General features: G+C 46.0%; 2 protein-coding genes across 4 annotated transcripts; one reads left to right on the top strand and one right to left on the bottom strand.

Moving 5' to 3' along the window:
* The first annotated feature begins 16,063 nt into the window (after positions 1–16,063).
* Positions 16,064–88,665, top strand: SHFL (shiftless antiviral inhibitor of ribosomal frameshifting). Its single transcript, XM_073622537.1, has 9 exons — positions 16,064–16,209; positions 51,833–51,974; positions 60,995–61,044; positions 71,931–71,972; positions 75,181–75,207; positions 80,706–80,861; positions 81,599–81,702; positions 87,104–87,252; positions 87,622–88,665. The coding sequence occupies exons 1-9, from the start codon at positions 16,180–16,182 to the stop codon at positions 87,834–87,836; spliced, it is 915 nt and encodes a 304-aa protein (XP_073478638.1). The 5' UTR covers positions 16,064–16,179; the 3' UTR covers positions 87,837–88,665.
* A 372-nt stretch (positions 88,666–89,037) lies between these two features.
* Positions 89,038–128,346, bottom strand: ANGPTL6 (angiopoietin like 6). Of its 3 annotated transcripts, XR_012243032.1 has the most exons (7): positions 128,234–128,346; positions 101,743–102,346; positions 99,160–99,340; positions 94,309–94,502; positions 93,144–93,414; positions 90,176–90,715; positions 89,038–89,677 (listed from the first exon to the last, which is right to left on the bottom strand). XR_012243032.1 is itself a non-coding variant. In XM_073622533.1 (6 exons), the coding sequence occupies exons 2-6, from the start codon at positions 102,322–102,324 to the stop codon at positions 90,528–90,530; spliced, it is 1,416 nt and encodes a 471-aa protein (XP_073478634.1). In that variant the 5' UTR covers positions 102,325–102,346; positions 128,234–128,346; the 3' UTR covers positions 89,038–90,527. The 3 variants fall into 3 exon arrangements, 2 of the variants coding, with proteins under 2 accessions (XP_073478634.1, XP_073478635.1); XM_073622533.1 differs by having other exon boundaries at positions 89,038–90,715; XM_073622534.1 differs by lacking the exons at positions 89,038–89,677; positions 90,176–90,715 and adding an exon at positions 90,892–91,036.
* Between the last annotated feature and the right edge of the window lie 5,520 nt (positions 128,347–133,866).

Genomic DNA, 133,866 nt, shown 5'->3' with positions numbered 1-133,866 from the left:
TGCTCATTTACTAAGCTCTGGATCAACTGCACATGGCGAGTGTAACTGCATGTTATTTGCCTTTAGTAAATCAAACCCACTGATTCTCAGAAAACAGGCTTTCTGCATATGGGCAGGGGACAGACAGTGCGGCCTGTGTGTATGAGCAGCGCTAAAAGCATACTGCTGGCTGTACTTTCTGGCACCAATGAAACTAGTATTTTTACAGTACACAACAATGATGCAAGCCTAGGATAAAAATCTAATTAGCGGTAACCTCAGCAGAAAATGAATAAAATAAATAAAAACTTTTTCTGGAGCTCCGCTTTAACATTTCTCCACCTGTCACTGTTAAAAAAATAAACCCAAAATACATATTATTAAGGTTTAAAAGTATTTTTATTTGCTTTTATTTTGCTGCTAGATTCTTATTGTTGCTTATTGATACGTATTTATTAAATATTAATAAACATTTGATTCCTGAATGTTCTCACTCTACCTGGTCTAATTTGTCTGGCTTGTGATTTGTGGTGGGTTTACTGAATTGGAAATGGTAACACAAGGAGTCTATTTATAACAAATTCATAGAACATGAATGTGTTAGAAATTCTTTATATAGCCCTAGAGAACAGACAGTGCAAAGTCCACATGGGCTCTGCTGCTTAACTGCAGACAGGAAACTTTATTCAGGGAAAAGACATAGAGCATACCATGGATGCAGCTACAAATTTATACACACTGCCATCTACTGGTTGAAGAATATATCTCTACTAAATACTGATGTACAATAGTTGTAGCACAAAATACCATTCAGTATTCCAACAGAATGTGACAAGCATTTTTCCAGCCTTGCCAAATTCTGATCATATTTTGCCTAATATAACAATTACCAATGATTGTCAGCTGCAGCTTGTGTAGGGCTGCAACAATTATTTTCATAATCAATTAGTTGGCCAATTATTGTTTCAATTAACAGGATAAAACCTTAAAATGGATAAAAACCTTAAAACTGTGTATAATTTAGTTATTAGAAATTCTGTATATAGCCCTACAGAACAGACAGTGCACAGTCCACATGGGCTTTGCTGCTTAACTGCAGACAGGAAACTTTATTCAGGGAAAAGACATAGAGCATACCATGGATGCAGCTACAAATTTATACACACTGCCATCTACTGGTTGAAGAATATATCTCTGCTAAATACTGATGTACAATAGTTGTAGCACAAAATACCATTCAGTATTCCAACAGAATGTGACAAACATTTGTCCAGCCTTGCCAAATTCTGATCATATTTTGCCTAACATAATGATTACCAATGATTGTCAGCTGTAGCTTGTGTAGGGCTGCAACGATTATTTTCATAATCAATTAATTGGTCAATTATTGTTTCAATTAATCGATTAATTGGATAAAAACCTTAAAATGGATAAAAACCTTAAAATTGTGTATCCCCTTCCCGCCGACCGTACGCAGATATGCGTAGTCTGCTTTCCGGGGTTATACCGGGATGATGCCCGCAGCTGCAGGCATCATCCCGGTACCGTTGTTTACAGCAGGCGATCGGCTACCCGAGTATAACAACTGATGCGGCTAAAAGCCGCTCGGTTGTTATACCGGAGGAGCGGGAGGGGACATCCCCCCCTCCCGCCGCCTCCCGCCGCCTCCCGCCGCTGTTACCGGGCCTTCCTTGCGATCGGGAGGCCCGGTTTCCAATCGGGTACCTTCGGCGGCTGGGGGCGGGCTGGAACGAAGCTGTGAGCGGCTTTGTTCCAGCCTTCTCGTTGTAAACGCGGAAGCGACGTCATGACGTCACTTCCCGTTTACTCGGCTGCCAATGGCGCCGAATTTAAAACAGTACACAGTATTCAGAATCGCCGTTTTCGGCGATCTGAATTCTTTGAAGTATAAAGGAGGGATGGGGGGTCTTTTAGACCCCCCATCCCTCCATAAAGAGTACCTGTCACCACCTATTACTGTCACAAGGGATGTTTACATTCCTTGTGACAGCAATAAAAGTAAAAAAAAAAATTTTTTTTTAAAACACAATTTATAAAGTAAAAAAATAAATAAAAAAAAAAAAATTTTTTTAAAGTGCCCCTGTCCCCGCGAGCTTGCGCGGCGAAGAAAACGCATACGGAAGTCGGCGCCCGCATATGTAAACGGTGTTCAAATCACACATGTGAGTTATCGCCGCGATCGTCAGAGCGAGAGCAATAATTCTAGCCCTAGACCTCCTCTGTAACTCAAACCTGGTAACTGTAAAAAAATTTTAAAGCGTCGCCTATGGAAATTCATAGGTACCGTAGTTTGTCGTCATTCCACGAGTGCGTGCATTTATAAAGGGTGACATGTTTGGTATCTATTTACTCGGCGTAACATCATCTTTCACATTATACAAAAAAATTGGGGTAACTTTACTGTTAGGATTTTTTAAAATTCATGAAAGTGTCCCTTTTCCAAAAATTTGCGTTTAAAACACCGCTGCACAAATACCGTGTGATAAACAATATTGCAACAATCGCCATTTTATTCTCTAGATTCTCTGCTAAAAAAATATATATATATAATGTTTGGGAACTCTAAGTAATTTTCTAGCAAAAAATACGGATTTTAACTTGTAAACACCAAATTTCAAAAATAGGCTTAGTCATGAAAGGGGTATAATTTAGTTATGTAAAGTTTTTAAAAAAAGACACTTTATTCTTGAATATCTCCATGCAGTGTTAAATATAAATAAACCATCTATATGGCTGGAGAACAAAATATCAAATTCACAAATATCAACAGACAGAAGAAATGTATATACTATTTTTTTTAACAAGAAATAAATGTATATACTATTAGAGGTCTGTTACACATCATCAGACTCAGAGATCACAATTTTTATTTAAAGAAAATAAAAAAATTAAAAAGACCTAAAACACTGTTTTGCAGATTTTCAGACAGGACTGTAATATAATAGTATACATGACAGACTCTCTTGTCATAGGCAGGTAGCGTGACACAAGCTGCATGCGCCTGCCGCCACTAAGACACGTAGTAGCAGCAGAATGCTTTTTGTATCGCCTGTCATGATGGGGTTAAAAAAAAACAAGAATTAGCTCTTTATAGTACAAAAACTGCATATAATCACTTACTATAAGGGGTTAATTTATACTGGGAAACAGTGAAGGTTATAAAATAAATATACCCAGAAGTAGAATATACAGGGTATTTTGTCTAGTAGTCAAACGTGAGGCTATATGAAGGGTGAGGGAGACAGATCTTCTATGTTACAGTAGTGCAAAAGGCTGAGACTTTTTTGCATGGATATAATCATTTCAAATATAACAGAATACTGGTAAACTTTTACTGTAAATCTAGTTGTAATGCATTATATGACCTCCAGTCTATCAGCTTCCAGCTTCTTTGGGTTCAGATGCTGATCTTCCCTGCACAGAGCCCTTAAAGTGATTGTATATGTCAGATTTTTTTTTTTTAAATAACAAACATGTTATACCTACCTGCTCTGTGTAATGGTTTTGCACAGAGCAGCCCTAATTCTCCTCTTCTGGGGTCCACCCACCAGCACTTGCCTCCTTTTGCTTTCAGAGTGCCCCTATAGCAAGTTAAAAAGACGTCTGCCTTTAGAATTACTCACTTGCTTCTCCTGCCTAGGACTACATGTCCCATGAGGCATTGCTCCTCACACATTTACAAGTTCTCAGGCACTTACTGACATGTATGAACAGTGTACTGAACTGTACATGTGCTGCACTGTATTCCCTGACATGTAAACATATAATGCATTCTGTATGTAGGCCAACTAATTGGCTGACCAACTAATCAATAATGAAAACAGTTGACATCTATTTTTATAATCGATTATGTTGATTAGTTGTTTTAGCCCTAAGCTGGTGGCCATAATGTGGTATGTTCTTGACTTCAGAACAAATACTGCATTACGGCCACTAGAGGGAGCTGATGATCATAGGAAATCACTGCATTCTATGCATTAAAGTGATTGTAAAGGCTTGTTTTTTTTTTAAATAACAAACATGTTATACTTACCTCCTCTATGCAGTTGATTTTGCACAGAGCAGCCCGGATCCTCCTCTTCTCTGGTCCCTCTTCGCTGCTCTTAGCTCCTCCCTCCCTTGAGTGCCCCCTCAGCTAGCAGCTTGCTACAGGGGGCACCCAAGCCGAGTCAGAGCTCCTTGTATCCATTTAGACATGGAGCCTGACCTGTCCCCGCCTCCTTTCTCTCCTGACTGGCTGACTGACTTTGATTGACAGCCGCGGGAGCCAATGGCGCCGCTGCTCTGTCTCAGCCAATCAGAGGGAGTGTACTGGATGGCGAAGGGGATCGTGGACATATCTGGAGAGAGAAGGGGCTCAGGTAGGTAATGGGGGGGTGCTGTGGGGGCTGCTACACACAGAAGAATGCATAGAATGCATTAAGATAAAAAAGCTTCTGCCTTTACAACTCCTTTAAGGTGAAAAACCTGCTGTGCTGCAGCCCCCTTTTACTTACCTGAACCCGATCTTTCCAATGAAGAGAACGAGCCCATGCGGTCTTGGGCCCTCATTGGATAGATTGATAGCAGCAGGAGCCATTGGCTTCCACTGCTGTCAATCAAATCTACTGACATGGGAGCTGGGGGTGGGGCCAAATCCTGCTGTCTGTGCCAATGGATGCAGCAGCAGGACTCGGGAGCATGCCCACACGAGTGCCCCCATGGAATGCGGCTCTCAGTGCGCCAGCGGGGGACCCCAGAAAAGGAGGATCGGGGCCGCTCTGTGCAAAACCCTTGCACAGAGGAGGTAAGTATAACATGTTTGTTATTATTTTTTATTTTTAAACTAGACTTTACAATCACTTTAACCACTTGACATCTGCGCTGTGGCTGTCATTCGGACCTGAATTCCCGGGAGGCCGTCATAAGACATCCTCCCCTGTGCACGCGCCCTGCCGAGCACGGTGTGATCACTGAGTCACTGAGACTCGGGTGATCACCGATCTAAGTAAGGGGCCGGTCCCGGCCTCTTACCATGTGATCAGCTGTCAGCCAATGACAGCTGATCGCATGATGTAAACAAAAAATCGGTAATCGTTTTTTTTTTCTACTTACGCTGATAGCATGTGTAGAAAAAAAGCCGATCGCCAGTTCAGATGCGAGGGACATCGGTCCCAAAGTGGAAGAGGCACATCTGCCTCATCTGTGCCACCTAACAGTGCCCACATTGCCACCTAACAGTGCCCACAGTGCCACCTATCAGTGCCCACAAGTGCCACCTATCAATGCCCACAAGTGCCAGCTATCAATGCCCACCAGTAGTGGCAATCAGTGCCACCTAGCAGTGCTGCCTATCAGTGTAACTGATCAGTGCCCATTATTGCCACCTATCAGTGCCCATCACTGCCACCCATCAGTGCCCATCACTGCCGCCTATCAGTGCCCATCAGTGCCGCCTCATCAGCGTACATCAACGAAGGAGAAAAATTACCTGTTTTAATTTTTTTATAACAAAATATATATAAAAAAAATAATTAAAAAAATTCAGTCTTTTTACATTTTTTTAACGAAAAACCGCAGAGGTGATCAAATACCACCAAAAGAAAGCTCTATTTGTGGGGGAAAAAAAATGATAAAAATTTCATTTGGGTACAGTGTTATATGACCGCGCAATTGTCATTCAAAGTGCGTCAGTGCTGAAAGCTGAAAATTGGTCTGGATAGGAGGGGGGTTTAAAGTGGAGTTCCACCAAAAAAAAAAAAAAGTAATGTGCTTAAAAAAAGATAAAAAAAAACATTTGGAGAAAATTTTTTTTTTTTTTACTGACCTCTAAATGGCTGTTGCTAGGGGGTCCCTCGTAGTCTGCCTCCTTCGGTGCCTGGTGACATCACTTCCCTCGGCGCAGGAAGGGAGATCGCCTCTACCCCCTCCCTCTTGTCAATTATCTGGGACACGTGACTGGTCCCAGATGATTACGGGGCCAGTGACGGCGCGCAGCGCGCACATGCGCAGTGGGTGCCGGCTGTGAAGCCACACCCGGGCGCCCACAGTTAAAATGCTGGCGGCGCCGAGTAGAGGGGGGGAAGAGCGGGGCTTCGATCCGCATCGCTGGACCCTGGGACAGGTAAGTGTCCGATTAAAAGTCAGCAGCTGCAGTATTTGTAGCTGCTGACTTTTAATTTTTTTTTTTTTTAAATGGGAACCCCGCTTTAAGTACCCAGTAAGCAAGTGGTTAAGGTCAGAATTCAGTCCATATTTGAAAGCTTTTCACATTTGTCCAACAATTTTTGTAGACTTGTCTCTATACAGTTTTGGAGACATGAGAACATGTGGGTTGGATGGGGATGGGGGATTTGGGGTTATTACCTGCTGGCATTGTTCACCATGTAAAAATATTGTTTTCTAGATTCCCTATTCTGCAACTCATGGTATTGTGAGTCACTTTACATGGCACATTGTGGTCCCATTCATTTTGAATAGAAGTCCAATGCACAACCACAGTGGTTGGCAACAAAGTAATTGTTTGTCCCTCGGCATGCATAGGCAGCCTGTTCTAAATAAATTGCCATAATTCAACCTGTGAGTATCCTGTAACACACCCACAATGGACTGGTATAGTGTGTAGGTGCCCATAGGGCTCATTCAGACATGACTTAAGTCTAGGTTCACACCTGTGCAGGTAATTGCCGCTGCAGGACCGCATCTGTTCCTGAAGCCGCAGCCACCCACACAGAAAAATGCGCTGCCGCTCGGGAGATGCATGGGGGTGCCATTAATCCTAACGGCACTCCCACGCACAGAAAACCGCGGCAAGGCTTCCCGCATTGGAAACTGCACTGCACTTGCGGTTTCTGTGTGGGCGCCATTTTCAGAATTGGATCAGGGACCTTTTCCCTGCGTTTTCAGTAGGAACAGCAGCCCATAAAAATGAAAGGGGCTGCTGTGCCTGCGCATAACATGGCTTGCAGAGCCGCACAAGCGTGAACCTATCCACTCTATTTATATAGTCAGCTGTGCTGCACTACACCAACCCTCAATAATAATATCAGCAATAATATCACATATGTAAAATACCCTACAGCAATACAATAATTTCTAACTTGCAAACATAAATATCATATGTGCACAAAACGTAAACAACATAAATCAGTCCGTGATCAATAGTGCAGTCCTTATTCCCAGAATAATTTATATTTTCCAAAAGGAGACATAAACCGCAACAAAAATTACCGTATTTATCGGTGTATAACAAGCACTTTTTTCCCCTGAAAATAGGGGGAAAATCGCGGGTGCGTGTTATAGGCCGACAGCGTACCTCGGAAGGAAGGAGGGGGACGAGCATCGCCTGAAATCACCGAGCCGTCATCTCCTCTCCACTCAGCTCTCCGACACACAGTCCTGCCTCCGCCACCGGCATTGGACCAGTGTTCTGTCTATCACATGAGCTGGTCCAATGCCGATGGCGGAGGCGGGACTGTGTGTGTGACTGCCGACTGAGAGCGAGGAAACAGGTGACGGCTCAGTGATTTCATCCGAGATATAGTGAGCTGCATTGAGGCTGCAGGTGGGCACACAACAGGCTGCAGGTGGGCACACAACAGGCTGCAGGTGGGCACACAACAGACTGCAGGTGGGCACACAACAGGCTGCAGGTGGGCACACAACAGACTGCAGGTGGGCACACAACAGGCTGCAGGTGGGCACACAACAGACTGCAGGTGGGCACACAACAGGCTGCAGGTGGGCACACAACAGGCTGCAGGTGGGCACACAACAGGCTGCAGGTGGGCACACAACAGACTGCAGGTGGGCACACAACAGGCTGCAGGTGGGCACACAACAGGCTGCAGGTGGGCACACAACAGGCTGCAGGTGGGCACACAACAGGCTGCAGGTGGGCACACAAGAGACTGCAGGTGGGCACACAACAGGCTGCAGATGGGCACACAAAAAATTTTTTTCCCTAAAACTCCCCTCCTAAATTGGGGTGTGTGTTATACGCCGATAAATACGGTAATCCGTGATTAATAATGAAGTCCTTCTTCCCAGAATGGGTTATGTCTACCAAAGAGTGTGATACATCACCAGCTGGAAGCTTATGGACAGGTGCTCACCTTCTTATATGGACCTTGCGATTGCACAGGTCAATCGATCCTGCTGCCCTTTAATCACCCGGGATCAGCTACAAAGCCGGTTCACAACCTCCTCACTCTCCTCAGTTCACCTCCAAGGCAGTTAATCTGACCACATGATAGGACACAAAGAATAAAAAGAATTGCTCTCTCTGTATAAAGTGAATGATTCCTTTATTTACTATAAAAACTCACTCACATATTGCACTTTTACCAATAGGCTACAATTGCTCATCCACAAGCGGCATATCTCACTGGTCTACAAGGAGAAAGCCTTGGAAATGAAAGTAGTTACATTTTACCAGAATTGGGTCACTAATAAAGGAAAATGAAGTCATGATTATTACTTGGCTCCTGTTTCCAAGATACAGCTTCAAGGTCAAAACTGCATCAAAATAATTCAAAATGACGAGGGGGGGTGTGCGATTATGCTCCATAACTTTTATGCAAAATGTAATATACACTATATTATCAAAAGTATTGGGGCACCTGCCTTTACACGCACATGAACTTTAATGGCATCCCAGTCTTGGTCCATAGGGTTCAATATTGAGTTGGCCCACCGTTTACAGCTATAACAGCTTCAACTCTTCTGAGAAGGCTGTCCACAAGGTTTAGGAGTGTGTCTATAATAATATAACTTTCCATTCATTTATTGGTTTTTCATCTAACATTTTCATGCTCCCTCCACATTGGGACTGCAAAAGGCATGGATTTCTTCTTGTTTAGCCAATGACGCAGATAAGTACATTTAATGCAACAATAATGAGGGGCCCAACTCTTGTCCCAGTCCCCTATTTTGCATCCAAAATATAGGTGGTATGCCTTTTTTACCACTGCCGTCATACTGCACTTTTGAGATCCAAAAGTAACCTCACCGTAAATGCAGCAGAAGTTATCTGCGTTGTTTAAACAGCTTCGAGGCATCTTGGCATCTGAGGGAAAATATCATGTAACTGTTCCTTGGAAATGTTAGGCAATGACACTTTCACAAGCAAACCAGATGTAACTGTATGATCTGTAGATCTAACCAAGATAAATGTACCTTGCAATAAAAAAAAATTGCAGTTAGGTAATAATGTTTAATCTCAAAGTGAAGATAAATTTATACACTTTCATGTGGTGCCATTTTCATTGTTCTACCGTACTTTGTTGATAGGTTACGAGGCATCCTGATCATCGGGTGCCTCCCTCCCTTCTGTGTATAAATCTTTATTGTGAAGTAGCTTGAAAACTTTAGCCAACCAGCACCTTTATCACCTTTTTTTTTCTAATTTATCTAATCAAAATATGTAAGAATTAGCACATTTTAGCTCGGAGGTCGATCATTTCCCCAAATTTGTAGACCAGTACAGCGCTCAACGTCTTCACTAGATCCTGCTGACAGCTCCAGCAAAATAAAGGATCGAACTGTGGTTCCAAGCTGAGCCTCCATAGTGGCAGTTAGTTACCTTGTTGCGCTCCGCCCATACGCGTTACGTCAGCAATGACTTTATCAAGGATTTATATATACTGTAAAAAAAACACTGGATTTGGACACCGCAGTACTTTGTGCTATGGCTGCATACAAACTGGAAGATTAGCTTGTGAAAAGATCAGTTTGTGTACCACTGGTCCTGGATGAAAACTGTGGATGTCCATAGCAGGTGAGAAGCTCTATGTGCATGTAGCTCCTGCCACTGCTTGCAAACACAGGGTACAAATCCTGATGTTGCTTGCACACACTGTTTAGCACAGCCTGAGCCACTGAGCATTAATTACCCCCCCCCCCCCCCGGAGTCTTTAATGATATTTTAAATTCACCAGAATCTGTTCAATGCCAGGAAACTGAAGTAGGAAAAATGTGGCAGCAGAGTCTCTCTCTTCGACATCATATTGAACACAGCAGGCAGCTGTCAAATGCAACAGCCCACTCTGATGGTCACTTCTCACTTTCCCCTGTGAAACTGCCCCCAGCTCCAAGGTTTTGCTAGAGGTTTTCTCTTCCTCTCCTCTCTAGCACCCACCTTCCAGGTCTTGTAGTCCCACATAGTTCTAAAAAACTGGGTCCAGTCTCTCTGGGGACTACATCCTCCACAAGTCTTTGCTTCTCCCAGCAGTCCTCTAGCAAGGGTGGTGTGGCCATTTCTCCCCAGGCTGTATTGTAGCCAATCACAGAGACCTCCTTATGCTTGGCAGTGGGCTCTCCTTCAGCAGCTGTGGCAACTTGTGGACCTCTCTGGCATTGAAGCTGCTCCTCACTCTTCACTGGTGGCCAGAACACCCAATCATGTGCAGAGGATTGAATGATTGAAGTGTATACTCACAATTTTTTGCGTGAAGGTTCTCACCTTCTTTAGTAAATTCCTCTCTTCTTCACGAAGAGCACCATGTCTGCCACCAGCAATCTTAGTAGTTCCATCTTGGCATGCCTTGATGCCGGATAAATCACCTTCTTGCACAATCATGGGGAGCTATGTCAGTTATATGGCTCGTTCAAAAGGGTGATAGCTAGTGCTGGGCAAACGGTTTGGCCCGAGCATGAACAAAACAGCAGAGTTAGCCCAATATTTTTGTATAATATGAAAGATGATGTTACCCTGAGAAAATATATACCTAACATGTCACACTTTAAAATTGCGCACACTCGTGGACTGGCGACAAACGACGGTACTTGAAAATCTCCATAGGCAACTCTTTAAAACAAAAAAAATGACACATCCATTCGACCAATCCCCAGAAGAGGTCCATTCGTGACAAAACGCGTAAGGTGGAGCCTCCGCTGGTGACGTCATCACGCTAGCCTTCCGCGATGGTGGTGAGTCGAACACTCTAGAAAATAGGGAGAAGCGAATAGAGACACCGCGGCTTTTATGTGACACAACCGCTTATGATGACATTTCGTTCCTGTAAGTGCAATTTTTTCTTTTAAATAAATGAATTCGAATTGACATACTGCGCTATGGGAGTTTCTATCTTTTATCTTTGAGCAACATTAGAAAATCTTTGAGCAACATTAGAAGATCGGCTGGTCCGGATGACCATAAGTTTTGGGGAGACTTATAAATTCCCTGTGCTGAGCGAGACTGTTAGCAGCAGTCATGGCTTTTTGGTAAGCAAGCTACCTCACTTTTGGGTGTTGACCTGAACACACGTTTGCTTTGGGAAGATTGGTGTCACAGCTTTTGTTTCCTGCAATTCATCTTTTCTCCTCTGGAGGCTCAATATATATGAATTTTCCTATTTGATCACTATGGGACATTGCCTTCCTTTTCCTTATTTTCTTTTTTGAATATTTTTTTTTCTTTTTTTATATGGATTTTCCTATTTGATCAATATGGGACATTGCCTTAGTTTTCCTTTTTTTTCTTTTTTGAATATTTTTTTCTTTTTTTATATGGATTTTCCTATTTGATCACTATGGGACATTGCCTTAGTTTTCCTTTTTTTTCTTTTTTGAATATTTTTTTTTCTTTTTTTATATGGATTTTCCTATTTGATCACTATGGGACATTGCCTTAGTTTGCCTTTTTTTTCTTTTTTGAATATTTCTTTCTTTTTCTTTTTTCATCGTAGTGGTTTTTGGTTTCACTCAATATTGTATGTATCACTAATTCGTTGATTACTCTATAATTTTTATTACTATAAGGATATCATATTTTAATTTATATTAATATTAGCGGTGCACCTGCCGTGTTTTTTTTGTTCTATTGGAAGTTTTTTGGTATTGAACTTAGGTGCTGGCTGCTTTACACTTATTATATTTTTATCATTTATTTATTTTTATCTAGCACAGCGTTGGCCTTAGGGCCCTTTTTTTCTGGACGCTTTAATACAGGTTACCTGTTTAGAATTACAGAGGAGGTCTTGTGCTAGAATTATTGCTACATTTTTGGGTGTGACTTACGTATGCGTTTGCTTCTCCGCGCAAGCACAGATGGATGGGACGCTTTAAAAATCATAAAATTGTCATTCAAAGTGCGACAGTACTGAAAGCTGGAAATTGGCCTGGGCAGGAAGGGGGGAAAAATGCCCTGTAGGCCAGTGGTTAAACGGGTACCCAGGGTTTGAAGATCTGCAAAAGCAGGCCAGAAGAGTCTGTAGCCACCGACAGCTTCCAAGATCTCTCTCATGACCGGTTTGCTTTAAGGGCCGGTTCACGCTAGATGCGCTGCAAATCCTCACCGCGACAAAATCGCAACCTGTTCATGCAAATTGATATTAAGTTAACGACACCCTGCAATCAGTTTGCAAAACGCAACGCGATTTACAGAATCGGATCGCATGGGCGTTGGACAAAAAAAAAGGGTCCTGCATGAGTTTGGTCCGAATCTGATGCCAATACAGCTATACAGTTTTTATGGCCGAATTGGCATTGCACAGCAATGCAGTGCGAATCACATGCAAGGTCTGGCATCGCACTAGTATGAACCGGCCCTTAATCTTTCCTTGCTGATCAGCTTAGCAAATGACAGTACAGAACTCTGTGTTTACTAACAACACAGGGCTCTGTGCACAGGGCAGCGATGTGGCTAATTTTTTTCCACCCTGCAAAGCACAGAGAAAAACCAACTACATTCATTAGTAAAAGCAGCACATATTGAACACACATTTAACCCCTTGAATGTCCTGGATGTTAACCCCTTCCCAGCCAGTGTCATTAGTACAGTGACAGTGTACTGTATATTATTAGCACTGATCATTGTATTAGTGTCACTGGTGATGTCAGTGGCAGTCAGTTCCCACCCAAGTGCCAGATTGTCCGCCGCACTATCACAGTCCTGCTATAAGTCGCTGATCGTCGCCATTATTAGTATTAAAAAAATGAAAAAATTCCAGTGTCTATACCATAGTTTGTGTACGCTATAACTTTCACGCAAACCAATCAATATACAAAAACGCAGCTCTCCATTAAAATGAATAGAAAATGCATTAAAAACACATCGCAGTTGTGTTTTTGGCACTTTTTTTTAATTACATGCCCATGTTTCAGAGGTGCATGCTGGGAGCCAGACAACCAGAAAACATACGAGAAACACATCAAAAACGCATATATGGAGCAGTGCGAAAGCAGCCTAACGTACACAGGTTAGTCAGCATAGGTGTAAGGAGTTGAAGGTAGGGGGGAACTTGTTAAAGAGGAGTTTTAAAGTTTTAAAAAAATTGAAGTCAGCAACTACACATACTGTAGCTGCTGACTTTAACCCCCCTGGCGGTATTCCCGAGTCTGGCTCGGGGTGGATTTTACATACCAAAAGCGGTATCCCCGAGCCAGACTCGGGCTTGCATCGCAGGATCCAGGAAGAGCATACTTACCTTGTCCCCTGGATCCTGCGATGTCTCCCCGCTGTGATCGGCGAGCCGCTGTGTCTCGCTCGATTCACAGTGCCGAGCTCCGTTCCCTGCGAGCGTTGCGACGCACGGGGACGGAGTTCAGCGGCAAATTCAAAAGTGAAACACACAGTATAGATACAGTATACTCCAATCTTACAGATTACAGTACTGTATCAAATAATTACACATCCCCTTTGTCCCTAGTGGTCTGCCCAGTGTCCTGCATGCAGTTTTATATATATAAAACTGTTCTTTCTGCCTGGAAACTGGAGATTGTCCATAGCAACCAAAACTGTCTCTTTACATCAAAAGTGGTTTTAGACCAGCTAGAAAAAAGCGATAATAAATTAGAATCACTTGCAGAATTGAGCGATAGTGATTTGTGGGGAGATCCGTCATCAAACACTAAAAGTAATAAAAGCTAACATTCTGGAACTGAGCAAATTTCAGTGTTTTTGATTTGATTACATTATTATATAATTTTTATTATTATTATATTATTATGTGTTTTAATTATTTATAGTTATTTATTATATTATAATTTTTTATTTCGTTTTTCAAACTTTATCATACCCGGGATGTCTACTAGACTCTTGTGTGGACAGATTTAAGTGAGTTATTCCTAAGAATTACAGGCCTACAAAATAAAACGCCAAATTTCTGTGCAAAATAATTGTACCGCTTTCAGCGCCTAAAATCTGAAATAATCATACCGCCAGAGAGGTTAAGGGCTCATGCACACAGGACGTTTTTACAACTGCTGTTAGGGGCGTCTGAAATGTTTTTTTTATTAATTGCCTCTAAATGCCCCTCTGTGTTAGCCTATGTGTCCATGCAGACATAAAATGTCAGAGGTGTTTGGTGGCATAAGCGTTTAGGGGCAGTAGAAAAAAAATGACAGCCTGTGCGTCCAGGAGCAGAGGCTGTTGAGCTGCAAAAAACGAAAAACACCCAAAAACGCTGCTAAACGCGTCTAAATGTATTAGGACAATTACCTGCCCTGGAATCCAGAAATGTTGGCAATGTTTCCATCGGCTTTCAAGTGCTGCCGCTGCCAATCGTGGTAAGGGAAACCGGCAGTGAAGTCATACCAACTTTTTGAGATGGGAACGAAGGACACCTATTAGCAAAAGTATGTTGGCATAGGACACACCCCCTGCCACAAAAATAATGATTAGTTAAATGCACAAGTGCTTTTTTTTTTTTACCACTACTATTCCTTAATACTGACTTTTGAAATTTACAAATGTTGCAATGTATAAAGTATGAAAAGTTTAGCACTGAGAATCACTTTTTTAAAGATAAAAAGTGCATTTTATATACAGCTATATAGATCAGACCAAAAGGAGGGACAAATGAGGAGGAATGAGGGACAGAGGGATATTGCTCCAAATCAGGGACAGTCCCTCGAAATCAGGGACAGCTGGGAGCTATGGTGAAGCCTTTCAAGTTCACAGCTGGTTCCCTACTTCGCATGCACGAAGAGCGCTGTGCTTTCTGAATGACCCGACGGTGGGGGAAGGAGGAGGGGGGCTGAACTTCAGAGTCATCTCGCCGCGGCGAGATCTCTCGGAAATGGGGACGGGTACCTGCTCCTCCCCCGAAAGGTGCCAAATGTGGTACAGAAGGGGGGGGGGGGGGGCAGATAAGCAAAGCTTCCACCTTTGGGTAGAACTCTGCTTTAAGAATAGTTCAGTAAAGTCTGGAATTCTGCTTTATTGAAATTTTGTTTTGTGACCTTTCAATAAAGTTTGTTAAAAAAAAATGTAGGCAGTGCAATACGCCGAAATCGGCACAATGGCGCTGCCGTCTCCTGCTAGTGCTGCTGCTACGAATGGACCATAAAGGAGTGGGAGGGGGAGCATAAAAATGAAGCTCAACCACCGATTTATTTTTATACTGCTCCCCCACACTCAGGTGTAAATGAGCCCCAACAGTGCCGGGTCCTGGAGTTGGGCTGTAAGGGATGGGTCCCACCAGCCAGGGTGGTCGCTGTTGCCTTGCTTTGCACAGGGCTGGTTTACACCAACGCATTTCGCTGCTGCACATTGCGATAAAATGACGCAGGCATTGCTTTACTGCGATGCATTGCCGCACTGCACAGCGCATGGAATTGATGTTAAAAAAAAAGTAAGTGGTGTAATGTATAACGATGCATCGGAGGGCGCGATCACGTGGTGTGTGCGATGCGTTATAACGATGCATAGGAGGGCGCAATCACGCGGTGTGTGCAATGCGTTATAACGATGCATCGGAGGGTGTGATCTTGCGGTGTGTGCGATGCGTTATAACAATACATTGGAGGGCGCGATCATGGGGTGTGTGCGATGCGTTATAACGATGCATCGGAGGGTGTGACCACGCAGTGTGTGCGATGCGTTATAACGATGCATCGGAGGGCGCGATCACGCGGTGTGTGCGATGCGTTATAACGATGCATCGGAGGGCGCGATCACGTGGCGTGTGCGATGCGTTACGCGTTGGTGCAGCGTCAGTTTGTAGGAAAGGGATAGAGATGGGGGGTGCCATGGCAGAATGGTTATCTAAGGAGTGATGTCAGATGTAGAGAGTGAAGCCGGGGATGATGATGATGACAGCCCCGGAGGAGGTGATGATGAGGATTGCAGGCAGCCCCGGACACACACCACCTCCTCCTCCCCCCCCCCCCCCCCGGCCCTCCTCTGGCGGGCGGACCCGGAACAGTCAGGCGGACGGTGATCAGCGGCCAGGAACGGTCCCGGTACACGCCGCCATCATGCAGGGGAACCTGGCAGAGGAGCTGGAGGTTGGTGTGTGCCCAGGATGGGGGAGGGGCTGGAGCCCACCGGGTGTTGGTGAACCACAAGGCCCAGCCAGCCCTGTCAGCTCAGGGTGATCAGGACATGCTGGGAGTTGTGGTTCTGCAACACATGCAGAGTCTGCGTCAAATGTTGCGGCGTTCTGCGTTTTGTTGCGTCCTGAGGACTGTCAGCGCACGCTGCCCATGCATGTGGAGTGAGGAGCGGTCATGTGTTTGTATAGGACCCTGGCACTCCCATACAGGGCATTTTTGTAATGCAGCGCACTGCAAGGCATGTCCCTGGCAGCATGTGATGGGGCGTCACTCAGAATTAAGGGTAACACATGGCACCCCGGGGGGCACCCACAGCAGATGTCAGCCAGACGTCACCATGTGACCGTTATTGTGGTTATTGCACAATTTCAGACTACGGAGGAGAAGGGGTGTGGAGATGCTGACGTCTATAGGGGGACTATGGAGAAGGAGGGGTGCAGGCTTCTATAGGGGGACTGTGGAGAAGGAGGGGTGCAGGCTTCTATAGGGGGACTATGGAGAAGGAGGGGTGCAGGCTTCTATAGGGGGACTATGGAGAAGGAGGGGTGCAGGCTTCTATAGGGGGACTATGGAGAAGGAGGGGTGCAGGCTTCTATAGGGGGACTATGGAGAAGGAGGGGTGCAGGCTTCTATAGGGGGACTATGGAGAAGGAGGGGTGCAGGCTTCTATAGGTGGACTATGGAGAAGGAGGGGTGCACGCTTCTATATGGGACTGCTGAGAAGGAGGGGTGCAGGCTTCTATAGGGGGACTATGGGGAAGGAGGGGTGCAGGCTTTCTATAGGGGGACTAAGGAGAAGGAGGGGTGCAGACTTTCTATATGGGGACTATGGAGAAGGAGGGGTGCAGGCTTCTATAGGGGGACTATGGAGAAGGAGGGGTGCAGGCTTCTATAGGGGGACTATGGAGAAGGAGGGGTGCAGGCTTTCTATAGGGGGACTAAGGAGAAGGAGGGGTGCAGACTTTCTATAGGGGGACTATGGAGAAGGAGGGGTGCAGGCTTCTATAGGGGGACTATGGAGAAGGAGGGGTGCAGGCTTCTATAGGGGGACTATGGAGAAGGAGGGGTGCAGGCTTCTATAGGGGGACTATGGAGAAGGAGGGGTGCAGGCTTCTATAGGGGGACTATGGAGAAGGAGGGGTGCAGGCTTCTATAGGGGGACTATGGAGAAGGAGGGGTGCAGGCTTTCTATAGGGGGACTAAGGAGAAGGAGGGGTGCAGACTTTCTATAGGGGGACTATGGAGAAGGAGGGGTGCAGGCTTCTATAGGGGGACTATGGAGAAGGAGGGGTGCAGGCTTCTATAGGGGGACCATGGAGAAGGAGGGGTGCAGGCTTCTATAGGGGGACTATGGAGAAGGAGGGGTGCAGGCTTTCTATATGTGGACTATGGAGCAGGAGGGGTGCAGGCTTCTATAGGGGGACTATGGAGAAAGAGGGGTGCAGGCTTCTATAGGGGGACTATGGGGAAGGAGGGGTGCAGGCTTCTATAGGGGGACTATGGAGAAGGAGGGGTGCAGGCTTCTATAGGGGGACTATGGAGAAGGAGGAGTGCAGGCTTCTATAGGGGGACTATGGAGAAGGAGGGGTGCAGGATTTCTATAGGTGGACTATGGAGCAGGAGGGGTGCAGGCTTCTAGAGAGGAGGACTATGGAGAAGGAGGGGTGCAGGCTTTCTATAGGTGGACTATGGAGAAGGAGGGGGTGCAGGTTTCTAGAGAGGAGGATTATGGAGAAGGAGGGGTGCAGGCTTTCTATAGGTGGACTATTGAGAAGGAGGGTGTGCACGATTTCTACAGGTGGACTATGGAGCAGTAGGGTTGTAGGCTTCCAGAGAGGAGGACTATGGAGAAGGAGGGGTGCAGGCTTCTATAGGGGGACTATGGAGCAGGACAGATGCAGGCTTCTACTGGGTACTACTGAGTATGGTAGGCACTTAGGTGCCAGCTTATATAGGGTATATATGTAACCGGGAGCGTGCTTAGATTCCAACTATATTGGGTTGCCTACACAGCAGAAGGAGTGCTTAGGTGCCAGCTTGTATGGGGTGCATACAGAACAGGAAGGGTACTTAGTTGCTGCATTGTATAGGGTGACTATGGACAAAGAAGGGCACTTAGGTGCCAGACTGTGTACGGTGCCACCAGACCAAAAAAGGGGGCTTAAGTGCTAACTACAAAGTGAGAGGGGCACTTAGTTGCAAGCTTGTATTGGTTGCATACAGAACAAGAGGGTGCTTAGTTGCTGGATTGTATAGGGTGACTATGGAGTAAGAAGGATGCCAGACTGTGTATGATGCCTCCAGTCCAGGAAGGGGCCTTAGGTGCCAACTTGTATAGAGTGACTGAAGAGTAAGAGGGGCACTTAGGTGCCAGATTGCATTGGGTGTTCACAGAACAAGGAGGGTACTTAGGGTAAAATCGAAGCAGAAGGGTGGCTAGGTGCAGACTTCTATTGAGTGTCTACAGATCAGGAAGGGCGACTACAGAACAAGAAGGATGCTTAGGTGCCAGACTGTACTGGGTTGTCAGCTTGTATAGAGTGACTACAAAGTAAGAGGGGCACTTAGTTGCAAGCTTGTATTGGTTGCATACAGAACAAGAGGGTGCTTAGTTGCTGGATTGTATAGGGTGACTATGGAGTAAGAAGGATGCCAGACTGTGTATGGTGCCTCCAGTCCAGGAAGGGGGCTTAGGTGCCAACTTGTATAGGGTGACTAAAGAGTAAGAGGGGCACTTAGGTGCCAGATTGCATTGGGTGTCCACAGAACAAGGAGGATACTGAGGGTAAATTCAGAGCAGGAAGGATGCTTAGGTGCCAGCTTGTATCGAGTGTCTGCATAGCAGGTAGGGTGTTTAGGTGCCAGCGTGTATAGGATGACTACAGAGCAAGAAGGGGGCTTAGATACCAGCTTGTATAGGGTAATTACAGAGTAGGAGGGGCACTTAGGTGCCTGATTGTATTGGGTGCCTACAGAACAAGGAGGGTGCTTAGTTGCTGGCTTGTATAGGGTAACTATAGAGCAGGAAGGGCACTTAGGTGCCAACTTGTATCAGGTGCATACAAAACAGGGAAGGTGCTTAGTTACTGGATTGTATAGGGTGACTATTGAGTAAGAAGGGCACTTGGGTGCCAGACTGTATACGGAACCTACAGAGCAGGAGAGGCGCCTAGGTGGCAGCTTGTACAGGGTGACTGCAGAGTAAGAGGGGCACGTAGGTGCCAGATTGCATTGGGTATCTACAGAACAAGGAGGGTACTTTGTTTCCGGCTTGTACAGAGTAACTACAGAGCAGGAAAGGGGCTTAGATGCCAGCTTGTATTGGGTGTCTACAGAGCAAGAAGGGTGACTACAGAGCAGAAAGGGGCTTAGGTGCCAGCTTGTATAGGATGACTGTAGTATGAAGGGTGCTCAGGTGCCAGACTGTATTGGGTGCCTACAGAGCAGGAAGGGTAATTAGGTGCCAGCTTATAGTGGGTTCCTACAGAACAAGGAGGATACTCAGTCACTGGCTTGTATAGAATGACTACAGAGCGGTTTAGCCTGTAAAAAGTATATGAAGCTTTATTAGTTACAAAAATGTGTCTTAAAAATGCAAAGTGTTAAAAGAATACCAAATGTCAGCACCTTCCAGCGATGGGATGATCCTATTGTGATGTCAGCTCTAACTCAATCACAGCGTCCTATTGGTTAATGACACATGTCATATGAGCCTCTAGGAGCTGGGGGCAAAACAAAGGAGACAAAATGATTCCAGCCTAATATGATCTAGAAAAGTAGTTCTACATCTAGACAATGAATTATAGCAATCAGACCAATAAGTCCTCCTACAGATAGAGCAGTGTGATATATATAAGATGTATATAGCAGATATACGGATAGTGTTATTAGCAGCAAGGGTGAAGATACAAGCAGAGAAGTCACTGCAGTGTTCATGTCATTTGCAGAGAGGACGTATAAAGTTGTAAAATGCAAAGTGTCTATAAGCAAATCCAAGAAAGGCAAAACAAAATGTTTGAACACTGCGATATTCATACATATACAAGGGACATTTTGTGTTATCCGGATTGAGTTCAAGGACTGACAATATTGTCGTCCCATCGCTGGAAGGTGCTGACATATGTTATTATTTTAAAAACTCCTGTCCACAGCTCCTCAGGACCGGCACGGTGAAAAAAAAAAAAAAAAAATCTAAAAAAATCGATTTGCTTAAATTTTGAATTGATTTGACCTCTCAAGTCGATTCAAGATTTAAATCGATTTTTTTCCCCAGCCCTACCCTAGGCTTATACTCGAGTCAATACGTTTTCTCAGTTTTTCGTGGTAAAATTAGGTGTCTCGGCTTATATTATACCCGAGTATATACGGTATTCTCTATGGAGATGGTTCACATCTCCACTCCAAAATGCTTGAAGCTCAAACAAGTTCTGGAACTTTTTTTAGGCAGATTTGGGCGTTTTTTTTCTTCCGCTTTTTACATTGACTTGTACAAAATCGCTGTAAAATCGCACGACTCTCTGCCTAAAAACGCTACGCTTAGGTATGAATGGGGCCTTAGTGTTACACTTTTTTGAGCGTATAGTTGCCACACAATCAACAAGTGTATTATGTACTGACACAATCAGGTTGATTTACTAAAGGCAAATAAACTGTGCACTTGGAAGTGCTGTGGCTTTAGATCTGAGGGGAAGATCTGAAATGAGGGGAAGCTCTGCTGATTTCTATCATCCAATCATGTGCAAGCAAAAATGCTGTTTTTTATTTTCTTGGCATGTCCCCCTCGGATCTCCAGCGACTGCAGTTCCAAGTGCATTTGTAGTGCACAGTGGAGTGCAAAGTGCACAGTCTATTTGCCTTTAGTAAATCAACCCTTCTGCTGCCTTCACCAATACATCTTATCTGTGTTCTCTGACCAAGCCAGGTACACATCTGCTGTCAGGGACGAAATACGTCATTTCTATTTCCTCAGCTATCAGTCATAGATGGCACTTGTCAGTTTCAGAAAGAGAAATTTGTTTCTGGTTTGATTCTTTTAGTTTTGCTCACATGACTCAGAAGTTCTGGGGAAGGAAATATCAGACACTCTTGGGACACCATCTGTCCCTTATATGGAGGAGCGGCCTTTTTTTTTTTCTCACCCAAATGTTAGTTGTTCTTCTCTTGCTACGTCTAAAAATAAATGTACTGTATACCTAAAGCCAAGTATTTTTTTATTAATTTGGGGTTTTCATAGCCATCTGTGTTCTATTCAAGAGATTTCCCACCTGCTCCTGTCCGGTAGACACAACAGACAGTGAGGAAATCGAAAGTTTTCTCCTATTCGCGCATTAGCCCGCCACAACCTTACAGACCCAGTAAGGTTGTGACTGGCTAATGCAGGGTTCAAGGGGTTAAAGCTTGATCGATTTCCCCCCATTAACACAGTTATGCCCTGTACACACAGTCGGACTTTCCGCCGGAATATGTGCAATCGGTGCTTGTTGTTGGAAATTCCGACCGTGTGTGGGCTCCATCGGACTTTTTCCATCAGAATTTCCGACACACAAAGTTTGAGAGCAGGCTATAAAATTTTCCAACAACAAAATCCGTTCGTGTAAATTCCGACCGCGTGTGGACAAGTCCGACGCACAAAGTGCCACGCATGCTCAGAATAAATAAAGAGATGAAAGCTATTGGCTACTGCCCCGTTTATATTCCCGACGTACGTGTTTTACGTCACCGCGTTCAGAACGATCAGATTTTCCGACAACTTTGTGTGACCGTGTGTATGCAAGACAAGTTTGAGCCAACATCCGTCGGAATCGATCGTGTGTACAGGGCATTAGTGTTGATGGGGGGGGTTGCCTCCTGCAGTGCTATTGTGTTCTTTCGGCCGGCGGGGGCGCGAGTTAAAAAAAAAAAAAATACAAACAGGGATACATGCGAACTTGGCCTTGATGCTGAACTCCAGGTATGTTTTTTGGAATAGTTCTATTGCCCAGCTTGGAGCACCTGTGACCATTTAATTCCCAGAATGCCCGGGGCGTAGCACTGCGGTGGTGAGTCACACAGCCATTCTCACTCCAGCGTGTTCTGGCGCATGTTAAGTTGCACTCGCCTGAGTCGCAGACCATTTGATGCAGTCTTTACGGATTAGTAGAAGAAATATGTGCGTTGCGCTGTTGGTGGAAAATGAGTAGCTTGAATCTGGGGCAGAGGATTAAACTTCAGTACAGAGCACTTTTACCCCCTTCATGCCCAGGCCAATTTTCAGCTTTCAGCACGGTAGCACTTTGAATGACAACTGCGCGGTCATGCAGCACTGTACCCAAACAAAATTTTTATCATTTTGAGACAGATAGAGCTTTTTTTTGGTGGCATTTAATCACCACTGGGGTTTTGTTTTTTTTGCTAAACAAACGAAAAAAGACCAAACATTTTGACAAAAAAAAAGTTTTTCTTAGTTTCTGTTATAACATTTTGTAAATAAGTAATTTTTCTCCTTGACTGATGTACACTGATGAGGCTGCACTGATGGGCACTGATTGGCACCGATGAGAAGGCACTAATATGCACTGATAGGAGGCACTGATATGCAGCACTGATATGCAGCACTGATGGACACTGATAGGTGGCACTGATAGGCGGCAATTATAGGCACTGAAGGTCCCTGATAGGCAGCACTGATAGACGGTGTTGATAGGCGGCACTGATGGGCACTGACAGGCATCACTGATGTGCACTGTTTGGCACTGACAGGCATCAGTGAAGGGCATCACTGGTGGGCACTGACAGGCATCAGTGATGGGCACTAACAGGCATCACTGATGGACACTGATTGGCAGCACTGATGTGCACTGTTTGGCACTGCCAGGCATCAGTGAAGGGCATCACTGATGGGCACTGAAGGGGGCGACACTGATGGGGCTGCACTAATAATCAGGGCACTGGATATCAGTGCAGATGTCCCCAATGAGCAATGCCGCTTATTAGCTTTCCTCTCCTCACGTGCTGTCACGTGAGGAGAGGAATTCTGATAACCAGCACTTCCTATTTACACTGTGATCAGCTGTGATTGGACATGATAGGCTCTTTACTGTGATTGGTGATGCGCTGTGTTCAAGAGACAAGCATCACGATCACCAAGCTGCTCTCCCCCGGGGCGCGCACGAACAGCCCGTTCTGGAGGACATCATATGATGCCCAGTCAGAACGGTAAAGCCACCACCACTATAGGCCAGACGGGAAGGTGTTAACATCAAATTTTGCGTAAAAATTGGCAAAAGTAGGAACCCTTGTACGCTCATGCTGGTATGTTTTTTTTGGGGTGTACAATAGGGGTGCAACGGATCAAAAAACTCACGGTTTGGATCGTTCCTTGGCTCAGGAGTCACAGTTCAGATCATTTTCGGATCAACAAAAAAAAAATATCTTCCCCACTGTAATATCCACAATCTCCCTATTGGCAGGGTGTGGCAGAGTATTGGCGGGTATATTGGCAGGGTATATTGGCGGGTATATTGGCAAGGTGTATTGGCAGGGTATTGACAGGATATTGGCAGGGTATTGGCAGGGTATTGTCAGGGTATGGAAGAGTATTGCAGCAGGCTATTGCAGAGTATTGCAGCAGGGCATTGCAGAGTATTGCAGCAGGGCATTGCAGAGTATTGGCAGGGCATTGCAGCAGGGCATTGCAGAGTATTGGCAGGGCATTGCTGACATCCGATCTCTCCCCTCCACTGTACAGATCAGTACACAGAGGGGAGAGAAGAACCGGCATCATGACATGACATCGGTTTGTTACAAGTGATCGCTCCGTCATTTGAGGGAGCGATCACGTGCTAAACGGCCGCCGGGTGTACCAAGATGGCCGCCGCTCTGGAGCTAGGCCGAAGCCGCGGCCTTTCCTATGGCCGAGGCCACAGAGCGCTCCGCGGATCGCGGGTGTCCCGATCTGCGGAGGTTGATCCGTACGGGTCACGGATCGATGACGATCTGTTGCACCCCTAGTGTACAGGACACTGGGAATGTGTCCTGGATGACTGGTATATTTACTCAATATTTGATTTGGGGTCCCTTTAAGGGGGACAGTTTTGGAGACATTGCTGAGTACTCAGGTTCTCACCCATGCAGAGTGATGTGTTTCGGGGGAATTTGGCTAAAGAGAGGACCGATTCCCAGTACTCTCTGGTTGGATAAGTCCATATTAGGGAACCGGAATTTTGGAGGCTTGAAGAGTTTTGGGGTGGGAAGAACCTCCAAACCCTGATATTCAAATATGGTGTAGCACTTTTTTACATGCAGTGCAATAAATCTAATAAGTGAATGGCACAATTCAATAAACAAAAATTAAAGTCTTCTTATAGTGCTTCAATTCTTATTTATACCGCTTAGTGTTCTTGTATCCTTCACACACTTGTGAACCCTCCACCAGTTGTGCTCTCACCTCAACTCCATTACCTCACATAGCATGTAGGGTCATAGAGAGCTTGTGTTCCCCTTAGTGGGCTGGTGTTATTTCCATAATATACCTTAGTGGTCCTCCTTGGTGGTAGATTCCTTCTATGCTCCTGGTTATGATCCAGCTTCTTCTTACAAAGCCGTAGGTGTTATCCCATGACTTTATCACCTGGTGACGAAATGTGTAGGGTCGGGCTTGTTGGATGACTTTATGATGCTCGGGATAGTACGGAGGATCGGTAAAACAAATGAGAAAACCACCAATATCCATAAGGAGGATTTTATATGTTTTATGCTGGTTATGTTTGGTGCGATGCAGCACCCTTGTAATGTGAGTAATATTCTGCACAAGAGAATGGTCAATAAACATTTTAATAGGATAAAGCGCTGTTTTAGTATCTTCTCTGTATATAAGCTATGACGTGGAGGAGTGAGCTGGAGAGTGCTTTAAAGGGATAGCACCTTGGGTTTTGTAAGAAGAAGCTGGATCATAACCAGGAGCCATAGAGTGAATCTACCACCAAGGAGGACCACTAGGCATAAGGGAAAAAACACCAGCCCACTAAGGGGAACGCAAGTTCTCTATGACCTTGCATGTTAAGTGAGGTCATGGAGTTGAGGTGAGAGCACAACTGGTGGAGGGTTCAATGTAAGCATTGAAGCACTGTATGAAAACTGTTTAACCACTTGACCTCTGGAAGATTTACACCCCGTCCTTACCAGGCCTTTTTTATGCAATATGGCAATGCTTTACTTTAACTGACAATTGCACGGTCGTGCGACACTGTACCCAAATAAAATTGATGTCCCCCACAAATAGAGCTTTCTTTTGATCACCTCTGTGTTTTTTTTATATTTTGTGCTATAAACAAAAAAAGCCTGACAATTTTGAAAAAATAAATATTTTTACTTTCTGCTATAAAACATATGCAATAAAAAAATGGAAAAAAATCTAATTTCTTCATCAATTTAGGCCAATATGTATTCTGCTAGACGAAAATCCCAATAAGCGTACATTGATTGGTTTGTGCAAAAGTTATAACGTCTACAAACTATGGGATATTTTTATTTATTTATTTTTTACTAGTAATGGTGGCGATCAGCGACTTATAGCAGGACTGCGATATTGCGATAAACAATTAGAACACTAAGGGCCCTTTCATACTGCCAGCGTCCCGGGCGTCGGCGGTAAAGTGCCGCTAGTTTTAGTGTCAGTTTACCGTCGTCTTTGCAGCGCTTTTAACCTCCACTAGCGGCCGAATAAAGGGTTAAAAACGCCCACAAAGCGCCGCTGCCAAGGCGCTTTGCAGGCACTTTGGCGGCTGCCCATTGACTGCAAAGAAGCTGCTTGCAGGACTTTTTTAGACGTCCTGCCAGCGCAGTGCCCCAGTGTGAAAGAACTCAGGCTTTTACACTGGGATTGCAGATGAGCCTTTTTTCAGGCGCGTTACAGGTGCTATTTTTAGCCCTAAAGCCCCTGAAAAACGCCTCCAGTGTGAAAGGGGTTTATTTACTAAAGCTAGAGAGGGCAAAATTAGTCACAATTCTGCAGAGAAACCAACCAGCTTCTAACCTCAGCTTGTTTAATTAAGCTTTGGTAATATAATCTGGAATCTGGTTGGTTTCTCTGCAGAATTGTGACTAATTTTGACCTCTCTAGCTTTAGTAAATAAACCCACAAGGCCCCTTTCACACTGCGATTTTGTTGTGATTTTACCGCAATTTCGTGGCCGTGACTTTGCCGTGATTTTAGGTAATGCCTGTGTAAACTTGAGGTCTATGGACCTCAACTCTCATCAAAGTCGGACCAAAGTAGTACAGGGACTACTTTGAAGTCGGTGCAACTTGAAGTCGCACAGATATGAATGGTAGTCTTTGGAAATCATGGGGTACGACTTGCCATGCGACTTTGCAGTCCCAAGTCGCAGGACAAGTCACGCAAGTGTGAAAGGGGCCTAACTGACACTTTTTGGGGACCAGTGACACTTAGGCCCCTTTCACACGATCGGACTGTTCAGTTTTGACGGCGGACCTGAACGGGCGCTCCATGATAGTCTATGGAGTGAAGGATGTCAGCTGAGACATGTCCGCTGACATCCGACCCGGTCCAATCCGCTAAAAGCAGACGGATGCCTCTACGTTCAGATCCGTCGCTGGCGGATCCGATCGGGTGAGATCTGATGAAAACGCCATGCTGTCCGTTTTCGTCCGATCTCTCCATAGAAACCAGCAGCGCTCGACAAGCCCCTCCCCGCTCAGTGAGCAGAGAGGGACCAGTCATCCGCCAGCTCAGCGGAGATCAACGGAGAGACTCCGTGGAAGCGGTATCCGCCTTGTGAGGATAAGGCCTAATACAGTGATCATTGCTAAAAATATGCACTGTCACTGTACTAATGACACTGGCTGGGAAGGGGTTAACACCAGGGGAGATCAATGCTTTCCATACTGACAGACCGCCGTTCTGCTTGTGTACTGAACAATCAGCGGGTGCTGGCGGACATCAAGTCCGCGGTACCCGCCGCTGGGCTCCTGCTGTGTGTGATCACAGGGGCAGCGAGCCGCCGGGGTGCGCATGCACGTGCCATACCCGGAAGAGCCGAATCACGTATGTATAGGTTTACGCCCTGTAGCAGTAAAACTGCTTTGGGGCGGACCTGAAGTGGTTAATTTTTGAAAATGTATTGAATTGTGCCATTCACTAATTAGGTTTATTTATTACACTGCATGTAAAAAAGCGCCACACTATATTTGGATATTGATGTACTAACACATATATATGTGTGGGAGGTGGAAGCTATATATATCTATATATATATAGATAGATATATATGTATTCATATTATTTTTTGGTATTGTTGGCATTTATAAGTGAGCAGGTCACAACACATATTTATTTTAGTAGTAGCCTCTAAACCCTGACTACCAGGACTCCTGAAGGGGTTAGGCCCGAGGCAGGGGAGGCACGGTGGAACCTTCCCCAGTATGGGGCTCTATAAGTTTGTCAGGGAGCCAGTTGTATGGTTCCTTGTTTTGCTGGAACTGTGACCTGTTTACTCTGTGCTGAAGGAAGCTACTTATGTTACCTGTTTTGGAGGAAGTATTAAAGAACTGTTTGCTTTTACAAATAGCTTCTTGTGATTTCGGGACCCATATGATGGTGTACATGGTACAATAGTAAACCACATTGCTACTTGGAAATTCTAAAAAAGTTACGAGAATCTGTTAGAGGAAAAAAAAAATTAAATCTGGTCTGACAAGTGGATTTTGCCCAAACGTTTTTTTTTTTTACAGTCCATTCCGGGAATTAACCACTTGTCCACTGCGCTAGAGTCGAAAGATGGCTACAAAGCGGTCCTCCGGTTCTGGGAGGGAGTCCATGGACGTTTTCCCGGAACCCTGCCTCCCGCATCCCGCACTACACAACCCCCCCCCCCCGGGGTGCGCATCGGGCACGATCTGTGACTGCTGTATCCTTTGGACACAGTTGATCACAGATCAGGGTAAAAGGCCAATCACAGCAGCCCTTTACCATGTAATCACCAGTTATCGACAGTCCTTTCCTCCCACACTGTCTCTGTGTGAGGAAAGGAGAGCAGATAACCGGCAAGGCTGTCAGTAGATTATTTAAACTGATTATCAGTGCCCATCAGTGCAACTTATCAGTGCCACCTCATTAGTGACACCTCACCAGTGCACATCAGTGCAGCCTCATCAGTGTCCATCAGTGCAGCTTATCAGTTCCCATCAGTGCAGCTTATCAGTGCCGCCTCACCAGTGCACATCAGTGCAGCCTCATCAGTGTCCATGAGTGCAGCTTATCAGTGCCGCCTCATTAGTGCCGCCTCATCAGTGCAGCCTCATCAGTGTCCATCAGTGCAGCTTATCAGTGCCGCCTCACCAGTGCACATCAGTGCAACCTCATCAGTGTACATCAGTTCAGCCTCATCAGTGTCCATCAGTGCAGCTTATCAGTGCCGCCTCATTAGTGCTGCCTCACCAGTGTACATTAGAGCAGCCTCATCAGTGCAGCCTTGTTAGTGCCCATCAGTGCAGCTTATCAGTGCCGCTCATTAGTGCCACCTCACCAGTGCACATCAGTGCAGTCTCATCAGTGCAGCTTATCAGTGCCACCTCATTAGTGCCACCTCATCAGTGCAGCTTTATCAGTGTCCATCAGTGCAACTTATCGGTGCCCATCAATGCAGTTTATCAGTACCGCCTCACCAGTGCACCTCAGTGCAGCCTCATCAGTGTCCATGAGTGCAGCTTATCAGTGCTGCCTCATTAGTGCCACCTCATCAGTGCACATGAGTTCAGCCTCATCAGTGTCCATCAGCGCAGCTTATCAGTGCCGCCTCACCAGTGCACATTAGTGCAACCTCATCAGTGCACAACAGTTCAGCCTCATCAGTGTCCATTAGTGCAGCTTATCAGTGCCCATCAGTGCAGCTTATCAGTGCCGCCTCATTAGTGCTGCCTCACCAGTGTACATTAGAGCAGCCTCATCAGTGCAGCCTTGTTAGTGCCCATCAGTGCAGCTTATCAGTGCCCATCAGTGCAGCTCATCAGTGCCGCCTCGACAGTGCACATCAATGCAGCCTCATCAGTGTCCATCAGTGCAGCTTATCAATGCACATCAGTGAAGAAGAAAAATTACTTATTTGCAAAAGTTTTTTTTTTTTAAATTTTCGGTCTTTTTTAGTTTGTTTAGCAAATAATAAAAAAAAACCCAGTGGTAATTAAATACACCAAAAGAAAGCTCTGCCTCAAAAAAAATGATAAAAAATTCATATGGGTACAGTGTTGTGTGACCGCGCAATTGTCATTCACAGCGCTGAAAGCTGAAAATTGGCCTGGGCAGGAAGGGGGTGAAAGTGCCCGGCATTGAAGTGGTTAAATTATCACACCTCGTACATATACCATACCTGTGGAAGTGGAGAATCATTTTAGTAGCCACCACTACTACAGTGATCCTCGCTGTCTTTCAGGTCACCTGTCCATATGTTGCTTACCGAACACCGGACTTACGGACTGCAGCACCGCGATTACCGTGCTGCCCCATTTCATTGATGGTACTGCCTGCCAAAAGCATCAGAGGATTTCATTTTTTGGTGCAAATGCGACTGTGGCATCTATACAACACCATCCGGTTACCTTTGTAGCTAAAGTGGGGGTGGTAAAACGGCATCTCAACTGCCTATTTTTATTACCCCCACCCCCGCACCCTAAGTGTAAACAAACCCCAAAAGATTGTGCATTGCGATTGTCTTGTAGGTGCAGAGCGCATAGCACTGTGATGGGCCTCTGATGGGTGCGCGGCGTTCGCTTTGCTTTGACTGCATGTACAGTGATTTCCCTCTGGCACTGTCCTTGTCTGAATGTAAACACGTCTTCTCTGGCACAGAGCAAAGTTCTAAAAAAAGCCAGACTGCAGCCAAGGCAAACACTGACTGTTGACTGACGCCTTCCCTCGCAGGGCAATTAATTAACCGTCTCATTACATCGTTCTGCCATTATATTGTTTGGATGATAAATGGCCGCCGTTTTTTGTTTGCAGTTCTTTTTAACCACTTTGCTACCCGGGTCATTTTTTTCTTTGGTACACATTTTAGGCCTGAAAATTTGGTTATCCCCCAAACTTTATATATTTTCTGAAAGCAAAGGCCCTGGAGAATAAAATAATAGTGGTTGTAGTTTTTGTCACATGATATTATATTATTAATTATATATATATAGTATATATATATTTTATCTATCAAATTTTCAGTAAAAAGATACACTAAAAGGTCATTTGAATGTATGAAAACACTACGGGATGAATTTACTAAAAGCAAATAGACTGTGACCTCCGTTCACACTTAAGCTTGAAGCTCAAAACAGCAAAACAAGCAAAAACCTTTTATTATCAATGGCCCTTGGACGCGTCTGCGTGTTCTGTCGCTTGCAGCAAAACACCTGTCGCTCAAAAATGTACACAAGCTACTTTTCAGACAAAAGTTTTGTCTTTTTTGTTGCCATAGACTTCAATGGAAGCACCTGAAAAACACGATATGAGATTTTTTTTTTTTTTTAGCGTATTTTTTAGCGTTTTTTTTTAAGTGTTTTGCCATGCGTTTTTCTGCTCAAACAGCCGCTCTCCACCCCTTTTTCAGCAGTTCTCCACCCCTTTTTTAGCAGTACTCCACCCCTTTTATGCCTTATGCGCACTAGACGTTAGAAAAACGCCAGTAGGATAAGGGCCCCTTCACGCTGCTCTGTAGCAAAATCACGGTAAAAACGCATTTGCTGTGTTTCGTATGCGTTTCTGGTGCGTTATTGGGTTGCCTGAGCCTGTGAAAAATGGACACGTGACTCAATAACGCACCAAAAATGCAAATCGAAGTGCGTTTTTACCGCAATTTTGCTGTGATTGCCAATCATTTCAATGGGAAGCAGCGTTTTTGGTGCGGTTTTCAACACAGTCCAAAGATGCAGCATGCAGGACTTTTTCAAAACGCACCGCACCCACAGCGCAGTGGTGTGAAAAGTCCTATAGGATTTAAAGGGAAACATTTTTCTTGCGCTTTTCTTGCAGAGTAACAACGCAGGAAAAATGTATCAGTGTGAAAGGGACCTTAACTGTAGAAAGCTGTAATTGTAGAATGAGTTTTGCAGTGTTTTTGCAGTAGTGTTTTTCAGCCTTTTTTTAGTTGTAGCGTTTTTTCAGCCTTTTCTTTTTAGCAAAACTTTACTCTAGGGATGCACCGAATGGGTTTTTTGGTGCCGCAACCGAAAAGAAATGTTCCTTGATCCCGAAAACCGATACCGAAACAGCACCGATACAGAAAGTGACTGTTTTTAAAAATATTTTTATACAGGAGATGGTCAGAGACTGGGGACATGATACAAGAGATCAATGCAGCCTCACCAGTGCCTGTCAGGTGCAGCCAGCCAGTGTCCCCATTGCAACCAGTGTCCCCCATTGCAGCCAGCCAGTGTCCCCCATTGCAGCCAGTGTCCCCATTGCAGCCAGCCAGGGTCCCCCTTTGCAGCCAGGGTCCCCCATTGCAGCCAGTGTCCCCCATTGCAGCCAGCCAGTGTCCCCCATTGCAGCCAGCCAGTGTCCTCCATTGCAGCCAGTGTCCCCCATTGCAGCCAGTGTCCCCCATTGCAGCCAGCTAGTGTCCCCCATTGCAGCCAGTGTCCCCCATTGCAGCCAGCCAGTGTCCCCCATTGCAGCCAGTGTCCCCCATTGCAGCCAGCCAGGGTTCCCCATTGCAGCCAGTGTCCCCTATTGCAGCCAGTGTCCCTCATTGCAGCCAGTGTCCCCAATGTAGCCAGCCAGTGTCCCCCATTGCAGCCAGTGTCCCTCATTGCAACCAGTGTCCCCATTGCAGCCAGCCAGGGTTCCCCATTGCAGCCAGTGTCCCCCATTGCAGCCAGCCAGTGTCCCCCATTGCAGCCAGTGTCCCCCATTGCAGCCAGTGTCCCCATTGCAGCCAGCCAGGGTTCCCCATTGCAGCCAGTGTCACCCATTGCAGCCAGCCAGTGTCCCCCATTGCAGCCGGTGTCCCCCATTGCAGCCAGTGACCCCCATTGCAGCCAGTGTCCCCATTACAGCCAGTGTCCCCCATTGCAGCCAGTGTCCCTTATGGCAGACAGTGTCCCCATTGCAGCCAGCCAGGGTTCCCCATTGCAGCCAGTGTCCCCCATTGCAGCCAGCCAGTGTTCCCCATTGGATCCAGCCAGGGTTCCCCATTGCAGCCAGTGTCCTCCATTGCAGCCAGCCAGTGTCTCCCATTGCAGCCAGTGTCCCCATTGCAGCCAGCCAGTGTCCCCCATTGCAGCCAGTGTCCCTCATTGCAACCAGTGTCCCTATTGCAGCCAGCCAGGGTTCCCCATTGCAGCCAGTGTCCCCCATTGCAGCCAGCCAGTGTCCCCCATTGCAGCCAGTGTCCCCATTGCAGCCAGCCAGGGTTCCCCATTGCAGCCAGTGTCCCCCATTGCAGCCGGTGTCCCCTATTGCAGCCAGTGACCCCCATTGCAGCCAGTGTCCCCATTACAGCCAGTGTCCCCCATTGCAGCCAGCCAGTGTCCCCCATTGCAGCCAGTGTCCCCATTGCAGCCAGCCAGGGTTCCCCATTGCAGCCAGTGTCCCCCATTGCAGCCAGCCAGTGTCCCTCATTGAAGCCAGTGTCCCCATTGCAGCCAGCCAGGGTTCCCCATTGCAGCCAGTGTCCCCCATTGCAGCCAGCCAGTGTCCCCCATTGCAGCCGGTGTCCCCCATTGCAGCCAGTGTCCCCCATTGCAGCCAGTGTCCCCCATTGCAGCTAGTGTCCCCCATTGCAGCCAGGCAGTGTCCCCCATTGCAGCCAGTGTCCCTATTGCAGCCAGCCAGGGTTCCCCATTGTAGCCAGCCAGTGTCCCCCATTGCAGCCAGCCAGTGTCCTCCATTGCAGCCAGTGTCCCCCATTGCAGCCAGTGTCCCCCATTACAGCCAGTGTCCCCCATTGCAGCCAGTGTCCCCCATTGCAGCCAGCCAGTGTCCCCCATTGCAGCCAGTGTCCCTCATTGCAGCCAGTGTCCCCATTGCAGCCAGCCAGGGTTCCCCATTGCAGCCAGTGTCCCCCATTGCAGCCAGCCAGTGTCCCCCATTGCAGCCAGCCAGTGTCCCCCATTGCAGCCGGTGTCCTCCATTTCAGCCGGTGTCCTCCATTGCAGCCAGTGTCCCCCATTGCAGCCAGTGTCCCCCATTGCAGCCAGTGTCACTTATGGCAGACAGTGTCCCCATTGCAGCCAGCCAGTGTCCCCCATTGCAGCCAGCCAGTATCCCCCATTGCAGCCAGCCAGTGTTCCCCATTGCAGCCAGTGTCCCCCATTGCAGCCAGTGTCCCCATTGGAGCCAGCCAGGGTTCCCCATTGCAGCCAGTGTCCCCATTGGAGCCAGCCAGTGTCCCCCATTGCAGCCAGTGTCCCCCATTGCAGCCAGTGTCCCTCATTGCAGCCAGTGTCCCTCATTGCAGCCAGTGCCCCCATTGCAGCCAGCCAGGGTTCCCCATTGCAGCCAGTTTCCCCCATTGCAGCCAGCCAGTGTCCCCCATTGCAGCCAGCCAGTGTCCCCCATTGCAGCCAGTGTCCCCATTGGAGCCAGCCAGGGTTCCCCATTGCAGCCAGTGTCCTTCATTGCAGCAAGCCAGTGTCCCCCATTGCAGCCAGCCAGTGTCCCCCATTGCAGCCAGCCAGTGTTCCCCATTGCAGCCAGTGTCCCCCATTGCAGCCAGTGTCCCCATTGGAGCCAGCCAGGGTTCCCCATTGCAGCCAGTGTCCCCATTGCAGCCAGTGTCCCCATTGGAGCCAGCCAGTGTCCCCCATTGCAGCCAGTGTCCCCCATTGCAGCCAGTGTCCCTCATTGCAGCCAGTGTCCCCATTGCAGCCAGCCAGGGTTCCACATTGCAGCCAGTTTCCCCCATTGCAGCCAGCCAGTGTCCCCCATTGCAGCCAGCCAGTGTCCCCCATTGCAGCCAGTGTCCCCATTGGAGCCAGCCAGGGTTCCCCATTGCAGCCAGTGTCCTTCATTGCAGCAAGCCAGTGTCCCCCATTGCAGCCAGCCAGTGTCCCCCATTGCAGCCAGCCAGTGTCCCCCATTGCAGCCAGTGTCCCCATTGGAGCCAGCCAGGGTTCCCCATTGCAGCCAGTGTCCTTCATTGCAGCAAGCCAGTGTCCCCCATTGCAGCCAGCCAGTGTCCCCCATTGCAGCCAGTGTCCCCATTGCAGCCAGCCAGGGCTCCCCATTGCAGCCAGTGTCCCCCTATTGCAGCCAGCCAGTGTCCCCCATTGCAGCCAGTGTCCCCATTGGAGCCAGCCAGGGTTCCCCATTGCAGCCAGTGTCCTTCATTGCAGCAAGCCAGTGTCCCCCATTGCAGCCAGCCAGTGTCCCCCATTGCAGCCAGCCAGTGTTCCCCATTGCAGCCAGTGTCCCCCATTGCAGCCAGTGTCCCCATTGGAGCCAGCCAGGGTTCCCCATTGCAGCCAGTGTCCCCATTGCAGCCAGTGTCCCCATTGGAGCCAGCCAGTGTCCCCCATTGCAGCCAGTGTCCCCCATTGCAGCCAGTGTCCCTCATTGCAGCCAGTGTCCCCATTGCAGCCAGCCAGGGTTCCCCATTGCAGCCAGTTTCCCCCATTGCAGCCAGCCAGTGTCCCCCATTGCAGCCAGCCAGTGTCCCCCATTGCAGCCAGTGTCCCCATTGGAGCCAGCCAGGGTTCCCCATTGCAGCCAGTGTCCTTCATTGCAGCAAGCCAGTGTCCCCCATTGCAGCCAGTGTCCCCATTGCAGCCAGCCAGGGCTCCCCATTGCAGCCAGTGTCCCCCTATTGCAGCCAGCCAGTGTCCCCCATTGCAGCCAGCCAGTGTCCCCCATTGCAGCCAGCCAGGGTTCCCCATTGCAGCCAGTGTCCCCCTATTGCAGCCAGCCAGTTTCCCCCATTGCAGCCAGCCAGTGTCCCCCATTGCAGCCAGTGTCCCTCATTGCAGCCAGTGTCCCTCATTGCAGCCAGCCAGGGTTCCCCATTGCAGCCAGCCAGGGTTCCCCATTGCAGCCAGCCAGTGTCCCTCATTGCAGCCAGCCAGTGTTCCTCATTGCAGCCAGTGTCCCCATTGCAGCCAGCCAGTGTCCCCCTATTGCAGCCAGCCGGTGTCCCCCATTGCAGCCGGTGTCCCCCATTGCAGGCAGCCAGTGTCCCCCATTGCAGCCAGTGTCCCTCATTGCAGCCAGTGTCCCCATTGCAGCCAGCCAGGGTTCCCCATTGCAGCCAGTGTCCCCCATTGCAGCCAGTGTCCCCCTTTGCAGCCAGTGTCCCCATTGCAGCCAGCCAGGGTTCCCCATTGCAGCCCATTTTCCCTATTGCAGCCAGTGTCCCCCATTGCAGCCAGTGTCCCCATTGCAGCCAGCCAGTGTCCCCCATTGCAGCCGGTGTCCCCCATTGCAGCCAGTGTCTCCCATTGCAGCTAGTGTCCCCATTACAGCCAGTGTCCCCCATTGCAGCCAGTGTCCCCATTGCAGCCAGCCAGGGTTCCCCATTGCAGCCAGTGTCCCCCATTGCAGCCAGTGTCCCCCATTGCAGCCAGCCAGTGTCCCCCATTGCAGCCAGCCAGGGTTCCCCATTGCAGCCAGCCAGTGTCCCCCATTGCAGCCAGGTTCCCCCATTGCAGCCAGCCAGTGTCCCCCATTGCAGCCAGTGTCCCTCATTGCAGCCAGTGTCCCCATTGCAGCCAGCCAGGGTTCCCCATTGCAGCCAGCCAGTGTCCCTCATTGCAGCCAGCCAGTGTTCCTCATTGCAGCCAGTGTCCCCATTGCAGCCAGCCAGTGTCCCCCATTGCAGCCAGTGCCCCCATTGCAGCCAGCCAGGGTTCCCCATTGCAGCCAGCCAGTGTCCCCCATTGCAGCCAGCCAAGGTTCCCCATTGCAGCCAGTGTCCCCTATTGCAGCCAGTGTCCCTCATTGCAGCCAGTGTCCCCCATTGCAGCCAGTGTCCCCCATTGCAGCTAGTGTCCCCCATTGCAGCCAGACAGTGTCCCCCATTGCAGCCAGCCAGTGTCTCCCATTGCAGCCAGTGTCCCCATTGCAGCCAGCTAGGGTTCCCCATTGTAGCCAGTGTTCCCCATTGCAGCCGGTGTCCTCCATTGCAGCCAGCCAGTGTCCCCCTATTGCAGCCAGCCGGTGTCCCCCATTGCAGCCGGTGTCCCCATTGCAGCCAGCCAGTGTCCCCCTATTGCAGCCAGCCGGTGTCCCCCATTGCAGCCGGTGTCCCCCATTGCAGGCAGCCAGTGTCCCCCATTGCAGCCAGTGTCCCTCATTGCAGCCAGTGTCCCCATTGCAGCCAGCCAGGGTTCCCCATTGCAGCCAGTGTCCCCCATTGCAGCCAGTGTCCCCCTTTGCAACCAGTGTCCCCATTGCAGCCAGCCAGTGTCCCCCTATTGCAGCCAGTGTCCCCATTGCAGCCAGCCAGTGTCCCCCTATTGCAGCCAGCCGGTGTCCCCCATTGCAGCCGGTGTCCCCATTGCAGCCAGCCAGTGTCCCCCTATTGCAGCCAGCCGGTGTCCCCCATTGCAGCCGGTGTCCCCCATTGCAGGCAGCCAGTGTCCCCCATTGCAGCCAGTGTCCCTCATTGCAGCCAGTGTCCCCATTGCAGCCAGCCAGGGTTCCCCATTGCAGCCAGTGTCCCCCATTGCAGCCAGTGTCCCCCTTTGCAACCAGTGTCCCCATTGCAGCCAGCCAGGGTTCCCCATTGCAGCCCATTTTCCCTATTGCAGCCAGTGTCCCCCATTGCAGCCAGTGTCCCCATTGCAGCCAGCCAGTGTCCCCCATTGCAGCCGGTGTCCCCCATTGCAGCCAGTGTCCCCCATTGCAGCTAGTGTCCCCATTACAGCCAGTGTCCCCCATTGCAGCCAGTGTCCCCATTGCAGCCAGCCAGGGTTCCCCATTGCAGCCAGTGTCCCCCATTGCAGCCAGCCAGTGTCCCCCATTGCAGCCAGTGTCCCCCATTGCAGCCAGCCAGTGTCCCCCATTGCAGCCAGCCAGGGTTTCCCATTGCAGCCAGCCAGTGTCCCCCATTGCAGCCAGGTTCCCCCATTGCAGCCAGCCAGTGTCCCCCATTGCAGCCAGTGTCCCTCATTGCAGCCAGCCAGGGTTCCCCATTGCAGCCAGCCAGTGTCCCCCATTGCAGCCAGGTTCCCCCATTGCAGCCAGCCAGTGTCCCCCATTGCAGCCAGTGTCCCCCATTGCAGCCAGCCAGGGTTCCCCATTGTAGCCAGCCAGTGTCCCTCATTGCAGCCAGCCAGTGTTCCTCATTGCAGCCAGTGTCCCCATTGCAGCCAGCCAGTGTCCCCCATTGCAGCCAGTGCCCCCATTGCAGCCAGCCAGGGTTCCCCATTGCAGCCAGCCAGTGTCCCCCATTGCAGCCAGCCAAGGTTCCCCATTGCAGCCAGTGTCCCCTATTGCAGCCAGTGTCCCTCATTGCAGCCAGTGTCCCCCATTGCAGCCAGTGTCCCCCATTGCAGCTAGTGTCCCCCATTGCAGCCAGACAGTGTCCCCCATTGCAGCCAGCCAGTGTCCCCCATTGCAGCCAGTGTCCCCATTGCAGCCAGCCAGGGTTCCCCATTGTAGCCAGTGTTCCCCATTGCAGCCGGTGTCCTCCATTGCAGCCGGTGTCCTCCATTGCAGCCAGTGTCCCCCATTGCAGCTAGTGTCCCCATTACAGCCACTGTCCCCCATTACAGCCAGTGTCCCCCATTGCAGCCAGTGTCCCCATTACAGCCAGTGTCCCCCATTGCAGCCAGTGTCCCCCATTACAGCCAGTGTCCCCCATTGCAGCCAGTGTCCCCATTACAGCCAGTGTCCCCATTACAGCCAGTGTCCCCCATTGCAGCCAGTGTCCCCATTGCAGCCAGCCAGGGTTCCCCATTGTAGCCAGTGTTCCCCATTGCAGCCGGTGTCCTCCATTGCAGCCGGTGTCCTCCATTGCAGCCAGTGTCCCCCATTGCAGCTAGTGTCCCCATTACAGCCAGTGTCCCCCATTACAGCCAGTGTCCCCCATTGCAGCCAGTGTCCCCATTACAGCCGGTGTCCCCCATTGCAGCCAGTGTCCCCCATTACAGCCAGTGTCCCCCATTGCAGCCAGTGTCCCCATTACAGCCAGTGTCCCCATTACAGCCAGTGTCCCCCATTGCAGCCAGTGTCCCCCATTGCAGCCAGTGTCACTTATGGCAGACAGTGTCCCCATTGCAGCCAGCCAGTGTTCCCCATTGCAGCCAGTGTCCCCATTGGAGCCAGCCAGGGTTCCCCATTGCAGCCAGTGTCCCCCATTGCAGCCAGTGTCCCCATTGCAGCCAGTGTCCCCATTGCAGCCAGCCAGGGTTCCCCATTGCAGCCAGTGTCCCCCATTGCAGCCAGCCAGTGTCCCCCATTGCAGCCAGTGTCCCCATTGGAGCCAGCCAGGGTTCCCCATTGCAGCCAGCCAGTGTCCCCCATTGCAGCCAGCCAGGGTTCCCTATTGCAGCCAGTGTCCCCCATTGCAGCCAGCCAGTGTCCCCCATTGCAGCCAGTGTCCCTCATTGCAGCCAGCCAGTGTCCCCCATTGCAGCCAGCCAGTGTCCCCCATTGCAGCCAGCCAGGGTTCCCCATTGCAGCCAGTGTCCCCCATTGCAGCCAGCCAGTGTCCCCCATTGCAGCCAGTGTCCCCATTGCAGCCAGCCAGTGTCCCCCATTGCAGCCAGTGTCCCCCATTGCAGCCATTGTCCCCCATTGCAGCCAGTGTCCCCATTACAGCCAGTGTCCCCCATTGCAACCAGTGTCCCCCATTGCAACCAGTGTCCCCCATTACAGCCAGTGTCCCCCATTGCAATCAGTGTCCCCCATTGCAACCAGTGTCCCCCATTGCAGCCAGTGTCCCCCATTGCAGCCAGTGTCCCCCATTGCAGCCAGTGTCCCCATTACAGCCAGTGTCCCCCATTGCAACCAGTGTCCCCATTACAGCCAGCCTGTGCAGGGGAAGAGAGAGGAGAGCTGCCGCCGCCTGGTTGATTAGAGCGCCGGGAACATCACAGCTTTCATTTCAAAAGCTGTGTGTTCCCCGCAACGCGCCGTCACATACAGCCCCTCCCCCTTGGCCGGGGAACTTTGATAGACAGATCACCCATCCCAGGATTGGAGGATCTGTATGTGACGGCGCATTGCGGGCAACACACAGCTATTGAAATGAAAGCTGTGATGTTCCCGGCGCTCTAATCAACCAGGCGGGGGCGGCTCTCCTCTCTTCTATGCTATAGGAAGCCCCAGTGATAGGCGGCACTAGGGGCGGGGGCGGAGCCCCCTGCTCAGGGCCTGCCCCATTTTCGGGTCCATTATCGGTCGTTTTTCTCTTTCGGCACATTGCCGAAAAGGCCATTTTCGGCCGATATGTTTCGGCGGACGAAATTTCGGTGCATCCCCACTATACTCCCATAAAAGCTTATGGCGCTAATAAACGCTGATAAACACAGAATAGCCAAGATTTTTTAGCTTTTACCAGGGTTTTAGAGCATTTTTACAGCTCCAAACTCCTATTAGGGCCTCTTGCACACTGGACGTTATAAAAGCACCAGTAGCGATAGCTGTAGAAAGCTGTAGATGTAGAATGAGTTCTTCAGCGTTTTTGCAGTAGCGGTTTTCAGCGTTTTTTAGCATTTTTCAGCTGTGCCATTTTTTAGCAAAACTATACTCCCACAACAGCTTATGGCACAAAAATGCTGATAAACGCCGAATAGTCGCCTTTTTCAGTGTGTTTTTAGTGTTTTTAGGCTTTTTATCAGAGTTTTTACAGCTGCAAAGTTCCTCTTAGGCCTCAAGCACACGGACGTTTTTACAGCTGCTTTTTTGAGCTTTTTTTGCACCTTAAAAAGGCCTGTCTATGTTAGTCTATGGCTTCATGCCCACCTAGGCGTTTTTGAGCTGCAAATGGCTTGGCGTTTTTAAGCTGTAAAAAAAACCCAGGACCAGTGGGTTCTGAGAGACGTTTTTCAGCTGTAAAAACGCTCTAATGCTGAAAAACGCTCAAAAACGTCATTCACCAACGTTTTTTAACGTTTTTGCTCCATTGAAAAAAAAAAAAATTAAATTAAAAAAAAAAAAAAAAACGCTAACGCTCAAAAACGCTAAAAACGCTATTGCAAAAACGCTGAAAAAAGCTGAAAGAAGTAAAAAAAAATCACTGCAAAGATACTGGCGTTTTCATAACGTTATTTTAACAGCCTGTGTGCATGAGGCCTAAAACCCACTAGTTCTGGGTATTTCCAGCCAAAAATCGCCCCTGCCAAAAACTGCTGATAACAGCCTATGTGTGAATGGATACATAGGATAACATGCTGGCAAGTTTACTGGCTGCAGAAAAAATGCCTGAAGCCCAAAACAGCAGTTATAAAAAGTCCAGGTTGAGTTGAAAAACGCCTGACAAAAGCTACAAAAACGTGCAATTCTGCTCCAAAGAACGCTTGAAAAAGTGCTTGAAAACGTGATTCTTAGGTGTAAGGCCTCATGCACACGGGACGTTTTTACAGCTGCTGTTTTTGGCTTCAGACATTTTTTTCTACAGTCAATAAACTCCCCATCATGTTATCCTATGTGTCCATGCACACTAGGCTGTTATCAGCAGTTTTTGGCTTTAAGCACTTCCGGACCGCCCACCGTCGTTATACGTCGGTACTATGAAGGAGGATATCATTGTTATGGCAGCAACTAGCTGCCATAACCCCGGTATCTATCCTCTTCTTCAGTGGGCGATCCGCTTCAAGATAAAATTAGTCTCTTTTTTTTTTTTTTTTTTTTTTTTTTTTTTAGTTTTCTTTTTTTTTAAAAGAGCAGTGTAAACATGTAAAAAAAAATAAGGTAAAATAAATACGAAAACATTTAAAAAAATTCTAAACGCGCCCTGTCCCGACTAGCTCGCGTGCAGAAGCAAACGCATACGTGAGGTATCGCCGCGATCGGTAGGGCGAGAGCAATAATTCTAGCCCTAGACCTCCCCTGTAACTCAAAACATGCAACCTGTGGAATTTTTTAAACGTCGCTTATGGAGATTTTTAAGGGTAAAAGTTTGTCGCCATTCCACGAGCGGGCGCAATTTTGAAGCGTGACATGTTAGGTATCAGTTTACTCGGCGGAACATTATCTTTCACAATATATACAAAAAAAAAAAATGGGCTAACTTTACTGTTGTCTTATTTTTTAATTCAAAAAAGTGTATTTTTTCCCCAAAATAGTGCGCTTGTAAGACCGCTGCGCAAATACGGTGTGACAGAAAGTATTGCTACGACCGCTATTTTATTCTCTAGGGTGTTAGAAAAAAAAAGTATAATGTTTGGGGGTTCTAAGTAATTTTCTAGCAAAAAAAAAATGTTTTTAACTTGTAACCAACAAATCTCAAAAAGAGGCTCGGTCCTTAAGTAGTTATAAAAACACAAAAATAATGGGTTCTGAGAGGAGTTTTTCAGCTGTAAAAACACTCTAATGTCTGATAAACGCCAATGAACACTCAAAAATGCAGCTCACCAAGGTTTTTTTTTTACGTTTGTGATCCACTATAAAAAAAAAAAAAAAATATATATATATATGTAGGAAGGCCAGTATGGTGGCCTGAATTTATGGGAGGAGCCCGGGGGGTACTTAAGCAGCCCGCTCACCTGTGGTGCTTGTCGGTTTCCTGTGCGCGATATACGTCACTAGGCCGACTATTCGATATACCAGCGTCCGCAAGTTCTTGCCTCGCAAAATTTCGTATTCGATACCGTTCTCAAAACTTTCGAAGTCCGCGTTTTTCGTTCGTAGTTTGTACCACGCGGCTGGCTTGGCTGTCGCAGGTAAGGTCCCGTCGGACTTTTCGTTTTCATATCAGGTCACTAAACGGTAATTTCAAATTTTTCGTTTCACTCGCTTTTCATAAACTGCAATGTATATCGCATTTTTCGTTTCATGTCATGTCACTAAACCGTACTTTCAATTTCGTTACTCGCACTTCACTATTGTAATGTATATCGCTCGTACTTTCGATATGTTACCATTTCGACAGCACCGCGACGCAGACGTCGCTTCATTTCTAGCATGTCGGTGTTTAAATATATGCATCAGTAAACAGCCATAGCAAGTCGCAATTTGCAAGTTATCGGATCAAGTCAGTTCGATACCAATCATTTCTCATTTCTGAAACATTCTAGAACTCATTTCTAACATTTCAAATCATTTCAAAACATTTCTCATTTCAGTCACCTACCGCGCTCCGATTCGAATCCAGTCGCATCGAAAAGATGCACCGATTCGTCTCGGCGTGCCCCAGGATTGGCCTCATTTCTATACATGCTCCAGAGTTACGTTTTCAGTCATTCATACCTCTGTCATGGTTATCATTTCATTTCCACCTATCACGTTCCGACATGAATCCAGTCGCATGGCAATGCACCGATTCGTCTCGGCGTGCCCCAGGATTGGCCTCATTTCTATACATGCTCCAGAGTTACGTTTTCAGTCATTCATACCTCTGTCATGGTTATCATTTCATTTCCACCTATCACGTTCCGACATGAATCCAGTCGCATGGCAATGCACCGATTCGTCTCGGCGTGCCCCAGGACTGGCCTCATTTCTATACATGCTCCAGAGTTACGTTTTCAGTCATTCATACCTCTGTCATGGTTATCATTTCATTCCACCTATCACGTTCCGACATGAATCCAGTCGCATGGCAATGCACCGATTCGTCTCGGCGTGCCCCAGGACTGGCCTCATTTCTATACATGCTCCAGAGTTACGTTTATCAGTAATTCGTACCTTCTGTCATGGTTATCATTTCATTTCCACCTATCACGTTCCGACATGAATCCAGTCGCATGACAATGCACCGATTCGTCTCGGCGTGCCCCAGGATTGGCCTCATTTCTATACATGCTCCAGAGTTACGTTTTCAGTCATTCATACCTCTGTCATGGTTATCATTTCATTTCCACCTATCACGTTCCGACATGAATCCAGTCGCATGGCAATGCACCGATTCGTCTCGGCGTGCCCCAGGACTGGCCTCATTTCTATACATGCTCCAGAGTTACGTTTATCAGTAATTCGTACCTTCTGTCATGGTTATCATTTCATCTCCACGTATCACGTTCACACATGAATCCAGTCGCATGGAAATGCACCGATTCATTATGGCGTACCCCAGGGCTCGGCCTCATTTCTGATACATGCTTCAAAGTCCGGATCATAGCTAATCGCAGACATCGGGAGATGGATCCATGTCTCTGCCATGCAGCTTACTACCATTTCACTCCCACAACGCATCACCGTTCCGGAACCAGTCGCATCTGACATGCACCGATTCTTTACGGAATGCCTTGCTGGTTCCAAACAGCATTTCATACCTATACCAGAGCTCGGTTGGTTGCCAGTCGCAAACACGGCACAACCAATTCAAGCCTCGGTCTAATAATCATTTCTCTCATTTCATTTCATACGGTGCTCCGATTCGAATCCAGATGCATCAAACAGGCACCAGATCGTCCCGGGTGCACCAATGTTTTCACTTGCCTCATTTCAATACATGCTCCAGAGCCCGGTTCTCGGTCGAATCAATGATGACGACCAGGCCGGACCTCTGTCATGGAGTCCATTCATAATCAAGGCAAACATTTCGAATCGTTTCATTGTCGTACAAATCGTTGCTTCAAAAAATCAGTTAGCAATCCCTTCACGAATTGTCACCTTTTCGTTTTCTCAGGTCAGTCAAAGTTCAGTAGGTCCACCCTGCACCAGGTTGGACGATATCCCCCCAGGTAAAAAAAAAAAAAAAAAAAAAGGGGAATGGGAGAATAAGTCGGGTAAGTATGTTTCAGCGGATCAAAGAAAAAACTTGAAATTCATCTCACCCCTAATAGGTTACAGTCAACCAGGAAATAAAAGCTCAAGAGAATCCTCACCAGAGCAACCATGTCTCAGACCGGCAGCGAAGACCTCACGGCCCCTCTGTCACCTTCTCCGGTCTCAGAAAGCGGCAGCGTGCAATCCCTTAGGGGATGGACTATCCCCAAACTGACGGCAGAGCTCAGACGCAGAGGTGTCCCCTTCCCCGCCACAGCAAGGAAAGGCGAGCTTTTCAAACTCCTCTTTCCCCCACCAGCAGCAGGACCCAGTATCCAACAGGCGTCCCTTCAGTCGATATCATCGGCCATTTCACAATTACACACGATGGTGTCATCTCTATCCACCTCAGTGGCAGACGTCCAAACCAGGGTTGCACTTCTGGAGGCCCGACCGGCCACGGCTGTCCCCGACCCAACGGCAACTCAAAGCTTGACACCTCTTCCTGCAGGTACCTCAGGCTCGAGCCACATTGTCTACCCCTCCCACCTGGTCCCAACCAGTATCAGGAAGGACATCTTGGACGGCAAGGACGTCAACCTGGCCTCTCTCCTCATTTCCGTGCATGATTTGGCAGAAAATAAAGCCTACTCCTGGGGTGACATATCAGTGGTCCTTAAAGCCAAAGACCCCAGATTGAACCGCAAGCTAACAGTCTCAGAGTTTACCCTGGCCTTTGGCATGCTCAGAGATGTCCTGTGCTCAGCCACCCCTAGCAGGCGGGAAGAGCTGGACTTGTATCTCCATACTGTGGTAGACTTGGGCCACAAGTACGGAGGTTTTGCCTTTTACGACTACCATCGTTCCTTTTCAGCCAAGGCCGCGGCCAGACTCATACAGTTCCAGATCACGACAGATTGGAGTCTCATGGATACAGAGCTCTTCTGCCGCCACTTTGCCGGCTTACGCTCACCTCTGTGTGCGATTTGCCAGTCTTCCACCCACACTGCCACCTGGTGCGCCAATACGGCAACCAGACGGCCTTTCGAGTTTCCCTCTACCTCAGGTTCAGTACAGGGTCAGCCGATCCCTGAACCAACGCCTCAGGTGGACAAACTCGGACGCCCAGTCCGAACCGTGGGAGGGGCAGCCATCTGTAATAACTTTAATCAGGGGTCCTGCAACTTCAGCCAGTGCCGTCTACTTCACCTCTGCACCTTATGTCATAGAGCACACCCTAGGATTTTGTGTGAAGTCAAGCAACACAAGAAGGCGTGACTAAGCCGGATCAACCTCTTATGGTTAGGATGGTATCTCACTTCACATCCCACCCCTTCCCTGGCCACCTTCCTTATTCAAGGCTTCACAGCAGGCTTTCACACCGGCCTCATTTCACTACCCCACACTACCCACGAATGTGCCAATCTTCGTTCGGCAGCCATTGACGAACAAGCCATAGATCAGCTCTTACAGGCAGAGGTGGATCGAGGTTACGTGATAGGCCCTTTCAGTTGCCCCCCTTTCAACACATGGAGAGTCAGCCCTATTGGGCTTGTCAAGGGCAAGTTTTCAAATAAATTGCGTTTGGTGTACGACTTGTCTGCGCCTCATTCTTCCCACATACCCAGTCTCAATTCCCTGATCCCCTCCGAGGAGTTTTCCCTAAAATATTCTTCCGTGGACATGGCAATACAAGCGATCATCAAAGCAGGCACAGGCGCCTGGCTCTCCAAAGCCGACATCTCGGATGCCTTCAAGCTCCTGCCCATCCACCCATCCCTTTGGTGCTGGCATGGCATCAAGTGGAAGGAAGCATATTATTTTGCTACAAAGCTCACCTTCGGTTCGAAGAGTAGCCCGTGGCTCTTCGACACGTTCGCCCAGTCCCTCGGTTGGATACTATTACACAAAGGTCAATGCCATGAAGTCATCCATTATCTAGATGACTTCCTACTGATAGAACCACCCAGCAAGCCCCCAGGAGATCTCGACAAACTTAGGGTAATTTTTGGAAACCTCAATGTTCCTATTGCCGAGCACAAAGTCGATGGCCCAGCAAATAGCATCACTTTTCTCGGGGTCAGCTTGGATACCTGCGCAATGCAAGCCAGTCTCCCCCTCGACAAACTATCACGCATTAGGGCAGTCCTTCACGAGTTTACACACACCAAGGACTGTACCAAAAAACAGTTGCAGTCCCTCCTGGGTATGCTCAACTTCGCTATGCGAATTATTCCACAAGGCCGCACATTTGTATCACGCCTACTCAGATTTCTGTCGGAAACTCAAGACCCTGATCAGATTCTGAATTTAGACTCCGCAGCCATAGCGGACCTATCCATGTGGGAGGAATTCTTGTCCGCCTGGAATGGCATATCTCTATTCATACCTATAGTTTCGGTCCATTCACCCCAGGTGGTAACGGACGCCGCAGCCTCCACAGGTTTCGCGGCAATTTTTGGCCATTATTGGTTTTCAGGACCCTGGCCTCAACAGATACTATTGATACCCGGCTTTTCCCAAACATCTGCCCTCTTTGAGCTTTACCCCATAGTGGCAGCCGCACAACTCTGGGGCCACCACTGGACAGGACAAACTGTAGTCTTTAGCACCGACAACCAGGCCACGGCAGACATCATCAACAAAGGCAGGTCCAAGTCCCTAGCAGTCATGTCCTTCCTGCGCAGGTTGGTACAACTGTCTTTACAACATCAGTTCAATATACACTGTGCATTCATTCCCGGCAGATACAACTCAGCAGCTGACGCACTGTCACGTTTCAATTATTCCTCCTTTTTCAAACAGGTTCCCGATGCCGATCCAATGTCGGCCCCTATCCCTGTCTGGTCACAACTGACCCTGGACTAGATCAACATTTACACGAAGCTACACAACTCATAAATCATTCCCTCTCCTACAACACACTTAAAGCCTACCAGACAGCTTGGAAGGCCTTCAACAAATTCCTCACGTCCTGCAGTTAAGGACCAACAGATATCAAGCAGGTACTGGCCTTCACTGCACACTGCCACACGCAGTTGGCCTTATCCTACAATACCATCCGGCTATACCTAGCCGGCATTCAACATTTTATGGCGCTTGAAGACCCCACGAAATCTTCACTATTCTCATCTCACGCTATACGAGCCGTTTTAAGGGGAATCCAGAAACAACAACCAGTCATCAGCACTAAGCGCTTGCCCATTACGGGACCCATCTTTAGGGACATGTCAACTATTCTGGCTACCTCGCCATTCGGTCTGCTCCGCAGCACGGTCTTACAAGCAGCGATATATCTAGCGTATTATGGGTTCATGCGCCCTGGCGAATTCACCTCTAACAAACCCACAGACCGAGTACTACGCAGACGACACTTACTTAGATACCAAGACCACTTCATCCTGCACCTCGAGGTCTCTAAAACCCAGCAAACGGGCTCAGGAGCGAACATTCACCTCTACAAAACCGACAACAGCTGGTGTCCAGTCGCCGTACTCAACCGGCTCCTGTCACTCCTGCCTGAACAGCCAGACAGCAGTCCCCTTCTACCGTTCCCAGTTAAACCCTTAAACGCCTCTCAGTTTGTGGAACACATAAGAATACTTCTCCGCAATCTTCATCTTAACCCTAGTCAGTATTCCGGACACTCGTTTCGCATCGGAGCAGCCTCCGCGGCATCCCGCCACGGGGTTCCGGACCACATCATCAAAAGACTGGGCAGGTGGAAGTCAGCCTGCTTCGCCCGGTATATCCCCAACCCACAAACAGAGATGGCACAGGCATTCTCCAAATTGGCTCAATAAATAATTGAAAATCAATAAAATCATAACCCTACCTGAATGTTTTTGCCCCCTTATTTTGGCATACCGGCCATTAGACCAAGGCACACTTTCAGGTCCATTTCATATGCTAAGTCCACACTTTCAGGTCCATTTCCGATGGTAAGTCCTATCTTTACTGTAAGTGGTATTCATGTACATACCGGACATAGGGCTCCAGCCATAAGTAGGAAGGCCAGTATGGTGGCCTGAATTTATGGGAGGAGCCCGGGGGGTACTTAAGCAGCCCGCTCACCTGTGGTGCTTGTCGGTTTCCTGTGCGCGATACCCACCCTCCCATCCCCATTTCACAGCATTTCTCAAACTATTCATTTCATTCATTTCTCTTACAGAATAATCATTTCTTAAACCAGGGTATGCCCCCTTATTTTGGCATACCGGCCATTAGACCAAGGCACACTTTCAGGTCCATTTCATATGCTAAGTCCACACTTTCAGGTCCATTTCCGATGGTAAGTCCTATCTTTACTGTAAGTGGTATTCATGTACATACCGGACATAGGGCTCCAGCCATAAATATATATATATATATATATATATATATATATATATATATATATATATATATGTGTGTTTATATATATTTTTTTTCTTTTTAAACGCTAAAAAAACGATAATGCGGAAAACCCTTAAAATGCTAAAAAAATGCTATTGCAAAAACTTTAAAAAACTGTCCACTGTGTATGAGGCCTAAATGTAGCCTGCAAGTGCAGTTGCTCCCGAGCTTAGTAAATGAGTTTCCATCAGCCAATCATGTGCAAGCAAAAATTCCGTTTTTTTATTTATTTATTTTTTATTTTCCTTGCACATGATTGGTTACTCTTTGTAAAGTGAAGCTTTACCTCATTTACTAAGCTCTGGGGCAACTGCACTTGCAATGTGCACAGTCTATTTGCCTTTAAGTAAATCAAGCCCAATAAATTACCCAATTTTTGGGGTAAAATATAAAAGATGGGGTTGTGGCAAATAACTAGATACTCAACATTGTAAAGCTTTAAAATTCTGTGCACCCCATGAAACACCAACAAACTTTGGTATCTAAAATTGTCCATAGATAATGTTTTAAAAGCCTTTACTGGGTATCGTTTTAGATTTAACCACTTTCCCTCCAGAAGATTTACCCCCTTCATGACCAGGCCATTTTTTACGACACAGCACGGCGTTACTTTAACTGACAATTGCGCGGTCGTGCGACACTGTACCCTGATGAAATTTAAGTCTTTATTTATCCCCCCACAAATAGAGTTTTCTTTTGGTGGTATTTGATCACCTCTGGGGAAAAAAAACAATATTTTTTACTTTCTGCTATAAAACATATCCAATAAAAAAAAATGTAAAAAAATCAAATTTCTTCATAAATTAAAGCCAGTATGTGTTCTGCTACATATTTTTGGTAAAACAAAACTCCAATACGCGTATATCGATTGGTTTGCACAAAAGTTATAGCGTCTACAAAATAGGGGATAGATTTATGGCATTTTTATTTATTGTTTACTAGTAATGGCTAGGGCTGGGTGATTTTCTTAAAAAAAAAGATTCACAATTCGAATCGAGTTTTTTTTTTTTTCTTTGGAAACCGCGACGGTCCTGAGGAGCTGCGGACATGAGTTTTTAGGCGAGGCCGCGGCTTCGGCCTAGTCCACGGCGTCCGGCCTCGCAGACTAGGCCGAAGCCGCGGCCTCACCTAAAAACTCCTGCCTGCAGCGCCTCAGGACCGGTGCGGTGTCAGAGCCGGTCCTAAGGCGCTGCGGACATGAGTTTTTAGGCGAAGCTTCGGCCTAGTCCGCAGCGTCCGGCCGAAGCCGATTTGCTTAAATTTTGAATCGATTTGACCTCTCAACTCAATTCAAGATTTAAATCAATTTTTTCCCCAGCCCTAGTAATGGCAGTGATCATCGATTTTTAGCGGGACTGTGACATTGCGGCAGACAGATCGGACACCTGACACTTTTTTTGGGAACCAGTGACATTATTACAGTGATTAGAGCTAAAAAATATGCACTGTCACTGTATAAATGACACTGGCAGGGAAGGGGTTAACATCAGGGGCGATCAAAGGATTAAGTGTATTCCCTAATTGTGCTTTCTTACTGTGGGGGGGATGGGCTCACTGCATGGACACAGTGGTCCGTGTTCCTGATTAGCAGGAACACAAGATCAGTGTTCATGCCTGACGGAGCGGCTGTCTGCTTTTTTACATCGGCAGACCGCCGTTCTGTCTCTGTGGGGATCAATAGCGGGTGTCCGCCGGGCCCGCTGGTTGGCTCTCCCTGTGGCCAATAAGCGTGCGATCGCAGCTCCGGAGGCCCCCCCCCCGTGGCTATTGACAAAATCACATACAGGTACGTGATTGTGCACAATAGAGCCTCATTGCTACAGTATATGTGCAGCAGACGATCGGGAAGTGGTTAAAAACTGACCACACTAAGCAGGAGCACACATCGTGGTCAGTTCTCTAGGTATGCTGGGAACTCAGCCTGCTCTACTCCAATGATCAGACTCGTCCTGACATGCCTCCCCCTGCACAGCCATTCACTGGGAAGATTAGTGTGCTGCTGTTTCTCTCCCCCCCCCCCCCCCCCCAGCTCTTATGCAGCTGAGAACAGAGGGAATATGATTGCTTATAAAAAAAAGGGTATTTATAATGGTTTTTTTTTGTTTTTGTTTTTTTTATATCTTTACACAAATGTTTTGCCTTTCATTTCTATTTTAGCTAGTTACATACCACCTGCGGCAAGTTGGCTCCCCTGCGCGAATTGCCATCATTGTACATCGGGGGACGTATACACAGCGATTTGAGGGCGACGCGTGCGCCCTTTCACGAGCGGGGGAGCCAACCAGAGGCTCTGGCAGCCACCCGCAATCGCTCCAGAGACAGGCAGAACGGGGATCTGTCAATGTAAACAGACAGCTTCCTGTTCTGATAGGGGAGGAGAGACAGGTCGTCTGTTCCTAGTGATTAGGAACGGCGATCTATCTACTCCTCCAGTCAGCCCAGCCCCCATACAGTTAGCAACACCTTGATCGCCCCCTAGTGTTAACCCTTTCCCTACCAGTGACATTTATACAGCAATCAGTGGCTATTTTTAGCTCTAAACGCTGAATAAATTTCAATGGTCCCAAATAAGTGTTAAAAGTGTCCGATCTGTCCGCCGCAATGTCGCAGTCCCACTAAAAATCGCCATTACTAGTAAAAAAAAAATAATAAAAATGCTATAAATCTATCCCATAGTTTGTAGACGCTATAACTTTTGCGCAAACCAATCAATATATGCTTATTGCGATTTTGTTTTACCAAAAATATGTAGCAGAATACATGTTGCCCTAAACAGGAAGAAATTTTGTTTTTTTACTTTTTCTGGGGGGGATATTTAATATAGCAAAAAGTAAAAGATAAAAAACACATGGCAGAGCTCCATCACTGTTTTCTCCAAACAAGCCTGTCTATGGAAACACTTAGCTGAGTTGCTCTGTAAAGAGAACCTGTACTAAGGACATTTAGAGACTGCTGCCTGCCAGTCCTGCTGTTCCTGCAGCTGCAGTGCATCCAGACTGAGCGATCCATTGAGGACGCGGACCCCCCAGACCCCACAACCCCCTGTATTGTAGAGGCACACACCTGTTGCTGCCCATGTAACACACACTGTATGCAGCATGTACAGTTCAGGTATGGCAACTCTTGCTTGACTCAGGATACAGTGTAGGGATCATTGTGGGATCTACTTCTAAGGGATACACAGTACATGTAATAAACATGGAAGGATTAGCATTGTTCAGGCATTCAGTGACAACCAGCCATATGGACCTCTTAGAATAGAATGTCTCCTACTGGTAACCTTCTCGATGTAACAAGACGATGGGGTCAGTTTGAGGTTTGTTTCTCTCTAGATTCCAGTATAATCACCAGTAGGGTAGTCCTTACTCATTCTGTTTGTTCCCACAGCTGGAAAAGAGCGTCCGGCGACTGAGAGAGAAGTTCTACGGCCACATTCCAATAGAGACAGCGGTCCATCTCATGAGGAAGTTTACCAACAATCATGTACAAGTGTGTCAATACATCATCCTGTGCAAGGACGACCTTAATGGTAGGTACTGCGACTGACACCATCATCATTATACAGTATTTATTTCTAGGGTAGGTTCTGTACTGTACATTAGATGGTTACCTGAAACGCACCGCTGTCCTCTGTCACCTGACACGCACCGCTCTCCTCCGTCCCCTGACACGCAGCGCTGTCCTCCTTCCCCTGACACGCACCGCTGTCCTCCGTCCCCTGACACGCACCGCTGTCCTCCGTCACCTGACACGCACCGCTGTCCTCCGTCACCTGACACGCACCGCTGTCCTCCGTCACCTGACACGCACCGCTGTCCTCCGTCACCTGACACGCACCGCTGTCCTCCGTCACCTGACATGCACCGCTGTCCTCCGTCCCCTGACATGCACCGCTGTCCTCCGTCACCTGATACGCACCGCTGTCCTCCGTCCCCTGACACGCACCGCTGTCCTCCGTCACCTGATACGCACCGCTGTCCTCCGTCCCCTGACACGCACCGCTGTCCTCCGTCCCCTGACACGCACCGCTCTCCTCCGTCCCCTGACACGCAGCGCTGTCCTCCTTCCCCTGACACGCACCGCTGTCCTCCGTCCCCTGACACGCACCGCTGTCCTCCGTCACCTGACACGCACCGCTGTCCTCCGTCACCTGACACGCACCGCTGTCCTCCGTCACCTGACACGCACCGCTGTCCTCCGTCCCCTGACACGCACCGCTGTCCTCCGTCCCCTGACACGCACCGCTGTCCTCCGTCCCCTGACACGCACCGCTGTCCTCCGTCCCCTGATACGCACCGCTGTCCTCCGTCCCCTGACACGCACCGCTGTCCTCCGTCCCCTGACACGCACCGCTGTCCTCCGTCACCTGACACGCACCGCTGTCCTCCGTCCCCTGACACGCACCGCTGTCCTCCGTCACCTGACACGCACCGCTGTCCTCCGTCCCCTGACACGCACCGCTGTCCTCCGTCCCCTGACACGCACCGCTGTCCTCCGTCCCCTGACACGCACCGCTGTCCTCCGTCCCCTGACACGCACCGCTGTCTTCTGTCCCCTGACACGCACCGCTGTCCCCCGTCCCCTGACACGTACCACTGTCCTCCGTCCCCTGACATGCACCGCTGTCCTCCATCACCTGACACGCACCGCTGTCCTCTGTACCCTGACACACACCGCTGTCCTCCGTCCCCTGACACGCACCGCTGTCCTCCGTCACCTGACACGCACCGCTGTCCTCTGTACCCTGACACGCACCGCTGTCCTCCGTCCCCTGACACGCACCACTGTTTTCCGTCACCTGACACGCACCGCTGTCCTCCGTCCCCTGACACGCACCGCTGTCCTCCGTCCCCTGACACGCACCGCTGTCCTCCATCACCTGACACGCACCGCTGTCCTCTGTACCCTGACACGTACCGCTGTCCTCCGTCCCCTGACATGCACCGCTGTCCTCCATCACCTGACACGCACCGCTGTCCTCTGTACCCTGACACACACCGCTGTCCTCCGTCCCCTGACACGCACCGCTGTCCTCCGTCCCCTGACACGTACCGCTGTCCTCCGTCCCCTGACATGCACCGCTGTCCTCCATCACTTGACACGCACCGCTGTCCTCTGTACCCTGACACACACCGCTGTCCTCTGTCCCCTGACACACACCGCTGTCCTCCGTCACCTGACACGCACCGCTGTCCTCCGTCCCCTGACACGCACGGCTGTCCTCCGTCCCCTGACACGCACCGCTGTCCTCCGTCCCCTGACACGCACCGCTGTCCTCCGTCCCCTGACATGCACCACTGTCCTCCGTCACCTGACACGCACCGCTGTCCTCTGTACCCTGACACGCACCGCTGTCCTCCGTCCCCTGACACGCACCACTGTTTTCCGTCACCTGACACGCACCGCTGTCCTCCGTCCCCTGATACGCACCGCTGTCCTCCGTCCCCTGACACGCACCGCTGTCCTCCGTCCCCTGACACGCACCGCTGTCCTCCATCACCTGACACGCACCGCTGTCCTCTGTACCCTGACACGTACCGCTGTCCTCCGTCCCCTGACATGCACCGCTGTCCTCCATCACCTGACACGCACCGCTGTCCTCTGTACCCTGACACACACCGCTGTCCTCCGTCCCCTGACACGCACCGCTGTCCTCCGTCCCCTGACACGTACCGCTGTCCTCCGTCCCCTGACATGCACCGCTGTCCTCCATCACCTGACACGCACCGCTGTCCTCTGTACCCTGACACACACCGCTGTCCTCCGTCCCCTGACACGCACCGCTGTCCTCCGTCACCTGACACGCACCGCTGTCCTCCGTCCCCTGACACGCACCGCTGTCCTCCGTCCCCTGACACGCACCGCTGTCCTCCGTCCCCTGACATGCACCGCTGTCCTCCGTCACCTGACACGCACCGCTGTCCTCCGTCCCCTGACACGCACCGCTGTCCTCCGTCCCCTGACACGCACCGCTGTCCTCCGTCACCTGACACGCACCGCTGTCCTCCGTCCCCTGACACGCACCGCTGTCCTCCGTCACCTGACACGCACCGCTGTCCTCCGTCCCCTGACACGCACCGCTGTCCTCCGTCACCTGACACGCACCGCTGTCCTCCGTCCCCTGACATGCACCGCTGTCCTCCGTCCCCTGACACGCACCGCTGTCTTCTGTCCCCTGACACGCACCGCTGTCCTCCGTCCTCTGACACGTACCGCTGTCCTCCGTCCCCTGACATGCACCGCTGTCCTCCATCACCTGACACGCACCGCTGTCCTCTGTACCCTGACACGCACCGCTGTCCTCCGTCCCCTGACACGCACCGCTGTCCTCCGTCACCTGACACGCACCGCTGTCCTCTGTACCCTGACACGCACCGCTGTCCTCCGTCCCCTGACACGCACCACTGTTTTCCGTCACCTGACACGCACCGCTGTCCTCCGTCCCCTGACACGCACCGCTGTCCTCCGTCCCCTGACACGCACCGCTGTCCTCCATCACCTGACACGCACCGCTGTCCTCTGTACCCTGACACGTACCGCTGTCCTCCGTCCCCTGACATGCACCGCTGTCCTCCATCACCTGACACGCACCGCTGTCCTCTGTACCCTGACACACACCGCTGTCCTCCGTCCCCTGACACGCACCGCTGTCCTCCGTCCCCTGACACGTACCGCTGTCCTCCGTCCCCTGACATGCACCGCTGTCCTCCATCACCTGACACGCACCGCTGTCCTCTGTACCCTGACACACACCGCTGTCCTCTGTCCCCTGACACACACCGCTGTCCTCCGTCACCTGACACGCACCGCTGTCCTCCGTCCCCTGACACGCACCGCTGTCCTCCGTCCCCTGACACGCACCGCTGTCCTCCGTCCCCTGACACGCACCGCTGTCCTCCGTCCCCTGACATGCACCGCTGTCCTCCGTCACCTGACACGCACCGCTGTCCTCTGTACCCTGACACGCACCGCTGTCCTCCATCCCCTGACACGCACCACTGTTTTCCGTCACCTGACACGCACCGCTGTCCTCCGTCCCCTGACACGCACCGCTGTCCTCCGTCCCCTGACACGCACCGCTGTCCTCCGTCCCCTGACACGCACCGCTGTCCTCCGTCCCCTGACACGCACCGCTGTCCTCCATCACCTGACACGCACCGCTGTCCTCTGTACCCTGACACGTACCGCTGTCCTCCGTCCCCTGACATGCACCGCTGTCCTCCATCACCTGACACGCACCGCTGTCCTCTGTACCCTGACACACACCGCTGTCCTCCGTCCCCTGACACGCACCGCTGTCCTCCGTCCCCTGACACGTACCGCTGTCCTCCGTCCCCTGACATGCACCGCTGTCCTCCATCACCTGACACGCACCGCTGTCCTCCGTCCCCTGACATGCACCGCTGTCCTCCATCACCTGACACGCACCGCTGTCCTCTGTACCCTGACACACACCGCTGTCCTCCGTCCCCTGACACGCACCGCTGTCCTCCGTCACCTGACACGCACCGCTGTCCTCCGTCCCCTGACACGCACCGCTGTCCTCCGTCCCCTGACACGCACCGCTGTCCTCCGTCCCCTGACATGCACCGCTGTCCTCCGTCACCTGACACGCACCGCTGTCCTCTGTACCCTGACACGCACCGCTGTCCTCCGTCCCCTGACACGCACCACTGTTTTCCGTCACCTGACACGCACCGCTGTCCTCCGTCCCCTGACACGCACCGCTGTCCTCCGTCCCCTGACACGCACCGCTGTCCTCCGTCCCCTGACACGCACCGCTGTCCTCCGTCCCCTGACACGCACCGCTGTCCTCCATCACCTGACACGCACCGCTGTCCTCTGTACCCTGACACGTACCGCTGTCCTCCGTCCCCTGACATGCACCGCTGTCCTCCATCACCTGACACGCACCGCTGTCCTCTGTACCCTGACACACACCGCTGTCCTCCGTCCCCTGACACGCACCGCTGTCCTCCGTCCCCTGACACGTACCGCTGTCCTCCGTCCCCTGACATGCACCGCTGTCCTCCATCACCTGACACGCACCGCTGTCCTCCGTCCCCTGACATGCACCGCTGTCCTCCGTCCCCTGACACGCACCGCTGTCTTCTGTCCCCTGACACGCACCGCTGTCCTCCGTCCTCTGACACGTACCGCTGTCCTCCGTCCCCTGACATGCACCGCTGTCCTCCATCACCTGACACGCACCGCTGTCCTCTGTACCCTGACACGCACCGCTGTTCTCCGTCCCCTGACACGCACCGCTGTCCTCCGTCACCTGACACGCACCGCTGTCCTCTGTACCCTGACACGCACCGCTGTCCTCCGTCCCCTGACACGCACCACTGTTTTCCGTCACCTGACACGCACCGCTGTCCTCCGTCCCCTGACACGCACCGCTGTCCTCCGTCCCCTGACACGCACCGCTGTCCTCCATCACCTGACACGCACCGCTGTCCTCTGTACCCTGACACGTACCGCTGTCCTCCGTCCCCTGACATGCACCGCTGTCCTCCATCACCTGACACGCACCGCTGTCCTCTGTACCCTGACACACACCGCTGTCCTCCGTCCCCTGACACGCACCGCTGTCCTCCGTCCCCTGACACGTACCGCTGTCCTCCGTCCCCTGACATGCACCGCTGTCCTCCATCACCTGACACGCACCGCTGTCCTCTGTACCCTGACACACACCGCTGTCCTCTGTCCCCTGACACACACCGCTGTCCTCCGTCACCTGACACGCACCGCTGTCCTCCGTCCCCTGACACGCACCGCTGTCCTCCGTCCCCTGACACGCACCGCTGTCCTCCGTCCCCTGACACGCACCGCTGTCCTCCGTCCCCTGACATGCACCGCTGTCCTCCGTCACCTGACACGCACCGCTGTCCTCTGTACCCTGACACGCACCGCTGTCCTCCGTCCCCTGACACGCACCACTGTTTTCCGTCACCTGACACGCACCGCTGTCCTCCGTCCCCTGACACGCACCGCTGTCCTCCGTCCCCTGACACGCACCGCTGTCCTCCGTCCCCTGACACGCACCGCTGTCCTCCGTCCCCTGACACGCACCGCTGTCCTCCATCACCTGACACGCACCGCTGTCCTCTGTACCCTGACACGTACCGCTGTCCTCCGTCCCCTGACATGCACCGCTGTCCTCCATCACCTGACACGCACCGCTGTCCTCTGTACCCTGACACACACCGCTGTCCTCCGTCCCCTGACACGCACCGCTGTCCTCCGTCCCCTGACACGTACCGCTGTCCTCCGTCCCCTGACATGCACCGCTGTCCTCCATCACCTGACACGCACCGCTGTCCTCTGTACCCTGACACACACCGCTGTCCTCCGTCCCCTGACACGCACCGCTGTCCTCCGTCACCTGACACGCACCGCTGTCCTCCGTCCCCTGACACGCACCGCTGTCCTCCGTCCCCTGACACGCACCGCTGTCCTCCGTCCCCTGACATGCACCGCTGTCCTCCGTCACCTGACACGCACCGCTGTCCTCTGTACCCTGACACGCACCGCTGTCCTCCGTCCCCTGACACGCACCACTGTTTTCCGTCACCTGACACGCACCGCTGTCCTCCGTCCCCTGACACGCACCGCTGTCCTCCGTCCCCTGACACGCACCGCTGTCCTCCGTCCCCTGACACGCACCGCTGTCCTCCGTCCCCTGACACGCACCGCTGTCCTCCATCACCTGACACGCACCGCTGTCCTCTGTACCCTGACACGTACCGCTGTCCTCCGTCCCCTGACATGCACCGCTGTCCTCCATCACCTGACACGCACCGCTGTCCTCTGTACCCTGACACACACCGCTGTCCTCCGTCCCCTGACACGCACCGCTGTCCTCCGTCCCCTGACACGTACCGCTGTCCTCCGTCCCCTGACATGCACCGCTGTCCTCCATCACCTGACACGCACCGCTGTCCTCTGTACCCTGACACACACCGCTGTCCTCCGTCCCCTGACACGCACCGCTGTCCTCCGTCACCTGACACGCACCGCTGTCCTCCGTCCCCTGACACGCACCGCTGTCCTCCGTCCCCTGACACGCACCGCTGTCCTCCGTCCCCTGACACGCACCGCTGTCCTCCGTCCCCTGACATGCACCGCTGTCCTCCGTCACCTGACACGCACCGCTGTCCTCTGTACCCTGACACGCACCGCTGTCCTCCGTCCCCTGACACGCACCACTGTTTTCCGTCACCTGACACGCACCGCTGTCCTCCGTCCCCTGACACGCACCGCTGTCCTCCGTCCCCTGACATGCACCGCTGTCCTCCGTCCCCTGACACGCACCGCTGTCCTCCGTCCCCTGACACGCACCGCTGTCCTCCGTCACCTGACACACCGCTGTCCTCCGTCCCCTGACACGCACCGCTGTCCTCCGTACCCTGACACGTACCGCTGTCCTCTGTCCCCTGACATGCACCGATGTCCTCCGTCACCTGACACGCACCGTGGTCCTCTGTCCCGTGACAGGCACCGCTGTCCTCTGTCCCCTGACACGCACCGCTGTCCTCCGTCACCTGACACGCCCCGTTGCCCTCGGTCCCCTGACACGTACCGCTGTCCTCTGTCCCCTGACACGCACCGCTGTCCTCCGTCCCCTGACACGCACCACTGTCCTCTGTCCCCTGACACGCACCGCTGTCCTCTGTCCCCTGACACGCACCGCTGTCCTCTGTCCCCTGACACGCACCGATGTCCTCCATCCCCTGACACGCATCGCTGTCCTCCGTCACCTGACACGCATCGCTGTCCTCCGTCACCTGACACGCACCGCTGTCCTCCGTCACCTGACACGCACCGCTGTCCTCCGTCCCCTGAACGCACCGCTGTCCTCCGTCCCCTGACACGCACCGATGTCCTCCATCCCCTGACACGCATCGCTGTCCTCCGTCACCTGACACGCACCGCTGTCCTCCGTCACCTGACACGCACCGCTGTCCTCCGTCCCCTGACACGCACCGCTGTCCTCCGTCCCCTGACACGCACCGATGTCCTCCGTCACCTGACATGCACCAATGTCCTCCGTCCCCTGACACGCACCGCTGTCCTCCGTCACCTGACACACACCATGATCTTTCATCGCCTAACATGCATTTGACATACACAACTGTCATGTGACATACACTACATGGGCTCTGTCTTCTAATGTACACAGCCACCACTCCATCTCTTAGCACACATCACTTTTTTTGTTACCTGACACTCACTACTATCCTCTGACATATATGGTTGTCCCATGTGAAAAAAAAAAAAAAAAACACACACAAATAAATAAACCCCATGTACACAATCCTGTACCCACAGTTGATGCAGACGAAGGCAAAAAAACCTCAGCAAAGCATGATCCAATTTGCTCCAGAGGGGGGAAAAATTATTCTTGATCTCCCAAGAGGCCATTGGATATTCCCTGGATCAACTTTATCTATAAATGTCAGTACCCAGTTATATTCTGTACATTTAGGAATGAATCCAGGCCTTTTTTAAAGCAATCTTCTTAGTTGGCCAGAACCACCTCTGGAGGGAGTCTATTCCACATTTTCACAGCTCTTACTGTGAAGAAACCTTTCCGTATTTGGAGATAAAATCTCTTTCCCTCTAGACATAAAGAGTGCCCCCTTGTCCTCTGTGATGATCTTAAGTCTGGGTTCACACTATTGTGAATTGTATGTGGGATCCCCGCATCCAATTCGCAATAGCAGGAGAATGTGACCAGCTCTCTAAGGAGCCGGTTCACATATCTCCGATGCAAATTGCACGGGAGCCCTGTGCGTCTTTTGGTCCATTTCAGGCCAAAATTCGGGCTAAAATCGGACCTGAAGCGGTGAACCAGGACGCACAGGACACCTGCTGGGAGCCCCATCAGCATCCAGTGTGAACCGAGCCTAAAGTGAATTACTCAACACCAAGTCCACTATATGGACCACTTCTGTATTTGTACATGTTGATCATATCCCCCTTAATCTGTTCTCATGAGAAATAGATTCAGTTCCTCCAATCTTTCCTCATAGATGAGCCCTTCCATGCCTATTATCAGTTTGGTTGCCCTTCTCTGCATTTTCTCCAGTTCCCCCGATATCCTTTTTGAGAACCGGTGCAATACCGTTTGTTTTATAGCAGACAGTAAAAAATATATATATATATTTTTTTTAAATTGTCAGTCTTTTTTTGTTTATAGCACAAAAAATAAAAACCGCTGAGGTGATCAAATACCACCAAAATAAAGCACTATTTATGGGGGAAAAAAAGGATATCAATTTTGTTTAGGTACAACGTCGCACGACCGCGCAATTGTCTGTAAAATGACGCAGTGTTGTATCGCAAGAAATGGCCTGGTCCGGAGTGGGGGTAAATCTTCTGGAGGTCTACTTCTGGAGTGGCTACTTCTTCCCCTAATACTTATCACCTCATAATACTGTAGATAAATTAGTTAATAATTAGTTAGTAATTATGTTTGTTACTGCACCCTTCCTCCAAAATACCTGTTTGCCTTATTCCTATGTTTGTATGTTAAAATTCCAGATATTGATCCAGATGACAGAAGCAGTTTGAAAAAAGACAAAGTTGCAATGGTAAGCTGTTTATTCCCCTTATTCAGCGATGGCAGAGTGCAAAGTGCAGCAACCTGTAGTATTAACCACTTGAAGACCAAGCCTTCTTCTGACACTTTTTGTTTACATTTTTTGCTAGAAAATGACTTAAAAACCCCCAAACATTATATATTTTTTAAAGCAGAGGCCCTAGATAATAAAATAGTGGGTGTTGCAATTTTTTTATGTCACACCATATTCACACAGTGGTTTTTCCAACGCTTTTTGTTTTGGAAAAAATATATTTTAATGATTTTTAATGCACAAAAAACACAATATAATACTTAATTGTTTGGTAAACTCTAAACCATGTTACGCTGAGTAAGTGAATAACTAACATTGCTTGCTTTAAAATTGCACATGCCTGTGGAAAGCTTTAAAAGCCTTTACAGGTTAGATTTACGAAGGGTCTGGTGCTTGAATTACTGCTCTCGATCTGACATTCGTGGTGATACCTCACAAGCGTTACTGCCGTCCTTTGGACTCGGCTGATCACAGATCGGGGTAAAGGGCCTATCATAGCGGCCCTTTACCACGTGATCAGCTGCCAGCCAATGACAGCTGACCACATGATGTAAACAGAAGCCGATTATCGGCTTTTTTCCCCTCACGCTGGAGAAAAGAGAACTGGCTTCTGTTAAAGGGACAACGGTCCCAACATTGCCCACCAGTGCTGCTAATCAATGCCCACCAGTACTGTTAATCAGTGCCCATCAGTGCCACCTATCAGATCCCATCAATACTGCTAATCAGTGCCCACCAGTACTGTTAATCAGTGCCCATCAGTGCCACCTATCAGTGCCCATCAATACTGCTAATTAGTGCCCACCAGTACTGTTAATCAGTGCCCATCAGTGCCATCTATCAGTGCCCATCAATACTGCTAATCAGTGCCCACCAGTGCCACCAATCGAGCCTAAAGTGAATTACTCAACACCAAGTCCACTATATGGACCACTTCTGTATTTGTACATGTTGATCATATTCCCCCCTTAATCTGTTCTCATGAGAAATAGATTCATAGCGCTGCCAATCAGTGCCTCAACATCAGTTTCATCTACCACTGCTGTCCATCAGTGCCCATCAGTGCCACCAATCTTTGCTCAATAGTGCTGCCAATCAGTGCCTCAACATCATTGTCATCTACCAGTGCTACCCATCAGTGCCACCTATCAGTGCCCATCAATACTGCTAATCAGTGCCCACCAGTGCCACCAGTCTTTGCTCAATAGTGCTGCCAATCAGTGCCTCAACATCAGTGTAATCCACCACTGCTGTCCATCAGTGCCACCTATCAGTGCCCATCATTGCTGTCTATCAGTGCAGCCTCATCAGTGCTCCCTGATCAGAGGCCCACCAGTGCCACCTCATCAGTGCCACCTGTCAATGCCCATCAGTGCCACCTATCAGTGCCCATCTGTACCCACCAGTGCCGCCTCATCAGTGCAGCTTATCAGTGCTCATCAGTGAAGGAGAAAAATTAGCTGTTTGCAAAATTTTATAACAAAATATGAAAAACTTTTTTTTTTTCCACATTTTTTTTTTTTTTGTTTAGCAAAAAATAAAAAAACTAAGTGGTGATTAAACACCACCAAAAGAAAGCTCTATTTGTGTGAAACAAATGATAAAATGTCATTTGGGTACAGTGTTACATGACCGCGCAATTGTCATTCAAAGTGCGACAGCGCTGAAAGCTGAACATTGGCCTGGGCAGGAAAGGGGTGAAAGTGCCCGGCAGGCAAGTGGTTAAGCTAATCTTCATAGCTTGATAAATCCAATCACCAGCCCTTGGAGTGTCAGCCTTTGGGTAGATTTCTTTTATTTGATCTGTCACTTACTGTAAACATGTATTTCAAAGAGCTCCGTGTCGTCACTCACATTTCCTAAAATTCCCGGCACAGGAAGTGAGAGGGAGGACTATGACCTGACATGAGATTATTGCATCTGTCAAGCAGCGTTCATCATGGGTCAAGGTTGTGCTGCAGCCCTGGCCGGGTGCCCAGAGTTGTCGAGTTCGATAATCATTAATAATGTTCCTGGATTCAAAATAAAAAAATGTAATCATATACGTATAATCTGATTATTGGGTGTATTGTAAGTGTGACATTCTGCTTGAGGGCTTTGAACTGTACAAAGGATAGAAGAGTTTTATATGTTATTATGTTATAATATGCAAATTTCAATGTTAAAAGTCAGCAGTTACAGAACTAAACTCTCTCAGTCAACAAGAACTATTTTTAATCCTTATGCTGACAGCTTTAGTAAATAGATAGGGAAGTATATCATATTTACTTGTTTTAAACTTTTTACATTTCTTCATTTGCTTCCTGTTTTTCTGGCCTAGGCAAATTATGTCATTCACCCCAGGAGTGTCCATCTGCATTTTTTTTTTTCATCTGGAGGAGGGGCAATCTCAGCTAAGCACGCCCTCCTGCCAGTGTAATGACATATTCGGCCATCCAGTTTGCTACGGAAGTGACCTTCCATCGCCGCCATATTGCTACACCCCACACTCGTCCACAGTAAGGATACACTAATGCTGCGTACACACGGTCGGACTTTACGGCAGACTTTGCCCGGCGGACTTTTCAACGTACTTTACGACGGACTTTCTGAAGGAACGGACTTGCCTACACACGATCCACCAAAGTCTGTCGAATTCGTACGTGATGATATACGACCGGACTAAAACAAGGAAGTTCATAGCCAATAGCTGCCCTAGCGTGGCTTTTTGTCCGTCGAACTAGCATACAGACGAGCGGACTTTTCGACCAGACTCGATTTTGACGGATTAATTTAAAACATGTTTCAAATCTAAGTCCGTCCGACTTTTGAGAAAACAAAGTCCGCTGGAGCCCACACACGATCGAATTGTCTGACAAAATCCCGTCCACCGGGCAAAGTCTGCCGTAAAGTCTGCTCGTGTGTACGCGGCATAAGAAGGGGGAAAGCGGACATGAAAGCGGTACACCCACCGGAGTTTTGCATTTTACACGTATTTATAACAGTAAAGTCAGTTTCTATAGTGAAATACAGCACTTACAACTCCGTCTGACTACTTAGATCTTGAATTTTAAAAGCAGCGACAACCAAACTTCTCATCTCACAGGTTTGCTAATCTGACAGAAGTTCGCTGCTTTTAAAATTCAACATCTAAGCAGTCAGACGGAGTTGTAAGTACTGTATTTCACTATAGAAACTCACTTTACTATTATAAATACGTGTAAAATGCAAAACTCCGGTGGGTGTAACAACATGTCCACTTTCCCTCTTCTCAGTGTATCTTCACTGTGGATGAGTGTGGGGTGTAGCAAGATGGTGGCGACATAACGTCACTTCCATAGCAAACTGCGATGAGTCGCCGAATATGTTGTTACACCTGCATGCCTGAGCAGATGGATTCCAGGAAGTAAATGCTGCATGAACTATCTGCCCTTGCCCAAGATGGCCACCCCTAGAAATGCTTACAGGGGTGTTTTTCAAAGTGATTTCTCAGCAAATATTCTCAGCATTTATGCGTTTTTGACCTTGCGGTACAGAGACCGGGCTGTCAGCAGGAGCCCCGGGTCCCGTACTAATGATCGGTTCCTGGAACTTCTAATCGCTGTTATAGCCTCTGATTGGCTATCACAGTGATAAGTCAACATGAGGCCCGCCCCTGTGTTTCTCTCTCTGCGAATGGAGAGGATAGATACATTGTATCTCTCTCTCTCTCTCTCTCTCTCTCTCCTCACAGAGAGGAAAAAAAAAACAACTGCATGTAAAAAAAATATATAGTTTTATATATATATAATTATATATAAAAATAGCTGAATCAAGGTTTGTAGGAGAGTGCCAGGGTTAGTGTTTGGATCAAGTAAGGATCAGAGGTCATGGTCAGTATATTTTGGGCAGATTTTTTTTTTAAAAAGCATTTTTTGAATTAGTATCAGTGTCAGTTAGACCCCTTTCACACTGGGGCATTTTTCAGGCGTTTTTCAGGCGCTTTAGCATTAAAAAAAAGCGCCTGTAAAGCGCCTGAAAGAAGCCTCATCTGCCCGAGTGCTTTCATACTGAGACCCCTTTCACACTGGGGCATTTTTTAGGTGCTTTAGCATTAAAAAAAAGTGCCTTAAGGCCCCTTTCACACTGGGGCGGTGGAGGCGTTGGCGCTAAAATGCTGCTATTTTTAGTAGCGCTTTACCGATGTTTTAGCGGCGGTATTCGACCGCTAGTGGGGCAGTTTTAACCCCCGCTAGCGGGCGGAAAAGGGTTAAAACTGCCCGCAAAGCGCCGCTACAGCGGCGCTATGCCGGCGGTATAGCCGCGCTGCCCCATTGATTTCACTGGGCAGGAGCGGTGTATACTCCGCTCCTTCACCGCTCCAAAGATGCTGTTTGCAGGAGTTTTTTTTTCCCTCCTGCCATCGCACCTCTCCAGTGTGAAAGCCCTGGGGTTTTCACACTGGAGACACAGCAGTGGCGATTTCAGGTCAGTTTGCAGGCGCTGTTTTTAGTGCAATATCGCCTGCAAACCGCCCCAGTGTGAAAGGGGCCGAAAGAAGCCTCCTCTGCAATCCCAATGTGAAAGCCCGAGTGCTTTCACACTGGGGCGCTGCACTGGCAGGGCGTCAAAAAAAGTCCTGCAAGCAGCTTCTTTGCAGCGCTTTCGTGTTTTTGCCCCCAGGCTGGGTGCGCCGATGGCCCGAGCCCTTTCACACTACCAGCCCCCCGAAAAATGTCTGAAAAGAGCCCCAGTGTAAAAAGGGTCTTAAGCGGCGCTTTACCAGCATTTTTCAGGCGCTGGCAGTGTGAAAGGGCTCGGGCCATTGGCGCACCCAGCCTGGGGGCAAAAACACGAAAGCGCTACAAAGAAGCTGCTTGCAGGACTTTTTTTGACGCCCTGCCAGCGCAGCGCCCCAGTGTGAAAGCACTCGGGCTTTCACATTGGAATTGCATATGAGGCTTCTTTCAAGCGCTTTACAGGCGCTTTTTTTAACGCTAAAGCGCCTGAAAAACGCCCCAGTGTGAAAGGGGTCTTAGTGTCAGTGTGTTTTAGGATAGTACAGCTTTTGGGCTGTACTATGGGCACAAACATACACATATGTGGTATTGCTGCAATCGTCCGGAGCAGGAGAGTTCAATTTGGGTTGTTCATTGGTGGTAGGTTATGGCAGTAACAAGAAAAATACAGCAAAAATTGGAAAAAAAAACTTTTTTTTTTTACTATTTTGGACCAGTTTTCCTTTGATAATAAAAAAAAATCACGAGATATCTATTACTATTTACTACCAAATGAAAGCCCAATTTGTCCTGAAAAAAATAAGGTATAATATACCTGGATGCACAAAGTGATATGGACAGTTTTACTAACACATGTCAAAATTGCAAAATTGTGCTTAGGCATTAACATTTGTTTTACCCTTAGGCGTTAAGGGGTACAAAATGAATTTACCACTTTCCGTCCAAAGGACATACATCCTTGATCGAGGATCATTTTCTAGCCCCAGTGATTCTGCACAAAGTAAAAGTAATCTGAGCAGCTATAGAGCCACTGGATTATTTTTACAGGCAACAGAAGGAGATCCCCATCTACCCTCCCCCCACACCTCATGCCTTTACCGCCTCTCCTGTCCAATAGGGAGCCCGGTAAGGATGAACCGGCAGCATTCACTTCCTGGGACACAGTGAAAGGAACTGAAGTTGTTCCTCCCATTGTATGACACCAGAAACCAGATGTGACAATGATTTTATCGCTTCTGGTTTCGGTCTTATATGAACAAGCCATTACCAGCTTGTGGAAGCATTAGATCCAACCGATCTCCGTTTGATCAGATGTTTTGTAGGTCAGAGGAGAGATCTTGAGTCTAAAGCCTCATACACACGATCGGATTGTTGGCAGACAAAGCGTCAGACTTTTGTCTGAAGGTCTTGTGCCGGGAACTTGTCTTGCATACTAACGGCACACAATTGTCGGCCAACAAACATGAACGTAGTGACGTACTACATGAAATTTCAGCTCTTGAGCGCCACCCTTTGGGCACCTTCTTCTAATGTCGTGTTTGGTGAGCATTGATTCCGAACATGCGTGTTTGTACTTTGGACTTTTGTGTGACGGACTTGTGTACAGACGATAGGAAAATCTGACAACAGACTGTTGTCTGACGAAAATTTACTAGCCTGCCATCCAACATTTGTTGGCGGAAAGTTGGACAACAATTGTCTGATGGAGCGTATTAACGGATGGATTTTAGGCCAACAGTCTGTCATCACACAATTCCCTGCCGAACATCCAATCGTGTGTACGAGACTTAATAGACCCCAGATCTCTCCATAAAGAAGACCTATAACAGCCCATGCTATCCCTGTGATAGCAATAAAAGTGATAACAAAAAATTAAAGGGACAGTGTAAAAAAAATGAAATAAATGAATAATGATTCAAATGAAATAGAACTGAAAAAAAAAAAAAAAGCGCACCCATTCCTCTGCGTTGACATGCAAATGCGAAAGCACATGTCAGTCCCGCGTGTATATGTAAATGGCAATCACACATGTGAGGTATCATCGTGAACGTCAGAGTGAGAGCAATCATTTTAGTGCCAGACCTCCTGTGTAACTTCTAAACTGGTAACCTGTAAAGGCTTTTAAAGCATCACCTATGGAGATTTTAGGTACCGTAGTTAGGTGCTATTCCACGGGCCTATGCAATTTTAAAGTGTGACATGTTTGGTATCTATATACTTGGCGTAACATCATCGTTCAAATTTTATGACAAATTGGGGTATATATCGTGGTTTTTGTGTATTAAAATTCATTAAGCCCTGGTTTACACTGTCACACCACATGTGAATCTATGTGGCGCAATTTGAGCCTATTCATTTTGAATGGCTCAAATTACATCGCATCCGAATTTGCGGGTAGCTTTTTTTTGTTCGCACTGGAACTGGATCGGGTGCTCATACCCATGCGATCCGGTTCAGGCAAACGCACTGTGTTTTGTGACCTGCTTTTGGGCTTGCGTTATCTTTTAATTGACATGAACACAGTGCGATTGCTATGCGGTGTGGGACATGCACAAGAATCTCTGTTTCCTGCATCTCATCAGTGTGAACTAGGGGCTAGAGTGTTTTTTTTTTTTCAAAAAATATTGTGCTTCAAAAACCGCTGTGCAAATACCATATGGCATAAAAATGTGCAACACCCACCATTTTATTCTCTAGGGTCTCTGCTTAAAAAAATATATAATGTTTGAGGGTTCTAAGTAGTTTTCTAGCAAAAAATACAGATTTTTACATGTAGGAGAGGAATATCAGAATTGGCCCAGAATGGAAGTGGTTAGATTGTGTTTTCAGTTTGTGTTTCCCACATACAGTTTAGTTCCGCTTTAAGCCCTCATCTCTGTAACCTCTACCCTGGCCCTGTAGAAACAGTGACATGTCACTTTCACAAGAATGTCTCTAATGTGCTGGCTGCTTTGTTGCTTCTAAAGCCTCGTACACACAATCAGAATTTCAGCAGACAAAACGGAGAAAATTGAGTACTGTCCGTGATCCTTTTTTTGTTTGCACTAACATACAATTTTTCAGGACAAGCTTTCGGGGTATGTCCCCTTCTTCAAGGTCCAAGCAGTACTCAAATCAAGCAGACAAAACCTCTGACTTTTGTCCGAAAGGCGTGTGCCTGGATTTTGTCTTGCATACAAACGGCAAGGAATTGTCGGCCAACAAGCACGAACGTAGTGACGTACTACGTGGTTTTTCAGTGCCACCCTTTGGGCTCCTTCTGCTAATTTCGTGTTAGTAGATGTTTGGTGAGTGTTGATTTGCGCTTTTCATTTCGCACTTTTCAGTTCGCGCTTTTCAGTTCGCACTTTTCATTTCGTGCTTTTCAGTTCGTTTCTGAATGGCCGTTCGTCAACCAGACGTTGCGGAATCGGAGGAGATAACCTGTTATTTATTATTGGCCTTGGAGTTATTGCTTTGACCCAAGTCCAGCCCAGGAACAGAAAGGGGAGGAGCTCTTGGACCAAAAATTGGTTGCTTTATTAATCGTGACCAATTATGTCATATGCCTTTGCTGCGGGAGCTCCAGGAGAATAATCCGGATGATTTTCGGAATTATCTCTGGATGACGGACCCCTTCCTTCACCAACTCTTGGCATTGCTGACCCCCTATATTAAGCAGGACACATGCATGAGGCTTTTATTTTATTTTTTGGTTGAATAATAATGATTTGATTTGGTATATTTTCTATATTTTTGGATGCATAGAATGTAGTTTTTGGTTAAGTTCTATTGGCAGATAACATGTCTAATTTTATTTGTTTTCTCTATTTATTGCACAATAAAAAAATTGTGGAGACTAATACTTGTCTATGAGTTTTACTTCTAATGACAGTTTGGGAGTAGGCAGTTACATTTAAAAAAATAGAATGTAAAATTGACAAGGGACACCAACATAGTTGTATCTTTGATCTTAAAAACTAGGGGATAATGGTGTTGTGTACTGCCGATCCAACTAATCGATTATGAAAATAGTTGTCAACTATTTTCATAATCGATTAATCGGCCAGCCTATTAGTTGGCCTGCATACAGAATGCATTATTTGTTTACATATCAGGAAATACTGTGCAGCACACATACAGCTCAGTACACCATCCATACATGTGAGTAAGTGCATGAGAACTTGTGAATGTGTGAGGAGCAATGCCTCATGGGACATGTAGTCCTGGGCAGGAAATGAGTGGTTCTAAAGGCAGAAGTTTTTTTTTTTTTTTTTACCTTGCTATAGGGGGCACTCTGTACTATAATTTGCACCTTACTATTGGGGCACTGTGAAGCCAGGAGGAGGACCCCAGAAAAGGAGAATCAGGACTGCTCTGTGCAAACCACTGCACGGAGCAGGTAAGTATAACATGTTTGTTGTTTTAAAAAAAAAGTCACTTTAAAGACTCAGGGAAGATCAGTATCTGAACCCAATGAAGGTCGAGACTGATAGACTGGAGGTAACAGAAGGCATTACAATTACCGTATTTATCGGCATATAACACGCGCAGGCGTATAACACGCACCCCAAGTTTAGGAGGGAATTTTAAGAAAAAAAACTTTTAGGAGGGAAGTTTAAGAAAAAAAACTTACATTTAAATGCCCATCAATGCAGCCTCATCAGTGTCCATCTGCAGCCTTGTCAGTGTCCAACTGTAGCCTTGTCCCCATTGCAGCCTTGTCCCCGATTGCAGCCTTGTCCCCCATTGCAGCCTTGTCCCCCATTGCAGCATTGTCCCCCATTGCAGCCTTGTCCCCCATTGCAGCCTTGTCCCCGATTGCAGCCTTGTCAGTGTCCATCTATAGCCTTGCCCTGTGTCGTTTGCATCTTTGAAAATGGCGCCACCGTTCCCGGCGGCTCTCGGTCGCTCTCGGCGGCTTTCGGACGCACTCGGCTTTCGCCGGCTCCCGCAGGACTGCGAGAGCCACCGAGAATGGCTGAAAGCCGCCGAGAATTGCCGAAAGCAGGCGAGAGCCGCCGAGAATGGGCGAAAGCCGACGAGAGCCTCCAAAAGGCTCACAATCAGCGGGATCGGCGTATAACACGCACCCACCATTTTCCCCTGATTTTAAGGGGAAAAAAGTGCGTGTTATATGCCGATAAATACGGTACATTTAAAGTAAACTTTTACCAGTATTGTGCATAATATTTAAAATGATCATATCCATGGAAAAAAATAAAAGTCTCAGCTTTTAGTACTACTTTAATATAAAAGATTTATATCTCTCTTCCACCTTTCACGTCTGACCCCTAGATAAAATGCCCATATATCCTACTTCTGGATGTATTTATTATATATATGATATAAGTAATATATATTATTACTTTGACTGTTTCACAGTATAAATTAACCTCTTACAGTAGTGATTATCTGCTCTTTTTGTGCTATAAAGGGCTAATTTTAGTTTTTTTAACCCCATTATGATGGGTGATACAAAAATAAAAGCATGCTGCTGCTTCTACACGCCTTTCTGGTTTACGCCTATGCATTTTTTTGGTGCTTTTTGCAGAAAAAATGTGTCCTATGGGACACATTTCCATATTAGCCGATTAATCGCAATAATCGGCCAACTAATCGGTTATGAAAATCGTTAGTTGCAGCCCTAGTGTTGTGGTAACTTGCCCAAAACAAAAAAAAAAAAAAAAAAAAAGCATAATAATATTATTCTTGATATCACTAGAAAAAAAAAGCCTTTGAAAATTCGTTTGCAATAACTCCATCAGTATCACCAGCAAAGCAGCTTCATTATTATCCCATTAAAGAAGAAGAGAATTGTGCGCTGCATTTCAAGATTTTATAATTTGCCACGTCACGAATGTTAATTCTCCATTACGAACGCTAGTTTACAAGATCGACCGCTTCCGGCTCGTCCTTGCTTCTGAGCATGCGTGTTTGTACTTTGGACTTTTGTCCGACAGACTTGTGTACACACGCTTGGAAAACCCGGCCACAGACATTTGTCCACTGAGAATTTTAAAACCTGCCATCCAACAATTGTCCGATGGAGCGTTCACACGGTCGGATTTTCCGCCAACAGCCTGTCATCACACAATTCCCATCAGAAAATCCGATTGTGTGTACGAGGCTTTAGTGCTGCTAATCTCCTGCGGCCTCTTTAGCCACTTCCTGTACTCACTCCAGCTGCCCATTATTGCATAAGACCAGCTTTGTGATAGTGACAACAGCAGACCATGCTTTTGCAGTGTTTGTCCACACAGCCGCTAGTAGTCTCCTCCTGGGGTGCATTACCTTGGAAAGGTTTTGGCAGGTGAAACAGTTTCCATATAAAGCATATTTATCTTGTTGGCTGTCTCTCTTAATATTAAAACGTCTGTTTTCCAGAATGTAATCAATAAACTAAAGAAGGACAAAGACACGCCAAAGGTAATTGTGCAATTGTGTAGTATTAGAGAAATGGATTGTTTTTTTGGGTTAACCACTTCCCTGGCCTGACATGCAGGGATTGTGTTCAGCTGAGTGTTTGGTTTTTCTATTATTGTACCATAGAAAAGAGCTACTTAAAGGGAACCTGTCATGAGAAATATACATGGTATGGAATTGTTGGCCTTCTTCTGAAAATGCTAGCTGGATAGCTGTCATGCTGATCATCCGATTTAAAGGGTACCTGTGAGGATAGAAAGTACTAAATCCAGCCGGTGTACACTCTGACTTTGAGAGCACAAGTCACATGACATGTCAAAATCAATGGTTCCCTATGAGAGCCGTCTTAACTGGTCCGACTTAGAATATGCTTCCTGCGCTACTTTGGTCCGACTTGGGCACAATTTCAGCCCATTGATTTGAATGGAAGTTGGGATCATCATCTTAACTGATCCGATTTGTGGCATGCGACTTGTGCTCTGAGGATCTTGAGGGGGAACCCCACGCCAAAATTGAAAACAAAAACGGTGTGGGGTCCCCCCCCCCCAAAATCTGTACCAGACCCATTGAGCCTGGTATGGATTTTGCAGGGGAACCCCACGCCAAAATTGAAAACAAAAACGGTGTGAGGTCCCTCCCCCCCCAGGTCTGTACCAGACCCTTTGAGCATGGTATGGATCTTGAGGGGGAACCCCAAGTCAAAATTGAAAACAAAAACGGTGTGGGGTTACCCCCCCAGTTCTGTACCAGACCCTTTGAGCCTGGTATGGATCTTGAGGGGGAACCCCATGCCAAAATTGAAATAAAAAACTTTGTGGGGTCCCCCCCCCAAATCTGTACCAGACCCTTTGAGCCTGGTATGGACCTTGAGGGGGGAACACCATGCCGTATTTCTTTTTGATTTTGGTCTGGTATGGATTTTGAGAGTAAACTCCATGCCAAAAAACAAAACTGTTGTGGAGTTCCCCCTCAGAATCCATACCAGGCAGGCCAGGAAAGGGGGGAAGGGCGAGCGCCCCCCCCCCCCCCCTCTTGAACCATACAAGGCAACAAATACAAGGCAACATACCCTTAACATGATAATTACATAGAAAATACTGCGCTATAAACCAAATGAGTGAAATAAAACAATTTAAAAATATTCTTGAGTGGTGAAAATATTAGAAAGTAAAAACTATAAACCAGAAGAAGCTGCTAAGAGTGAGATACACACAAAAGTAAATGGAACAAGTTGGTAGCAGGATCAAACGGGCAGCCAGATTAAATACCATTCAGCTAGGGCAATGTTTCTCAAGTCCAGACTTCAAGTACCTCCAACCAGTCATGTTTTCAGGCTTCCTATTATTTTGCATTATTATTTATTATTTTGGAAGTCTGAAAACATGACTGGTTGGAGGTACTTGAAGTCTGGACTTGAGAAACATTGCCCTAGCTGAATGGTATTTAATCTGGCTGCCCGTTTGATCCGTGACTGGCGAGATCTGTGCCGTATGCTGACCACTTTCGTAGTGTTTGCTGGGATATCGCCCTCCTGACTTTCTCCTGGATAAAGGCCCTGGCCGGGTAACAGGTCGCAGGCTTATAGAGCTTGTTTTGGGGTAAGCGAGCATTCTGTGTGGTGTCATCACGGTGGTTGCGGTGGAGGATTTATTCAATCAATTGAAGTTTATCCACATCTGGGTAACGATTCTGAACATCACTTGTTTATATATAGATGGAGGTTTTTTCTATAATCCATATACTTCTATTGTAATCATTACAGTTTATATTGAAGCACTGGTGTCACTGTCACTAGTTAGCCTATTTATTTTCAGCGCTGCTACCAACTTGTTCCATACCCTTAACATGACAAGGGCCTTTTCCCCACAAACCTGGGCTTTGGTTGTGGGGGTCTGTAGACAGGGGGCTTATTGGAATCTGGATGCCCCATAGATCCTGGTCCCCCCCCCATGTGAATGAGTATGGAGTACATAGTACCCCTACCCATTCACCCAAAAAAAGAAGTGTAGTGTTACAGAAAACTAATTGACAGTTTTTGACAAGTCCTTTATTAAGATTGGAGGGTTATTAGATCTCATCACAGGATGGACTGTGGAGGTCTCATATGTAGAGCAGTGCCAACATCTAAGACTTTTCTAAGTCCTTTATTAAAAATGAAGAATGTCCCCCAAGGTGTCTTCTTCTTCTGGTGATGTCTTCTTCCTCCAGTGTTGCCTTTAGTAAATCAACACCATAGCATACCAACTTTTTGAGATGGGAATGAGGGACACCTATCAAGTATGTAGGCATAGGACACGCCCCATTGCCACGCCCCCTTAAAGGAGAATTGTACCATAAACAAAATTGGTTAAACCTACAAGTGCTTTTTTTTACCACTACTACTCCTTTATATTGCCTTTTGGAATTTACAAATGCAGCAATTTAGAAATCAGATGAGAGGTTTAGCACTGGGAAACACTTTTTGAAAGATAAAAAGTGCATTTTATATACACCTATATAGATCAGACCAAAATGAGGGACAAATGAGGAGGAATGAGGGACAGAGGGACTTTGCTCCAAATCAGGGACAGTTGGGAGCTATGCCATAGTATTTATCTCATGACAGAAACCTTAAAGTGGAACTTCACTCTCTCAATCAAAATTGATTGTGTTTAATCATGCCAGGAGTCTTCAGGACTGCATGCCTGAGCTAAGGGCAGATGGATTCCAGGAAGTAAATTCTACATACATCATCTGCCCTTACTCAAGATGGCCACAGCCAGAAATGCTAGGGTGGGGGGGGGGATCAAAATGATTTCTCGGCAAAATAAAACATGGAGACATGGATGGATGGAGGAGTTTGCTTTTTTGATATTAAAAATCAATGAAATAGTGTTTTTGGTTTGCGGTGCTCAGATACAGTGTACTTCCACTTTAAATACAAGGGCTAAAATATTGTCATGTGATAGTGGTGAAGGACACATTTTCTATGTTGTAATATATCACTATTAGGCTTTTATTGGCTGCATATTATTTGAGATGTACAGTCATTCTCTCCTACTATACAAGAGATTAATGTCTCTGGCAGGCCTTACATACTTGAGTGCCAGAAGACACCCGACTCCTAAAAATCTGTCCTTGCTTTTCTCTTGTTTGTGCGGCTGGTACTTCTCCAAGTCATATAACGGTTTACTAAGAAGATTTATTTGTCTTTTTTTTTTTTCTCTTGCAGGACCTGAGTACAGACAAGGACATACAGGTACAGTTTATAAGTATACAATAACCAGAAATGACTTAAAGGGGGCCTCCACCAAATGTGAGCAGCGATACAGGGAAAAGCCCACTTTGTGCACGGCCCCTTAGGATTGGGTTTTGTTGATTCAAGGCAAAGATAGGTATTTAGATAATTTAAAAAAAAAACAGGAGACAGGAAAGGGAGCTCTGCTGCTGTGTGAAGTGGGGTGTGTCCTTTCCCTCCAATCAGAGCTTTCCTCACTGAACTTTGCAGAGTGTGACTTCAGCTCTCCGCCCCCTTTTTTCGGAACTCTCAGACAAGCTTTAAATATTTTAGAACTTTGAACGAATGTAGAGAAGACTGCAGATAAACCGGTACAACTTATGTAGGAGAATTTGTATCACCTGAGGCCAGTCACTTCACTGGATATATGTTAGGGTTTACAACCACTTTAACCACTTATAGACCGTCAGCCCCACATATACTGGGGCAGGGTGGCTCTATTGCCTGAAACAACGTACCTGTATGTCGTTTCATATAATAGATACAGGCCTATGTAAACAAGGCGGATCCCCGTTTTGACAGGGGAGGAGAGAGAGATCACTTCACTGGGTATATGTAAGGATTTACAACCACTTTAACCACTTCAGGACCACTCACCGCATATATACTGTGGCAGGGTGGCCCTATTGCGCGAAATGACGTACCCATATGATGTTTTGTGCACGAGTCACTGTGGGCACGCGCCTGCTGCAATTGTTTCCGAGCATGCGTAGGAATTTTGTGCGTCAGAATTGCCACAGGCGATTGCAGTTTTGGATAGGAACTTTCCCCGACCGAAAAATTAAAGTGGAGGGCCACCCTGAAAAAAAAAAAAACACCAAAAATCCTAAAAAAATTAAAAAAAAAAACATTTGAAAAAAAATAATTTTTAAACTTACCTGAACCCTTGTTGCTAGGCAGTCTTCCTAATCTGCCTCTTCCTTTTCCGCGGCGTGTTCTGCTCCTCGGTGAGCGGCCCCGTTGTCTTCTGGGAACTGTGTGTGTTCCCAGAACCATTCACAGAGCGCCTCTCGCGTGTGCGCAATAGGAAACTGGCAGTGAAGCCGTTGTGAAGACATCGCGGGCACCCAGGACAGGTAAGTACTTTTTTAAAGTCAGCAGCTACAGTGTTTGTAGCTGCTGACTTTTAATTTTTTTTTTTTTTACGGCCGGAATCCCGCTTTAAGAACATGCCCTCAATCTTTTGCTAGCTGGGATTTGGCCAGCAAAAAGTCAGCAAACACACGGACGCATTTTCCGATGAAAAACTCTCATCGGTCTTTTGCGGGCTGAAATTCCGATCGTGTGTACGCGGCATTAGTGTAGTATTGTTAAAATCCAGCTTTTAATAAATGAAAAAACTACTTATGCCGTGTACACACGGGCGGACATTTCGACCGGACTGGTCCGACGGGACGAATCCATTGGACAATCCGACCGTGTGTGGACTTCATCGGACCTGCAGCGGACATTTTCGGTCGAAAATCAGATGGACTTTAGGTTTGGAACATTTTTCAAATCTTTCCGACGGACTCGAGTCCGGTCGAAAAATCCGCTCGTCTGTATGCTAGTCCGACGGACAAAAACCGACGCTAGGGCAGCTATTGGCTACTGGCTATGAACTTCCTTATTTTAGTCCGGTGTACGTCATCGCGTACGAATCCGTCAGACTTTGGTGTGATCGTGTGTAGGCAAGTCTGTTCGTTCAAAAGTCAGTCGAAAGTCAGTTGGAAAGTCCGTCGGACCTTTGATGCCACACGGCATAACAAGTGTAAACAGGTTAATCGCATGACAAACACCAGTAAGCTCAGGTACACACTGAGCTGCGGGAATGAAGCCGTGCGAGTTCAACTGAACGACTTCACTCCCGCATGTCAGTCCCGATTTCGGCTGCGATTTCAGTGACATCTGTGCAGGTTTCTGAAATCACAAAAAGTAATACAGAAACTACTTTTTGAAATTGGTGCGGCGCCGCAAATGCAGCATCGCACCGATTGGGATGGTGCCATTGCCAGCATTTACCGCCGATCTGACATGTCAAATCGTACCAATGTGAACCAGGGCTAAAGGACATTTACACCAAAATGGTGCAGGACCCTTTTTTTGGTCCGCACTGGAATCGGATCGCATGGGTGTTCAGACCCATGCGATCCGATTCCACAGTTCGCATTGAATTCTGCAAACCGACTTGGGGGTGTCATTAACTTTATATTGACACCCGCAACGGTTCGCAGATGTCAGTGTGAACTGCCTGTGATTCAGATGTGACGCGGGAACCCTTAAATCGCTGTGGTTCCTGCATGGCACCAGTGTGAACCTAGCCAAACAGTACAGGGGCAGGCTGTAGAATTACAGATTACCGCAATAGCCAATCACAGGCTATAACAGTGATCATGTGATTGAGAGCTGGTCTTCCCTGCTCCCGATCTTTAGTACATGACCTGAAGCTGCCAGTGACAGCTCAGTCTTCATTCTGGGAAAGCGTTACGCATCGTGTGCCCAGCACCATCACAGTTCCGCACACATGTGGCCCAATGGAAGAAGGCGCCACATACAGTATGTGTGTACACTCGTTGGCAAAGGGTTAAAAACGTAACTGCTGCTTACAAGCCTCTTGTGATCACCTTGTCAATGGTCATGGGGGTTACATGATTGGGAAGAAACCTGATTGGTTCCCAGTGGTTAGTTGTCAGGAAGCACATAATCTGACAGCTAGGAATGTGCAACTGTGTCAAACCAGGAATGTTAATCTACAGCGTGCAGATGCCTGCTGATTAACCCCTTCATGGACACAGGTACTTTATGGCTTTTTGCAGTGCACAGCTGAAGTAAACCTATAGTCTGATTTAATGCTCATCTTCTCTCCAGCATATACCCGCTGTCCCTGCATTCTCCTACTGCTCCATTCAGCCGCAGGAAAAAAACTGGAATTTCTGAGTATAGGGGTTATATGACTTGTCACCCCCCCCCCCCCCCCCCCCCATCCTGTGATAGCACTGGTGCTTGGCTTTTGGCGCACCATGCTTCAGCGCCATTGCATTATTTAATATCAAAATAAACTGGACAATGCTGGAAACCACTAAACTTAACAATGCTTATGCCCTGTACACACGGTCGGACTTTGTTCGGACATTCCGACAACAAAATCCTAGGATTTGTTCCGACGGATGTTGGCTCAAACTTGTCTTGCATACACACGATCACACAAAGTTGTTGGAAAATCCGATCGTTCTAAACGCTGTGACGTAAAACACGTACATCGGGACTATAAACGGGGCAGTGGCCAATAGCTTTCATCTCTTTATTTATTCTGAGCATGCGTGGCACTTTGTCTGTCGGATTTGTGTACACATGATCGGAATTTCCGACAACGGATTTTGTTGTCGGAAAATTTTATATCCTGCTCTCAAACTTTGTGTGTCGGAAAATCCGATGGAAAATGTGTGATGGAGCCTACACACGGTCGGAATTTCCGACAACAAGGTCCTATCACACATTTTCCATCGGAAAATCCGACTGTGTGTACGGGGCATAAGACTACAGATGGTGCAATAAGGAACAATGAAACGCTATAAACACTTAGGCCCCTTTCACACCGGCCCCCCTGGATTCCACTTGCTCAGCGGTGGGATCGCTCCACTTATCCCCGCTGAGCAGGCGGATGACAAGTTCTGTCTGCTCCGCTGTGCAGAGCAGACACAGACACAGTCCCGCTCTCTCCTCTATGGGGAAATCAGATGAAAACGGACCGCCTATCTAGTTTTTTTTTTTTGCTTGGGCTGCCCTATGTGTGATGAGTGAAAATGCTCCCAAACGCCTCCCCACCTCGCTAAAAAAAAAAAAAAGACGCATGTGGGAATGCGAGTTCCCGCTATGCAGAGATGTGAACGGGGCTTGACAGCTGAGTGTTTCTGTCCACTCCCTCCTATGTACTTGTATAAAGATGGCCATACGCTATGCAATCTGATTGTGTATTGTGTATTTAGTGAGAAGGATTTTAACTGATTGATTGCATTTAAAAAATGTGCAGCTGGGAGTGGGTGGATGATGCAGGGTGTGTGCTAATGAGGTCAGCTGGTCAACTCCTTCCTGTGCCATAACCTCTAGTCTGACCAGGAAGTAAGATATTACAAATGGATACATCTGGAAACATGGATGTGGACAAGTGAAGTAAGTGCATGTAGAAATAATGGAAAGTGTTGATATTTTTGCAAAAAAAGTACATGAATGCTATATTGGTACATAGGGGAGCTGGAATTTAGAAAACAAAAAAAAAGTGAACAAAGGTGAACTTATCCTTTAAGTATGATAAGACTAGCAAACACAGAGGCAATAAAAAAAAAACGAATAAGCATAAAGGTGCTAAAATATATCAAATTGACCAAGAGCCTGGGGGCCCGATGCGTACCGAAGGCTTAAAACGGGGACTAGCCCCAATCCTAATAGCATACCGTTCCGGAATAAAGAAGGGAAGAAGTGGAAAGAGAAAGGGGAGTAGTAGGTGGCAACCAAAACCTAGGACCCAGGGGAGGAAAAAGACAGAGTCAGAGTAAAGAGGGGGGAACCCAGACAAAGAGCCTGCACTGTCTTCAGACCAGGAATCCCGACCAGGGTCTAGAAATAGAGCTCCTACAGTTCAATCTTAAAGTAATGAGCCAATGGCTCCCATACCTTTTTAAACCAAGGTACAGAATCATTAAGCTTACTTGCAAGATGCTCATTAGGCATGATCCAGGAGACCTTACACCTGAACAAAGCAATATGAACCGAGGAGCTCTTCCAGGAGCGAGCTATATTAAGTTTAGACATCAAAGAAATTCTGGACAGCCACACTCCAAAGATATTTGCCTTTATTCAATAAGGTGTCATCCAAAATACAGGCCACAGCAAAGTGGAACAAAGCTTACACGTTTCGCACTACAAGGAGTGCTTAGTCATAGCTTGTCCAGAATTTCTTTGATGCCTAACTGCCATAGCATTGCCAGCACCTGGACTTCTAGACTGAAGGAGATACCTTTTACCTTGATCTGACCCACCTGGGAATCTTTACTTGGATTCCTGGACTTTGCAAACTATAGTAAGTTTAGTGGACTAATAGCAGAAAGTGGATCAACTGTTTTGCCTGTCTGCTTTTTATCTGATCCGATCCACCAGAAAGATGGAAAATAGGATCACCATCCATCTGGATTTTCCGGGCAGGATCGGATCGGACAGCGACGGATGTCAGCAGAGATGTGTCCGCTGACATCCACCGCTTCATAGAGGAGACTGCAAGGTCCGATCAGGTCCTCCTGAAAAACTGACAGGTGGACCTGATCGGACAGCCTGTGTGAAAGGGCCCTAGAAGAACCATTTATTATTCTGTATCATTCTTTGCACTGTTACAGTAATGGGAGTCATCCTGATCTTGGAGAGCATTGGAATGTGATGTTTGCTGGAAATTTGGACATGAGAAATGATCTTCGATTTTTTCTCCTCAGAACCTGGCTGAAAGGTTGAAGCACCTTCCTCTGACAGAGAAGAACTTAAAAATGTTCAACAATGCTACTGAAAACCTCATCCCCTCTCATAACCGCCAGTTCTCCTGCAAAGAATGTGACAAGATGTGGTGGCGAAGGGTTCCACAGAGGAAAGAGGTGGGTGGCCAGAGTAAAAGTGAAGCAGTGGTGGGGTATTATATTGCACTTTTACATTTAGACCTAATGTACTTGAAATAAAAAAAAGGAAAAAAAGGGCAAAATGCCTTTGTAGTTTATTTTTTGATCATTAAGGTTTTCAGTTATTAAGGTTTCATGTCCGCTAACACCCTCCACAATCCAATCCTGTCTACCAAAAACAGACGGATGGTGGTCCTATACTTCATTCATCCTGCAGGTCAGATCAGATGGAAACAGACAGGCAGTTTATTTCCATCCAGTTTTCCCATAGAGGAGCGCGGGACTGTGTTGTCCGCTCTGCATAGCGGAGGGGACATGGACCTGTCATCCTGCTCAGCGGGGATCAGCGGATTCCTCTAAGCATAGGCGCTGTCTTAAAGGGGCCTAACACCATACATCTGCCTGGTCCCTGCAGAATTTCTGTGTTTGATGAGCTGTGCCCACACAGCTGGTGTAGCAGTCAGGGGATTTGAAATCACTACTCTTCTCCCTCTCAGGGCTTCTGGGATGGATCAGATTGATTCGAATTGATCAACGCTGGCACAGGACAACATTCTGATCCATCCCCGAAGTGCTGCACAGAGAAGAGGGAGAAGAGTGGGGATTTCAAACCTTCACTGAAATGTTCAGACACGTTCCCTTTAATTCTTTAGTCATTCAGAGTTTAGTAGGATGTTGCTAGAGTTCTATTACTGTGCTCTCTTTTTTCTGTTCAGGTGTCCAGATGTCACATCTGCCGAAAGAAATACGACCCAGTGCCTTATGATAAGATGTGGGGGATTGCGGAGTTCCATTGCCGGACCTGCAACCGGATGTTCAAGTAAAGAAAAGAGGAAGCCTGAGCTTTATTCTTCTATTTCATTTCTTCTTCTTCTTCTTTTTTTTTTTTTTAAAAAGCCAAAAATGAAAAATGCCTATAAAAATGCGGCTAAACGCCGGTACCCGCGTTTAGCAGCGTTTGGCGTCTGAACTCATTTTTTTGCCTTCAAAGAAAAGCCTCTAAACGCAACTGCCTAAAAACGACATTAAACGAACCTGTGTACATGTACACATAAGATAACACTGGATGAGTTCAGGGGCAGCTGAAAAAAGCAGCCAACTGCCACTGAATGTCCGTTTACCAGCAGCTGTGTACATGAGGCCTAAGCCACACAACACATACAGTGCCTTGTAAAAGTATTCATACTCCTTGAAATTTTGTCATAGTACAACTAAAAACGTAATTGTATTTTATTGGGATTTTATGTGATAGACCAACACAAAGTGGCACATAATTGTGAAGTGGAAGGAAAATAATAAATGGTTTTCAAATTTATTTACAAATTAATATGTGAAAAGTGTGGAGTGCATTTGTATTCACCCCCCTGAGTCAATACTTTGTAGAACCGCCTTTCTCTGCAATTACAGCTGCAAGTCTTTTTGGGGATGTCTCTACCAGCTTTGCACATCTAGAGAGTGAAATTTTTCCCATTCTTCTTTGCAAAATAGCTCAAGCTCTGTCAGATTGGATGGAGAACGTCTGTGAACAGCAATTTTCAAAGCTTGTCACGGATTGTCAATTGGGTTTAGATCTGGACTTTGACTGGGCCATTCTAACACATGAATATGCTTTGATTTAAACCATTTCATTGTAGCTGTGGCTGTATATTTATGGTCGTTGTCCTGCTGAACCCCAAGCCCAGACTCAAATCGTTTGCAGACTCTAACAGGTTTTCTTCTAAGATTGCCCAGTATTTGGTTCCATTCATCTTACCATCAACTCTGACCAGCTTCCCTGTCCCTGCTGAAGAAAAGCATCCAGACAACATGATGCTGCCACCACCATGTTTCACGGTGGGGATGGTGTGTTCAGGTGTGCAGTAACATTGTGCAGTGTTAGTTTTCCACCACACATAGCGTTTTGCTTTTAGACCAAAAAGTAAAATTTTGGTCTCATCTGACCAGAGCACCTTTTTCCACGTTTGTTGTGTCCCCCACATGGCTTCTCGCAAACTGCAAATGGGACTTCTTATGGCTTTCTTTTAACAATGGCTTTCTTCTTGCCATTCTTCTATAAAGGCCAGATTTGTGGAGTACACGACTAATAGTTGTCCTGTGGACAGATTCTCCCACATGAGCTGTGGATCTCTGCAGCTCCTCCCGAGTTACCATGGGCCTCTTGGCTGCTTCTCTGATTAATGCTCTCCTTGCCCGGCCTGTCAGTTTAGGTGGACAGCCATGTCTTGGTAGGTTTGCAGTTGTGCCATACTCTTTCCATTTTCGAATGATGGTTTGAGTGCTCTGTGAGATGTTCAAAGCTTGGGATTTTTTTTATAACCTAACCCTGCTTTAAACTTCTCCACAACTTTATCCCTGACCTGTCTGATGTGTTCCCTGGCCTTCTTGATGCTGTTTGTTCACTTAGGCTCTCTAACAAACCTCTGAGGGCTTCACAGAACAGCTGTATTTATACTGAGATTGAATTACCAACAGGTGGACTCTAATTACTACTAGGTGACTTCTGAAGGCCATTGGTTCCACTAGATTTTAGTTAGGGGTATCAGAGTAAAGGGGGCTGAATAAAAATGCACACCACACTTTTCACATATTTATTTGTATAAAAAAATTGGAAAACCATTTATCATTTTCCTTCAACTTCACAATTATTTGCCGCTTTGTGTTGGTCTTATCACATAAAATCCCAATAAAATTCATTTTACGTTTTTGGTTGTAAAGTGACAAAATGTGAAAGATTTCAAGGGGTATGAATACTTTTTTCAAGGCACTGTAGGCGTGAATTGAGTCTAAAGCTAGGCAAAGATGGAAAAAAATTCTGCCGATTTACAGGAACATGGAAAATTTTGATTCATCTATGGCTGTTCCCACTCGAGAGATCTAGCAATCAACTTCTGTTGAATAAAAATGTTGGAAGACTTTAAACGGATCAGTGGCTACAGCCATTTGGCTACAACGCTGATCAGTGTATTCTGACAACGGGGGAGCCCCACTATCAGAATACAATAGCACAGCGGGGAGGATTCCACCTTGCTTGTGTAGCTGGGGAGGATCCGTTTAGACCCCTTTCACACTGAGCCACCCCGGGCCTCAGCGGTAAAGCGGCGCTATTTTTAGCGCCGCTTTACCGTCGTTTTAGCGGCGATATTCGGACGCTAGCGGGGCGGTTTTAACCCCCGCTAACGACCGAAAAGGGATTAAATCCACCTGCAAAATGTCGCTGCAGCGGCGCTTTGCCAACGGTATAGCAGCGCTGCCCCATTCTTTTCAATGGGCAGGGGCGCTTTAGGAGCGGTGAGTTCACCACTCCTAATGCGCTCCAAAGAAGCTACTGGTAGGACTTTTTCTGACGCCCTGCTAGCGCTGGAGTGAATGGAGCCGCTGTTTCAGGGAGCTTTGCAGGCACTATTTTTAACGCTATAGCGCCTGCAAAGTGAAAGGGGTCTTACACTTGCTTCAAAATGTGGCATTGGACACACTTTTAAAACAATCCGGCGATCAAAGCACCCCTCGCTAAATAAAATGGTTACCTTACAGTCCTATTCACACTGTTGCATTTGCTTTGCTTCAAAAATTATACCCCATGCCTTTCTTGGTGCTTCAAAGTGTCTCCAAAGCCTCCATAGAAGTCTATGACAACGCTCGCTAAGAGCACCTGCAGCATTTGAGGGGTATTTATTCAGAGTTGGCTGCGCTTTGATTTGAAGGTATTGTAGATATGAGATATACCAGAAAGTACTTGGAAACAAACAAGCGAACCAAAAAGACATCATCCGGAATCACTTTTGGTTCATGTGCATATATTCTGGGAGTGTCTGGTGCAGACGTCACATCTGGTGTGAAGCATGGAGCAACAGGAAGGTAAGTGGGGTCCGGACCGGAGCAACTAGCAAATGACCCACATGATGCCTAACGTGGGAACACTGTAACGGAAGGTGATTGGGGACCGGAGAGATAGGACTGAGCAGCGGAGGATCACTAGAGCTGGGGGACCAGAGCAGGAGAAACTAGCAGAGCTGGGGGTTACTACTGAGTTGAGGATGAGCAGAGCTGGGGGTTACTACTGAGTGGAGGATCAGCAGAGCTGGGGGTTACTACTGAGTGGGAGATCAGCAGAGCTGGGGGTTACTACTGAGTGGAGGATCAGCAGAGCTGGGGGTTTACTACTGAGTGGAGGATCAGCAGAGCTGGGGGTTTACTACTGAGTGGAGGATCAGCAGAGCTGGGGGTTACTACTGAGTGGAGGATCAGCAGAGCTGGGGGTTACTACTGAGTGGAGGATCAGCAGAGCTGGGGGTTACTACTGAGTGGAGGATCAGCAGAGCTGGGGGTTTACTACTGAGCAGGGGATCAGAAGAGCTGGGCGTACTGCTGAGCCAGGAATATGCTGAGCAATGGTACTAATGGGGATCTGATGATACACATTATATTAATTAAAGCATAAAATGCCAGAGCAGTGTGGATGGCTAATATCATTTCTTTCTTTTCTCCTTAAAGTATATACATAGCCACAACTTAATTGAATACGGAAGGGTTAATAGCCTTATCAGGTTATTTCTTGCCATCCATGCCCTGCTGGGGTGATTTCCTTTCATTTCCTGTCTTGAAGGCGCAATGGGAAATAAATGGAAATCTCTCTATGATGAAAGAATTCTCCTCTTAGTCACCAGAATATTTGCTCCATTGAAATGTCCTATTACCTTCTGCTGTCATCATGGTCACCAGGGCCAATATAAAGAGGCTGAATCTCTCCAGGGGACAGTCTGCAATTAAAAAGTTTTACAATATTCCCAACCTGTGGCCCTTCCTAAAAACAAGCGCTCCTGGAGAGAATAAAATATATAAAATAAATAAAATAAAAATAAATAACCAAATGGATATTAATTTGAAATTGGAGAGCTACAATACACCTCCCTCTTACTCAATGCAATTGCCATTTGAAGGCGAGATAAAGCTGCTACCTTTAACTGATCAACTGATAGGTATACAATATAATCACACACATCCAATTATAGGGCAGCAATAAAGATCAAAACCATAATACTCCTTTTATCATTAATGGAGTAAAACCAGCAGTAGATGTATTATAAAAGTCCAAACAGCGACTGACTATCCCACAGTCAGTTTGAAGTGCATAAATCAATTGGGGTCTAAGATGTCGCTTGGTCCGCTATCTGCAACGATCCACCACCAACACCTCCACTCGTGAGACAAACGGGGAGGACAAGCCTCCCCCGTTATAGGTACTCTTACCAGATTGGCCTGGAAAATGAGCCTCAAAACAACCACCGCTGAACTATTCGTTATACAACAATATCCTCACTGGTGCTCTCATATGTAGGGATTGGATGTCATACTGATGCTCTCATACCCAGGCAAAAGAAAAATGAGATCCATAGCATAATTCCGTTTAAACTTTAATCAAAAGTAACCATACCACCCTCATAAGAATCGCACTTACAATGTAAATGTAACCTTTACAATGTAAACTTTAAAATAGGCAATCTGACATCCAAACACGTCCGAATGGGAGCATCCTGCTTCGATCAGCGTGATGGCGTCACTTTACTGACAGTTGCTAAAGCCAACACTGACGCGTTTCGTCATACTGACATCGACGATGTCAGTATGACGAAACGCGTCAGAGTTGGCTCTAGCGACTGTCAGTACAGTGACACCATCATGCCGATCGAAACAGGAAGCAGGAACCCACGAGTACTGTTTACAGAGCGAGGTAGGAGATGCCGCTTTGTAGCTGCTCCCATTCGGATGTGTTTGGATGTCAGATTGCCTATTTTAAAGTTTACATTGTAAGTGCGATTCTTAGGGTGGTATGGTTACTTTTGATTAAAGTGTAAACGGAATTATGCTATGACATCCAATTCCTGCATATGAGAGCGCCAGTGAGGATATCGTTGTATAACGAATAGTTCAGCGGTGGTTGTTTTGAGGCTCATTTTCCAGGCCAATCTGGTAAGAGTGCCTATAAAGGGGGAGGCTTGTCCTCCCCGTTTGTCTCACGAGTGGAGGTGTTGGTGGTGGATCGTTGCAGATAGCGGACCAAGCGACATCTTAGACCCCAATTGATTTATGCACTTCAAACTGACTGTGGGATAGTCAGTCGCTGTTTGGACTTTTATAATACAACTACTGCTGGTTTTACTCCATTCATTAAAAAGTTTTTTTTTTTTACACACTCTTTAAAGTTTTTTGTCTTGTCCTTTCAGGGGATTTTCTCAGATGGGCTGTGCTTGCCCGTGTTACATGTGTACTACACCCGTCCTGCCCACTCGCATACTTCCTCCAAGCCGGAACAAAGGCCCACGAACCCGCAGCCCTCACAGCTGCTTTGCCGAAGACTGCTACAATCGCAGAGGTAAGCAGGATTTGCGATCAAAGGATTTTTTTAGAGGGATGTTAAAGCTGACCTGTATTTTACTCATAGGAAGCAAATAACAGGGTTCACTTTTTAGCAAGGAGAGCAAGCTTCATCTCTTCAGCATACCCGCATTGCCTAGTCCATCTAGTTCCCCTAGCTCCTACAGCCAGATCAGCTCATTACCTATACCTGCAATACTTTGTGCTCAATAGTGCAGCACAATGGTTGTGCATAATGTTACCCATGAGACATGAGGGGAAAAAAGCCTTGTGGATTTGGAATAATCTGAAGGGGTTATTGACCATAATACCAAAAGCTCTATAATTGATGTAGAAGAAATATTTTACTTGTTATGTTTCCCCACAGAGCCTCACATTCCAGGTATGCTATGTGTCCACCCTAGAAGCAGAGCTAAAAACAACGAACCCAAAGTGATTTATGCCAGCACCCCACATGTGAGCTCAGGATCCACCGTGGCCACCTGCTTGAGCCAGGGCAGCCTGACCCAGTGTGATCTGGATGAGCTCATCCTGGATGACATCAAAGAGACGGATGAAGAGGAGAGCGATGACGACAGTTAAAGACCAACAGTGGGTAACCTGGAATCCATATGGACTGTCCAGAATAAACTAAGTCATTTCTTAAGTGAAAGGTTGGCCATTTAGCCATGTTTATGTGAAATTTGTTGACCATCAAAGGGTCATGTCAGGTAAAAGCTGTTGATTTTTGTATAGGTTAGTGGGTCAGAACACCCACCAGCTTGTTAAAGGTCCCTGAAATTTGGTGTGGAGAACATTCCCCCAAGATCCTTTTCATCCTAGGTCTAAAGGCTGGATTCTTTATCATATTGCATGGAGAATCCAACAGGAGGCCAGCCAGACTATGCCTTGGCAATAAGCCAAAGGGTTTGTCACAGCCAGAGGGAATGGAGGAAGCCACCACAAGGTCCAGAAGACGTATAACCAATCAGAAGGTGATTGAGCCTATTATGGTCCTTGAAAAACTTTAGGCTGAATGGGCCATTGAACCTTGAGTTTTGTGTTGTTTGTTGGGGAGAACCACAGTTAAGATCAGCAGAAGTTGAGCCTTAAACATTTCCAAGAGAAATCAGTGCCTTATCTTTGTGTCTTCTATCAGTGTACACACTGTATTGTGTTGTATTTTTTTTACTGTTGCTCCTATCTAAATCAAATAACTTCACCTGTCATTTGTTGCATTATGCTCTGCCATTTTGATTTTTGTAAGAGTGCTAATGGCTGACATATCTGGTTACATCATCTAACATTTGGTATTCTGACACAATGTTGCTTCAGTCTTCACATTTTTTGCAGTAAGAAATTCTTTGCTACAAGTATCTCTGGAAACCACTTTTTGTTACAAAAAAAATAAAAAGTTATGTTTTGAAACACATTTTTTTGTATTGAGTTTTAATTAGGAACAAAAGAAAATACTTCACTGGTATTGGTCACCAGCACATATAAAGAGAGTGAATCTACCCAATGGGGGCACAGAGAGGAGTAAAAACCTTACATGGGTCTTATTCTTCACTCTGTCCAAAAATAAATGAATAAACTTTTAGGTTTTAGATAAAGTTCATGCATGATAAGTAATGTGTATTTATATTGTTTCTTCTGCCTGAAGCAGATTGGAGACATCATGTCAGCCTAGGCAAGGTCACTCAAAAGTTCAGTGATAGCTAATCAGTGATTAAAGGTGGAGCTTTGTGGAAATATTATATTGATGCTGTGTTTTGAGAAATGTCTAAAATGTATTCATGCAGACTTGTAAAGTTACCAAATGGTCCCACTTTATTTTTGGTAAAAGTCAGTATTTACATATTGGAGGTCTTGCAGGACAGTATAATCAAACACAAGGAGATAGATTAAATAGGCTTGGCTGACATCCACTGTACTTGTTTTAAAGCAGGGGTCTCCAAACTTTCCAAACAAAGGGCCAATTTACTGTCCTTCAGATTTTTAGGGAGCCACATTGTGGTCAATAGGGGTAGAAAAATTCCAGGCCCAGCATCAGTGAGAGCAAGCAATGTCTCAGGTATGGTGTTCAGTTACATAGTAACTGTGGTCAGTAGGAGGAGGAATAGTGCCCCATCATTGGTATTCCTGGGAGGAATAGTTCCTCATCGTTGGTGTCAGTGGAACAGTGCCCCATTGTTGGTGTCAGTGGGATGAATAGTGCCCCATCATTGATGTCAGTGGATGGAATAGAGCCCCATAGTTGATGTCAGTGGGAGAAATAGTGCCCCATCATTGATATTAGTGGGAGGAATAATGCCCTATCGATGTCAGTTTGGAGACCACTGCTTTAAAGGATGATAACCCTTAAGCTTGCACGTTTAAAACCAATGGCAGCACCCATATTGCTATCTTGACACATTCCCATTAAGACAAATGTGATCAATATACTTAAAGTGGTGTTCCGGCCGAAATTATACTTTTTAAATAATAATACCCCTATAATACACAAGCTTAATGTATTCTAGTAAAGTTAATCTGTAAACTAAGGTCTGTTTTGTTAGTTTATAGCAGTAGTTTGTTATTTTATAAACTTACAGCAGGCCGTGGCCATCTTAAGTGTGGGCATCTGAAGCCAGACTGCATTTCTTCCTGGATCTCATCCTTGCAGATCTTGCACATGCTCAGTGCAGCACAAGCAGTGTAATAGGTTTCAGGTCAGGTTTCCATAGCAATGGCAGTTTCAGAGGAAGTTGCCGCCCCTTCCCAGAAGGTATTGCAAACAGGAAATGATGCGATGGGCCGCGGCCAGGGAGGAGGAAGTGAAAAATGAATACAGCAAATATACAGTAAGTGCTGAGAAAATAAATTTTAAAATATCCAATTCGTTTACAGTGCACAGTTTAGTGAGGGATGCTGAAGAGTTGTAAAAGTGGGTGGAACTCCACTTTAAATACATTCATTACAAGTAAACAAAATGAATTAACAAACTCTATCAGAACACTTGTTAAGCTCCTCATGGATGCAGAGAAGATTTTGACCTTCAACTCAGGTAGAGTTCTTCACAGTAAGAGTAGTGGAATTGAAGCAAGAAACACCAAAATCAATCTAACCTAAATTATATAGAATGTTTAAATAGTATTGTGTTCATCCAGGGAATAGACCAGAGTCAGGAAGGGGACTTGCCGACCTTACAGTAAGTTAGACAGTTGCCTTCTATTGATCATTGGGGATCATGGAAGAATCTTGAAGGAAAACTATATTTTACTTTATAGAAGACAATGTAAACAGAAAAGATGTCTATTTGTTAGGCCTTATCAGCATAGAAACCTTCTTTAGTGAGTAGGCACCACCACGAAATTCAGCCCAATACACGCCATCTTGGTAGCGACTACGGTAATGGCCTCCACGATACCACACTCCATTGAGGTTAGAGTGTGCACACATGTTATACCACCAGCCTCCTTTCTGGAAATGGGCACAATTACCTGAGGAAACAGAAGAAAGCAAAGGATACAGAAGGGTATACACTTATGAGCAGAACACAGGTCTTGTAATACTGGTTGTTAAAACCCTTGTTTCGAGAAATATGAAGCAAAACTGGTTTGTAACTACATTTTTCTGTTTATTATATGTGTTTTTTGCTTTTATACAGTAAATCATATGGCTCCTTTGTTGACTTTTATGGTAAGATATATTGCAGGGGTGGACAAAGCTGGAGAAGTGGAGATGTATCTGAACAACATGGCAGAGATCAACAATCACTGGAGCGCAGTTCACTTTTTTTAAGAGATAAACTTGCTAGGTCCCTATAAAAAGTGAAAAAACTTAGAAAATTATAATGTCACTGTAAAAATACAAACCTATTCTACCCTTTCAGCTTATGTAATGCACAGTTCAGAGGCCAATAGTATGTAATGCATAGAGCAGGGGTCAGGAGTGAGAAATGAAGATTGCTCAGGTCAGCAGAATGTAGTCCAGAGATCAGCAGTAAGTAACACAGAATTTAGAGGTCAGGAGTAAGTAGTACAGAGGGAAGGGGTCTGTAGTAAGTAATGCAGAGTGAAGGGGTCAGTAGTAAGTAACACAGAGTTCAGAGGTCAGTAGGTAGTGCAGAGTGCAGGTATCTATAGTAAGTCATGCAGAGTGCAGGGGTCAGTAGTAAATAACGCAGAGGTCAGTAGTAAGTGACACATAGTACAGGGGTCAGCAGTATGTAACAGAGTTCAGAGGTGAGTAGGTAGTGCAGGTGTCAGTAGTAAGTCATGCAGAGTGCAGGGGTCAGTAGTAAATAACATAGAGGTCAGTAGTAAGTAATGCAGAGTGCAGGGGCCAGCCGTATGTAACACAGAGTGCAGTGATCATAACTAAAAAACACAGAAGGCAGCGTTCAGTAAAAAGTAACAGAGGTCAGTAGTAAGTGATGCCGAGTGCAGGGGTCAGCAGTATGTAACACAGAGTGCAGAGGTCAATAATAAATAACAGAGGGTAGGGGTCAGTAAAAAGTAGCACAGAGGTCAGTAGAAAGTAATGAAAAGTGCATGGGTCAGTTCTACAGCCCAACTTCCCCCTGCCCTCTGTAAAAATGTATTTACTAGCTCTGAGATGCAGCAGCTCCCAGCAGACTGAGGGCATACTGCCAAATTGGACTTTGCCAAGTATGGACTCTCATCCTATGCAGGTATGCTGGGGAAGCCACAAGCCCAAAGTTAGGGACTATGGATTGGTTTAGGAAAAGACTGCAATTTATATTAGACTGTTTCCTGTGTATGTCATCATGCTAAGTTATTCGAGTAAAGCTTTTGACACTTTGTCCTTGACTGGTCTGAAGTTACTCAAGGGGTGTATTGCAAGTAGCCGACACATATAGTCTACAGCTCGGGTGACTAAACACATTGGGGTATGAAGATAACGGTACGAGAGTTCATACAGTGTGAAGATACAGTGGTTGCCAAGGGTAATGAATGTTTCTCTAGTAGCCTGTCGTGAATTATGTACATGTGACAGGCCTCTTGCAGCGAGGGAGATGCTGTCGGCACTCCTTCTACAGTGATCCATCTCCCATAGTAAAGAGAGCAAATCAGCATTGCAGAGGTCCTCAGTCTGTACACAGCTACAGAAGAAGAAGAGTTAATGTAGTGCATGCATGGAGTCCATGCTAGGTGCACAGTGGGACTCCATACCGTTACTGGGAGTAATTTAGCGGAGACATGCTGGACAGGTGGAGAGAGCATTGGCTCTGCGTGTCCCTCCTAAATGCAAAAGCAACTGAAGTGAAATATATTACGAGAGAGTTTATTAAAGTTCAGTCATCTGTTGTAAAGATACCCCAGGTGCAAGACCGTGATCCTGTACAAAGTGCCTATCGTAACCCAGAAGAACGCACCCTGGGATAGACCTCTCATGTGTACCTTGCTTGCCTCCGAACGAGGAGGGGAACATGGAGGGAGTGTCCCCACTCTACCCCATACATGGAGAAAATGAAAAAAATAAAACGTGTTACAAAAAAAAGACTGAAGAAGTGGCTTGGACAAGCTACGAAACATCTTCACCATTACAGAATAAGGCCAGTTATATGAGATTAACTACTACTGGATATACCATGATCAGGATAAATAAGAACCTTCACAGACATGCTAGCTGTTTTATTTCAACACTGGTGTATATTGATACTTTAATATGTTAAGTTGTGAAATTAATATGACACTGTTGGTATACTTGTTGCTGAAGTAAGGCTAAGTTTAGACATTACAGCAAAAGCAATAGACCCTGAAGGAGGGCAGTTGTTTCAGGTTAGAATCCTGTATTCTTGGAATTCCCTGGAGAAATAGAAAGCCATCATCTACCCATCTTTTGGTAGACCACGTATAAAACTTAAACTGTAGTAGAAGCTAGTGTCTTTGCTATGCAACTTACCCAGGTAGGAGTCTCTGTCCTTGTCCAGGGTGCTGAACTGTTTGTCATTGTGCCAAGAGAGGGAGTCCCCAGCTGTCCCTCTATACTGGCCAAGCCTCAGCCTGTAGAAATCACTCTCCGGTTCCAGCCTAAAGTGGTCATATTCGGCACTGGCTTGGCGTCCTTGCCAGTCCTCCATGAGGATCAGGAGTTTGTAGCTGTCTTGGTTGGCCAACCAGAAAATGTTCTCAAGGCCCAACCAGTATTCACTGTCCAAATTACCAAATCCATTCTGGGGAAAATAAGAGCAAAAAACTTTTAAGAGCATAATAGAAATAATGATACTCTAGTGCAGGGATATGCAATTAGCGGACCTCCAGCTGTTGCAGAACTACAAGTCCCATGAGGTATAGCAAGACTCTGACAGCCACAAGCATGACACCCAGAGGCAGAGGAATGATGGGACTTGTAGTTTTGCAACAGCTGGAGGTCCGCTAATTGCATATCCCTGCTCTAGTGTATGCATAGATTAAGCTTTTATTTTTAGTTTTGTATAGGTTAGGAAAAGGTAAAACTTCTTTTTTTGCTGTCTATTATTGGAAAGATTCTCTTCACTTCCTGTCCTGAGGACACACCAGTGGAAGGAAATCTCTACAAAGTGAGGGGACTTAGCCCCGTAGTTGTCACCTAAACACTTGTGGAAGTGGAAGTTTTCCCTTCAACTTTTGTACTTGTGACAACTGTAAAATTCTGGTTTCCTTAGTGACAGTGGTCACAGAACAAACAGAGAAGGCAAATCTACCTTCTGGGGACACAGGCAGCAGTAAAGTAAAAGTCAGATAGGGTTTTAGGCGTGCCTTAGCCTTTCTAATAAATTAGCTATGCATGCACATTAAGATTTAAAATGTTATAACTTTTTGCTTTATCTTTTGTAACAAAATTATAACATAATATTACTTCTTAAAACAGCGCCTCTTAATGCACAGTAATGCTGCAGACGAGTAGAAAGGATTTCTTTTACATAACAGGTGCATTGGCTGCTACTGTAACAGAGTGAATGGCACATGCATTAAGGTAGGTGACCGCAGCACAGCAGTCTAAAGATGGTTGCACAGAACATATTTATTTTTTTGCACAATTACTGTTTATTTTCTGTATTTAAAGTGAAAATGAAGGCTGGGCCCACCTTGTAGTTTTGCCAGGTGGTAAAAAAATTGATTGATCCATCTTGTCGTTTTTGTATGACTGTCCATCCCCCTCCATTGTTTGACTGCTCACACCAGGCTTGCATGATCTGGTTGCTGTTACGTGGTTTTAGGAGGTAGATGCCGCTTGTCGTCTGTCCACCCAGCAAGGCGTCGTAACAATCCACCCATGGTCCTGGCCATAGACATGACAATATGGGTGAGGGAAGGACACTGGGGTCAGGTTTAAAGCAGAGTTTTGTGAATTAACCTAAAACTGAGTTGCATATTATGGCACCAAAACCTTTTACAGACCATTTCGATGGGCCCAAGTTAAACCTGCATCTTACCGCATTGAACGTTATGTGGATCAGTGAGTTGCACTGCCATTAATTTTGAATGGCACCCCAATGTACTATGGAGATGCACCTCCAGAACACATACGTCACCACAACACCCAATAGTGCACTTGCTTTGTGGTGAACTGTATGTTTAAAAATGCTGCGTGTCCTTTTATTGTTGTTTGGCAGCCCACTTAAAATGAATAAACAGTGGTTCACCGAAAATGGTCTGAGACTTCAGATGTTGGTATACTGATGATGGTCAGAATGTATCTAGGGCCCAAACTTTTTTTATGTGTATGAGTAAGTAAGGGTTGGAAACGCCATCGGGTTTTTATTGCCCTCTTTGTCCTTGTTGGGGAGATTCACTTTCCCTATTTTCCCTAGTGACCATTCGTACCATGACAAAAAGAGAATGGGACACCAGTTCCGGAGACAATTGTCTAAAAGGGGATTTCCCTTCTCTTTGGAAGAGTTTCCCTTTACTTGCTGTTTTATGTCCAGGACATGACATGAATGAAAATCTCCCCCACAAAACACAGCAAAACATTGAAAGGGACCTCTGGCCATTCCTTATTCCAGCTTTTCTTAATCTTTTGAAGATAGAGGAACCCTTGATATAACTTTTCAGTCCAAGGAAGCCCTGCTTATAAATACTTTATCCACAGCTCAGTGTGTATTAATTTGATTGTCAGTGGGTTGAGAGCCCCTTACAGAGAGCTAAAAAGATCATTGGTGTCAGTGGTTACTTATCTGAAATGCAGAAATTGCTTATATTGCCCATGGCAATCTCTGAAGAAACCCTAGGAATACACAGAGCCATATTTGAGAAAGGCTGCCCTACTTTTTCCAAAACAAAGAAAAAATATCTTTAAATATACAGTTTGTTAAAGAACAACTATACACTAGTCCCCTAGATCGTCTGAATTATTCAATGCAAGGCGGGCCTCTCTCCCTTCCACCTATTCAAATCAAGGTTAGTAATCCGTTGCCATGCAAGTAAACGGCCCTCTCTTAACACAATAACATGTGGGTTAAAGAAGCAGTCTATCCAACACTAGGTCTACCGGAGATAATCCTGGGGTGTTCAAACAGGGGGTCCACATCAGATCAGCTTTCTGGTCTTGGCCATTGTGGAGAGGTTGGAGTCTGTTCGATTGAGTGTGTGGACAGGTGTCTTTTATACAGGTAATGAGTTCAAACAGGTGCAGTTAATACAGGTAATGAGTGGAGAACAGAAAATACCTATGTCATGTAATAAAATGCAAATTAATTACTTAAAAATCATACAATGTGATTTTCTGGATTCTTGTTTTAGATTCCGTCTCTCACCGTTGAAGAGTACCTATGATAAAAATTACAGACCTCTACATGCTTTGTAAGTAGGAAAACCTGCAAAAGCAGCAGTGTATCAAATACTTGTTCTCCCCACTGCATTTCTCCAGTCTTAGAGTGGCTCCCATTTGGGCTATCCATTCACATAGAGTAGGAGGCTCAGTCGCCTTCCAGTGTTATACGGGCTTTCCAATATGTTTACGGGCTCGGAAAGAAGCTCTACCAACTGCCATTTTTTGGTTGTCTTCAATTGGTAGGTCATCAAGAATACCCAGAATACATGTTTTAGGGTCTTGTGGGACATTAACCTTGAATACTTTGTTGATGGTTGTGAGGACTCCCGTCCAGTATAGGTGTAGCTTTGGGCAACGCCATAATAGATGGATGAGGTCCCCATGGTCTCTAGAACACCTTGAACACCTTGTACAATCAGCGCTGTCACCTATGCCCATCCTATGCAGCCTTGCGGGTGTGAGGTGGACCCTCAGTACAATGTATAGCTGGAACAGTTGTGCTGTGTTAAGCGAGCACACCTGTATTGCCTGCAACACCTCTTCCCATTGGTCCTCCTCGAAAAGCACCCACATCTCCCTCCCAGTGGGCTATCACTTTGGTAGGAAAGCCAGTTAAGAGTATGAATAGCAGCATAGAGTATGTCCTGGATGTAAAACCCTTGAAATGAGACTCCTCGGTCATATAATGAAAGACAGGGGCCCGGCATTGTGTCCAAGATTTGCATTTTTGAATCATTTATTTTTTAAAACTGGCGCCTTTAAGATGCCAGTAATCCATGAAGTGATGTCATGACATTGCTTCCGGGTTACTAGATCCGAGACCCGAACAAAGCATCAGCTTTGTTCAGGTCTTCGGCCAGCCAACGGACGTGCCGGCTGGTTGCTCGGGCCTCCCGGTGGGATGGGAGAGCCCGGGCGAGCAGCAGGAGGGGGGGGTCGTCCCCTCCCGCTGCTTGTAATAACAGCTGAGCAGCTGCTGAGCCGCATCAGTTGTTATTACAATAAAGCTGACCGTCCGCTCTAAAGAACGGTACCAGGGTGATGCATGCAGCTGCATGCATTACCCCGGTAAAACCCCTTGAAGCAATATCAGTCAGTTTTGTGACTGATACTTCGAAAAAAGTGAATATTGGCCGCTGATAATTTGGCCGATAATCGGTCGATCCCTACTATGCTAGAAAAAGGCTTCTCCTCTTCTTATTGTTTTCTGGAAATGTTTAGTTAATTCAAACCTCCCTCTTTATCGAGACACCTATGAAAATAGGGGCAGCAGGAAAAAGTTTAATAATGTATGGGCAAGATATCATGCAGGCCCACCCACTGATGTGGATTTGGCCCCACACATGCCTTGGGCTTATGTGAGGCTAACTGCATTGTCTCCTATTCTCAGTTGACTTGGACCCCTCTACTCTGAGAAGATGCTCTGCTATACATTGTACGGTGTTGTGGACTAGTACATGAACCACCTTGTTAGGTACAGCTTCTATTGATTGTATGGATGGTTGTGTTCTCTTTACTGGGGTCCCCCTGCATGGGTTGGTCCACCTGAAGTATGTTCTTTCTGCTTAAAAGCTAATGAAACAGATTTCTAAAAAGAAAACTGAAATCAAAAAGTGTTATAGGGAACATTTAAAAATGCAGTAGCTTGAAAAATCAACTTTGTTCTTGAAAAATAGTAGTGCATTTCCTGACATAGCTATATGTCTGCAGGCACTTTACCCCTGACTGCTATTATCATGTGATTTAGTGTGAGATTTAAGGATGTCACTGCTGTGCTCTGTTCTCCTTAGTACAGGGGAAGTAGTACCACTATGGACCTGAAGACAAGCATCTCTGTGCTTCTGTTTTATTCAATCATTAGATCTGTGCTTTCTGAACCTCTCCTGCTACTGCACGATTATTCCTTCACCAAACTTTAGATCACCGGTTATTAGAAGGGGCAACTTCGACATAAGGAAGCAGAGCACTCTACTTTGCAGAGATGACCACCTCCACACATTCATATATTGTGGAACAAGGCATGGTAAGCCAGTAATAGGGAAAAGTTTAGCTGCCTGGAGCCTATAGAGTAGTATATCTACAACTCATGATACATTAGTGTGATGGTCAGTGAGGAGAATACTCCTTACACTTATGGTTATTAGGAAGAATTTCCCTACTTGCAGACAACCAAAGGGGCAATGGTGTCAGTGGTAACTTATCTCAGAGGCAGAAATTGATCATTGCTCAAGGAGCCCCTACCAACTTTTAGAAGAACCCTTGAGTTCCATACCTCCCAACTTTTTGAAATGAGAATGAGGGACACCTATTTGCAAAAGTATGTAGGCATAGGACACACCCCCTGCCATGCCCCTTAAAGGAGAATTAAACAAAAAAAAATATTACTTAAACCCACAAGTGCTTTTTTTTTACCATTGCTATGTCTTTTTTACTGGCTTTTGAAATTCACAAATGCAGCAATTTAGAAATTGGATGAAAGGTTTAGCACTGGGAAACACTTTTTAAATGATAAATAGTGCATTTTATATCTACCAATATAGATCAGACCAAAATGAGGAGAAAAAATGGACAGAGGAACTTTGTTCCAAATCAGGGATAGTCCATCAAAATCGGAGACAGTCGGGAGCTTCCATGGAACCCTGGTTGAGCAACCATGCTATTGACAGTACTAGTGACTAGCCCTTTGCCCTCTGGTTTCTTTTCTTAAGCACATCTTCCACAGTTCAGATCTTGTCTTAAACACCTGCTAGTTTTTTTATGTCTTTTGGGCACTGTGCTGGAGATCTCTGCTCTTTATTTTCCAGGTCTACACACCTGATGTGTTCTTTATTAGAAAGTTTGGCTTTTCCTATTGTTGATGTCTGCTTTATTTTACACATGTAGAATGTAACACCTCAGAGTGAGCAGGAACACCCCAAACCTTAAGTTGCCTACCAGACTCAGCCCATAAGTGAAATTTCCCTTTTACGTAAATGGGCTGATTCTTCAATTTTTCATTTCCAAATAAGACTACATTGTGCCATTTTCACAATTACTTACCATCCAGTCACTCATCTACTCGCTTAGCCCCTCAATCTACCTATTTTGCTATATCTTGTGATGAAATTAATTCTTGATACATATTTTTTTAAAACTGCTGTCTTTGTAATTCCATTTGAAGTACCTGTTGATTTGGTGGCCTCAGGTTCCGTGACAACAGGGGCACTGGGTGTTGTACTGGGGTCTGGATTTGATTGTGTCTGAGGACCTTCTTTGCTGACAGCTATGTGATCCCTTTCCTCTTCATGGATTTGACGGTTCTGTTTCTTCTTTACATCAATAGGGTCAGCATCAGATGGTGTAGCCTGCAAACATATATAGCACATATTTTGCTGAAGTCCAGACTCATCAGGTTGCAAAATAACCTAAAGTGGTTGTTAACCTACTATACTATGATCATGCCACCCCTTCTGTTATACAATGCTATGTGTCCCTGTGCCATATAAAAAAAAATGAAGATTATACCGTATATCAGAGCAGCTCCCAGTGCTCATGTGACTCCTCTGCTTTCTCCTCTGCCCAGCTGACAGCTATAGTGGACAGGGCCAAGCACTGCCCCTGACGTCAGCCGGAGAAGAGGGGTGGAGAGAGATCCAGGAGTCACATGAGCGCTGGGAGCTGTTTTAATATATGGTATAATCAACATCTTTTTTTATATGAAACAAGCACAGGGACACAAAGCATTATATAACAGAGGGGATGGCATGATCACAGTATAGATATGATAGCAGCAGGAAGGGAGGATCGTGGAGTGGGCGGAGCTAACAGGCAGGGAGGGGAGGGGGGAGAGGATGGAGGAGAGGACAGAGGAGAGACAGCAGGGCTGCGGATGACGGAGGCACGTAAACTGACCACGGTGTCAGCGTTCAGCAGCCATAATAAACCATAGTCAGTTTACAGGGGAGAGGGTATAGCCAGGCAGGATCAACCAGGTATTTCAGGTGATACAGGGAGTCAAATTACAGGGCACAAGCATTGTGCTGTATAACATGCTTTAAGGGAACAGGATATTAAAAAAAAATTATTTTAGGTTAACAAACGCTTTAAGGGATATCTTCACTTAGGAAATATGAGACCTGCTATTACTAACCCTTCCTTCTGAAAATGCTATTTGCCTTGAAGCTCCATTGCTGATCCATTTACTTCACTTGCCTGAAACAAGTATGCAAATCAGTTCCGACGCTGACCTTGATTTCTGCATGCTTGTTTCAGGAAAATAAGGAGAAGGATGTAAGCACAGAGCAACCTTTGTCTGCCACCCTAAGGGGATTTCCCAGCAATGAACTCTGCCAATTGTGGACTCACACCTGCACAGGTATGCCTAGGCAGCCACAGTTCAGTTAGTCAGGAGGATTGTATTTGCACTTTGAACTGTAATGTTCCTATTAGTGTTTTGTAAAGTTCTTGAGCTGTTCCTGAGCCTGGTCCGAAGTCATTGAAAGGGGTGCATGGTGGTAAAAGGCATACTGAAAGAAGAAGGCCTTTAAAGCACACACAGGGTATGAAAGCAAGGCCATTCATTACAAAGGGTTAGGAAAGTTGGCACAGAAGAGCAATTGCCAATGAGCAACCATGAACTGGTGGGAATACATAACAGCCGGTCAACAAAGCTTGGTACCTGGTGTAGGTGACAGGTCCTTCGGTAATGAGGGGGTCGGTGTCCTGGCTCCTTCCCTAGCTGTCGGTTCCCTAAAAACATCGGGACCGAACCCGCTGTACGGAGGTCCCTTATACATAGCAGCATGGTATGGGAGAGTAGAAGGAGTTAATTAAGTGCACGCACGAGGTTCGTGCATGGTACATGGCAGGACCCCATTCTGTCACTGGGAGTGAGGTGGCAGAGGTACGCTGGACTGGTGGAGAGGGCATAGGGGCTCAGCATTGTCCCTCCTAAATGCAACATTCAATGAACAAGGTGTGTAGTGACATGGGACAAGACACTTCACAGAGAAGCTCTGTATGTTATACTACTGCACACAGTGTAAGGGTACCACCATAATGTTGACTTTCACATTAATTCGACCCCATCTGGTCTCAGGCATTGATCAGCACGTACATGAGAGGTATCCCCATACACGTGCAGGGTAAGTAGGCCCCAGCCACAAGCGCAGGCAGCAAGGAGAGTTTTTTTTTCTTTCCATTAAACTCTTTTTGACTACATTGTTTAGTGACTGAGCTGCTTTACATTATGTTGACTGTTATACAGTATGTTCCTCTAAAATTTTGTTTTGAGCAGAGACAAGCAAGCTACTGATCAAAACCTACCCAAAAGTCACACCTGCACCTTAGGTCAGCCAAAAATCGTATGCAAATAGCAAATACAGAACAAAGTTGGTGGAAAACTGTTCTCTTGTAAATAACTAAATGATAGAACTCTTTGCAATTGCAAGAGCAAAGATTTAGTTTCCTGCAGAAAGGGTTCTTTACTGTAAGAGCTCAGAAAAAAAGATGGATTAGCCCTAGTTCCGTAAGTACTTCTAGGACCCAGGGGTAAATGATTTTTTTGAAAGAAGAGACTACAGTACTTATAGTACATTTCTATAATGGCACAGTAGATTATTTTATTCGATTTTGATTTTCAATTTAGGAGTCGGAAAGGTATTAACCCCCCAATAAAGTGGTTTGGACCACGATTTATTGATATGGATTAATAAAAGTATTTTATTTATGTTCTTTTTTTGAGCTTAAGCTATGTGATCAACCTTACCTTATCAGCCTGGTGCCGAGAACTGGTTTGAATACATTGCTCCTCTAAACGTGCTATGGTAATACTCTGGTTGTTAACTAAAGAAGCTAGGACATTATACATTTCCTGGAGGTCTTTATACTTGGAGGCCAACTTGAGAACTTCAGCAGTGGCATTTATGCCTCTGCTCTCCTCCTGGATGACGTCAGTTGATTTATTGTTTCTTTGGTGGACTTCATGGAAGAACTGGGTACGGAAGTGACTGAGACGGGATCCCATGTTCCTATTCTCTTTTCTTAGATGATCCATTTCAGTGGCTACCTCATGGTCAACATCTACCATTTTTTTAAGCATTTCTATGTCAGTCTGCTGACGGCTCAGCTCCTGTTTTAGTTCCTCCACTTCACTTCTGTTTACTCCAAAAGCTTCAGGGAACTTGGCAGTGCTGATACAGACAGCCCCAGTAATTTTTTGCTGTGGTACCACAAATGTGTATGTGCATTTGGGTCGACTTGCACCATTGTTTTCTGAGTATTCAAATGCCAGCTGAAGGTAGCAAAGGTCTGGAAGAAAAGCTAACCAGAGAATGATGTAGAAATTCATCTTAATGAATGTTGTTTTTCTCCTGTAGAGACAAAATAGAACAAGTCAGATTTTACTGTTTATTAGGAATGCTGCCACCACCACAACCAGAGCTGAGGCTGCTCCTATACCCATGATACACGGCTTGGTATGGTGTGTGGTTTTCGGAATATTTTCTATGTTCTTACAATCATCAACCCTCATGTTAATTTCCAAGTTACCTGTATAAATGGTTAAAGTAGATGTAAACTCTAACTGAACGATGTTTTGTTTGCCAAAGCACTGTACACTTGCCATATTTTTTTCTCATAAAATACTCTTTTTACTTTTTTTAATTGAGTTTTGCATCCCAGTGCTGCTGATTTCCTCCAGCCTCTTTCAGCCACTTCCTGTCCACATGCAAACGTTCCAGTGTCAGCTGCACATGATTGCTATGGAATGAATTCCTGATAATAGTAATCAAAATGACATTAACAATTAAAGCTTATATGAGATTTTAGTGATTTGGTTTAGATCTATTTTAACATAAGAATTTTTAATAATTATTTTAATTCTACATGTTGCCCATCCATCCTGGTTGTGGTTTATTACTACTGATACCGCAGTAGATGTGATGCTCTCATTGGTCTAAGGCAGCTTTTCTAACTATTTTTACCCCAGAAGAACCCCTAAAACAACTTTCAGGTCTTGAGGAACCCTTACTAAAGCCATATTATTGGAAGTCACTATGGGGAAATGCCCCTTAAGTCGCTTGTCAGTTGGAGGAATAGAGTGGTGGTCAGAATGCCCCTCTCAGGCCCCTTTCACACAGGTTGGACTCCGCCAGGAGTCCGCCTGCTCAGCGCTAAATGTGTCCGCCTGTCTGTTTACACCCAATGGCCATCTGATCCGGTCCACTAGACGGATCAGGAATTAATCCCCATTCATCTGTTTTTAGCGGATAGGATCAGATGTTGGCGGGTGTCAATGGGCACATGTCCATTGACACCCACCACTCCATAGAGGAGACTGGAGGGGCTGATTGGGTCCACCTGAAAACCTGATTGGTCCGCCCGTGTGAAAGGGGCTTTACAGATAAAAGGATAAATGATGTCAGGGCACTGTGGGCAGACAGCTAAGCCATAACTGCATATGTAAAGTTGGCACCATACGTGTTTAATGTCACCAATGGAACTGGAGGAGAAAAGACTAACATAAAGATCAGTCATTTTTGTGCTACTCTGTCAGCAGCCAGAGTGCCTTTTCTTTGAACAATGGGCCACTAGGAAACTACCATAAAAAAATGTGTAAGGAGTTTGTATTTTTAAAACCCAACTGTAAAATACTTTGTGGTTGGATCCGGCAGCATCACTCTGCATGACCATCACTTGGTCTGCATGTGTTCAGGTTCCTAGTGCCTGTGCAGCCTCTCCATAGTGCCCTCTGGTGTTATCACAGGGGTTTTCACTGCAGTATGTGATCTCCCTTCCCTTCACAACTCCCGGGTTGAACCATGTGAACCAGTGGGTGATCCCGCCCAGCTGATGTATTGATCCATACATAGAAGATCTGCTAACCTTTACATCTTGTTCAATGGTTGTATATGTGCGAAGTTTTATAAGAACTAATTAAACTAATGAATATTCATCTGTACCTCTCATGAGGAAGCGCGTCCATATCTTGCGAAACGCGTAGAGTATTAGTACAGACTACTTACTTCATTGGAAGTTTAATTCAACATGTGGCTTATTCAATTATGGTTATACATGTACATTTATATTTGGTAGCTATGTAGGAAAAAATGGTTTTAGATGTTTGTATTATTTGCTTTTTGTAATAAAATCTTTTGTACATTTTATATCTTTGGCTGTGCCTTGTTAAAGTCCCATGGGCAACTGTCTTTGTTAAAGGAAAAGTTCACCTTTTAACAAAAAATAATAAATGCACATTTTTTTGCAGGTAAAAAAAAAAGCTTCAACAGATCAGCAGATTACTGATGTCATGCAGGCCTCCTGCAGACTGAGTGTAAGCTGTCTGCCTGTAGGGGCAAGCAGTTTCTCACTGACAGGAGGAATCAATGAACTACCACGGCGCTCACTAGCGCCGTGATAGTTCATTGAGAACTACAAGCCCACAGCTGCAAAAGCTGTTGGTACTTGTAGTTTATTGATTCACAGGGATCTGTGAATAAATGACGCGGTCGTGCGCACTGTTTGAATTGAGGCACAGAGTATAGGGTGAAGAGCCCCGGACATGATGACACCGAGGGATAGTCCACCGCCAGGGCATGGGGGAGTGTCATCTGTCAGGAAAGTGCAGGATTATGTAAGTTAAAGTGCAAAAACTCTCCCCTAGACTAAACAAGCATCTAACCCTTGCAGTGCAAGAATAGCCCCACTCCAAGGGATCATTTTTATGTATGTTGGGCATCAAGAACAAATATTCATAGCAGCTAATCGCAATGCTGAATTTAGACCGGTACAAGATACAGGGCCTTCTTTAAGGCAGGGCAAAAGGGGCAGCTCCCCCGGGCCCAATCATTGTTGTGGGGCCCAAAGCAGCTGCCCCTTGAGCCTACTGTCCAGGGTTGCCATTTAAATAAATATTAAGCGCCAATGAATAGTGATTAATAAATTACACAAATGTAATTCCACCAGCTGCAGTAAAAACTTGCTAGATAGCAAATGCAAATTAAAAGAAACAATCCACCGCGCTAGATGTAAACAATAATAAGTATAAATCCTTAACAGTCCCAATATATTGAAAGTGCCCGTGCTCAATAGGATATCCGTGTTCCAAGATGCTCAGCCTGGGTGCCCCACATAGATGTACACTCACCCCTAGGAGTTGACCAACTATCTCTAGTGTGGTTGTTCAAGCATGTGGGGAAACCCCTGGAGAAATCCATGCTGGCGTCTTTTGCAGTAAGTTGCCTCATATAAGTCAATGGGAATAATAGAAAAGAATCCTCATTGCGCAATGCCTACACACTTCCGCCCACGCTACCCTTTGGGAATCGAGCCGAACCGCGGATAGCGTTACACAACACTTTGTGGGCTGATTTCCCCAAATAAATCACCTGCTATACATTGGGTGCCAGGATGTTAGGCACCATTGCATGTGAGATAAATTTTAAATGCTTTTACCAAAAAATTTTCAACGGCATTGCGCAATGAAGATTATTTTCTATTATTCCCATTCACTTATATGAGGCAACTTACTGCAAGAAATGCCAGCATGTGGGTTTCCCCACATGCTTGAACGACCACACTGGAGATAATTGGTCAACTCCTAGGGGTGAGTGTACATCTATGTGGGGCACCCAGCCTGAGCAGGGTTGCCATTGCCAATGCTGGTATATTTAGCTCTGGCGGGCATTTACTCCAAAAGCTATTGGCAGCGCTGGGCAGGCGCTGTGGAAGGAGCAGTCGAACGCATTTGCCGATGCTGGTCCTCTAGTCCTGGCTGCAGAAAGCGCCAATGCCGCTCTGCACCCACACTGACTGGCACCTGCCTGCTGTGGAGGAGGAGGGGAGAGCCACACAGGCTCAACTTAGCTCAGGTGAGACCCACATACAAGGCACACACTGGGCAGACACCTTAACCCCTACACTATCGGGAGGGGAGCACAGTATTCCTGCACTACAGTCTTATTGTCCCTTTCCAGGTCCCTGGACTGGAGGTAGTAGTCCCTGTCCCTCTATGGAGGGGCCCTTGGATTGGAGGTAGTAGTCTCCCAAGGAGGGGCTCCTGGACTGGAAGTAACAGTCTCTCTTAGGTGAGCCTCCATAGGGAGATTGCCACCTCCAGTCCAGGGGCCCCTTCATCCTTTATAGGGAGACTGCTACCTCCAGTCCTGGGGCCCCTATATAGGGAGACTGTTACCTCCATATGTATATTACAACCTTCAGTCCTGGGACCCCTCCGTAGAGAGATTGCAACCTCCAGTTTAGAGGCCCCTTCATAGGGAGACTGCTACGTTCAGTCCAGGTGCCCCTCCATAGAGAAATTGCTATGTTTACCTATAGCAACCAATGAGTAAGTGGTAATGATGAACAGTAATCAATAGCAACCAATTAGTGAGCAGTAATGTGCAGTTTCCTCTAGCAACCAATCAATGGGTGCTATTCTTGTGCAGTAACATCTAGCAACTAATCAGTAAGCAGTAATGATATGCTGCAACCTCTAGAAACCACTTATTGAGCAGTAATGATGTGCAGTATCCTATAGCAACCAATCAATGTGTGCTATTGATATGCTGTAACTTCTAGCAACTAATCAGTGAGTGGTAATGATATGCTATTACCTCTGGCAACCACTCACATTTGTTTTACTGCCTGATCTGCAGTGAACTGATTTTGACTCTAGCTGCTATTTATTGTATGTCTCAGAGCAGGTAGAGTGAAATTGCATGAAGGGGGCCCAAGAAAATGTTTGCCCAGGGTCCAATCAATATTAAAGATGGCCCTGACAAGATGGATTCTCATTGCTTGTTCTTGGTTAGAAATAATAAAGCTGAAAGTGTTCACAGGAGTGGGATCCAACATGATTTTACCGAAACCTTTATCCAGATTGGCTTACTGGTGGGAAGTAAGGAGGGCAGGGACTTATTGGTGGTTGGGGATTAGTGTGCAATCGGGGAGGATAAATGGTGAATGCAAGGAAAGCTGAGGGTCCAAATTTACACTAAAATAACAGTGCAAAATAAACTAATAGATATCATGGAATGAAATAGACCAGTGATGGCAAACCTTGGCACTACCATACCATACCGATACCACTTTTTTAGGACCGAGTACAAGTACCGATACTTTTTTTCAAGTACTCGCCGATACCGATTACCGATACTTTTTTTTAATGTCACGTGACAGTGTTTTTTTTTTTTTTTTTTTTTTTTTAATTATTTTTTACAATTTAATTTTTTTTTATTCTTTATTGCACTATGTGTGTGTTTTTTTTTTTAATCAGCCCTTTTGGGGGGCTTTGGTGAGATATCAGGGGTCTTAACAGACCTCTGATATCTCCCCCTTGAGACAGAGGATAGAGATTCCCCAGTCCCTTTCTCTGCAGCCTCAGCTGCACTGAGAATGAATGGAGAGAAGACAGCAGCTCCTCTCCATTCATAAACTGACACATCGTAATCACAGGTGATTACAATGTTTCAGTTATGTGAATAGACAGAGTCAGCTGACTCTGTCCATTCACACAGCGGAGAGACAGCAAAATGGAGGGGACAGAGGAAGAGAGAGGGGGACAGCGGAAAGCCGGAACGGATGGGGACAGCGGAGGGGGACAGAGCAAAGAAGGAGGACAGCGGAGGGGGTCAGAGGAACGGAGGGGGACAGAGCAACGGAGCAGGACAGCGGAGGGGGACAGAGGAACGGAGGGGGACTAAGGGGGCTGAGGTGACAGTCAGCGGTGATCGTGTGTGCGGGAGTTACAAGCACCGATCACCGCTGTATGTCACTAAAGCAGCTGAAAGCTGCGGGGGGGAAGCTTGTAACTCCCCCACGCGCCGATCACCGCTGACAGTCAAGGTATCGGGGGAAGCATCGGGAGCATTTGCCCGAGTACAAGTACTTGGGCAAATGCTCGGTATCGGTGCCGATACCGATACTAGTATCGGTATCGGGACAACCCTACTTGGCACCTCAAATGTTTTGGAACTACATTTCCCATGATGCTCAACTACACTGCAGAGTGCATGAGCATCATGGGAAATGTAGTTCCAAAATATATGGGGTGCCAAGGTTCGCCATCACTGTAATAGACCATCAGGACAGAGTCCAAAAAGACCTTAACATTAAAATAGGTGACTGGGTGGAAAGCAGATGAGCAGAGGTAAAAGTGCCTGGCATTGACAGCAATACAGCTGGCTGGGCAGAACATGACAACAGCAGGGCAGAAAAAAGAACAGTTGCTTGAAAAGTATCATGAACTGGGCAGAACGTGACAACAGCTGGAAAGAAAGCAAAACAGAGTATAAAGTAAAGCAGCTAAACAGAAAGCAGATGCATCTGGGCAGAGTGAAAAGGTGAGTGATTGGATGGAAATTTGGAAACAGTTGTCTAAGCAGAAAGCAAAAGAGACCCAAGCAGAGTGAAGACGACTTGGCCTGCCGTAGATGGTCATTTTCGTTGGTGGCCTGGTTCCAAGTGCTCCTTAAGTCTTAAAGCAATATTTCTGTTCCCAACCAGCTCCAGCATTGTACTACATAAGGTCTAATGCAAAGCACCATGGCTAAACGCCTCAGCACAAACTAAAGCTTATATTTTTAAAGCTTAATCTTACCCTTCTAATTTTGAAGTGGTTGTAAACCCTCACATACTGTATACCTAATGAAGTGACTATTCTCAGGTGATACACAGATGAAACATAGCCTCCTACATAAGTTGTACCTGTTTATCTACAGTCCTCGCTTCTCTACATTAGTTTAAAGTACTGAATATATAAGCTTGTCTGAATTTATAAGCTTCAGAAAGCAGGGGGCAGAGAGCTGAAGTCACACTCTTCAGGGCTCAGTGATGAGAGCTCTGAGAGCTGATTGGACAGAAGCGACACACCTCACAGGAACAGAGCTGAGGCTGTCAATCCACTGGAGATCTCTCCCCTGTCACCATTTTTCTCTTGGTGTCAAGAAAACTTGTCAGTGACTCCTGCTGATAGCAAAGAAATGAAGCAGCAGACAGAAATTAAACTTAGTACTCTTAATTAATTCATGTACACACTATACAGGGATACGCTTTGCTCATTTTTCATGTCTGAGGTTTGCAACCACTTTAAGATGAACATGTTCTCATCCAATTTTTTTCAGCAGGATAGGGCAACCATGACATCAGTAGACAATCCTAGGAGGCTGCGTAAACTAGCTTCTTTAACAGATGTTATTTTTTTTATATAAGTTATTCTCCGGGATCACTCTATACTTATTGGTCCAATATAGATCTTCTTTTCTTCTGCATTTGCAAAGTCCTAAAGAAGGGGGACCTTTTGCACCCCTAAAAATGAATTGGCTTTAACTAAAGGGGACTTCAATCAATACAGCTTCTGCACTTTACTCCTCATGTCTGCCACTTTCCTCCTTGCACACTAGCCTACCTGAGAGATGGGTCGTCTTAATCTTTGGATAGCTTCCTACTCCTTCTCCAGACTCCAGTTCCAAATAAATTGGAGCAAACAATCCAGGGCCCTACATTTTACCTCTATCCTCCTGGGTTTCTTTGTGATATTGGCAAGAATGATTGAATGGGCAGGTATGAGAACCAAGTTCAATGGTTGTTTTTGCCCCCCCAAGTAACCCGCTTTGACGACGGTCTACTCCCTGCTACCCTTGTGTCTCAATAACATTAACATGAAATGCTAGAGAGACCCAGGTGTGCATGTATATGAACAAAACTACCACAAGAGACTTCTCTTGGTAAGAAAGAGCAAAATGTAGGTTTGATAGCCTTGCCCGATCCCTGTTTCCCCCTTGAAATTGCCTTCTTCCACAGCTTCTTTTTCTCCCCCACCTCTTGCAATCCTAGGATGACCCAAGTGTGTATCTTCCTTCTATCTTACAATCATTCTCAAAAAGTGCCATTAGAGACTTGTAAATGTGTCAGATTGTTCCTCCATCCTTCATATAGAAAAAGAAAAAAAAAGCGAACAAAAATATGCTGGAAATGTTCTCATGTTTCCAATGGAAATTGCTTCATTTGAAAATAGATAAAAATAGGCAAATTTACAAATAGACAAACCACACAGTGGATTAAATTAACCTTAGTTATGGTTTAGTCAGGGAGCTCCTCACAAATGTACTTGCTAAGAGTAGTCATCTTGGTCAATTGATAGAGATCTATTGATTTCTCCCTAAGTTTGGTCTTGTTGCACTTTTTTCTTCTACCACTAGGTGGCTGGGAACTTGGTGGTGCCAGATATGAAGAGGGCAACTCAAGGTCAGGTTATGGGTATATGGAGTATCTCAGCCAATGGGCAGGGGTTTTCTTGAATCCCTTGGCCTGCTGGGAGAACCTATATATTCGGGAGAGGTCAGGTGATCTCTGTTCTATGCCACCCGGACTGTCGTCTGGGTGGACGTTTGTCGTTTGCCCCGGGCTGCTAGGCCAGAGATTGGGCCTATCCTGGGGGCATCTGGCTGCCAGGCTGTGTGAGGGCCTATACAGAAGTAAGAGGGTGGCGCAGGGTTGGGACTGCGGCTTGCAGTCCAACCAAAAATGACGGTTCTGCTGGCCGGAGAAGCTGTCGTGGTCGGAGGTAGAACTTAGAAGGGAAGCTGTCGTCTCTTTTCCAGGGACCACAGTGAGTAACTAAAACAAGGACCGGAGCTGTATTCTCACCGAACGGGCGTGGTGGAGAATCAAGTCATTGACCTAACCAGTGGAGGTGACGCTTGCAGAGCAGCCTTGTGTGCCAAGCTAGGGACCGAGCCGTCCAACCAACCATCTTTTCCAGGGACCACAGTGAGTAACTAAAGCAAGGACTGGAGCTTTATTCTCACCGAACGGGCGCGGTGGAGAATCAAGTCAGGGACCCAACCAGTGGAGGTGACGCTTGCAGAGCAGCCTTGTGTGCCAAGCTAGGGACTCTGCCGGTCAGCAGGGGTGAAGCTTGAAGGTATTCGAAGTGCCAAGCTAGGGACCCAGCAGGGAAGCGTAGGTGACACTTGAGAGAGATACCACCGCAAAAGCCTTGAGGAGCTCACGGGATTCATAGTTAGTGAATCAGAGGGTCCAGTGAGAGACCAGGAGCTCAAGGGGCTGAAAAACTACAAGTAAAAGTTGTAGTAAAGCTAAGAGAACTGTTATGTTTTAATTAGGAACTGTTAAGTACTGTAGCCATAGGGGACAGCAAACCTGCACATGCAGAAGTGGCACCTTGCTGGGGCCTTTCCTTGTATGGCTGTCCTCCTATTGAAGCCTCTGAGTCTGCCTATTGAAATTGCAACTACTTAAGGGTGTCCTGACCCCAACCCTCTTTCCCTTGCAAAATATAAAAGGACTGTTAAAAGAAATAAAACCTCTTTTGCATCCAAGAAGTGTCTGGCGCCCAATGACTTTTACCACCTTTGCACCCACTATGCCTCACAACCCACTATATTTATATAATTTATATAATAAATGTATATATAATAATATATTTTTAGTTATAGCCTTACTTTCATGGTATATGGTGGAAAAATAATTGTTATTATTTATGCAGATTTTGTAAGTTTGCCCACTTACAAAGAAATGAAGGGGCTATAATTTTTATCATAGGTGTATATTAAATGATAGAGACAGAATATCAAACAAAAATAAAAAAAAAAACACAAAAGCAAAACGTGACTTAGTACTTAGTGGAGAAACCCTTGTTGGCAAGCACAGAGGTAAGATGTTTCTTGTAGTTGGTTATAAGGTTTGCACACATCTCAGGAGGGATTTTGGTCCACTCTTCTTGCTAATGTGCATGTCTAATTACCATGCATTTTGGGGTGGTGTTTTTCAAAAGGGTCATGTGCTTCTTCTATAAATTTTTTGCACGAAGAGCAACCCATTGAAATTAAGGTGCCCTAATCATGACACGTGGAAACACCCAAAAAACGTGTGACCGTTCTGTCGCACCTGCAAAGGTGTGAAAGATGAACAGAATCTAAAGCATGAAAACAGCTAAGTACACAAATAAAATACATAGGGGTTGATGTACTAAAACTGGAGAGTGCAAACTCTGGTGCAGATGTGCATAGCAGCCAATCAGCTTCTAATGTAAGCTTGTTCAGTTAAAGGATATGTAAAGGTTTGTTAAAAAAAAAAAATGTCATACTTACCTCCTCTGTGCAGTTGGTTTTGCACAGGGTGGCCCAGATCCTCCTCTTCTGGGGTCCCTCAGCGGTGCTCCTGGCTCCTCTTCTCGAGTGCCCTGTGGGAAAGCCGCTCTCCCACAGGGCACTCGCACGGGCACGCTCCCGTGTCCTGCTGCTGCGTCCATTGACACAGACAGCGGGACTCGGGCCCGTGTCATTGGATTTGATTGACAGCAGCAGGAGCCAATGGCTGAGCTGCAATCAATCTTGACATGTGAAGGACAGATAACCTCCAGTATTGCCCAAACCTGCTAGACCATAACCTCCAACCCCCCAATTACCCGATAAAAGACGTAACAAAGGTAAAATGGCTATAGGAGCCTTTAATTTAACAAAATACATATCTTCAAACAAATAACATACTTAAACATAACCATCAGCCAAAATTGTTAGACTAAATCTTGGTGGTCTTTGAGGGCAACAACACACAACCTGGTCACTGCGACAAACTTTTCTTCAACTCAGGCCTCCAGTCGCAAAACACCGACTCGGAGACGATACTCCTCATCAGCAGTGACCTACATTTTATCTATTCCTAGTTAAACCCCTTGTTAACCGGAATGTACCCGAGAACCCCATAACACAGATGGGTCCTGACCATTTTTTATCTTCCAGACTTTTTCTCCTCCTCCAAAGACCCACCACTGCCACAGCACGTAAGGGTTAAAGCCTTACTCTTGTGTGCCCTTCCACACCCTCAACGCTCTCTGGATTCCTTCCTGCAACCCCAGGGATCACAGATCAATGCCTTCAGCATTAAGGTGCACCCCACCACTCCGAAGCTACCGCCAGGTATCAACTTCCAACTCCCTATGATTTACCCACCTACAGCTATGAGTAAGGCTGTAATGGCCAATACATGTCAGCATTGATCCTGTGTATGTGATGTAGCCAAATAAAGGATAATACTGCTTTGTTGAATGAATTTCTGCTTTGGAAGTAAAATTTGGGTACTTACACTAGCTGCAACTGAAAATGTATTTAATTATTTTTGAATGAATTAAAAACTGCATTTTTTTTATATCTGCAGGGAGGTCAGCTTTAATACTTTGAGGCACTGACTCAGAACAAACCTGTAGAGCCCTTTCACACTGGGGCGGTAGCTGTAAAGCGCCGCTAGATTTGTCAGCGCTTTACCACTGTTACAGCCAGTCAAGAGGCGTTTCCGATGACATCCGCTGACATCTGATCCGATCCTGTCAGCTAAAAACAGACTGATGGGGTATTGTTTTCCATCTGCCGGATCGGATGACAGTCGAATTGAAACAGACAGGTGGTCCGTTTCCATTCGACAGCCCATAGAGGACAGCGGGCTGTGTCTGTGTCCCCTCTCCTGATGTGGAGCGGACACGGACCTGTCATCCGCCTGCTTAGCGAAGATCAGCGAAGAGATCCCCTGCTGAGCGGGCGGATCCCCTGGCGGACTTCACCAATGTGAAAGGGGCCTTACTTGCATACTTGCTTTGAGGCAGTGATTCAAAGTATACTGAAGCCAGAGGACCAGCATAATAGCCAAACAACTAGCGTTTTCAGGAGAAGTCCAGCTTCAATGTTTCTGTTAGGAAAGGTTTACTGTACCAAAAATATCTTTCTGTTTCTGCCAATCAAGTTACACGTCAATACTGTGTACAAGTAACAGAAATTCAGCCACTCAGCAGGAAAATGTTTTCCTATAGCAGTGGCTGCTCTATGTTATATTGCATCTTTGATCACAGTATGTCTTTCACAAAAGGAATTTTAAATGAGCCTGGCCGTACTGATTTACTGCTACAGCAGCACACTTGTCAATTCCAAATACTCCAAAACAAGTAAAGTGGAAAGAAAGGAAGTAGAAGTAAGATTTTCTGCTGACAAGCTAAAATGAAGCCAAAACCTCGAAGTTCAGGCCTTGGCAGGTCTGATGTGTGGTTACCAAGACGCAACTGCAGACAAAATCCATTCAAATGTCTGTCTGGATGTTGTCTCCCTAGAATAGTGGTGACATTCCTAAAACCAGTCAAGATTGGGCTTATGAACGACTTTCAGTATTTAATATTTAACTATGACTTATATGGAAGCCTACTTATTAAGATTTATATTTATATCCTCTATAATGGAGTGATGTTATTTATAGTGGAACTGCACTGCATCTGAATGCCACAAAACCAAAAATGCTATTTAACTAATTTTTAAAATCCAAATCAAACTCCCCCATCCATCCATGTCTCCATACTTTATTTTGATGAGAAATTTTGAACACCCCCCGGCATTTCTGGCAGTGGCCATCTCGAGTAAGGGCAGATGATTCATGTATCATTTACTTCCTGGAATCCTGGAATGAGCTGAGAACCCTCTCTCCCCTCCTGATGACTGCTGGGATGTTTGACATCATTTGCCTAGGCATGGAAACCAGGAAGTAACTGAAGAAATGTAAAAAAAAAGTTTAAAACACACAAATATGATATACTTTCCTATCTATTTACTAGTGCTAGCAGCATAAGGATTACCAATAGTCTATGATGATTGAGGGAGTGAAGTACAGCTTTAACAATGTTAAAGCTGAGCTTCAGGCACAAAAACTTTCATTTAAATATATTCCTCAATAGCTAAAAAGAAACAAAATCTATGTTTTATCCACCAACTGCCTTTGCAAAGCTAGTTATTACTATGTAAACGTAGTGGTAACATGTTCACTGTGCTGTACATATTCTTTGCAGAGAGCAGAGCTGGGGGAGGGGCTCAGTAGCTCCACCCACTGCAGGCTGCCCGCAAAAACTACAGGAGGAGGCTGAGACAAGACCAGTCACCCTGCACAAGGAGAGAAAACAGCTGTGACCGGTTTATATTACAGGAAGTATCACAATGGATTACTGCACAGATATGGAGGAAATACACTAAGCACACCAAAATTCAAGTAAGAATACATATTGCATGTGTCTTGTATTTTGATCATTTTTGCTTATCCCGGAGTTCAGTTTTAAGTACATTAAGGAGAGAGGACAACATCATTGAATGTTGGAATGAGATCAGACAGTCGACGCTTACAATGATGGGTCCTCTGTTCTCTGCCATGACTCTTTAGCCCTCTCTGTCCCCATCACCACAACTGGTTATAGGTCACTCATACCTGTGTAGCCTAAACATTAATATTCTACCGCTCTATGAAGGTACACAGAAAAACAGACCGCAAGCAACTTGTGTAAGTAAAGGGTAAGCAAATGCAATGCATAAAACAAATAATCAGAATATGCTAGATAAACCGACGGGCAGGTTAGTCTCACCTACAGCCATTAACTTTGTGCTGCAATTAGGCTCAGCCACATGACACTAGTCCATATAGTATCAATAAAAATAGCATCAACTGTGAAAGCATTAATTTCATAGAAGAAACCTCACTGTATTTCTAAGCAATATATACTCAAGCAATGTTCCTAAGTGCATTATATACATACACCCCCAATAGTGGGTGTGTGTATATGTTACTGGCAAAGAGGTTCCCCTAGAGGTGACTTTAAAGTACTGGTGCCTAATTGTCAATGTTGGCCAGCTTCCATTGGGGCCCTTCTGTCGGTGGTGCACATGTAGCTGTCCCTTTAAGACTGTACACAAGGGGTGGCCGATAGGCTGTTGATTTGAGGCAATCTTGGTAAGTATTAACTGTGGGCAACAATGGGTTAAGGTCAATAGTTCCACTCCTGGTATGCAACAGATCGGGTCTAGTCTGCTTAGCGATTAGTTGTCCCAGAAGTCTCATTTCACACGATTGGCCCCTCACAGTCAGGTCCTCATGATCAGGTCCTCTCTGGGGTGATAACACACAGTAACAGGTCTCCTCAAGGCACAGCAGCTCTCTCTGTAACTCCATCTTTCTCTCTAGTCCTCGCAGACTCTGTCCTTACAAATGCCAGGCACAGACCACAGCACAGATCTGCCTCTGTTTACTCCCCCCACACTTTTCACCTGGTGATTTTGTCAGTAAATCTGTTATTTTTGAACAGACTGTCCTGCTTGAGGGATAGGACAAACCATTTATCACTAACTTAGTGTGTTTACAATGGCCAGCCTTTATTTATTTATTTATGTAAAACATTAATCCCAAAAGAAAAAAGCTGTAACTTACTAAAAAAGTGTTAGCTGGAGTTTGGCTTCAATTTGTTAGAGTAAATCTACTAGACAAAATTATCCTTAGTAGGTTTTCTTGATTTTATTTTATTTATTTACTCAATCATTTATTTTATTTTAATTTTATTATTATTTGTTTTATTATTATTATTTAGTTTTATGTTATTTATTTTGACTAATTATCATTCATTAAAGGAAATTTGTTGTTTTGCTCATCCATTGGTTACAGTGCTTTCTGAGTTCCTTATTAAGTGTGCAGATCAGAAGACCAACCTTCAATTTGACCCAATTTTCTGGATGTTTATTCTGGGTCAGTGACTCAAAAAATAGAAAAAGAATTGCCCCCCTTTAAAATAATCCCATTTTGTTGCTTTGCAGCCTGAAACACAGTTTTTGTTTTATCCAGCTGTATTTACTCAGTGCAACTTATAATGTCCAAGTGAAAGATACATGTCAGAAAAAAATAAAAAACAGAATTATTGAGTTGGAAAAAGGATCACCCTCTCCTAAAAATGACCTGGAGCATTTCAGTCCCTGGTAGTGCAACTGAAGCAAACAATCAACTATGGTTGGGAGGCACTGTCACTTGGATCTAAGTTGTGGACAGGCGCAAGTAAGGAGATGTATACAAAAAAAAATCAAAGGCTTTATCAATGCCTAGAGGCACGGCGAAGTCTATTATTAAGAAGTGGGAGGTATTCAGTACAACACAGACCCTCCTTGGATCAGGACGTCGCTCCAAACTGAATGAATGAGTGAGAAGGATACTGGTCAGAGAGGCTTCCAAGAGGCCTACAGCAACTCTGAAGCAGTCGCAGGAATTTATGACAAAGAGTGGTTATTGTGTTCATGTGACAAGTATATCACAAATTCTCAACAAATGTTACTAGTTAGAAAAGGCCACATGCAGTCATGACTGAGGTTTGCCAAAACGCACCTTGAAGATTCTGAAGCCACATGGAATAGGTGTTATTGTCAGATGAGACTAACATTGAATTATTTGGCCTCAACACCAAATGATGTCTGGCGGAAATTCAATACAGCTCACCATCCAAATAACACAATGCATGGAGGTGGTAATATCCTGTTATGGGGGTGTTTCTCTGCAGCAGGGACTGGAGCACTTGTCAGGATAGAATGAAAATGGATGGGGCAAAATATCATCAAATTCAGCCCTCTGCCAGAAAGTTGTCAATGGGAAGAGGGTTTACCTTACAACATGACAATGACCCGAAGCACACAGCAAAAATGACCACACAGTGGTTGAAGGAGAAAAGTGAATGTCCTTACATGGCCTAGTCAGAGCCCAGACCTAAACCCCATTGAATTCGGTGGAATGACTTGAACACTGCAATCCACAAACGGTCACCATCAAATTTAACTGAATTTGAGCAGTTCTGCAAAGAAGAGTGTGCAAATATAAGTCTAGATGTACAAAGTTAGTAGAGACAAATCCCAACAAACTAAAGGCTGGAATTAAAGGAAGAGGTGGTTCAACAAAATACTGAAACAAGGGGGTGATCCTTTTTCCTAATCAGTAATTCTGTTTTTTAATTTTAATTTTTTTTTCTGACATGTTGGTGTTATATCTTTCACTTGGATCTTATAGAGTAAACACAGCTGGATAAAACAAAAAAAATGTGTCTGTCTTCATTTCAGGCTGCAAAGCAACACAATGTCATTATTTTAAAGGGCACAATTGTTTTCTATAACCACTGTATATATAAAAGCATCTATATTATAATTATAATAAAAAATTATATATAACAATAAAGATAAAATATTTTTTTTGGGGGGGGGGGGTATTTAAGAGGGGTTATTTTTGGGAATTGTTTTGTGTGTTTTTGAACTTTTGTTGTATTATGAAAAAAGTTAATAAAATGTATTTGATTGAAAAATAATTAATATCTCAATGACTACAGCTTTTTTATTTTAACATAAATTATACAGTATATACAGCGTATTAAGATGTCATGTACTGTATAATCATGGCTGCTGAGCCCTGACCATTGTGGTCAGTGTGTACGTCCCTCCATCATCCACAGCCCTCTTCTGTGCTCTCCTCTCTCCCCCTCCCTCTCTGCCTGTCAGCTCTGTGTTCTGTGTTTCTGTGTCTCCCCCCCCCGCTATTAGCAGAAATAAAAAATTATAAATGGTCACTGCCAGCCCCTCTATTATAGGCAGGCATAGCCAGGGCCGTCTTTATTATTGAGTGGACCCTGGGCAAACATTTTCTTGCCCCCCCCCCCCCATGCAATTTCGCTCTCCACCTGCTCTGAGACATACAATAAATAGCAGCTAGACTCAAAATCAGTTTACTGAATCAGATCAGGCAACAATTGTGATCGGTTGCCAAAGGTTACAGTATGTCAATACTGCTCACTGACTGGCTGCTAGAGGTTACAGCACACATTATGGCTCACTGATTATTTGATAGAGGTTAAAGCACATGACTTCTGCTTGTTGATTGGGTGCTAGAGATTACTGTACATCAATACTGCTCACTGATTGGTTGCCAAAGGTTACTGGACATACGTACCACTCACCAAATGGTTGCTAGAGGTTATTGCACAATATTATTGCTTGCTGATTGGTTGCTAGAGGTTACTGCATATCCTTACAGCTCAATGATTGGTTGCATGAGGTTAGTGCACATCATTACTGCTCACTGATTGGTTGCCAAAGGTTATAGCACATTATGTCCTCACTGCCTGCACACCATGAACTGGGGAGGTGAGGGGGCCCATCAAAAGACAGAAAACTCCTGGGGATCCTAGGACTCCTGGGATCAGGGGCAATGTTTGGGGAGGGGGATGTGATCAGTGGCAGTGGTGGGGGGAAGGGATTAGTTAATAGGCAGTACACTGTGGCAAATTGTGAATCATGTAAAGCAAATATGGAAATCTTTGGCAAGTACAGTATATACTGTACTGCAGGATTCTATACTGACCACCAATGCAATGGGCAATGTTTACTGACTACCAATGTGAGGGGGAATTTGCACTTACCACCATGTAACGGGGGATTTTACACCACCCACCAATATAAAGAGGGATTTCTACGCTGACACCAATGTAATAGGAGCATTTGCACCAACCACCAGTGTAAGGAGGAATATACAATGACCTGCAATGAGCACCAATGTTAGGGGGGATTTACACTGACCACCAATATAAAGGGGGATTTACACTGACCACCAATATAAAGGGTTTTACACTGACCACCAATATAAAGGGGGATTTACACTGACCACCAGTGTAAGGGCAATTCTGCACTTAACACCAATGTGAAGGAAAATGTACACTAATTACCAATGTAATGAACAATTTACACTGACAACCAATATAATGGGGAATTTTACATCAACAACCAATAAAGGGAATTTCTACACTGGACACCAATGCAAGGGGATTTACACTCACCACCAATTTAAAGGGGGCTTCTACATGGACCACCAATGTAAGGGAGGATTTGAAACTGACCACAAATGCAAGTTTGGAATTTTTTTACCGATGACCAATATAAAGAGGAGTTTCTACACTGACCACTAATGTAATGGGGATTTACACTAACCACTAATGTAATAGAAGCATTCACAGTAACCACCAATGTAAAGAGGGATTTACACTGACCACCAATGTAAGGGGGACCTTTACACTGGCCACTAGTGTGAATGAAAGGACTGTACACCAAGCCCCAATGTAATGAGAAGATTTCCACCGACCACCAATGTAACTGAGACATTTAGCCTGCGTTCACATTTGTGTGTGTTGGGAACGCATGCAAAATCGCTTTCCTGACACCACAGAAACGTCCTGCCCTTTAGCAGATGCACAGCAGTGCCATTATTGTTAATGATACCCTCACGCATCTGCTGAGATATGCGTATTCACATGCACCAAAATTCAGGCTGCTGTGGCACCATGTTATTTTGAAAAAGTGTTCCACCTTCAATTTTCTTACCTTTTAAGAACAGGCTGATGTTAGGCTTAATGACCACAGTTGCAGGCATGACTTTCCAGCATGCTCCTTTACCTCCCCAGTGGACAGCATTCAGCAGAAGTGATGGTGAATATGACCTCAGGGGGGCATGATATACATATGAATGTTGCCTCTATTTACATATCAATGCTGTCGGTCCACGGGTATTTCCATATCAATGTCGCCTCTATTTACATATTAATGCAGGTTATTTACATGTAAACACAGGGTCTGCAGGTGAGCCATCTGTACATGGCAATAGGACAGAGCTGAGCAGCATTAGTAACAGAACTTTACACTGAGATATTGGGACACAGCACGGGACTAAAACTTCAAGGGAAAAGGGAATTTAAATAGGGATAATTGTCAAATATGAGGCAGCTGCTTTGGGCCCCACAACAATGATAGGGCCCAGGGCAGCTGCCCCTTTTGCCCTGCCTTAAAACGGTCCTGGGCATAGCACACTGTATAAGTCTTTATAAAAACGAGGCATACCTTTTAGGAGCTCTCTTCAGGCCAGTCACGTGGCTCGCAGCCAGTCTCCGGGGCTACTGCAGGAGGGGCTAGGAGGCCATGTGACCTCCCCGGCTGATGTCAGAGGGAGATCTTAGCTCCTCCTGCAGTAGCCATGTATTGGAGCTGTACAGCGGCCACAAGTCACGTGATCAGCCTGAAGATCGCTCTAAAAAAAGGTATTTACATGCCTCGTTTTTATAAAAGACTTACACAGTGTGCTATGCCTGTCTATAATAGAGGGGCTGGCAGTGATTTATACTTTTGGGTTAACAAACACTTTAAACTCCTTCAGCTCTTTTGCTATCAGAGAAGTCACAGGAAGCTCTAGTGGTCACAGTTCAATAGGTTACATATCGCTATGCATTACAAGATATATTTTCACTACAGGCAACAGGAAAAGCTTGCAAACCCCTTGTATATTCCCCAGAATACTTTGATAAGAGTACACATACAAAATAAACATGCAATGGCTTAAAGTATATGTAAATCCAAGCAATAAAAAAATGGTGATGTCATTTCAAAAGTCATTGACAATATTACAATATTGTACCGCTATTGCCAATAATATATATATATATATATATATATATATATATATATATATATATATACACACACACACAGGGGGCATTCAAGACAAACCCAGGACTTTTAATTTTACCGGTATAAAAAGGGATGCTAGTGTGGTGGTACTACCATTCTGTTCATCTGCTGGAACCAGGAGAAGTCTCTCTGTATCAACTACTAGTCCCACAAGTCAAAGGTCTTATTCTTTGTAAGTTGTGGCCTATTGCCATTGACAAGTTGCTATTCAGGATGCTGTTTGTAACCTAAATATCAGGTAAATACAGTTCCCCGGCCTTTGAAGCTCTCATGCAACAGGATTACATTAAATAATAATAATTCTAATTATAGTAATAAGCTATTATAATGAGCAAAGGGAAGATGGAGGAAGAGTGACAGAAGACAGATAAGGTGACAGGATGCAGGCCTGGGAAAGGAGCCACAATCTGGTGCAAGACCAGAGGGGTCACAAGTGTTTATATGGTGGGGTGAAGGAACTTAGAACAGCTATCTTTTCTTAAATGAACCTGAATACAGTAAAGAAAATTAACTCTTTGCCACTCTGGGATGTATAACTCTGATCACAAATAGATAGATCTATGCGGTGTATGTAAGAGCTGCCTGTGCTTAGGACAAATAGCGAGAACCTGGACTGTTTCTCCTGATTACTGCACAAGCTCAGTGAAGAGGTATTTACTTTGATAAAAATGAATAGCTGGATGATCAGTTTAAAGAGGAACTAAACTGAAGAAGCTAAGCTAATGTGGTCTCCCTGCAGATCATCTTGCCCTGTGACTGATGAGAGGCATAGGCCTAAATCCATAACCATACATATTATGTAATCTTGGCCAACAATGACCTGGAGCCTGGAAGTTGGAAGGGAAAAGGCAGCAGCTTTACTGACTTACCAACATAACAACAACCAGTGCCAGTCACAATAATACTGTGAGCACACCTGCACAGTGACCTAATAAGAGCATCCTTACCACGAGTGCCAGGTAGACATTAGACTAGCCCAAAAAATCCACTTGTGGGTCTAGCCCACTAAAGTAACTTTAACCATTGGCAAACCTACAATAACGCTGTTGCAAACATCATCAAGAGAGGAATTGGTTGGTGGGTATTCAAACCTTGCGAGGGCTGAAGGTCTTCAGGTCAGTGGTGCTTGTCTCAGTGTAGCCTTTACTGGAGTTCAGGCTCAACTCTTTCACCCAATGCCCTATTGGACATTCACAATGGAGCTATGTTATCGTTAACTCCCACTTAACTGAATCATTCATACTTACAAAGAAGAGGCTGCCAATATTAGTACCACATGCAAAATTACTACATTGAAATGGGAAATGGGGAAGGGAAAGAAGGCGGACTTTACTCTTACCAGGGAAACCACAACAGAGTAAAAATTACAAATGCTTTTCTGAATAGTTAAAAAACATGCAGAATGAAAGCACCATAGGGCAAGGTGTCCCTAGTATATATCATATCTCTCTCTACAAGGTGTTAGTCCAAAGAAAACGTTAAACGCATTTCACAGGAGCGCTTCTTCATTACTTTTTTCACCTTTTGATGATTGTCATGATGAAATGCAAGTTACAATATGGATATCTAAAAAACACAACAAAAATCCGCGCTTAGGAGTAAAGAACTGCAGCCTCCCTAATATGGAACACCACCTAAGTGAGGTCCTGAAACAATAAAGAAACTACTTCAGGGAAAATGGCGCTGTTCACTAGTTGATTATATGTGCTTCCACTGCACTACTTCAATATTACCAACTCTCAGTTTAAAGTGAATAGTGCTTTAAATAAATATACATAAAAAAGAAAAGAGAAAAAAGGATGAAAAATATATATAGGTATATATAAAAATATATATGTACATGAAAAATATAAATCTAATTATATACAGTGATCATATAGCACAACACAAATAATAAAGTGTTACGTGCTTAATATTACGTGACTCAATTGCTAAAAATGATGTGACCTGTAAACCAGAATAAACAAGTTTAAAAACCAATACACATTTCATGCTTCTAAACAAAAACAAAATATTAATGATAGTGACAGATACTAGTATCAAAGTGATGAGTCCCAACAAAAATATGTAATCTGCAAGTGTGTACAACTGTACACTATTGAATAACTATCTTTGAACGGTGATCCATGCACAAAATTGAAACAGAAGTGACTTCCAGTGCTCCCCACTTCCTCCACATCACCTACTTGTGCTTGCACTCACCAGAGCGCCTCACCCCTGCAGGGGTAACAGGAGTAATAGTAACATTCCGGTGGTGATGTCCCCTTTAAGCATGTTATCCCACAGTTTAGTACCGCTGCATTCCACCTCGCAAAGGTATCTTGTAGGATGAAGTAGACCACCACCCCCATTATCTTATATATGTCTGTGTCTGATCAACATATAGAGCATCACCCTAGTAATAGAATCAACTCATTGATGTTGGTGGGGAAGAACGGAGAGATCATGGAGATATACAAAACACTATGGCAGAAGTGTACAGGGATCAGCTGACGCGTTTCACACTCACAACGAGTGCTTACTCATATTATTTTTGGCATTTCTATTCTTTTACCGATACATCCAATCTGCATTCGCTCCTGACGAGTGGCATTATGTCCACGAATGCGTAGAGCTTCCATACGATGCTACATCACAGTAACCATGTGCAATATTTGAATTTTATTACTTTTTTATCATAATGAATTATTCCCACCATTACCATTGTGTTTATATATTACCATGTTTGTTTGCTCTGGGTATACACACTGCAGGTCCAATACTACGTGTATCATGTTATTATTGTGTACATTATTTGTACTATTTGGATGATGTTTATTGTGACTGGTTTATATATATATATATATTTCTTTACTATTTTATGTGCATGTGTGCTCAGATGTAATAAACAATCATTATTATTATTATATAATCATTGGGTTGTTCATTTTCGTTATGTGCTTCATACAAAGTCACACTACCCCCCCCCCCTTCTTTTAATATATACCAGGGACGGACTCATATGAATTTCATAGTCATGACCTCATCTAAAGTCCCAACCTCTTCCTCCTTTGTTTCTTAGAGACACAAGAGAAAAGTAAAAAAGGAAGTTTTTTTAAATGTAAAAAGTGGTGAGCAGAACAGGTGCCCCCAATGGAAATTGCCCCCTCACCCTCTTGTTCTGGTGATAAGTGTTAAGCTGGTCATACGCTAGTAGAAATTTATTCTAAATATTTTCTTTTAAGAACATTTTTTGGATATTTCAGTTGTCAGTGGGGTCAAATTGACGCTCATTTTCTATCACATTGCAGAGAAAATTTGAAGGAGCAGGATGGAAAACTTTTCTTGAATGAAAGAATTACAGTGTACATTCACTATATTACCAAAAGTATTGGGATGCCCACCTTTACACATACATGAACTTTAATGGCATCCCAGTCTTAGTCCATAGGGTCCAATATTGAGTTGGCCCACCCTTGGTAGCTATAACAGCTTCAACTCTTCTGGGAAAGTGTGTCTATGGGAATGTTTGATTATTCTTCCAAAAGTGCATTTGTGAGGTCAGACACTGATGTTGGATGAGAAGGCCTGGCTCGCAGTCTCTGTTCTAATTCATTCCAAAGGTTTCTGCATACCAAGACAATTTGGACAATTTCATGCTCCCAACTTTGTAGAAACAGTTTATGAATGGCCCCTTCCTGTTCCAACATGACTGTGCACCAGTCCACAAAGCAGGATCCATAGAGACATGGATGAGAGAGTTTGGGGTGGAGAAACTTGACTGGCCTGCACAGAGTCCTGACCTCAACCCAATAGAACATCTTTGGGATGAATTAGAGCAGAGACTGCAAACTAGGCCTTCACATCCAACATCAGTGCCTGACCTCACAAATGTGCTTTTGGAAGAATGGTCAAACATTCCCATAGACACACTCCTAAACCTTGTGGACAGCCTTCCCAGAAGAGTTGAAGTTGTTAAAGCTGTAAAGGGTGGGCCAACTCAATATTGAACCCTACGGACCAAGACTCGGATGCCATTAAAGTTCATGTGCGTGTAAAGGCAGACGTCTCAATATATTTGGTAATATAGTGCATATTGCTTTTGGTAGTTAAAGGCCATTGATTTCAAAATCAATTGGTAAAAGCAATTGAAATGTTTAAGTACAATGTTATGTTAATGTTGAATGTTATAGATCGAGTTATCAAATTTACAGAGAATGTTTGTACAAATGCTCGTATGAACGTTCTACGCTTTGTCAACGTATTTACTTTTAATTTAAAGTGTTTGTAAAGTCTCGTTTTTTTCCCTATAAAAATAACAAACATGTTATACTTACCTGCTCTGTTGCAGTGGATTTGCACAGAGCAGCCGGGATCCTCCTCTTCTGTGATCCTGGCCCCTCCCTCCTGTTCAGTGCCCCCTATGGGGGCACCCGAGCCGAGTCACAGCTCCCTGTGTCCATTCAGACAAGAAGCCCCGACCCGGCCCCGCCCCCTCTCTCTCCTGATTGATTGACAGCAGTGGGAGCCAATGGCACCTCTAATGTGTCTCAGCCAATCAGAAAGGAGAATCTGGACGGGTGAGACACTCGTGGACATCGCTGTACAAAGAGAGACCTCAGGTAAGTGTTAAGGGAGGCTGCTGCATACAGAAGGCTTTACAACCCCTTTAACCGCTTTCCAACCAGCCGCCGTCATTATCCTGCAGCAGGTCGGCATGATCCCGCGAGCCGTCGTAGCTATACATCGGCTCACGGGATCAGGATAGCAGGCGCACACGTGCCCGCTGCACTGAGGGGTGCTGATGCTCCTGGCCGACGGACGCGATGACCGCCAGCCACGAGCGATCGTGGGCACGAGAGGCAGAACAGGGAAGTGTGTGTAAACACGCAAATCCCTGCTCTGTTCTGTGAGGAGAGACAGATCGTGAGTTCCTAATAGCTAGGAACCACGATCTGTCACTTCCTCTAGGTCAATCCCCTCCCCCTCCATTTAGAAACACACAGTCAGGAAACACAGTTAACCCCTTGATCACCCCTAGTGTTAACCCCTTCCCTGCCAGTAACATTTTTACAGTAATCAGTGCATTTTTATAGCACTGATCGCTGTATAAATGCCAATGATCCCAAAAATGTGTCAAAAGTGTCTGATGTGTCCGCCATAATGTCGCAGTCCTGAAAAAAATCGCAGATCGCCGCCATTACTAGTAAAAGAATAATAATAATAAAAATGCTATAAATCTATCCCCTATTTTGTAGAGGATATAACTTTTGCGCAAACCAATCAATATACACTTATTGTGATTTTTTTTAACAAAAATATGTAGAAGAATACGTATCGGCCTAAACTGAGAAAAAATGTGTTCATTTTTTTTTTTAAAAATGAGGAAATTTATTATAGCAAAAAGTACAAAATATTGTGTATTTTTCAAAAGTGTCGCTCTTTTTTTGTTTATAGCGCAAAAAATAAAAACTGCAGAGGTGATCAAATACCACCAAAAGAAAGCTCTATTTGTGGGAAAAAAAGGATGTCAATTTTGTTTGGGTACAACGTCGCACAACCGCGCAATTGTCAGTTAAAGCGACGCAGTGCTGAATCGCAAAAATGGCCTAGTCATTCAGCAGTCAAATCTTCCAGGGCTGAAGTGGTTAATTTAATATCATTTAAAATAAATTAATTTAGTATTTTAACTTATCAAATTTACTGAGAATTTCTGTACAAATGCTGGTTTGAACATTGTTTCGTATGACCAACAATTTTCCTTTCTGATCTCCTGCGATCTGTGTGACAATCGTCCCCAGAGGGTTCACAGACAGCAAAAAAAACATTCACTTTTAACTGTAGTGAAATGAAAATTTGAAGGAGCGGGGTGGAAAACTTTTCTCGATTTTCTAACTGCGTATGCTTTTTGGTTGAGAATGTCCATTCATTCCAAAAATCAAATGTTCAAAGTAATTAAGATTTGAAAATTACGTTTAAACAACTCATTAAAGCGGAGTTTCGCCACAATTTTTTTTTTAAAGTTAGCAGATACAAATACTACAGCGGCTGACTATGGACACTTACCAGTCCAGGGCGCCTGCAATGTCCTCACCCGAAGCCGACCCATCCCTCGGCTCCCAGGTGGAGGCGCCGCCATCTTGGGTAAGGGAATCATGAAGTGAAGCCTTGCCGGCTTCACAGCCTGGTTCCCTACTGAGCATGCGCGAGTCACGCTGCGTGTCTTCACTGGTCCCTGCTGTCTTCTGGGACCTGTGTGTCTCCCAGAAGATAGCTGGGGGATGGACATGGCGTAGATCACCACAGAGCCTGCGGTGATCTATGCCCGGAAGTGGGAGCAAATACCTGGATTAGACAGGTGTCTGCTCCCCCCTCCCCCCTGAAATGTGACACCGGAGGGGGGGGGGGTATCCGATCAGCAGAAGTTCCATTTTTGGGTGGAACTCTGCTTTAAGTCATCAAATGTACTGAGAATTTTCATGTGTGTGAACATTTGTTCCAAAATCTACTAGTGTATGACCAGCTTAACATTTTTATAATAATCTTTTTTTGTCCTTTTTTTTTTATAACATTTTTATTTTCCAATCTCTTTCTATCTATGTGACAGCGGTCCCCCAGTAAGGACACAGACAGCAATAAAAAAAAAACTTGACAGGGGTTCTAATCCTACGATAGGCTACTCAAAATGAAATAACAGTTTAGCTTATACACACATACACTTCAATCTGACACTAAAGACTAGTCAGTGGCTCGGTGCTTAGCTCCAGATCTCTCTCTTATGGTTCAATGCCTTGAAGAAAGCCGAAAAAGTGTGAGAAAAAGAAAGAAAATAAATGGAAAGTTCTATATAATCCTTCCAGCAAAAGAGTCTGTGTACAGAAAGGTGGCCAAAATAAAATAAAAAACAGAATGAAGAAGTAAAGCCCTTACCAGCGGAACGTTCGGTCGCTGTGTCTTGCCCGATGCTCGGTGTGCGGGGATGTGTTCTCAAAGTGGGAGTTGTAGACGCCGTCTCTGTGTTTATTTAGGATTGAAGGATGGGAATGGGAAGCTATTATAGATAATCCCTGAGCCAGCCCTTACTCTGCACACAAAAAAAAACAACTTTTTTTTCCTTACATGTATTGGGAAAGATGAAGGATGTGCATTTTTTATATAGATTAACCATTTCAGCACCGAAAGGTTTACCCCCCCTTCATGACCACGGCATTTTTTGGCGATACGCCACTGCATTACTTTAAGGCCTCATGCACACTGGACGTTTTTTACAGCTGCTGTTTTTGGCTTCAGATGCTTTTTTTCTACAGTCTATAAACTCTCCAGCATGTTATCCTATGAGGATTATTTACTAAAGGCAAATATACTTTGCACTACAAGTGCAAACTACAAGTGCAAAGTGCACTTGAAATTGCACTGAAAGTGCACTTGGAAGTGCAGTCGCTGTAGATCCGAGGGGGACATGCAAGGAAAATAAAAAACAGCATTTTAGGTTGCACATGATTGGATAATAAAATCAGCAGAGCTTCCCCTCGTTTCAGATCTACCCCTCAGATTTACAGCAACTGCACTTCCAAGTGCACTTTCAGTGCAATTTCAAGCACTTAGCAATTGTAGTTTGCACTTGTAGTGCAAAGTGGATTTTCGTAAATAATCCCCTATGTGTCCATGCACACATAGGGGGTTATTTACGAAAGGAAAAAACACTTTGCACTACAAGTGCAAAGTGCTTGAAATTGCACTGAAAGTGCACTTGGAAGTGCAGTCGCTGTAAATCTGAGGGGAAGATCTGAAATGAGTGTAAGCTCTGCTGATTTTATTATCCAATCATCTGCAAGCTAAAATGCTGTTTTTTATTTTCCTTGCGTGTCCCCCTCGGATCTACAGCGACTGCACTTCCAAGTGCACTTGTAGTGCAAAGTGGATTTGCCTTTAGTAAATAACCCCCATAGGCTGTTATCAACTGTTTTTGGCTGGGGCGTTTTTTTGGCTGTGAAAAACAAAACTAGTGGGTTCTAAGAGGCGTTTTTCAGTTGTAAAAACGCTCTAATGTCAAAAAAATGCAGATAAACGCTCAAAAACGCGGCTCACCAGCGTTCTTTAACGATTTTGATTCATTAAAACAAAACAAAAAACGCTAAAAAAACGCTAAAAAACACTATTGCAAAAACGTTGCAAAAAACGCCTGGCATTTTTTTAACATTAATTTAACATCCACTATGCATGAGACCTAACTGATAATTGCGCAGTAGTGGGACACTGTATCTAGATAAAATGTATGTTCTTTTTTTCCCACAAATAGAGCTATTTTTTGGTGGTATTTGATCACCTCTGTGTTTTTTATTGTTTGCGCTATAAACAAAAAAAAGACCGACAGTTTTGAAAAAAAAAAAGAAAACAATATTTTTTACTTTCTGCTATAAAACACATCCATAATGGCAGAAGGCCAATATATATTCTGCTACATATTCTTGGTAAAAAAAAATCCCAATAAGCCTATATTGATTGGTTTGCGCAAAAGTTATAGTGTCTACAAACTATGGGATCTATTTATGGAATTTTTTTTTTACTAATAATGGTGGCAATCAGCGACTTTTAGCGGGACTGTGATATTGCAGCGGACAAATCAGACACCTAACTGACACCTTTAACACTTTTTTAGGAACCAGTGACACTAATCAGTGCTAAAAATATGCACTGTCACTGTACCAATGACACTGGCAGGGAAGGGGTTAACATCTAGGGCGATCAAAGGGGTTAAGGGTGTGGCCAGCATGTGTTACTATGTACTGTGTGTGCTGCTTTTACTAAGCAATGTGCTTTGTAGGAAGAACAAAAACGCACATTGCTGCTGTCAGAAGAGAGCCCTGTGTTTGTTTACCTACTATGATGTCTGGAGCCGATCGGCGGGTGCCAGCAGCCACTGATTGGTTGGTGCTGCAGCCAATCACAGCAAAGCCGGGGTGGTAGGTAGGGCACGGGGACACTCTTTACCTTTGCGCGCGGATCACGTACTAAGTACTAGGTACGTGATCCGGAGCAGAGCGGCCACCCTGTAGTAGTATATGTGCGTTTGGCGGTCGTGAAGCCGTTAAATGTAAAAGATGTAAGCAGATTGAATGTATTTAAAGCTGAACTCCAGGCAGGTATAAAAGACACAAATGAACTTAGATTGGTAATCACTAATACAATGGAATCTTGGATTATGAGCATAATCCGTTCCAGGAGAATGCTTGTAATCCAAAGCACACACATATCAAAGCGAGTTTCCCCATAGAAGTCAATGGAAACAAAGATAATTTGTTCCACATTGACTTCTATTCTATGCAATACCGCATGTGGCCAGAGGGGGGGGTGGAAACCCTCAGAAAGGCTCGGAAACACTCGGGAAAGGAGTGTTTCTGAGTGTTTCCGAGTGATTCCGAGCATATTCGAACGTCTCTGAACAGTTCCGAGTGTCACGGCGCCCCCGCACCACTAGCCAAATGCGGAACTGCACACCACATTAGCTTGAATTCTGCTCGTTTTGCGAGACAACGCTCGCAAACCGAGCCAGGATTTTTTTTAAAAAGTTGCTCGTCTTTTAAAACCCTCATTAACAGCGTTACTCGTTAACCAAGGTTCCATTGTACGCCATTAAATATATTTTTAATATGCAAGCAGTGTAAATAACTGAATTTTATCCAGTTTCAATCTTTTTCATTCTCAGTACAGCAGAGCACAGAAAGGGTGGGGAGAAGCAGCACGAGAAGCCAGTCAGACATGCTGCAGTGCTAGAAGCATACTGATAGGAGAAGAAAGCAGAGTGATAGGGAGTAAAGCTGGGTTTGCTTTGTGCAGTCACAGGGTTAGGAGGAAACTTGTCAGTGAAAGTGAAACTGCAGAGATAGAAATCCAACTCTTTTGGCAGGTAAAACAGCATTCATCAATGTATTTCTATTGTGTGTTTCGCTATTTGCCTGGAGCATAGCTAAAGTTTAATAAATTCATAATTATAGACCTGTTAATTTGATGTTTTATAACACAGAATGTTTATTATATGTGTAAGCGTGTAAATGTTCTATAAATGATCAAAATACATTATTGGCTGTTATGAAACCAGTGAACGTGGCGGGCAAAGCTCTCCATATTGTCAATGTTATTAATACAATTTTTTGTCCACAGTCCACCTTCTTCCTGATGCTACCAGCCCAGGGCACCAGGCATGTGGTTGGGTGTCATCTTCATTTACCAAGAAGTCCAATCTTCCTGACCCACTTATAGCCACCATTGCTGTGTACCCCAACAGTTCCATTGGAGCCGCTGTAAAATACCTGGTGCTTCCAGGTATGGCATAATTCACTGCTTTGGCATTAGAAATAAAACATCAGGCCCAAAATGGCGTGAGTGACGGGGTATGCTCTGACATTGAACTTGCATAGAGTTAGAACTATGGAGGAACAGAGAGGTGGGGGAATGTGGGATAGGTAAGTGGCTTTGGTTGCTTTAAAGCTGATCTTCAGGCAAAACTTAAAATGGTTCTAAAGGCTCAATGTTTTTTACCTTCATGCATTCTATGCCCTCTGGGGATCCCCCTCCTCATTGGCTGAGTCAATCACAGCCAGTGAGACAATAAGAAGGGAAAGGGGGTGGGGACGAGCGGTGGCTCTGTGTCTGAATGGACACGCAGAGCAGTGGCTCGGGAGCGAGGAGCGCCAGCAGGAGACCCAAGAAGAGGAGGGAATGCTCTGTGCAAAACCACTGCACGAAGCAGATAAGTATAACTTGTTTGTTATTTTAAAAAAACTTGACTATAATATCACTTTAGCCCATTCAGCATTTTTTTTCTGTTTAACCACTTGCTGACCACCCTGCGTACATATACTGCAAGGCTTCTGGGTCTGGGGCGCGCGCACGCGCCGCCGGCAAACAACTCCCGATGTGATTGGATAGCACCCCCCCTCCAGTTAGAAAACACCCCCTAGGGACGCATTAAACCCTTTGATCACCCCCTGATGTTAACCCCTGAACTTTAGATAACCTTCTCAATCCTGAGAGGACCCCACAACTGGACAACCAATAGGGCATGTCTACGTCATGCAGGCTGTGGTGTGGACATCCAAAAAAGAACCCCTCCTTCTGTGCACAGAAGAAGAAAGAAGACTCAGGACTGTGAATTTAGTTAGAGTGGGTTTGGGAGAGGTTTGTGTGTAGGAAGAAGGGCAGCCAAGTTTATCTAAAAGTTGGCTAATACCCCTTTTAACAAGCTAAACTACTCTAACTTTCCCCTTCACAACCAGTTACTTCCAGGGCCACAGCCTTCTTTGTTATGATGAAAATGTCCTCAGTGCTTGCTGGACAATCTGTAACCAATGGAGGAGGCCACGGCTCTGGGATCAAGGCCTAGGTTTACTAAATAAATAAATAAATCAGAACAAGGATATTAGTTACCGTCAATGTGTCCCTTGTTCTGCTGTGTCCCGGTTTAGCAAAAATCTCCCTCCTTCAATGTCCCCCACACCGACCACTGAAATCTTCCAGATCGGAGGGGATTAATAGAACTGAGGAGCTGTGACAGGCTCTCATCAAGAGTTCAAGACTATGCCTGCTCTTTCTGTTCAGTTCCTCCATTTATAGACGCCGTACTATACCTTCCACGAATGAAACACGATCTATGAATGGAGGATGGGAGTATGATTGATCAGGCTACCCTCTCCATTCATAGATCCCGTTTCATTCATAGAAGCAGTAGTATTGGCTTTTATGAATGGAGAAGCTGGGCAAAAATGATGGGTAGAGTTGGGCACTCTTGAGTGCCTGTTACAGCTCTGTCAACTCCATTAACTCCCGTTGCACTGTTAGATTACAGCAGCAGGGGTGAGGGTCAATCAGAGGAGGACATCTAATAAAGGAGGAGGGACACATAACATTGATCATAAACAATGTTCGTTGTGCTGACTTTTTTTTTTTAACTCTGCACTCTGTACATAGTGCACCTCTGAACCCTGCACCCTGTACGTAGTGCACCTCTGAACTCTGCACCCTGTACGTAGTGCATCTCTGAACTCTGCACCCTGTACGTAGTGCATCTCTGAACTCTGCACCCTGTACGTAGTGCACCTCTGAACTCTGCACCCTGTACATAGTGCACCTCTGAACTCTGCACCCTGTACATAGTGCACCTCTGAACTCTGCACCCTGTACGTAGTGCATCTCTAAACACTGCACCCTGTACATAGTGCACCTCTGAACCCTGCACCCTGTACATAGTGCACCTCCAAACTCTGCACTCTGTACGTAGTGCACCTCTGAACTCTGTATGTAGTGCACCTCTGAACTCTGCACTCTGTACGCAGTGCACCTCTGAACCCCGCACTCTGTATGTAGTGCACCTCCAAACTCTGCACTCTGTATGTAGTGCACCTCTGGACTCTGTATGTAGTGCACCTCTGAACTCTGCACTCTGTACGCAGTGCACCTCTGAACTTTGCACTCTGTGCGTAGTGCACCTCTGAACTCTGCACTTTGTATGTAGTGCACCTCTGAACTCTGCACCCTGTACGTAGTGCACCTCTGAACTCTGCACC

Source organism: Aquarana catesbeiana, linkage group LG03, assembly GCF_042186555.1.
Source record: "Aquarana catesbeiana isolate 2022-GZ linkage group LG03, ASM4218655v1, whole genome shotgun sequence".
Classification (NCBI taxonomy): Eukaryota; Metazoa; Chordata; class Amphibia; order Anura; family Ranidae; genus Aquarana; species Aquarana catesbeiana.
The sequence above is the reverse complement of the archived record's forward strand: the minus strand, read 5'-3'. Positions and strand labels throughout refer to the sequence as shown.

Bases quoted from the DNA above. Each gene is read 5' to 3' on its own strand.
- ANGPTL6 (XM_073622533.1), bottom strand. From the start codon at position 102,324: ATGAATTTCTACATCATTCTCTGGTTAGCTTTTCTTCCAGACCTTTGC. The intron at 94,503-99,159 runs GTACTTCAAATG...GTCTATGGCCAG, and splicing joins TGAGGCCACCAAATCAACAG to GACCATGGGTGGATTGTTAC. The intron at 90,716-93,143 runs GTAAGTTGCATA...CTGTTTCCTCAG, and splicing joins GGACAGAGACTCCTACCTGG to GTAATTGTGCCCATTTCCAG.
- SHFL (XM_073622537.1), top strand. From the start codon at position 16,180: ATGCAGGGGAACCTGGCAGAGGAGCTGGAG. The intron at 61,045-71,930 runs GTAAGCTGTTTA...TCTGTTTTCCAG, and splicing joins AAAAAGACAAAGTTGCAATG to AATGTAATCAATAAACTAAA. The intron at 80,862-81,598 runs GTGGGTGGCCAG...TTTTCTGTTCAG, and splicing joins GGGTTCCACAGAGGAAAGAG to GTGTCCAGATGTCACATCTG.